This window comes from Harpia harpyja, chromosome 20, assembly GCF_026419915.1.
Source record: "Harpia harpyja isolate bHarHar1 chromosome 20, bHarHar1 primary haplotype, whole genome shotgun sequence".
In the NCBI taxonomy this organism is placed as follows: Eukaryota; Metazoa; Chordata; class Aves; order Accipitriformes; family Accipitridae; genus Harpia; species Harpia harpyja.
This window is the reverse complement of record NC_068959.1, coordinates 10287040-10419648: the sequence shown is the minus strand read 5'-3', so window position 1 is coordinate 10419648 and position 132609 is coordinate 10287040. Positions and strand designations below refer to the sequence as shown.

Sequence of the window (132609 nt, the reverse complement as noted above, 5' to 3'; positions counted from 1 at the left end):
ACCCACGGTACCGCCATGAGCAGCTCACCCACAGGTCTCATGGCTTGGCCCTCCATTCCCATCACCCCAGACCCCCCAGCTCAGGCAGGGAGATCTGCCCCGGTCTCTGCCCTCACCTCGCGGTCCAGGGAGTTCCTCAGCATCACGTTGCCTGTCTGGGGATCGACAGAGAAGTAGAAGGACTCCGGCCCACTGATGCTGTAGGTGAGCGAGTCCCCGTCAAAGTCAATAGCCGTCAGCTGGAAAGCATGCTGGCCTGGGGGCACAGGCAGCATCAGTCCCTGCTCGAGGACCCTCTGGCTGCTCCTCCTGCACCCTGGGGCTTCCCCAAGACTGCCCCACTCACCCAACTCCAGGTCTTCAGGCACATAGACGAAGGTCATGTTGAAGAAGGGGGCTGTGTTGCCTGAAACTAGAAGGAGGAGGTGTGCTGAGCACCACCTCTGCACCGGGCTCTGCCTGCACCCTGCACCCCTGTGCCTGGCAGCACCTCCCTAGCCCCAGCCCCAGCTCCTGGCCATGTTTTGGGTCTCCAGGGGAGGCAGGGGAACCCACCACCCCTCACCTTCCTCATGCTCATCCCACACCTCCCACCTCCAGACCACACTTGTCCTCCAGCTGCAGCACCCATGCTGGATGCTATCCCCACTGCCCAGCCCCCTGCCCGCTCTGCCTTCCCCTGGGGCAGCAAGGTTGCCATTGGGTCTCCAAGGTGCCAATGGGGTGGGCAGCTGTTTTGGGGGTCTCAGCTGCCCTCAGGGAATTCAGAACGAGTGTTGGGGGCTGAAAGCACCTCCAACACCTCCTGCCCATCCATGCCAGCCATGGACCAAAGTCCTCACCTGCTGCCAGGAGGAAGGGGAGCAGCACCAGCGAACGCCATGCCATCCTGCCAGCGAGCCTGTGGGCACACACCAGAGAACAAGCACCTGGGGCTGACGTCTGCCTGATCCCACCAGCCACCCCAAATCCCTCCTGGGGAGCAGCCACTGGGGCAGGACGGGCTCTGGTGGGGACAATCCCCTCTGCTGAGCCAAGCTGGTGAGCAAGCATCAGGCTCCATGCCACAACACCCGGGCACAGGCTCTTTGGGGACATGCATGGGGGGACAGTGTTGGCCTCCAGGTGCTGGAGACCATCGGGGTGCTTGGGGACCCCAGGAGCCTCTCCTGGGCATGGCTAGAGGCTCCATTGCTTGGGCTCAACTGGGCCACCCCAAGCAGCGCTTGGAGCTCACGAGCAATCTGTGACACCACCATGGTGTCCCCCTCCTTGTGCCATGGCCTGTGGGCAGCCTCACAGCTGACAGACACCCCTGCCTCCCCCCACAATGGGCCACGGTGCCCATGGGGGCCGGGGCAGGGGCCGACATCCCTTACCTGCGGTCGCGTCGCTGGGGATGCTGCCGGGCGGGCTGCTCTGCGCTCACACCCTGATACCGCTAGAGAACTTTGCCTCCTGCAGTAAAAACATTCATCAATTATTAACTGCAATTGAGGGGTGAGAAATCCCTCTCTCATCTTCCTTATTCCTTGTGCTCATCCCCCAGCTGCTGCCCAGCCCAGCCCCATGCTCGGTCCCCAGGTCCCCATGCTGGGTGCCGTCCCCCAGGATTCAGCCAGCCCAAACTGCACCCATGAGACTCTGGCTCCCAGGAGGGATTCAGAGCCTGCAAGGATGCAGAGGGATCCTGAACCACCCCAGGGAACCAGAGAGGGGCTGAGGAAATGCCCCACATCCCCTGGGCTGGGGACATCGGGGTCCCTCCAGGACAGGGGGTGGGCACCAACCTGGTGGTGCGGCTACTGGGGCGGGTGCCTGGGCCCCTCTGCACCCCACTGCCACCTGCTCCCCTCCCCGGCGGCTCAGCCCAGCCTCCCTGACCTACTTCGGATCCGCTGGGGACAAGGGCAGATTGTGCAGCTCCGCTCAGGCAGAAGAGGGCTGGGAGGTGACGGGTGGGGGCACGGCCAGTCCTGGCCCTGTGGGACCCCTGCCTCTGTGGCCCTGGGCCTCTTGACCCCTATTCTCTGGGGAAGCCACGGGGTCTGGATGCCCGGGAAGCTGTGGGGTCCCCCCAGACACCCAGCCTGCTCCTGTGTCCCCCTCTCACCCCACACCTGGGTCAGGGAGCCCCCAGAGAAGGGGCTACAGGGGGCCAGCCTGGGACACTCCCCCAGAAAACCCCTCCAGGGCTGGTCCAGGATCCTCCCAGCCCCTGCGAAGGCTGCCCCAGGACACCCCCACAGACACCCCATGGGCTGCCTGGGGGTACCCCTGGAGCCTGCCAGGGCTGGCCCAGGACGAATCCTGGTGCTGGACACCCCTCTGCAAACTGCCCCTGTCTGTCCCGGGTCACCCCACACCTCCCAAGGGCTGGCCCGGGACACCCTCCCCAGCGCACACCCGGGCCGGCGTTGGAGTGCGCTGCCGCTCGGAGCATTACGGCCGCAGCACCGCGCCGCGCGCTTTTGGCGGCGCCGCTCTTGGGCGCAGTACGGCGGGAGGGGGGCGGGCGCGCCCATCGGCGCAGCGCGGGGGGGGGAGGCGCGGCGCGGCCGGTTCCATCGGGTCGGCGGGCGCGGGGGCGCCATGAGGCGGGGCTGAGGCCGGGCCGAGGCCGGAGCGGGAGCGGCACCGGGACGGACACCGAGCCCGGCGGGCCCGGCCGCCGCGCCATGCGAGCGGGCTGAGCGGCGGGCAGGGCCGGGGCAGGCACCGAGCGGCCCGCGAGCGCCGGGGACGCGCCTTCGGTAGGTACGGGGCGCGGCGGCGGCCGCGGGCCCGGGTTGCGCGGGGCAGGGCCGGTGCACCGGGGGCCAGCAGGCCCGGTGCACCGGGAAAAGGCGGCGGGCAGGGCCCGGGGCTTGGGGAAGGAGGTAGGTAGAGCCTAGGTAGGTGCAGCGGGGTGGGGAGGCCGGCCCCGGTGCACCGGGGAGGGCGGCAGGCAGAGCCCTTGCAGGGCGCAAGCAGGGCCCGGTGCGAGGATGGCGGATGCACGGGCCAGTGAAGCCCGGTGCGACGGGCGAGAGAGCGAACGGGGCCCGGGGCGGGGGGGGGCTGGGCCGGGCCCGGTGCGCGGTAGCTTGGAGGGGGTGGATGGCCGGAGCAGGCGGGGGCCCGGCGCGCCGGGGCCGGGGCCGAGCGCAGGGCCCGGTGCGCGGGGGTGGTGGCTGCATGGGGCACCGGGGCTCGGGGGGTGGTGGCGGCCGTAAAGGGCAGCGGGGCCCGGTGCACCGGCAGCCGCACGGCGGTGGGAGGAGCCCCCGGTTCTTGGGGAGCCCCTTGGGGAGCGGGGGGGGGGGGCGGGGCGCGGCAGGGGCTGCCCGGGGCACCGGGGAGGGCGGCGGAACCGGAGCCCTGCCGCCCCTCGGGGCCTCGCCGGCAGAGCGGGGGCTGCCCCGGCCATAGCCCTTTCTCGGGGGGGCTCCTGCGTCCCCGGCCGGGCGTGAGTCGGTGGCTCCTGCCGAGGCTGGTTCTGCATCCCCGACTCGCTGGACACCCCGTGGTGCTCTGTCCGCCGCTGCCGGAGCCCCCGGGCCCCGCTGCCCGACCTGGGGTCGGTGAGCAGGGCCCGGCTCGGTGTGAGCCTCCAGCGGGTGAGAGGGGATGGGAGGGGAAGTGGCAAAACTCTTCAGAAAGTTGTAAATGGGGAAGAGGTGCAAAACAAATAAACCCCAAATGACGGACCAGTGGCGGTGTCACCTGGGGCCGTGGGACAGGCTGTGCTGCCGACCTTGCGGTGTGTGGGCTGTGTGCGGGGCCCGTGGCAGCCCTGTCCCACAGAGGACGTGTGGAACCGTGTTGTGGGCAGCTGGGATGTGCTCCAGGGCTTGCTTTCCCGAGCAGGAGTTGAGCCCCACGGGCAGCCTGTGGCCAGGTGGGCACCGTCCCTCCGTGCGGGGACAGCCCCTCTTCCCAGGAGTGTGGCTTGGTTTTGTGCTGGCATCTCGGCTGCAAGCTCTGCACCGGCCCTGTGCTCCCGCACAGCTGGCCACGCGTGTCTGCAGCTCCAGAGCTTGTCCCCGTGCTTGCCTCCTTGCTGTCCTGTGTCACCGCCTCGCTTGGTCCTTCTGCCACCTGCACCCGTTTCTGCTCTCTTGCCAGCTCCGACTCCCCAGGACCCCGAGTCCCCCCCATGCATAGCGGTGGGGCTGTGCCCTGGGGAGATGTGCAGGGTAGAGCATGGGGGGGGGGGTGGGGGGCAGGTCGGTCCCCAAGGCCAGGAGCGGGCGCTGGCCTCGCCTTGCTGGCTGTCGGAGGGGAGCAGGCTGCGTCTGATGTCACTGCGGTGCATGGTGGGTAATTATGCACGTTGCAATGAAAATAATAAGGCCGGCTCCATAGTGGTGTCTAAAAATACTGCTAATGCGGAGTGCCTGCCGGGTGCCTTTGTTTGTCACCTTTGGGTGTTTGCTTTGAGGCCGGCCGGGCGGCGGGAGCCACGGTCTGCAGCGTCACGCCCCTCGGGCAGTGGGTTTGGTTTAGCAGGTGAACTGCAGCCTCCCTGCACCCCTCCATGCCCCCCAGCTCAGGCAGCAGAGCCAGGGCAGGTGTTGGCATGGGAGGTGAGGCGGGAGTCACCTGGGTGCATTTGGGAGGCTCTGGTGTCATCCCCCCTGCACACAGCCATGCAGGGAGTTGCAGTGGGGTGGCGGGGCTTTGTCCCCCGCAGCCTTGCTTGGAGCCAGGCGCTCTGACGTGTGGCTATTCCTGTGTCCCAACAACCTGCCCTGATCTCCCCTGGCAGGTACCAGCGTGCTGGCCTGCCCGCAGGCGGTTTGGCGGAGATTGGGGTTTGGGCCCAGGTGGTGTGATCTGTCCATCACTGGCATTGTGCGGCCAGGGCAGAGCTCACTGGGGCCAGGGCTGCCGGGTCTTCCTCCCGGGGCTGCATCTGTGGCGTGTCCCAGCACTGGTAGGATGGGGACCGTGGCATCTTGCTGCTTTCCAGCTGAGCAAAGGCGGGAGGGAGGGATGCGTGTCTGGAGCGGAGGGAAATGGTGTGTTAGGTGCTGGGTGGCACCTGGGTGGTGGCTCGGGGCAAGGGCTGCTCGCCGTGCTGATCTCTGCTCCATGGGCAGGCAGGCTCTCTGCCCGTCCACTGTCTGTGCAACTCTTGCTGCTGCTGTGGTCCCTCCATGTGCTGCCAGGAGCCGATAGCTCCCTCCTGCAGCGGAGGGAGAGGCTTGCAGGGATGGTGAGAGCCATCTGGAGCCCCGGCCTGGCCTGCTGGCAGGGCAGCAGCAGAGGGCTGGGAAGGGCAGGAAACGGTGAGCCTGTGCTCTTGGGTCTCTGTGATGAGTCTCTTCTGCTTTGTGTGCAGGGAGGTCAGAGCAGCGGCTGCTCTTGGTTCCCAGCTGATGTTTGCGGAGGGCTCTGACTCCAGCCATCAGCCATGAGAGCTAAGCCTCGTCCTTCTTCACCTTGGGGTGAGTGGAGAGGCATTACCCCAACTTGCCTTTAGGGTCGTGGCTGCGTTTTTGGGGCCACGTGCTAGGCCCTCCCTTCACTGGAGGGGGAGCATCGCTGCTGCCTCTGCTCTTGCCAGGCACTAAATCTGACCTCTGAAGCCATGCATGGCAGTCAAGTTCCCTTGAGTGGTGAAACATGCCGTCCCTACCTGCCGCACCATGTGGCTCCCCTTTGGTGAGCGAGGAACAAAGAACGGGGAGAGGAGACTTTGCGAATCCCCATTGATTTGCACTGTGGAAGCTGCCTGCTGTGTTTTTGCATCTGCCTGGGACCAGGGCTCTGCGAGGGGAATTGATCAAGCTGTAAAACCCAGAGCCAGCTAATGAAATAGGGACTATAGATTTTTATTTTAAATGGAAGAGAGTTTAGGAGAGATTTAATTATCCCTGTTTTATGGACCTGCTAGAGGAATGAAATAACAGCCGGCAGGTAGGGCCCGGGCTTCAGCTTGCAGCACTTCTTCCAGGTGTCTGCAGAGCCAGTGGAGTCCTGCCACCCCAGGGCAATGGCAGGGACTGAAGTCGCTCAGAGCAGAGCAGGACAGGGTGAAGTCCTGCTTGTCCTGCCAGGTGTCCCTGCTTCCTTGGTGGGAGTATCTGTACTGAAATAGCAGTGGGGCTGTCCCTGGGGAGGTGGGCTCCTAGCCCAAATGGGTGCTGGTGTAAGAAGAGCTCTTCTTGTCCCTGGGGCTTGGTGTGGGCCTGTCCTTGCGCTGGTGGACGTCAGAGAGTTCGAGAGCCTTGTGCTCACTGGGCTGTCTCCCTCCGGGTGTCATTTCCCCGGGGCTGTGGGCAGTGAGCTCTCGCTGAAGCCTGTGTACCTGCGCAGAGCGTGTGGGGTTTGTAAATGAGAGCTGCAGAGCGCTGGGATTTGCTGGGCTTAGCTGTGTGTCGGACACAAGCTGTAACGCTGTCACTACAGCCACTCCTACTGTGTGCATCCACTTCACCGTCACGTGAGGCTGGCCGCGGGGCACAGCTGGGGAGGTGGTAGCTGGGCAGCCAGCGGCGAGCGGCACGGCTCTGGTTTTTGGCAGAAGAGTGTGGAGCTTTTGGATGTTTTTGGTTTTTTCATCTCTGAATTGAGGACCCAGTGCACACAGCATTTTCCTACTGGTGCATGGCATTTTCTGATCGGTGCATGGCATTTTCCCACCATCCCTTGGCTCCCTGTTTGGGGTGAGCTGGAGAAACATGGTTTGTCACCTGCCCTGTGTAGGTGAATGGTTGGCCAAGGGGTTTGTGTACTCACTAGGCAGGCACAGCCCATAGGGTGCCAGTCTGATGTGTCCAGAGACTGCTAAAATGTCTGAGGAAGCTGCTGGTGCTGGGGAGCCCTCCCAGAGGCCCTCTGACATTAGTGTGGCAGGAACTTGGGAGAGCCAGGCCCTGAGGCCTGGGGTCACGGAGCTGCACGAGGATGTCGCATGGCTCCCTGGGACAGGTCAGTTCTGGACGGAAGCAGTGTCGATCCGTGCTGTCAGCTCGCAAGGGTGCTGGCAAAAGCCAGCCTGCCAACTCTCTGGGCAGCAGAGCCACCCCAGGGTGCTTATCCTTTCCTTCGCCCTTGCACCTGCAAGTCCTCAGTCTTTCAGGGCAGGAGCTATTTCTTGGAGGGCACGAGCAGCCCACGGGGGCCTGTGTCCAATATGGGATGTCTGGGTTTTCTGGAGCGTGGTGGTTTGGGAGGGCTCCCTGCTTTGGTGCATGCATGGCAGAGGGCAAGACGAGCAGTGTCCCCAGCAAGCAGCGCTCATGACAGGCCTTGGGAATGTTATTTTCCAGCTGCAGCCTTGTCCCTGGAGACCTGGCCTCGCTGGCTGCGGAGCTATAGCTGTGGGCTTTCCTTGGCTACCCTGGAAAGCAGGGTAAGGGATTTCAGCTCGCCTGTGCAGAGCAGAGGACTGGCCTGTGATGCTGCGTATTAGGAGCTGCTTTCTCTTGGGTGAGCCTGTGTCGTGGTGATCCAGGGCTCCAGCACCTCTCACTGTCGCCCCTGGGAAGGGAGGGCCCGTGCTCTGGTCCTTCCTTCCCCCAGCCTGGCAGCGCTGAGATGTGGTCGCCTCTGGCGGGTTGTCTTTTCCTTGCTGTGCTGGTGGGGCTCCCTGGCTGCGTTTGCATTTTGAGCCGAATGTCTTAGTTGCTTTTCTCTCCGTGCCTGCGCGTTGGGAAAGTGGTGAACAATAAAAATCTGCCGGCGAGAGCTGTAGCAGAGGTCAGCCAGCTCCTGTGCCCCAGGCTGCTCTGTTGTCACTGCACAGTCGTGCTTTGTGCACAGGGGCTGTCAGCTTGGAAGTCATGTTTTTGCTCTTAAAACCATCCCCAGGCACTGGTGTGGGGTTCTCTGTGAGTGATGTACCGGGGAGGTATTGCAGCAAGCCTCCTTTGCACTTAACACAGTGGTCACTGCCTGTTTCTGTGCATCTTGTAAGCAGCCTCTTGGCAAATTTTAAATCAAGGACAAAAGAGGGTAAATGGTTGCTGAAAGTCATGAATTTCTCTGAGCTCCTTTCTGAAAATGATCGTTGCAGGTTGTCGGTGTCCCTGCAGCCTTCTTAAAATGCAAAACAAAACATCCAACCCAACTTCCTGACTGTCACTAGTGCTTTCAAGAGACGCTTCGTTTTGCTAAGCGGTAACAAAATTGCTCTTCGCTGTCCAGCAGCTTCTGGCTCTGCCCGTATCCTTTCACTGGAGCCACAACACCAGACACTGCTGCTCTGCCTGAGCCCAGCCGGCGGAGCAGTAGGAAAGGTGTCTGGAGCCCAGCCCCTCCTGCCCTTGGCCGCTCACTTGGCAGATGCTATTAACACTGTCCGCAGCGTGTAGAGAGCAGGCTGGACTAGGAGGGACGCTTGTGGAGAGGTGGCAGGTGAGCTGGGGATTCCCAGGGACACTGTGTGGGTATGGGGAAGGGGGGCTGAATCTCTGCTCCCTGGCTCTGCCCAAGGAGAGATTGGGTCCGTTTTAGGAAATAGCTGCCTGAAAGGAGAACTAAAATGTGAAGGGCAGAGGAATACAGTCCTGAACCATGGCGTCTCATGGTAGGAAGGAAGGGGAGGACCGGGGAGGCTGCCCAGGCTGCAGGTTAGGGATGGACGAGGAGGCATTCGCTCTTCTCCCCCCACCCATGTGCAACTGAGCTGCAGAACCGGCTGCCACAGGATGCCGGGACAGAGGTGAGCATGGTTCAACGTGCTTCTGTCCGGGGGAGAAGAGTCCATCCAGGAGAGCAGAGGACACGACCCATTGCTTGATGCTGCTGAGCTACAGAGGTACCTGAGCTGGACCTGGCTGCTGCACCAGCAGCCTTCTGGTCATGCTATTCAGGTCATGCTAGTGTTTCTAGGACAAATGAAGGAAGGTGGAGATATGTCTGTAGATTATTTACCCTGTCCCGAGGAAATGAAGACTTGTGCAAGCTTACTGTTTATTTGCAAGTCTTCTCCTCTCTGCTTTGAACTTGCTGGATGGTGTCAGTTGTGGTAGCTGTCTCAAAGGTCTTGGCTTGCTACAGGCTCTGGCTCTTGGGGAGGAAGATGCTGCTAGTTCTCCCTCTGCAGCGCAGCTCAGCCTTGCTATTAGACATCAGAGAATCCAAGTGGGAGAGATCGACAGGAAACCAGGCGTTATCAGTTCCGCTGCCTGTGCAGCTACTCGCTCCTCATGTCAGCATCCTCCACGTGTGTGTGGCTGGAGGCGTTTGACGGGAGTGCTGTCAGTCCGGGGGTGTGAGTGGGTGGCGTGTGATCGCGGCAGAGGCGTCCTGCCTCCGCTGCCAGCGAACTTGGTTCCACCAGGCTATGCAGAGTGGGGAGGGAGCTCCTCAACCCCCGTCTCCCCAGCAAAGTGCTTCACCCTGCGGTAGCTGCTGATGTTGGGGTGTCGCATGTCCCCTGGTGCTTGTGTTGGGCTTGGGTAGGGTGGGGACACTCCTGCTGCTCCCCCTGCAGCCTGGGAGCTTCTGGGTGCTTGGTGCTGGTTTCTTCCCACTTGTTTTCCAGGCACTGGGGAGGGCAGAGGAGGATCTGGGGCCTTTTCATCTCCCTGGACTTGGGGGAGAGGCCAGGGAGAGCGTGGAGGCAAGCCATTGGCATGCTGGGTGTTGGGGAGAGGACAGGGCAGAGCGTGCCTTCAGTGGGAGACATGCTCACACCAGTCGAAACACCCCGGCTAATCCTGTGACAGACCTGACCTATATATGGGGCCAAGGGAGGCGGCATGTCTGTGGCAGCAGATGGTGTCTTAAGGAGCCTGGGCTCAGGGAGGCTTCGGTTCTGCAGGCCCCTGGCTCTCGTGAGGGAGAGGATGGACTGCCCGTTGGCTGTGGACCTGCCAGGTTCAGCCTGAGCAGCCCCCGCAGGTAGAGAGCTTTCTAAGGCTGCTGCCTGGCACAGGGGGTTGCGCTCACCTGGGGTGTCACAGGTCTCAGTGGCTGGACTGGGGACCCGTTGTCCTGGCCCAGAAGCACCGACCAGTGCTGCTGTCCGTGGCCAGCCTTGCTGTAGCATTGGAGGGGCGTTGCTTGGGCTCCTCACATGGCTCTTCCAGGCAGAGCTCCTGGACCTGGGGCAGCGTGATGTTGGTGGCTTGTGCGTGGCTGCGATCCTGAGATGATGTGGGCTGAGCCGCTTCCACATGCTCTAAGCCTGCAGCTGGACGCACGGTGTCACATCCTTGCGGGAGCTGGCTGGGCAGGCTCGGCACAGCCACTCGTGGCATGGCTGGACCCAACTCCGCCACAGGAACCGTCCAGCCTTGTTGGCCAGGGAGCATGAGCAGTGCCTCACCGGCAAGCCATCGATGGCTTCTCCCGACGCCGTCCTGAGGACATCAATAGCTGCTGGCCGCGGGGGAGCTGGTGACGCTAGAACAGGTCAGGAGGGAGTGTCTGCACAGATATTCACCATCTGTGGCCTCTGCCTGCTGCTGGTGCTCTCTGCCCAGGATCAGACTGTGTCCTGGCAGCCTTGTAAAGGTGCAGTGCTGCCTCTGCCCACAGAGAGTGGCAAGGTCAAAGTGCAGAGTGCTGTTTTCCTCCTCTTCCCCCTAGTCCCTGGCTCTTGAAGCAAAGAGGCTGTGGTGGTGCAGACCTTGAGGGCGATCATTCAGGTCTGGGCTGATGATTCAGTCCTTTGGCCGTTTCCTTCTGGGGTGCTTGTCTGAGCACGTGGGTCTGACCCTGTCACAGGTCTGCCCCATGCCCTCTGTGCCACTTTCCTGTCCCATGTGTCCCCTACCATGGGGACAGAAGCAGTTTGCTGTGGCGCTGTTGACAGTTGTAGCAGAGGGAGCTTGCCCCAGGATGCTCCATGTCCTGGAGGATCCTCAAAGCTGCTGTGGTTCCTCCTGTGCGCCTGGATTCAGGGTGAGGAGGTGAGAGGTGGCAAGCTGGCCTTGAGAGAGGCCTGGAGGGAGCAGGGCACAGGGCTGGGATGGGGCAAAACTGAATCCGGCTGCTCATTGCAATGATGAGCCTACTGAATTGTTAAATCATTGCCACTGATCTGAGGTTTGCTTTAAAAGGGGTGATGTTACAAATTAATTAGCTCCCTTTGGTTGTTAGCACTTTAAAGCCCAGCTGTCAGGGGAGGGCTGGTTTATAGGCATTACATCAGGGCTGCCGGCTGGCTGGCTCGCCTACCTGGGAATTTCTAAGCGTGCATTGTAACCCGGGGAAGTTTGGCTTGGATGCAGCATCTGGCTTTCAGCAAAGCTACTGCGATGTGCTCTCCTGAGCACAGGGGCTTGACTGGAGCTGAACGGCGCTGCCGGGGGTTTGCGGGGAGCCGGCGGCACAGCCTCTTGGTGTGCAGCTCCCGGTGTTAGCTGCCAGCTGGGCGACTTGCTCGGCTGACCTGCAGGTGTGCGGGAGATGCTCTGAGGAGTTCCTGCTGCTTGTTTGATCGAGGGGAGAGAGCAGGAGGCTTTTCTGAAGCAAAAGGGGCTTTTCTGGTGCCTGGAAATTTGAACTGGGTAGAGATGCCCTGGAAGAGCTGCGTGTGCCTGGCAGGCTGTCGGTGCAGGCGAGGGCTCGATGTGCTGAGCAGGAGGGGAGCAGCTTCTCCATCCTCCCGTCCCAGCGCAGGAGGGTAGCAGGGAGCCGAGCTCCTGCCTTCGCCTCCCCCCCTGGCCCGGGCTTTTGTGCCCATCGGGCAGCAGGAGCATGGCAGCACGGCGCGGGCTGGCCGGGAACGCCCGGGCACGCGGTGCTGCTGCCCCCCCACGGCCCACCGGGCTCACGGAGCTGCCAGCCCGATGGGCTGCGGCCTTGGTGGGCCGGCAGGGGTGGCGGCAGGCTGGCAGCGGCGGGCAAAGCCGCAGGTAAGGTGCCACCTCGGCCTGGCCCCGCGCAGCCGTGGTGTCCGTCCCAGCGGGGTGGGACGGCGCGACCGGTACCGGGGCCGGGCCCCTTGAGGGCGGCGGGGCGGACGGTGCCCGGTGCTCCCGCCCGCGGCGGAGCGGTGTGAGGGGGGGTGTCTCGGTGCGGCCGGGCGGCCTGCAGGCCTAGGCCCCGTTGCTAGGGGCCCCCTCTCCGTGGAGACCGTTGCTAGGACACCGCCCCCCCGGGGGAGGGGAGGGGAGGGGGGGGCCGGCGCTGCCCCGCGTGGCGGCCCGGCCCCGCGCCTCCAAGATGGCTGCGGAGCGTGACACGCCTGGTCACGTGGGCCGCGCGCGCGCCGCGCCGCTTCCCCCCCCCTCCTCCTCCGCCCCCCCCGCCAGCCGCGCGCGCGCGCCCCCGGGGCCCGAGAGTGTTGTGACTCGGTCCGGTGCGTCCCGCCGCCGCCGCCGGTTCTTAAAGGGGCAGGCACCTCCCCACCCTCCCGGCCCGGCGGCGGCTGCCCCGGCCCGCCGCGGCGGCCCAGCCGCCCCGCGCCGCGGAAAACAAAGAGGCACCGGAAACAGCGGCGGCGGGGAGGGGGCCGGCCCGGCGGGGGGCGGGAGGCGGGAGGGAGGGAGGGCCGGCGGCGGGCGGGGGGGGGGGGGGGGGCAGGCCCGGGCCCGGCGTCGGCGAACAAAGAGCGGCGGGAGGGGGCGGGGGCTCCGCAGCGGCACCGGAGCGCCGGCCCAGGCCATCGGTGCAGGTAGGTGCGGGCGGGGGGGGGGGGGGGGGAAGCGGGGCGGGGGCCGTCCCCGGACCCCCGGCGGCACCTGCCCCGGGCGGCGGCGGCGGGGCCCGGCGGCCGCCTTTGTTATTGCTTTTGTTTGGCGCCGAGCACATGGCCCCGGAGCGGCCGCTCTTAAAGCCACAGCTCCGCTCCCGGCCCGGCACCGGCGGGGCTCCGCTGCTGCGGCGGGGGCGGGGGGGGGAGTTGGGGGGGCGCGGGCTGCCGGCCGGGCGGTGCTCCCGCCGGCGGGTGCGGGCTGGGGTGCTGGCGGCTGGGGTGCCCCACTGGGGTGCTGCAAGGTGGGGTGCCCCTTCGGGGTGCTGCACCCGTCGGGGTGCTCCGGGATGTGCCGCTCGCCCGGCCGTGTGCCGCCGTCCCGGAGAACCCCGGGGACTGGGTTCGGGTTTGGGGTCGACGGGGCGGCTCTCCGAAGGGGCTGCCGGTGCGGCGGGGCCAGCGGTGACCCCGCTCCCGGGGGAGTTGGCGGCGCTCGCGTGGGAACGGCGGGGAAGGGGTTGCGGGGGGTGTGGGGGGGCGGAGCGGGGCAGCTCGGGGTGCCGGGACGGAGCCGGCGACGGGCAGCACCGGGGTGGTGGGACCTCCGGGGAGGCGGCGGCGGCGGGGCGGGCGGCTCCCCCGGCAGCCCGGCTCTGCCCGAGCAGATGGCACCGGGCGTCAGCGCTGGCGCGCTGCTAACTTTGTTCTCGGCGGGGCCCGGGAGCCGCCTCGCCCCCCGCCCCACCGAGGGGCGGTGGGGCCCGGGGTCCCCTCCGCTCCGGGGCCACGCTGGCCTCCGCGGGGTCACGGTGACCCTGCCCGGGGTGGCCGCTGGCTCCCAGCAGTGGGTGCGAGGCGGAGGGAGCCGGGTGTGCCGCGTGGGACAGGAGGACGGGTGCCTTGAGGGGGGTGCTGGTCGTGGCAGGACAGGGGGGCCGTGCCAGCTCTGTGTCCCTCGGGCACCACCGTCCCGGCGAGCCTGCGGGAGGCGTGTTCTCGGGGTGCCGTCCTGGGGTGCTGGTAGCCCAGGCAGCCCCCCTTCCCCCCCCCCCCCCCGCCTCGGTGGTCCCACGAACAGGCGAGCTCCTGCATGGCTTTGGTGTCCCTCTGCAGAGGTGCTCCCCATCCCCAAGCCCATCGCAGCGGTGTCTGGTCTGGAAGGTGCCCGCCGGGTCACGCAGGGCCTTTGTACCACGTGTGCTCAGAGAGTGAGGATGCGGAACTGGAAGCAGTAACACCTCGGGGAGGCTCCCGGGGAGCGGGGCTAAACCTGGGCTGCCGCTGTGCCCTGGCCCCCAGCCCACTGGTGGGGCACCTGCACAGGGGCTCAGGGGCAGAATGAAACACCCGTGGGGCAAACCCCCATCCTTGAGCGCGGCCCCTTCCCGGCAGCAGCTGCAGACAGGCTCCTGGGGGGCTCAGCTTGTGGCTTTTGGGTTTTTTTCCTTTTCCCCCAAAACAGAGAAAGAAATTTGCTTTCAGCTTCAGAAATGGTATGGTAGATGGGGGTAAGGTTATGAAGAGACCCGTGTGTGACACGGCTCACCCCAGTGACTTCCGCCGTGGTTGGTGATGCCTGTCACCCAGGCGTGACATTGCAGCTTCTCCCTGCTGGGGTGAGACACCCCACCCCACACCCCCCCAGCCTCCTCCTGGGGCTGAGCAGTGCTCCCCAGCCTTGGGGTGCCCTTTCTGGCCCTGGCATGCCTCTGCCATGGGCTCCGACGAGGAGGAGGTAGGGGTGAAGAAGGAGATCTTCGGGAGGGCACACCACCAGCCTGCAAGCAAGCTGGATTTAGGGGCACGTGCGGTGTCTCCTCTGCAGTGCCAAGCTTCATTGGGGCTGGGGGGCTGAACTGTGTGGTGGGAGGGGGGCTCTGTCATGGGGGACACCAGTGAGGCTGGGTGCAGGAGGGGAGATGGGGCAGGGCCGGGGGCTGTGTTCCCACTGACCCCCTGCCTGTGGGGGCAGATGGGAGAGCAGAGGTGCCTGCCTGGCTTCGGCTACAGCCTCTGCCTGTCCCCCGCCTCCACGGGGATGCGCGGTTGCGCTCCGTATGCAGCAGGGAGTTGATGTGCACAGCCTGAGCCAGAGCAGGGCCATGAGCCCCGCTGTCCCCCGCCAGCCCCCTGCGCCCATCACTGGGGTGGCATCGTCAGTCCAGAGTAGGACATGCAGGAGCCCAGCAAGAGGGAGCAGCCCCTAGAGCAGCACCGGAGCCTGTCTTGGCCAAGGACACGCTGGAAGCCCCCCCCGCCGCCACGGTTCAGGCTCCCCGTCGGCCGGCGAGCAGCATGGGACACTGCTGTAGCCACAGGGCCCTTCGCCACTTGCTTTTCTCTCTGCCAAAAACAAGTGCTTCTCTCTCATTTGGTGTCTGTGTCTTGCATGGGGGGGTGGCTCTGGCCACGCAGTGGAGGGACAGTAACTGGGTAACTGGGAGGAGGTGGTGGGCTCTTCCTAGCCCTGCGCCCTCCCCCCAGGGCTGCATCTAGCCCCGGGAGACGGGGTGGGCACAGGTCTGGGTCCTGGAGCTTGCAGCTCTAGTCATCGGCATTACCGTCTCCGTGGGGAGGGAGCAGCAGGCTGAGCCGTGCGGGGACAGTGGCGCTGGGGTGGCTCAGAGTCACTTGTGCGGTGCGGTTGGCAGGGCTGGCCATGGGAAGGGTGGCCTGGCTCCCAGCGTGGAGGGGGCATGGGCAGGAGCCAGGTGGGCTGCACCCCCCCCCCCAGTGTGTCCACGGGTGCAATGGCTGCCCTGGCCTCTCTCTGTGCCACTCCTCCCTTCCCTCTCCCAAAGCAGGCAGGGAGGGAGCGGGCTGGGGTGCTATTGCCCAGGCGTGGGGGGGGGGGGGGATTTGGGGCTCCTGGGGCCCTGCACAACCCCAGGGGTTGGGGTGCTGTGACCCCGCTGTCCTTCTCACAGGATCCAAGGTGCTGGTGTGTCACCCTGCCTGGAGCCTGAGGTCCCGCGTGCCCATCCGCCTCCCGACGTCACCAATGCGACCATGGGAACTGGCAGTGAATAGGCGGCCACCCTCTGCCCCTTTTAACCAGCGCCGTTTCTCGGGGGGACCCTGCAGCAGCCCCGACCACCTCCGGCGAAGGTACGGGCCGCAGGGCGGTGCGGAGCCCTGTCACCCATGGTGTGTGGGGACATGGGGCCGGTTCCGTGGTCCTGCTGGGGCAAGCCACTGGCTCCCCGGGGGCTTGGGGGGAGATGGCAGCAGAGAAGCACATCCACCTGGCCTGGCCGATGGGTCCCTGGGGAGCAGGGGTCCTTTTTGTGCTGAGGATGCGGCGGGGGGCACATGCAGGGTGAGCAGAGGAGCCGGTTCTGGAGCTCCTCAGCCAGGCAAGGAGCCTGGCTGGCCTGGCACGATGCCCTGAGCATCTCGCCCTGGGAGCTGGGCTGGCACAGACCTGCCTGCGGCCACCCTGCCCAGGGCTGTGCTGCCCCTGGCCGGGGGGTCACTCCTGCTCTGTTTCTCTCCCGCGGTGGCCCCGCAGCCCCCCTGCCAGGCGTCAGTGGGGACGACGCGACCGACCTCTGGCAACCCTGCTGGGCCAGGATGAGCCCCAGCTGCACCCTGCCTTCCCCCAGCAGCCGCCCGTCCCTGTAGATGAGCCCCGCGCCTACGCTCTCCCCAGCACGCCGCCACGAATGCTTCACCCGGCCGCTCACCCGCCCCACCAGAACCCATTCATGGTGGATCTGCATGACCAGGTAGGTGCTGCAGCCCCCAGCCCCAGTCCTAAGGGTGACCCTGTGGTGGCCCCGGGCTGGTGTCCGACACAGTGGTCCCAAGACATGTCCCTGGGTCCCCTCTGGCCAGTTGCTTGCCACTGGGAGCAGCCAGCCCTGAGGCTGCCAGTGCTTTTGTCCTCTGAGCGCTTAAACCCTGAGGTCCCCCTGCCAGCTTGAGTGTGCCCAGGGTGGCCCCTGCTCCCAGGGGCTGGGGACAGTCCCCTCATAGGGTTGTTCATGACACAACTGTCACCATCGTCCACGGTGGTGGCGCTGGGTTGGAGGCTGTGCCAGCCTGTCCGCGGGGAGCAGAGAGGGGTCCAAAACACCCCTCAAACCCAGCCTGCGCTCAACCTCCCTCTTCTGGCCACGCCAGTGGGATGGAGGTGCTGGGCAGCTGTGTCCCAGTGCCGGGTGCTCAGCGCCCTGTTGCCACTCTGCCAAGACAGGGACAGCTCAGCTGGGGCTGTACCCTGACTGCCCTCGATGCCTCGTCCTCAGGTGCACCAGGGACCTGTCCCTCTCTCCTACACGGTTACCACCGTCACGACGCAAGGCTTCCCCATCCACGCCGGCCAGCACATCCCTGGGTGCAGCACCCAGCAGCTCCCAGCATGCTCAGTGATGTTCAGTGGACAGCACTACCCGCTCTGCTGCCTCCCACCCCCGGTGAGTCACAGCGGGGGACACCCACGGGGGACAACCTGGGCTGTGGGTGCCTGGAGGTCGTGTGGGTACCCAAGCCCACTGGAGTGCAAGTTTCTGGGGGCACGGGGTCTGTTGGAGGCCCGGGGGAGGGGGCAGGGGTGCAGCCATGCCCACAGTGGGTGTCTGACCCCTGTTTTTCTCTCTCCCCCACAGCTGATCCAGGCATGCGCCATGCAACAGCTCCCCGTCTCCTACCAGACGTTCCCCCCCATCATCTCCAGCGACCATTACATCCTGCACCCCCCCCCGCCGCCAGTGCCCCCCCACCAGCCACCCCACATGGCCCCCCTGGGGCAGTTTGTACCTCTCCAAGCCCAGCACCCACGCATGGTGAGTTAGGGTGTGGGGTACGGCCTGGGGACATGATGTGCCCCATGGCCCAACAAAGACCACCTTGGAGACTTGGCCTTCTGCATCCCCCATGGGTCTGAACTGGGAGAGATGGGTGGCATGCCCAGGGTGCCTCTGTCTTGCTAGCATTGGGGGAGTGTAATTTGGGACACCCCTCCCAGCCTAACTTGTTTCCTCCACAGCCTCTGCAGAGGATAGACAATGATGTGGACCTGCGAGGGGAGCAGCACCCCATCGCGGGCTTCACGTACCCCCCGTCCCACCACGCTCCCACGCTGTCCCCCTCCGTGCCGCTGCATTACCTCCCCCACGACCCGCTGCACCAAGAACTGCCATTCGGCGTGGTGAGTTCCCGTCTTGTGGAGGGGTGGGGGGACACCATGGGGCTGGCACGGCTCTGAGCGCCGCGTCTCTCCCCACAGCCATACCCCCACATGATGCCCCGGCGGCTGAACACCCAGCGGTACCGGCTGCAGCAGGCGCTGCCCCCCCCGCCGCCCCCTCCGCCGCCCCCCCCGTACTACCCGAGCTTCCTGCCCTACTTCCTGTGAGTACTGGGGGGGATACAGTGGGATGTGTGGGGCAGGGGTGGCACCGCAGATGGGGGGCACAGCAGTGTGGCGTGGGCACAGGTGGTTCTGCCCCCCCCGGGAATGCCAGGGTGGAGGTTGGGGTTTTGCGGCCCCACACCAACTGCCCTGTCCTTCTCCCCCAGCTCTATGCTTCCCGTGTCGCCGACGGCTGTGGGGCCCACGATCAGCCTAGACCTGGATGTGGATGATGTGGAGATGGAGAATTACGAGGTGCGTCGGCTCTGCTTCCCTACAGGGTGATGGGATGGGGGACCCGAGGGGGGTTTGGGGATCGCCCCGCCAGGGCGGGGAGAGCCGGAGGGGTGCTGTGCTGGGGCATGAGCTGAGCTGAGCTGGCCTCTGCGTCTCCCTCCAGGCACTGCTGAACCTGGCCGAGCGGCTGGGGGAGGCCAAGCCGCGGGGACTCACCAAAGCAGATATCGAGCACCTCCCGTCCTACCGCTTCAACCCTGAGAGCCACCAGTCCGAGCAGACCCTGTGAGTGAGCTGGGGGTGCAGATGGGGGGGGCATGGGGGTGCCTGGTGGGGGGCCAGGGGCCGTGGCTGCACGGCGGGGCCATACTGACAGCTGCCTCCCCCAGGTGCGTTGTGTGCTTCAGCGACTTCGAGGCCCGGCAGCTTCTCCGCGTCCTGCCCTGCAACCACGAGTTCCACGCCAAGTGTGTCGACAAATGGTTAAAGGTACTGCCTGTGCCCGCTGCAGGGAGCTGGGCGGCTTCTTGGGGTGCTGCAGGAGCAGAGCGCTGCCTTTAGGGTGGCCTCGGTGCCATGCAACACAGGATGCGCTGGGACTGGGGGCCAAGCACCGTGCCGGGTTGGATCAAGCACCGCTGGGATGTGGCACGCTGTGGGGTGCTTCCAGCCCTTGGCAGTGGGGTAGGGGGGGGGCCCTGGGTGCAGCTGGTGCCATGGGGTGCCTGCTCACTTGCCCCTGTCTCTCCTTGCCTGTAGGCGAACCGCACGTGCCCCATCTGCCGGGCGGACGCGTCGGAGGTGCAGCGGGAGGCGGACTGAGGCTGGCGGGCGCTTTGCCGCACAATTCGCTAGAGGACGAGGACGCCGGGCCAGGGGCGGGGGCCGCTGCCCGCTGCTAGGGCCTGACCCTGCGCTTACCCCCCCCTCCCCAAAGCCTCTCCTCGGATGTGGTGAGCATTGAGCAGTCCGGGCTCCGGGCCAGCCCTCCTCCTCCCCGCCGGGGCACGGACTCGGCCGGACGCCTGCCCGCTGCGCTCCCAGGGCCCTGAATCGTGTTGTGCTGGAGGCGGGAGGCGCGTGGCCGTGCCCTCCGTGCTCCAAAGACGCTGTTGTTCCTCCATCACTTTCCAGGTCTTTGTACTCCTCTAGGGAATTAGTGTTTTTTCCCTTTGTCACCTTTTTTTTTTTTTTCATGGTAGGTTCCCCCCCCTCCGTTTCCCTTTTCCGTTGCGTTTTTGGTTCTATGGCTGTTTGACCCAGTGGCGCGCAGGCGGCTCCTCCCCTCGGCGTTGCTTGCGGAGGATGCAGGGAGGAGAGAGGAGGGAGTGCCGCGGGTTTGATGCCGGCGGCACCCTGAGCCGGAGCGCTGGGCCGGCCCCGGGGGCAGCCGGCGGAGGTGGCCATTGGAGCGTGGCCAAGGTGGGACACCAGCAACCCCACGGCATGGCCGGGGCAGGAACGACTCTGTCCCCGCTCCCGCACACGGCCCGGCGCAGCCCCTCTCCCGCCTCGGCTGCCCTGGGGAGCCCCGGTGGGTTATGGCTGCTTGGGGTCTTTCCCCGGTGGGAGGACGGTGCTGGCACGGCCCCGGCCCCTCTCCCCGTTCATTCCCCTGTGCCCGGCCGGCGCAGCTCCGGGGGCCAGGCCGTGTGGCATCCTGCGAGGCAGCCCGGCCTGTGTGGTGGGCGACCCCAGCCCCGTCCCAGTGGCCATGGGCATGCGGTGTCCCTGGTGACCCCCGCCGCCTGGCCCCCGGCTCCCGCTGTGGTTTCTCTGTCCCGCCGCCGTAAATCGAAACAGCCCCGCGCCCCCGTCCTGCTGGCTGGACGGTGCGGTGCGGTGCCCCCGGCCGGTGCGCAGCGGGGGGCCGGCCGGGCTGTGGCGGGTGCCCCCCGGCCCCCGGAGTGGGGGGTTTTTTATCCATAACCTCGTGGTGTATTTTCAGTGCTACCCCTGGCCCTGCCCCGGCTGGTGCGGGGGGAGCTGTGAGCAGCCCCCCGCCGCCATATCCCCCCCCTACCCACGCGGGGCCAGGCAGGTTGGGCCGCCCCGTCGGAGCGGGGCCGGGAGAGAAGCCGCCACCACGCCGCCGCCCGGCTCCAGCAATCCCGCGTGGCCGTTGTTTTGCATGATTAATTAGCGAGGAGGGTGACGGGAGGCGGTGGCAGGGGGGGGCGGCGGTGAGAGGACCGCCCTCCCCTCGCGGCGCGTGTTGCTGACGCCTGGGAGCCTCCGAGCGGACGCCAGCCCTATGTAAATGTTCACAAATATGCATGCATGTCTGACCAGCTTGGAACGTGGTCTTGGCTACGTCTAGCCGGCTGTGGGGTGAGGGGGGGTGGGGAGAGGGGTTTTTGTGCTCAGCTGATACTGCCATGCACTGTACTGCACATGTCCGCAACGCCACAGCAGGACCGTGAGACTTTCAGGGCCGTCCCCGCGGGGTCTGCGCCCCTCCGAGCGGGAGGCGGCGGCATGGGGGGGGCGCCCGCGGCGGCGGCGTGTGCAAGGGGACGGGGTGGGGGGGGGGGGGTGGTGGGGGGCCGCTCCCCGCGGGGCGGGGGGCAGGCGGCGGGGCTGGCCCCCGGCGGTGGCCCTGGCCGCCACGCTGGGGCTGGGTGCGAGGCGAGGGGCCGCGCCCGGCAGGTGGGTGGGCGGGACGCCGTTCCCCGCGCTGCCGCGCCACAGGTCCGGAGCGGCGGTGTCAGTCACCGGGCTGCTGAGGTAGGCCCGCTCCCGGTTGGCAGAGGGCCGCGCGCCGCCTCCGCCAATCGGCGGGCCTCTCCCGGCACGCCGGTGGGCCGGCCCCGGTCTCTGCCCAGCCAGTCAGGCGCGGGGGGCAGCGAGCGGCGTGCGGCTATTGGCCGGCTCCCCCTTGCCTCCCTTTCCCAGCCTCTCCGGCGGCCGCCCTCCGCGCGAAGCGTCGAGGCCGAGGGCCCCGGCCCGGCGCCACCAGCTCCGCCGCGGCGCGGGCGCTGGCACCGCTGGGCTCGGTGCCCCTTGGGCAGGACCCCGGCCCCCTCCCCGTCCCTCGCTCAGTGACAGATAACCAAAGGAGTCCCCGTGCCGCGCGGCGGCCTCGCGCCCCCGGAGACGCCCCCCTCCTCCCCTCCCGCCCTCGCGGTGCCCAGGGAGCCAGGAAAGCCTTACGGTCCTTTGACGGCGACTCGAAAGCTCACAGCTCGTGTGCTGCAGAATTTATTCCAATGAGCAGCTAAAAGTATCATTTAAAAAAAAAAAAATAACAAAAAAAAATTACAAAAAAAAATACTAAAAAACAATTATTTAGGGTGTTTGTGATTGCTGACTGCGCTGTAGATACCACTGTTTACCAATGATTTCCTGTGGTGGGATAGTGGACTGTTTACTGTTCTATTATACCAGTCCCCGGGCCCTCCGGTGGGACCCCCGCGGCCCCCGCGGCTCCCCGGAAGGTGCTAGGACGTGTGTTCTGTGTTAGAAAGTTTTTATATATATATATATATATATATAAATATATATATATAATTTTTTTTGCTCTGTTACTTGCACATTTTACAGTTACCTCATTTTTCCCATGTATGTATTTGAAAAAAGGCTAATATATAGAAAAAAAAGGTTCTTAAAGCTCTAAAAGTGTTTGGTTTTTTTCCATTCCATTGGAATCATATTGGTTTTGTAGCATTTAACATAACTAGTATGTTGTATTATATATATGTGTATTATACTGATTGAAATTTTTAACAGATTTGTACTTTTTTTAAAATGAAAGTTGCTAGTTCTGCTTGACCAAGTAGTGCAATCATTATTTTTTTTAATGTTGTGGCTGATTTTGAGAGGGATATTCACTAATAAATGTATGATGTATACCAACATGCTGTGCCCCGGCTCTTGTCTCAGCACAGGCAGGCAGGGGCTCGAGGGGGGTCAGGGTGGCCACGTGTGTTCCCCTGGGGGGCTGAGGCCAGGCTAACACTCTGGTCAGGGATGGGGGGGGTCCCCAGGCTGTTCCTGAGCAGCTGGAGGGAGGGTGCAGCAGCTGGAAGAGCCCCAGAGAGGGCATTTGGAGGAGAGGCTGAGGGTAGAAGCAGGAGTCCTCTGCCCCAGCAGGGTCTGTGGTCCCTCACAGGTTGCACTGAGACAGAGAGTCCTCCTGGACACCATCCCAGGACAGTGCATCTTCCCCAGCGGCTCCAGCATGCTCAGCCAGGGAAGAGGTGATCCCTGGGTGGGAAACCAGCCCAGCCAGGCTGGCCCTGGAGAACCTCAACAGCCTCAGGCTGGGCGCTTCAGGCTGAGCAGAACAGACACACCCACCCTACACATAACAGAGGGCAGGAGCTCTGGATCCACAAGGCCAAGAGCAAGGTTGCTACTCCCAAACCATGCTGCTCCAGAAGGCTCCATGGCCAGAAAGGGAACAGCTCTTCCTTTGGGAGGAAAATGAAGGATCTGTCCCCCCTTTTGAAAAAGCCATGCCAGGCCCTGGAGCCGCCACCACGAAAGGAGGCTGGTTTACTCCAGCTTGCAGGCTTTGGAAATGGTGGGGGTAGAGGGACTTCTCTGCTCCCTTCTGTGCTTCATGCAGGCAAGTGAGCATGGTTACCTGTCCAAAACAGGTGACTAGCAGGTAAGGGTAGAGAAGGAACCTTTTCCCCCTTTGGGCAGGAGCTGATAGCACTGCTCCACAGCCACAACCAAGCCTCTGATGGGGAACAGAGGCTTACACCCACCCTTCTCCACACTGCACTTCACACATCTTTTTTCCCCACCTCTAACCTGATCCAGGAGGGTTGACCCAGCCCTTTGAGCAAAGGAGGGCCATCTCCCTCCTACTCACCCAGCCTCACCCCAGAGTTCATGCCACAGGCAGGCCACACAGCAGCAACCCCAGCACTGCCTTCCCCCACAGCATGCACACTCTTGTTCATCTCACAACAGCAGCTCTGCTGGCACAAAATTACCAATTCAAGGCAAGAGGTTAAGCATACCCACAATGCCATGAGCAGTAACTGTAGAGCCACCACAGCTGGAATTCCCCTCCCCAGTGCTTGGCTGTGGCAGGGGGCACAGGCAGAAAGCATTGGCACAAGACATGCTAGAGGCAGAGTTTATTACACTACGCAGGCTAAGAACCCTGGGCAAGACCCCACACGGGTAAGAATCGAACCAGCTCTTTATCAAAAAGTTAATACTATAGTCAACCCCATTCTCCTTTGGTCATTACAAAGCAAGAGAAATATTAAAAGAAAGATATTTATACACAGAGGGAAGCTGAAGAGATTCTGTCCAGCCCTTCCCTCCCACCCCACTCCCAGCACATTCAGGTGCCCAGTCTTCTGGCTGTCAGGAACAGCAGAGTATCAAATCTTCACAAGATGTCAGGTTGTTGGGGTTTTATTATTATTGTCACCAATAAAAGCAATAATGACCAAGAGCTGCCATTCCTGTTCCTCCCCAGGGAGGGTGGAGGGGCAACACCAGCTCCCCTCCCTCTCTGCCCTCCAAGTGTAGGGGATGGCTGTGTACACAGGTATGTGAGGATGTGCACACACTTCCTCTTGCCAGTGCACACACAGAGCACAGCTGGCACAGGCAATGTGGTCTCTGATCCCTCGTTTGTACGCAGTCTTTTAAAAAAAATATTGTATTATAATAATAATATGAATTTCTTTCCATTTTGTGTCTTCTGGAAAAGTGTCAATCGTCCGTGAGGTCCTGCACAAAGAGGACTTCCGTGTGGCTGAGTCCAGCCTCCTGCAGCGTGGGTGGGTTGGGCCACTCCTCTGTAGGGAGGCAGGGCAGGACACGGCGAGGGAAGTTGGCCTCAATCTGGAACTTTTCAGGGCTTTCTTTCAAGGAGAACAAGAAGTCATGGATCACCTGGGAAAGAAGCACAGAAATAACTACCAGCTGGGGGAGCAATGACACAGCCAGACTGCATCTATGGCATCTCACAGTAGGGTGGGGGGGAGGTTACCAAATTTGCACCATCACTGCATTGTAGACACAAGACAGCCATTTTCTTAGCATGTACGAAACAGGACTTGTCACAGAGTACCTGGGGAGTCCAGACACTGTTTCTGACTCTTCCTACACCATTACTTAATAGGGAGCAACAAGAGCCTCAGCTTTTCAGGAGAAGAAAAAAAAGTTTCTTCCATTTTTTTCCTCTAACCTCTCTCTTCTAAGCTGCTGGGACCAGGCCTCATGACACCCTCCTTACCCAGGAACAACTCTGCTGCTAAGGCTCTCAGCAAAGTTCACTGTTTGGCAAAGTCCAATGGAACCAAAGCTTTGCTGAGCCACCTGGAGAATCTCAACCCTCTTTTACTCTAGGAAGCCCACCAGCTCTGCCCCAAGCTCACCGTCAATGACTGTGTGAAGTGGAATCGCCGCTCCACTCTGGAATCATTAGGCAGCTTGAAAATGATCTTAACGCTCTCTGGGTCATCAGGATGTGGTTCAGGAGGAAGGCATTCAGACTTCCGCTCCTTCTCCTCCTGCAGCGTCTGCAAAGTAAGGAGGCAGCAAGAGCAATGGGCATGCACTGCACAGACCTTTATGCTTGTTCCTTGCAGCACAGCTGCTCCAGGAGGCTCAGAGGACACTCAAGCCCCAAGCAAGACAAGCAGCTCCGATCTGACAAGAAAGCCCTACTGCAGGCACTGCTCCTACACAGCATGAGCATCTGACAGGGCACAGCAGCCTCTCCAGCAGTCAGTTTGCTCTCACCTGTCGCCGTCTCTCCTCCGCTAGCTTTTGCTGCTGCACTTCCTCCTCCTTCTTCTTCTTCCTCTCCCGTTCCTCCTTCTTCTTGCGCTCCTTTTCCTGGTCCGCACGTAAGGATGCCAGATATGCCTCGTCCTGCTGCTGCCTCAGAACTTGGGTTTGGTTCCTCTCTTCCCTGCAAACATGAGCAGGGAGCAGTCAGGGCTAGCAGGCCCTAAAATGAAGGCATGGCAGGCTGATAACAGACCTGAGGGTGCAGGTACAGCCTCCAACTCATAGGAGTGCACACATCAGTTAACACCTCATTTAGAGGGCTGAGTACCACAAGCTCTTGAAAGGCAAGGTGAGCCTCCACAGTCCCTAGCACACAAAGTGTTTCCCTAGGTTGAGTGGAAATGAACTGAACACAAAAGACTTCTCACCCACTGCAACTTGACAGAGTGGACAGACAGCACATAAGCAGTGCCCAGGATTTCTGCCTCATACTTGATACTCTTCACAGTCTTATCTCCTTCAGGTAATTCCTTGCACATTTCAGAAACCAGAGGCATCAAAACATGTTAGTAGGTCCCCCACAGAGACCACGGGGCAGAGCCGGAGCAGACAGAAGACCAGAAAGTGGCATCCTACTTCAGACACAGCCCGCAAATCCCTACAGAGTTATCAGGGACTGGAGCTCATGCGGCACTACCAGAATCAGTCAGAATTCAGGACAGCCAGCCCAGGCAGCAGCACTCCCTCACTGACTGGCTGTGGACACCAGCTCTTCTCCTGCCTGCAATGCCTTTGCTCCCATTTGGCTCCTGCTGGCTACTGTCCAAGCTTTACCTGCAAAGCTCCAGCACGCTAAGGGTGTGCTCCAACTGCAGAAAACAGTAGAGGGTGGCCTGAATTTATGGACCAACAATCCCACTGGGAAGAGGAGAGCCCATGGGTGGTGTTACAGAACAGGAGATGCTGAGCCACCTGCCTACATGTGGTATCTGGAGGAAAGAAGGGGGCAGAGCAGAGCCTGTCTCCACAAGGTCTGCGTTACTGCAGCTCAGGTCCTGTCATACCTTTCCAGGCGTTCGGACACCAGGTACGTCTGGTTGGCATCCATGATGAACATCAGTTGATTAATGAGGTCATCAGCCTGGATAAGGCCTTCTAGCCGCCCAACTACTGTCATTCTGCGATCCTTCAGCATAATCACAGCCAGGAAGGGGTACGTGTTCTCTCGCAGAGCCTGGGAGACTGGGAAACAGGCATAAACATCACCATAACTGCCCCATCCAGAAGGGTCAGCAAGGGGTACAGCATACTTTCCATCACCAAGGGCCTAGGAAAGCAGCTTCCACAGCCACTATCTCTTCCAAGTCAGAAAAGGCCTCAGGCCCCATCTTGTCAAACCCTCTAAATTAGCAAAGGGAGGAAGTAGCTTGGAGCATAGAGACTGAGGGGAAAAAACCCCAAGCTTTCAAGTAACCAAAAAGGTTCTTTAATTCAAGCAGGAAGTAAATTGCTCTGAACATCCATTCAAAATGGGACAAGAAGCCCCGGGTTTAAACTGCAGGAAGAGAAACACAGGTCAAGCACAGGGAAAACACTTGCTAAGATGATTAAGGATGGCCAGACTCTGGAAGATACTGTCATGGGTAAGATGGCAGAGTGTCCATCCTGGACATTTCTGAACAGAATTAGGTTGTTTCTGTCACAGGCAGGCTCTGTCTTGAGGCAGGGAATGGAGCCAATCAGAGGCTTTTAAGTTACTGTTTACCCATGGCTGCCGATCACCACCTCCTTAAAACATGCATGGCACATTATGCAACTTGGAGCCGTCATTACCAATGGAACCCTCCAAACTAAATCAGAGCACCCCATGGATTAAATGAAAGGCCACCATCTCTTCCAGCTCTGCTTTCCAGGCTATGACTCCAAAGCATTGCAGCAACAAAACAGAAATAAGTAAAAGAATGTCTCCTTAGAAAGCCATTCTTTCAAGGTGTCAATAGCTGGTAGCTGAACTATGGAGCCAAGAATGACCCAGATTTAGTACCAGAACTCCTGGCCTCTCCTGCCATGAAACAGGAAGGGTCAGAGGCGATACAGGAGGCATGACAGAACCTTGGGAAACAAATCCATTTGCGGCAAAACCCTACCAAAATGCCGGCAGGCCAGGTATCAACAGCTCTGGAAACACAGTACTTAAAAGGACCTCACTGCGGACTTTCAAGCAGACAGAGAGAATGGGTGTGGAGTAAAGATGACTGTCTCAAAAGGGGAAAGAATGCACCTAACAAGTCACTCCTGGCTTCAGGCATAATACAAGCCACTGTTAAGGGCACAGCTTGTTAGAGAACTGTTTCTGCACTCAGTTTAATCCTCAGCACACACCCACCAACTCACATTAACAAGGTACTGAAAGCAGCTTGAATGCCTGCAGCAAAGAGCACACAACTATGGCTGCCCAGAAACATAGGGAACAGTGGAGGTGAAGAGCAGAAGGTATTTCCCTGGCATCCAAACAGGCCCTCTGAGATATCACATGGAAACCAACACATATTTCCCCATGCAATCCTGAAATCTCATCTGCTTGCACAAAAGCCAACTGTGTTTCACACACAAATTTGTCAAAGGACATTTGGCTTGTTCCAGAGACAGAAGGGGATAGGTAAAGCCCAGGAGGGCCACACTCACCTCTGTATCCCTCTGGTTTATTGGTTGAGCAAGCCCAGAAGAGCATTCTAGTATTTATGAGGGTGATCACCTCAGGTACGCACAGTGTATTGCTAAGGGATGAGAAGAGATCATGTGAATGAAACTGCATTTAAAGTGCAAAGATAACTATTTGGAAAACTCTCCTACCTACCGGCAGAATTCATCTGTGTCTTGGTGGTCATCTCCATGAAGATAAACCAACAGGAAGCGCAGCTCCCGCTTGGCATCATTCAGTGCCTTGGCATAAGAGCAGAGGAGGTAAAGTTACAGGATCTCTAGGCAAGGGGAAAGCAGCACCCACAAGACTTGCATGACACAGGTCAGCAACATTTACCCAGGCCATTACTCTGCCACTAGCATGGTTTTAATGAAGCAGCAGTGGAGGATGAACTTGTCAGACCTTCTAACTAAACCCTCATTTAAGGGAGCTACAATGGTGTTCTTTCACACTCCTTTCAGGATGTGGCTTTGCAGAACACTGAACTGAGAGCAAAGCCAGGTAGGCAACTGCATGGATTGACATCCCCCACCGCCCCGCCAGACTCTGCTGGCAGTGAAGAGCCCTCCTTCATCCCTCAGACTCACAGCAGCCAAGGCTGAGCTTTCCACTCTAGTCTTACAGGACAGAATCTTCAGACCACATCAAATGAAAATGCTACTAAAAAAAGATAACTCAATAATGCTGCAGGCCCCAACAAAAAACAAACAAAGCAACAAAAAACCTTTTTGCATCTACAGTCTCTGGATTCCACCCACCCAAGAGCATTTCTTAACAAGACCACAGGATAAGTGCACAATAGGCTCCCTGTTTTACTGGCACTGAGTTTTGGTAGCCTAACCATTCCGTGGTTATTTAAGTTTGGATTCCAGGCAAGACAGAGGGGCCTAGAAGAGCTGCGGAGGCGGCAAGCTCCATCGCTGTGCAGCATGGAGCAGACTCCACATTCTTCTCTGGCACTCAGGAAACAGTGCTGATCCAACTGTCTGCTGGGACGCACTGCAGGAGGCCCTTCCCTTGGCTAGGCTGAGAGAAGCGGCAGAAGAGGCAGTACCCATTAGGACATCCCTCTTTCAGAGAGGGCCATCAGCCCAGATCTAACATATGGAACTCTCACCTCCCATAATTTCTTCAGGGGCTCCCACCCTCAATTTTGAGGTCTCACACCAATTTCTGGAGTTGCATTATAATACAAGCCAGGTGGTCAATCCCAATTTGGTGAACAGAAGGACAGATGCTGGCATACCACATCAGTTTATAAAAACAAAGGCAGGGTTACAAAGAATAGCTGTTGGCTACAGAGCCATACAGACGGTCGAGGAACAGTCAGAGCAGCTTTGCTTTCCAACTTTGCAGGCTTGGCACATCATCAGGCCTGGCAGACACTGATTTTCCAATACACTTGTTCGCTAGCTCTCCATTACCCTGTTAGAGAGTTTGGGGACAAACGCTGGGCTTTTAGATGAAAAGTGATTTTGCCATGTAGGCCCTGATACCATCTGGCAAAATCCCCACTCTCCGTCTCCCCAGGATCTGTGCACCAACATGTGACACTGACCTGGCTGTAAGTTCCCTGGTAGAAGACAGGGTGTATCCTCCCATATTTTTCCTCAAACATATGAATAAACGAAATAATGTCGCCCACTGGGTCAGTGACCCGACTACGAGGATCAGGGCGTATAAAACGCAGAGCAAACCTAGGAAGGAAGCAAAGGACACTGGAAATTCAGCTTACTGACTTTCTGAAGAACAAGTTTTCCACAGTCACTGGCATTCATAAGGAGGAAAAAAGTCACAGCTGAGACCCTTGAACATTTATAATCACAACCTAAACTGCTACCTGCTCCAAACTGATACCACTGCTACAGAAAGCCCCCAGTCAAATATTACCTCATGCCAGGCATCAGCAAGTATCTGAATTCTGTGTGATTAACAGTTTTGACTTCCTCTGAAGCATCAGGCATAAGACACACCACCAGTATGAGGTTTGAGGAATTTAGTCAGACAGGCTGTTAAAAGCCACACAGTTTTGTCCAGATAACTTTGAAAACTGCATTTCTGCTATTCCAAGACTAACAATTCCAGAGTGCAAACAGCTGCAGAAAGAGAACATTACACTAGGAGTCCAATGAAGAGAGAAGAAAGAGTCATTCCTCTGAGGCTGAAAAAGCTTAACTGCAAGGCAGAGTTCAATGTTGTTTAGTTTTATTGATGTGTAGAACTCTGGAAAAGCCTTTCGGGGGGGCAGTAATACAACAGAAGAAACTGCCAAAACACCACAGATGGCAGGACTGCTGGATATTTACCACCTTTCAACAATCCCTTTTCTATCAATGCTGTAAGGAGGCAAGATGAACTAGCCCTTTGGGGCAGTAAAGGGAGGAGGCAACAGACACCAAAGGGGAAAAAGCAGAGGTGTTTACAGTTTGGGTTTTGCCAAGTAACATACAGGGATTAGGGCAGGTTAACCTGCAGCTCAGCCCAGTGGTACAGCATTCTGATCAAGTTGTTTTGTCCAAGAATACTGGACACTTCTGACACTGTGTTTTGTGTCCCCTTTGCGTGGCACTCAAACCATAAAGCTGCATGGAGTGAGAACTCCAATTAAATGTTTCATTTAGAGAGCTGCAAGATGCTCATTTTCTCTGCAATAAGATTTATTTCTTGCTAAACAGTGTTAGAATTTTACAAGGCTACAGATAAAGCCAGCTGAGCAAATAAATGGAAAATCTGCCATTAGACCTAAAGATCCAAGTGACAGAGGTACAGCCAAATCTAAGCTACTGTGCCTTGATGCAGTCAAAACATGAGTCAGCACAAAAAGGTACTTACCTAAATATATCAAGTAATGTGTAATAGGTAAACCGGAATGGAAGCATTATGAAGTAGTAACCCCATCCTAACAGGCCCTGCAATTACAAACAAAGAATTAGAACAGTCTCCACTCACACACAGAGTATCAGTGCTCTAACCGCTGCAAAAAAGCTCAGCAGTATTTCACAACTTCAGACATGTCGAATCAAGTTTAAGTGACTGACATGGTTCATTCAGAATTCAATGTGATGCATCTGAAAACAGGCATCAGTGACTAATTCAAGCAGTCAAGCAGCAATGCTTTTGCTCTGTGCTAATTTTCTTAACTGTACAAAGGGATTAAGAGCACCAAGTCTTACAGGTGCTCATGCAAATTTGTGAAACATTAATGCAAGTAATTGACACTGTTTTCAAGTTAATATACACTTTAGGGGTGTCTAAAAAGAAAAAATATTATCACTGCCATAAGAAGGGGACAGTCTTTTGTTTGAACTGAACTGATCAAAAAGCTTTACTACACCACAGCAAGACATTCTGTGACACAAAGAAGGTTTTCTCATACTGTGAGTTACACCATGGAGAAAGCATCCACAGTGGTAATAGAGGTTTAAGGAATAGCTCTACATTTTGTTTTCAGAAGATAAAATTATTTAGAAAGGAGATAACAGCATACAAAGAAAACAATTCCTTTTCCTGCTTGCACATTCTGATGTTCAGTCACCCAAGAAGCAGGACAAAATCCACTCTAAGATAACTTGCCCTTGGCTGTGGCCTTGAGACAACGTAGCTGTAGATCCTGTGGTCAGCTGTATTGACCTGCAATGGCCGCGATGGGGGAGGATTAAAGACACTTGGGACACCCTCTTGCTCATTCAGTCGGTCCTGTACAGCTGCCTTTGACACAAGAAAGAGCAAAGGGCAGTTTCAGACATTTAAGGTTGGCAGAAAAGATCTTTTTTATACTTTGGACACTAACAGCCCCAGAGCACTGGATAAGCACAACTCATTACAAACTCTAACCACCAATACTCTTTTCTGCATGGAAAGCCTTCTCCATGGCAGCCTGCACAACACGCACTACGGGAAGTTACACATTGTGCCAGTCAAGCGATTATTCACAGACATAACAACTCTGCTGTGTACTTTTGAAACCAGCTCTCCAGATGTATCAAGATACTATTATAAAGAGCTACTAGTGTAAATTCAGGGGTTGACAGATTAAATCTTACTGGTAGGGCCCCCCCTCGCTGCAGAGTACTCCATTTAAGCCAGGTACTTGGAAACTGCTACAAATCTCATTTGCAGTGGTACCTCTATGTTCCAGTTGTGCTGCTCCAGTGTGTGACGACATTGGTCCATGGACTCTATGCCAGTCAAGTCCTAAAGGAGAATAAAAGCAGATGAATGCCAGGGAAGTGTGGTATTTTTACTGTTCTTTGCAACGCGTGAGCACAGACAGGAGTTACTGCAATACATTACTGCGATACTTTTTAAAAATTTTTTTAAAGTGCTCTGCTCTCAGTTTAAGAAGAGCAACCTGTGCCAACCCAAATCCATAAACACACAGGAGGCCTCAAACACAGGAGGCCTTTGCACTCTTCCAGCATTAGCCAATTCTCAGCAGTGCCCAAGGTCTGTAACTACAACTGCACTTAGCCCAGTCAAGAGTCTAACATGATATTGCCCACAAGTTTCACTCTGGAAGGGTATGCTAGGCAGATGCCCTCAAACATCACCTCAAAGCATCTCCTTCAAAGACAGGCAAAGCATTTCTGAAAACCCAAGATGACCATTACTTCACTTACTGCAAGCATAAACAGACTAAAACCAAAATGAGCCGGGCACTAGCAAAGGTAGCATTTTCCAGCATCACAGGGGATTCTATAGTAAAAAAAAAAAATTCAGTCCAACACAGACAGGACCTGAAACAGAAAACATAGTCCAAAACACACTGGCAGACCTCAAAGCCACTGGGCTTTCACATCAATGTTTGGGAAGGCATATTTTAACCCTGTGCCAGTCACAACTTCTGCACAAGAGATCAAACAACAGTATTTGTTATTACAGGAAGCCACATCAGCACCTCTTGAATAGAGACAAATCTTTGCTGAAGTGAACATCCCTGTCACTGTGCCACAGAAACACATTTCTCCCCACACCACTTGCTGTAAGGTGTTTGAACAGACATTTCAGGGTTGTACACTGCACCTATCACCACAGAGCAGAAGCACGCACTTTCATAGGAAAGCATAAAGATGCCAATGTGGTGCTGCCGCCACCCTTTTAACAATCCTTTGAATCAGTCAAAGACCATTACAGGTGACACCATTAACAATGCTGGCAATTTCAAAGGAAACTACTGTTACTTTAAAATTAAAAGGAGTAAAAAGTTTGTGGCTTGTTTTTTTTTTTTATAACTGGGCTACAGAAAGCCAAGAAAACAGTTATACCTTCAGAAATAATTGTTCAGCTTGGATACAAGATGGCAGAAGCAATGACAATAACTGTCACAAGCAGTGTAACAAATTCAACATAAAAATGTGCTGGTGATATAAGGAGACAGTTGAAATATGACAATTTCTCCAGCAAGGTCATTCTTGACAAGAGAACTCCACAGATTCTTTATGCTTCATGTTCTCACCTGGTGGACTTCTCTCCAGACACCTCCCCAGCCAGCTGGTGTAACACTACAGAGGGTGCAGCTCCCTCAGTGGCTCAGGGACCGAGCTGAGAAGTGAAGCAGGCTGCTTTCCCACTGGACTGCTACACACTGACAGATGGAGCCTGCTGACCAACAGAGGTTGTGTGAGCTGAACTACAGAGGATCCTTGCCTGTCCCCTGCCTGCCAGTTCCACACACTCTTCTCTGCAGCACCTGAGATTATCTCAGCCATGCAGGAGTTTGGCAAAGAGCAGGGAACTTTTGCTCCCTGTGTCTGTCATACAGCAAAGCATAGCTTTTCTGCAGGAGGCAGGCTATGATGACTGCGAACACAGAGCAATGACTTGATATAAATCCTTGTGTGCTGTTTCTATTACACCTTGTGATCCAATCCATTGTTAGCAATCTTATTTAATTCTGCTTGTCATCTCCCCCATTTCTTGCTTCATTTGAAAGCCCCTGAGGCAATCTTGACAAGCTGACCATTTAAGAATGCACTGAATTGGTTTTTTACTGGAGAAGGATGGTGCATCTATTCCCTTCCCTGCCCCCATTCATACATTCCACATGCTACTTCCACCCGAGTCACTCTGTGGACAAATGCCCTATTCAATCTCTGGGCTCAGTTCAAACTTTTGAACATTTCTTGGCTTCTTTCTCATGAAGTCTCCACAGATCTCTACCGTCTCCCCAGTCTACAGGGCAAAAATCATTATTTCATTCTGCTGTACAGAACTGGACTGTTCAAAGCACTGCTGACATTAACTATGTGATTGCAGTCACTCAGAAAAAAACACTTCAAGTCACTGCCCAGTGGTGTATAAATATTTATTAAAAAGTAAGTCTACAGCAAGCCTCACAAGGGAGCACTACAGAAGTAAATTTCATAGAAGAAATGAAGCTCAGTGAACTCAGCTGTTGCTGCCAGAATACATTCATTTATCACTCTGTTTCACAATTTAGTGTTTTAGTTTAACTATCTTTCTTTAAAGATATGCTTCACTGAGGAAAATCTAGTTTTTGTATTCTGGGTTTTTTTGTTTGTTTGTTTTTACCCCAAACTCCTACAGAAGGCATTTCATTATCCTTTTAGAAGGACATCTTAAAAGGCACCTGCAATTGACTCAATTATTTGTTTTTACAATGGAGTCACAATGTGTGTATTTCCAAGTCTTGAAAGTCTTCTGGTCACCATTCCTTAACACCCTGGAAATTCTGCTGGTGTTTGCAAAATTTACAAGGTTCAGAAACTCATTCACACCTTTGTCTCTAAATGTCTGGAATATCACTCAGCACTAATAACAGGGCTTCATGACTGAACATTCCCTCCTTTTTAAATTATGCAAAATGCTTTAGCAGTTTTAGGTCAGAAATCAGCACCAAAGTAACAGCCATGCAGAACAATCAACAAACATTTAATGAGCACTGAATCACTGCAACATTTGCAAGACTACTGAGCTCCACAGAGAGACTACGGGCCAGCTAACTTCACCCCTTCCTGACCATCATTACAGCGACAGGCATGCTGTTGGTCAGATCTCAGTCTTCTACAATAGTACTTCTCCATGGAGGTGAATCTACATTTTTTTTCCTTAGCATCTTAATACAGTTGCTCTCAACACGAAACAGAAGTGACAAAACCACCCCAGCAGCACCATGCTCAGCACTCCTACCACTCTTCTGATCAATGAAGTAGCACAATTAAAACATTGCAGGAAAAAGAAATTGCCTGTGTAAAGGCAGCTTTTAAAACCAAACACCTTTTTGAACATTACTTCGAAGTGCTCCGTAAGACAGACACTTCAATTCCAGGATGTTCTGGAAGACACATATGGGTTCAGAATGAATTGTACTCAACATAAGGAACTGCAGGAAGACAGTTCAACTGTCAGTTTAGACAAAACTTGCTGGTAAACTCCGATACTGTTCATTATCACTCACAACAACCATTTGTACTGTTATCTCAGTACCTTCCATGGCCACTGCTTCACCTTAGTCACAGAAACAGATTAAAAACTTGAAACACCACATCATTTCCACTGCACCAGTTCACTGTGGAGAATCTCATGGCTAGCTGCAAACTGCATTATTCACATGCCAGACAAACAAGTATGTTCTTAGTATCATTAAGGCTAAGAGAACAAACAGCATCTTCAAATCAGTCACTAACTGCTAGTTTCCTACTCACTGTAGTCTCTCATTAGCTGCCTCAAAGAGCATAGATCTTACACAGACATAGTAAGCAATAAAAAGATAAGGCCCCTTGTAGTTAAAATTAATCCCATTAAACTAGCACCCTCAAACCTTCAAATAAATGTAGATCCAAGCTCAAGACAGTGGATAATATTTAGAAAACAAAATATTAAGTACCACAAATGCCAGGAAAGTTCAACACTGCTTTCTCAAACACCACTCAAAGCACAGTGCTATCCTAAAACCTACTGAAGCTGCTTCTGGATGTAATTATTTGCATCTCTCACCTTTGAGACTGCTCAGTATGTTAAAATCTTCTCAATACTGAAGTAGTGGAAAGTACAATTCCACACTTCAAAAGCAGAAGGAATACCCCTGAGTGGACAAAGGTTGTAAACTGGACTTACGAAACTGTTCCCTCTGCAGATACGCTTGTATGTTGAAACACGGTGTTAAGAGATGCAAATCCACAGGACTGTAACTGGCACTGCTCTTAATTCCCAACCCACTGCCAAATTCCAGAGAATTATGTTTCCAAGGGTAAAGAACATCTGACTTCAAGCAGAAAAAAAGCCTTTACCAAGAGAGTTTCTCTTCACATGTTACAGCAAATGCCTTTGTGAGGGTTTTGATCGATATGCAATACACTGAGTAGGAAAGATGCCTGAAGTTTCTTGTTTCCTCCTTCCTCTTTAGAGATGTTTTCAGTCCTGAGCATTTTGTTTTCCCCAGCTGAAGTTAGAGTTGGTATCATGAGTGCTAACTTTTCCCTTTGCGAATAACACTCCATTACTTTACATTAGCATATTATAACATTAGACATCAGCCCAAGTATAATGGGCACAGATCAATAACAAGATCCTACAAAAGCTGCTCTGCTGTTTCTTCCATCTCCCAAATGGAACTGTATCTCCACAGCTTGCTTAAGCTGTTCACATCAAGTTTCTCTCTACAGATGTCAAGACAGCCAAGTCTTGACAGATGAAAAATTTAGATGCTTTTATTCCTTTACATTAGCCAACGCTTCAGCAGTAAATGGGAGGCTAAAAGCATGCAAGAGTGCTTTGCTGCCTTTATTTCAAGTTTATCCCAATTATCTGTCCATATTGGTACTTTTTTTTTATTATTCCATTAACCTGCCATAGCAGGGTGGCAGACAACTGTCCTATTCCAGCCCTGTCCATAGGAAGAGAGCTGCTACTTTCACCATTCTGCCAGCAGAGCTGTTTATATGAGCACTACAAAGACACATCAAGCAAACATCAGTGGAATTAACGCAAAGCATGTATTTAAACTGTAACCCTGACTGCTTAGGCCACAAACAGGACAGCAGGCATTCACCTCTCTACCTTGGAAGGAGCAATTTCCAGCAGAAGTAGGATAAACAGTGTAGGGCAACAGCATCTTCACCCAAAACAGCTGTTTGCTGGGTGAATGGCAGTCTACAGCTCTTCCTCAATGCTTCCCTCCTGGCTCTTCACTTAACCGTAACATTGCTGAGGGCCTTCTGCTATTGCTTACCTCATCTTTGTTATCCCCACTCCCTTCTTCCCTAGTCTGCTCTCCTGCTTTATTCACACTGCAGTGGCATGCCATCTTTTGTGGAAGTACAATGCTCTGCCACCACAGAATATTGTACAAATTACTTACGACAGTGCATCACAATGAAAGGGTAAAGTTATCTTTGACAGCATTTAAGCATTCCCTTCAGAGACAGTGGGAACCCCTGAAAGGTTTACAAACTAACTGTAGCAGCGTTTTGCAGCAATAGCAATGTACAAATGATTTCAGTGATACTTAGCCATCCTCTCCAAACAGCAAACACTATTTAACAGAGTCCAGCTAAAGGAAACAAGAAAAAAACAACCACTTTTCCAGGTGGACTGATTTACTCTCATTTCAAAGAAACAAGCAGGACTGCACACCTGAGCTCCTTTCAGCCAGGTGTGAAGTACCAAATGAGAAGGAATCACCAGTGAAGCCTGTCATTAGCACAGCCCTGGTGAAAAGCTAATCACATATACCCCAGGGGACAGAAGAGCAAGAGGATCCTGGTATCAAAGCCTTCTGGACTACAGCTTTCACATCAGGTTCTGGACAGTAGCCATCTTCTAACTGAAAAATTTCTCCTCTTTATAGTCTAAGGAGCATTCGTCTCTACTTCAAACCAGGGCTCAACAGGAAGCTGGACTAAAACATGAATCCCTCCTTCTGACTTTTTCTCCTTCCCCTCCAGCCCCCAGCCTGCTGTCCATGGCAACACCAGGTAGCATTAGGAAACAGGATTCTTTAGTTTCACAGCTGCCCACAAGGTTTTGAAAATAGCAACAGGGACACTGATGAGTGCAGCTGGTCCTATCTGTCCAGATTCAATAGATTAATAAGTACCACAATATCTTACAGCAGGAGAACAGGAGCTGGACAGCTTTTGCACACATATATGTGCAGCATAAGGCAATGGTTTAAACCTCATATACTTACCAGGGAAATGGTAGCATTGGAAAAGCAATTGCTAACATTGCTCTGCCTCCTTTGTAAGTTCAGATTGCCCAGACAGCTTAATTTGCAGTAAAGATTTAGAGGAGCTATCTCTAAAAAACCACACCATTCCTCATAGCTATAGTCACAGAAAAACACTGCAGTACATTAATTACTTCAGGAGGTTGTTGAATCCCCCTGGCTCAGAGGTAAAGGCTTGGCAGGTATATGTCTGTAATGATGAGGAACACCTGTGCCTATCTCAGCTGTGGGAGGCAGGGCTGGATGCCTCTGAAGTCCCTTTAAGCCCTATAATTCTACAGTTACATCACACCAAAAAATGCAAAGCACAGTCTTCAAAAAATGTATATGAAGCAACAAAATCAGACAAAACACTCTTGAAAGTAAATATTGTATTTGTAAAAGAACTCTGCAATCCAAGGAACACCACATGATGCCCTACAATTCACTAACCCAAGACACCTGAAGATAATTTTCATTGGCCAGCATGTTTAATTACTTCTCACTGAGCAGCCCTAAGTATTTCAACTCCACAGCACTGTTTTCTTCCCAATAAACCACATCTGCAGATCGGGTTTTTTTAATTATTCAGCTGCTGCACAGCCCTGAGGCCTTGGCAAACCAACGGTTAAGCGACCCAGCCCATGTTATGCAGCAGACAGCAAGATTAGATCATTACAATCCCCAGTGGCCTCCCCCCAGTAGGCATTACCAAACCATGAGGGTTAGAAACAATTTTCTGAGAAACCACATTCCATAGAAACCCACTGCCCAACCCTCCCAAGGCACCAGGAAAGGCTCTCCCATTCACTGCTAACGACAAGAACGGGAATTGAAAGTGAATTTTTCAGACTATCTAATTAAAATGGCCAGAACTTACCACGGTGTTTTCCCCATATGGAGTTAATGGGGTTTATTCAAAAGTCACTTCCTGCCTCCCCAATTAGCGATGACAGAACGCCATTCCTAACGAAGCACTCGGGGCACGCACAGCACCGGCCGGCCCCTCAGCAAGACCCCATCCCGGGAGAGCCTGAAGCCCGGAGAGCCCAAGCCTCACACAGGAGCTTCACTCGCCCCCGCGGGGAGCACCCTTGCCCCCGCCAGGACCGGGACCACGGGGCTCTCTCCTCTCGCCCCCCACTCAGGCCCGGCCCGACACCCCCGGGCCCGCTCCAGGCGGGGCCTGCCCCCGCTCTCGGTGAGCCCCGTACCCCCCGGCCCGGCACAGGCCGGCAGGACCCCAGCGCTGGCAGGGCGGGCCCAGCCCAGCCCGTTCCGTGCCCGCGCGCCACCTCCTCCGCTCCCGCCGGCCGGCACGGGCTCCCCCCCCGACGCGGCACCTGGAACTGCAGCAGCTTCTCGGTCTGCTCCGCCGTCAGCTCCCGCTCCTCAGGCGCCGCCATTTTGTTGCCGCCTCTGACCCGCCGCTCCGTCACTCTCCGGAACTGACGTCTGCCCACCCGCACTTCCGCCCCAGCTCCAGGGCGCGCGCGCGCGCGAGGCACCGCAACGGAGCCAACGGCCTTTTATCGGCCGCAACCGGAAATACTCGACCGCGTTCCGGAGAAAGCCGAAGCGCTCCCGGACCTATCCGGAAACGCCCGAATCTCATCGACGGGGCTCGCCGCTCTCGGGTGTTCCCGACGGGCGCGCGAAGAGTTCCGAACTGTGCCGAAACCCGCTCGGACGTTTCCGGAGCTGGCCGGGGGCGGGGTGGCTGCCTTTGGCCGTGGGAGCGGGTCCCGCGGGTGGGGGCCAGGAGCCCCTCAGGAGCGGGTTGGGCTGCCTGTCAGCCACCGGGGCGGGGGTCCTGCCCGGGCACCTCCCGTCCCGCCGGGTCGCCCGTCCACCGGCGGCGGCTCCACCCAAGATGGCGGCCGCCAGTTAAGATGGTGGCTGTAAGGGATCGCCCGCTCCCACCCCGAGAGCTACGAGTGCGCGCGTGGGGGGGGGGACGGTGCCCCGGGACCACGGTCCTGCGAGCCCGGGGAGAGGCAGCCGAGCAGCCCCGGCCCCCCATGCCCGCGGTGGGGCCGCGCCCGGCCCGTACCGGCTCCGGCCGGCAGCGGTGGTGCAGGCAGCGGGCTGCGGCCGGGCCTGGCGACGCGCCGGGAGGCGGGCAAGCGGGAGGCGCCCGGCGGGGCCGGCCCCGCCGCTGATGTCAGCGCGGCCGCCCCGCCCGCCGCCGCCGCAGTGACAGCTCCGCCCGGGCCCAGTCGGGCCCAGCCCAGCCGAGCCGAGCAGCCGGAGCGGGAGCGGGGCGGGCGGGCCGGCCATGGCCGACGACTTCGGCTTCTTTTCGTCGTCCGAGGGGGCCGCCGCCGAGGAGGACCCGGCCGCCGCCTTCTTGGCCCAGCAGGAGAGCGAGATCGCGGGCATCGAGAACGACGAGGGCTTCGGGCCGGCCGACGGCGAATCGGGCGCCGCCCCGGCCGGGCAGGCGGCCCCGCCGGAACCGGGTGAGCGCCGCGCCGCGCCGGGCGGGCGCGGCCGGGGGCCCGCGGGGTCCGCCTGGCTGCCGCGCCCGGTGGGCACGGAGGGGGCTGCCACCCCCGTGGGTGTAAAGGAGGACTTGTGCCCCCTCTTGCCCCGAGGGCAGGGAGGGGTTCCCTCCGGGCTGCACCCCCCACCCCCCCCCGTGGGACTGGGGATCCCCGTGGGATGCACGGCATCCCCAGTGGGTGATGGGGTCTGTGCTGTACCCCCAGTGGGCAGGCGACGGGGCTCCCCAGTGGACCAGGCCTGCATCCCAGCAAGGGCTGTCTGGGGTCTGTGCTTGGTCCCAAAGGGCTTGACGTTGGGGTTCCCTCTCAAACCTCAGGATGTGGGGTGAATCCTGAGCCGGGACTTGCCAGCTGTGGGGCAATTTCTCCCCCATGTGCTCAGGCTGGGTTCCCTGGGTTGGATGGATCCCCGTCTCCAAGTCTCGGTGCCCCCAGCTAGGGCAATGAGGAGCATTCAGGTGGAGCTGAGGAGCAATGACAGCCTTGTCACTGTCCCCACAGACAGGAGAGGCCTTTGGGGTGCAAAATGGAAGGCATTTCCACTGGGGACATTGTGGTTCCAGGCCCTGCAGGCAGAAAGTGCTAATCCTGATCTCCTTCCTCCAGTCTGCAGGGGCAGGGCTTCACGAGTCTGCTCTCTACATGGACATAGGGAGGCTGCTGCCACAGTACTCTGGCTCCTTCCACTAACCCAGGCCCACAGGGCCTCCTTGTGCTGGCTGTGGAGCAGTAGTTTCACCTCTCCGCACACAGGGCCCGGAGAGGTGTTGACGGCCGCGGTGATAAATGCAGTCAGGCAGGCTGGAGCTGGGTGTAGTCGGAGCTGCACTGTGGGGGCGAGCACCGTGGGGACGGCGCTTGCCTGAGCTGCGCTGCGGCTGTGCGGCTGCCTGCGCCTGCGGCTAGCTGGCTGGCAGAAGCCCTGTGGTCATCACTGGGGAGAGCTCAGGGCCTGGAGTATGCCTCCTTCAAAGCCTCTTCTCTCCCAGCAGCAGAGACCCCTGCATGGGGCTGGCCTTGTGACCCTGGTGTGCAGCTTTCGGTGTTCTCTGGGGCTGGGGGGCAGATGGGGCTGTACCCCAGCTCTGGGTCTCAGTGGTGCCTCATTCTCAGCCCTAACATAGCAGCTTGTCCCAGGGGCATCCCCCCAGGTGGGCTCTTGAGGACCTCATCGTGCATGCTTGCCCTCTTCCTCCTGGTGGAGCACACCGCAGTGTTTCTGTGGGCTATGTCCCTGGCAGGGTTGCCTTCCCTTTGCAGCCCTGCACTGCTGGGCACTCGGCCAACAGCTTCTGGGTCAGCGGTCTGTGTCTGTCGGCAGCCTCTGCCCGGCTGCTTGCAGGCTGGGGTTGGTCAGGTTGTCTTTCTACAGTCAAAGCACCTGCCTGTGTCCAGCCTCGTGCCTGGAATAGTTTCCCTAATCTTCAGATAAGATAAAACACCAGTGAAAATACCATAAAAACATAAATGCCCTGAGAGGCTTGTGTGGGGGAGAGGGAGGTGCTGGCTGAATCCCACCAAGGACAGGATACCATGGGGCATGGCCCACATGCATGGGGCTGTTGTGGATGGGTGTGCTGGGCTGGAAATGGCACAGACAAACTCCCAGGAACAGATTTGCTTCAGTCTCATGAACACCAGCCCCTCTGGGATCACCTGCAGCTGCCATAGTTGTGCTTTATTTTCTCTTCTTTTTTCTCTAGCTGGTTTCCAGAATGGAGGAGCCACTGTCAATGGAGATGTCTTTCAGGTGAGAGCTCAGCCCCTTGCCCCGGCCCAGTGGTGCTAAGGGGAATTGGGTTGGTATGGGGCCAGCATTCCGCTGCCCTGCCCCCAGGATTGACTGGAGTTTGCTATCCAGCCACAGAACAGCTGTGGTGCTCCTGGAAAGGTCTGGGTCTCATGGGGGAGTCCTGGCAGCTCCACTGTCACCCCTCTTTGAAGAGAAGGTTGGTTCCACCTGCCAGGACCTGCCCCAAATCTGTTTGCAGGTGGCCTGTGCCCTGAAGGAATGCCTGGGCCCTAAGAGCAGATGAGAAATCCTCTATTCCCCACAGAAGCCCCCTCTCTCCAGCCTGAGTAGCTCCTGGAGGCCTCCGGAGCAGTCAGGACCATCTCTTGGCAGAGGCCAGAGCCAGGACAGGGCTGCCATGGGACACCTGCTTTGCTGACTTGGCAGCATCTCCCATTAAAGCCACTTGCCACGTGGCCAAGGGTGTTTCATGGGGGCCACCCACCTGGGTCTCAGCTCCCTCTGGGAGCCTGAAGCCCAGCTCTGCTGGCTACAGGAGAAGCTGTGCCAGCATCTGACAAGCCCTTCACCCCACTCAGTGCCCAGCAGCGTGGCATGTGCATTGCCCGTGCCTAGTTTATGCGATGATAATCACATCAGAAACAGGACAGACTTAATTAGATTGGGGATCTTGGAGGAAAGCCGTAATCCCATTGATGAGCTCGGTGTCAGGCTGGGAGTCCCAGCCAGCGGAAGGTGTTAGGGAGGGGTGCTGAGCCAGCATGGTGCTGGGCCTGGCGGGAAGCCGTACAGGCAGCTCGGCTCAGGAGCGAGGGAGGCTCTTGCCTGCAGGCTGGTGTCCAGGCAGAGAGCAGTACCTCCCTTGGGCCCTGCTTCTCGCCTGGCCTCTCCCTGTCTGCTGTGGCCAAGCCTGTAATGACGCTCAGTCCTGGGGCTGCCTCGGCCTAAGTCAGGGCCAGGGAAGCCCGGTGGTGGTGGCGAGCGTGTCACAAAGCCGGTGGCTGTCCTCTGCTGTGGGGCTGCCCAGAGGATGTGAGAGCTGCATTGGCAGCAAGCGGCAAGTCAAGGAGGGGAATGCTGGTAGGTCTTTCTGGGTGACAGGGCCTGGGGCTGGGAGCTGGGACAGCAGTTTGAGCAGCGCTTTGGGGACACTGTCCCAGATGTCCCAGCCTGTCACCCTCCCTAACTCCTATCTTGGCTTGTCTGAGTGCTTGGAGTGTGGAGTCCTGCCCTGCTGCTAGCCGTTCAAGGTAGCTGGGCTGTGGGAAGAGCTGGGGCTGACGGTGAGGTGCTCATTGCCTGCAGGAGTCCAACGGCCCCACGGATGCCTATGCAGCCATAGCCAAGGCTGACCGCCTGACCCAGGAACCTGAGAGCATCCGCAAATGGAGGGAGGAGCAGAAGAAGCGCCTGGAGGAGCTGGGTGAGACCCAAGGCTGTTTGTGGCCATGCTCATGGTACCTCATGATGTGGCAGTCGGGGCCCTTGGGGTCCCTCACCTGGAGGTGACCCTGCTGCATCCCAGAGAGGTGTCTCGTGCCCCACACTGTGTGGGTGCCCCTGCCAAAGATCTGCTGTCCTTGGGGCAGTGATGCCTTTCAGGCAGTACTGGTGGAGACTGGGGACAGGCCTGGGGGGCTGCAACTGTCCTGCCTGCCGAGGGGCTGCCCAGCAGACCCAGTGGTTGCCAGTCTGGCTGATGGGGTCTGTCTCACTCTGGCCTTAGATGCGGCATCGAAGGTGACTGAGCAGGAATGGCGTGAGAAGGCCAAGAAGGACCTGGAGGAGTGGAACCTGCGTCAGAACGAGCAGATGGAGAAGAACCGGGCAAACAACAGGTACATGAGGGTCAGCATGGCCATGAGGGCTGCGATGGGAGCTGCTGTGCAGCCCCATCTGCCTTCCTGGGATGTCTTTCACCACAGTGGGGCCCAGCCCTGCAGGGACAGAGCTTTGCCAGGCAAGGGGAGAGGCCCCAGGGCTTCAAGCTGCTCCGGTGGCTGTGCAGAGCCAGCCTGGCTGGAACCACACTGGGATCACTCTGGGATCTTAATGCCTCCTGCCCCCTGCGCGGGCCTCGCATCGAGGCAGGGTTGGGGCACTGTCTGTGCAGCCCTGCCATCACCGGCAGGTTTTCCTGGTGACGGGTATGCTGTGATGAGTGCGTCACGCTCTGTTGGGAGGATGCTAATCCCCTCTCTGTTTCTCTCTTTCTAACCCTCTGCCTGCCTGTCCGCTCTGCGCTCTCTCTCTGTCTGTGCCTCGGGGGCTAGGATCGCTGACAAAGCCTTTTACCAGCAGCCGGACGCCGATGTGATTGGCTATGTGTATGTGCCTCTTACAGACCATATCCTGCCCCGCAGGGTCTGGGGGTCCTGGACCCAGCACTGGCTGCCCAGCCAAGGGAAGGGGGGGATGCTGGGAGGTACTGGGCCCTGGAGAGGTCCCGGAGGGAGGATGATGCAGCTGAGCATCTCTAAATGGTGGAGTCTTAGGAGGCAAGTGGAGCTCCTGGAAATGCCCCTGTGGCATTCACCTGTGGCTGGGTGAAGAGGCAAAGCTGTGGGGTCTTGTGCCTTTTGAGGGATGGCTCTGGGGGTGGAGAAGTCTTGGGAGCAGGCAGACACCCCAGTGCCCCTGGATGAATGATGTCTTCGGTGAGTGCAGCCAAGAGCAGCCTTGAGCATCGTGTGTCTCTGGATCCTGGAGGATGCTGAGCTCGTTGGCTGGAGCAAGGGGACAGGAAGCGGGGACACGAGGGGTTCCCAGACAGAGGGGAGGGTCTCCTTGGAAAAGGGTTCTGCTAGTGACAACCCTCGACGTCTCCACAGGGCCTCGGAGGAAGCATTCCTGAAGGAGTCCAAGGAGGAAACCCCGGGCTCCGAGTGGGAGAAGGTGGCCCAGCTCTGTGATTTCAACCCCAAGAGCAGCAAGCAGAGCAAGGATGTCTCACGGATGCGCTCGGTGCTCATCTCCCTCAAACAGACACCCCTGTCCCGCTAGCTGCCACCTGGCACAGCCGGGAACACAGCAGGGCAAGGCCAGGCTCACTGAGCCGGGCAGCTTCGTGGGGCCAGCCCAGGAGGGTCCTCACCCTGCCTGCCCCCTGCTCCCTGGTGTGCACCTCGGCTGTGCTGGAGTCACTGGTTGTAACTCTCCCCATGGTTTTCCTTTGCTTAAAAGGTGCATCGGTCTCTTTTTACACTTATTTATTACTGTGGGATTTCCCCGGGAAGCAACACTGGGTGGCAGATCTGAGTTAGTGGGGAGCCTCCGGCCTGGGCTCTGCAGGAGGTTGTACCCAGGGGCATGGCTGAGTGGGAGGGGGAACGCTCCACCCCACGTTCCCCACCTCACCCCTATGCTGGGCATAAACCTGCCTGCGGCTGTCCTGGCGCTGGGCAGCTGCAGGCATGGCAGCCCCGTGTCTGGGCTTGGGGCCTAGCCCCGAGGCAGTGATCCTAGTGGGACCCAGGGCTGCCGTCTGCCTTTCCTGCGGGGTTTTGAGCAGGGCTGGGAGGGTGGAGGAACAGCCCCGACTCGGCTCCACACTGCTAGGTCCTGCGGGGAGCGCGGCTGCAGCATGGTGCTACCAGGCTAGCAGGGACTGAGGAATGTGAGTGCGGGCACCCAGGCTGGGCCGGGACTGCTAGCAGTTGCCCCAAGCCCAGCAGAACTCTCCCCAGCCTGGCTGTGCACCCCAAAAAGCTGGCGGGGCTCCGAGCAGTAGTTGCAGTGTCCGTGTCCCATCCACCCTGTGGGGCTGCTGGCGCCAGGCAGCACGGTAATGCAGGGCACTGGGAAGGGGCCACGGGGTGAGTGTGCAGGATGTTTTCTGTCCCTCCCCAAGTCCACCAGCGGTTGGGAATGTGGGGTGCCAGTCTTTGGGGGCCCTTGGCTCTGCTCTGCTCCTTCCCCTGCTACTAGGATGGAAGATTGAGGCTGCATGGTTGCAGGGAAGCGTGTAGGAAGGTCCAGATGCTGTGGGGCAGGTCGAGCCCCCAGCTCCCTAACCCAGGGGCCCAGAGCAGGATTGGGCAGAGTTCTAGTGCTTGTGCTGTCCCTGGAGAACAACCTGCACATCTGTCTGCAGCTGCTCTGTGGCTTGTCTCTGGCCCCTGCTGGATTTGCACACCTAAGGCAGTGTGGCAAGATGTCTCGGTCCCGCTCCCCGCCCCACAAGGCGCACACTTCCCAGCCCAAACACTGTCTTTCTCTCCTCTGCTTGGTGGGGCCAGCACCAGCCCCTCCAGCTTGGAGGCCCAGCCCTGGAAACCTGCAAAACTCCCAGCTGGCAGGAGAGGAGCAGGCCTGCACGCACCCTGCTGCAGGGCAGCCTTGAGCTTGTGCCCTGGGTCTGGCCCGCTGGGGGCTTGGGAAGGGCTTGCAGCAGCGGGCTGGGGGGACATGGAGCAGAGCCCACAAAACATTTGCTTGAGCCTCACTGCAGAGCCCTGTTCAGCCAAAAAGCAAGTATGCAGAGCTCTCCTGCCCTGCAGCTATGGCTCCACAAGTCAGGAAGGTCACCTGCCCTGCTGCTGCAGCCCTCATGGGGTGGCTGGGCACCCTTGGCTCTGGGGCACAGGCTCAGCAGCGGGCTGGGAAGGGAGATGGTTACATAGGGAGTCACTTGGTGTTGTGTTGCCCCCTTGTCCATAGGGCTGATTGCTCTTACTCTGTCCCCCTGCGCTCCAGCATACGTAGGCAGCTCTGCTGCGGTGCGGGATGGACGCTGATGCAGAATACCTGGGGACTCAGCTGCCTGCCTCTGCCTTTCACTGCAGAGCAGCGGGAAGCACCTCTGGCTGCTTCCCAGGGACAGGGAGCTCCCCTGCGCTCTGTCCCTCCAGCCCCCACAGGCCGCCAGTTCCCTGGGTCCCCCAGCTGCCATGCACCCCATATCAGCAGGGGCAGCCAGCTCCTGGGGAGCCATGCCCACAGCTGTTCTACATCCCCTCGGCTTTAGTATCTGTGACTGTTCAAAATACCTGTTACAAATAAACCGACATCTCCAATCCTACAGGGCACTGTCGTCTTTCTGCCTCAGCAATGCACACGTGTTTAGGAGAGAACCCACAGCCATGAATCCTCCTGTGGAAAGGACAGGGCTGGAGGAGAAGCACATCCTACAGGAAAAAGTCGGAGCGAGGGGAAGGGCCAGAGGGTTTGCGCTAGCCCTGGGCAGAAGCAGTGGCAGTAGGACAGGGAGGGGACCTGCGAGCTCCTGCTTGTCCAGACAGGCCAAGCTGCTCCCCAGCCTGCTGCGCCCATCTCCAGGCTGCCAGGGCTGCCAAGGGATTGCGCTCGCAAATCTGCCCACCGGCTGCCTCTCACACCCCTGCCCCAAGCTGGCTGGGCTAGAAGTGCCAACCAGGCAGCCAAAAGCGGCTTCTTCTGGGAAAGACGTGCTGAGCAGGCAGCCAACCAGAGAAGGCAGGCAGTGCCACAGCCCCACAGCAGGCAGAGCCCCAGGCTCCCCGGTGCCAAGGTGGAGCTCATCCTGCTCAGCGCCAGTGATGGCTTGTCCCCCACCCTCGCGTCTCAGAAGTCAGCTCTGGTGGGCAAGAGCTTTCCCTCTCTCCTTGATGAGGCCCACCAGTGCAATTCCCTGGAAAAGACAAACCAAGCGCTCGTTTGTGGGCAGAAGTGGGTTTACCCCTCACCATGTCCTCCAGAGAAGCTTGTAAGGGCAAGCTGCAAAGCCACTGCAGGCCAGGGAGGGCCGGGGCACAGGCACCTACTTGCAGACACCCAGAGAGCAACGTCTGGAAAAAACCCAGGCGGCTCAACATGAGGAGGCATTGCAGCACAGTTAGTGGTGTCTGAGCCCTTTTCCCTTGCAAGGATACGCTCTGCCTACAGGCAGGTACAAGCTGCCGCAGCCACAGAGCAAATAGAGCCTACAGCCCCATGTCCTCCTGGCTCTGTGGCCCTGACATGGGGGAGCAAAGCCTCGTTGCTCACTGTATTGGGTCTGCATGGCAAGGTTTTGGTAGCGGGGGGGGCTACAGGGGTGGCTTCTGTGAGAAGCTACTGGAAGCTTCCCCTACGTCTGACAGAGCCAGTGCCAGCCAGCTCCAAGACAGACTCACTGCTGGCCAAGGCCGAGCCCATCAGCGATGGTGGTAGCGCCTCTGCGATAACATATTTAAGAAGGGAAAAAAAAGTTGCTGGGGCACAGAAACTGCAGCCGGAGAGAGGAGTGAGAACATGTAAGAGAAACAACCCTGCAGACACCAAGGTCAGTGCAGAAGGAGGGGGAGGAGATGCTCCAGGCACCGGAGCAAAGATTCCCCTGCAGCCTGTGGGGAAGACCATGGTGAGGCAGGCTGTCCCCCTGCAGCCCACGGAGGTCCACGGTGGAGCAGATATCCACCTGCAGCCCATGGAGGACCCCACGCCAGAGCAGGGGGATGCCCGAAGGAGGCTGTGACCCCGTGGGAAGCCCATGCTGGAGCAGGCTCCTGGCAGGACCTGTGGACCCATGGAGAGAGGAGTCCACGCTGGACCAGGTTTTCTGGCAGGACTTGTGACCCCGCAGGGGACCCATGCTGGAGCAGTCTGTGCCTGAAGGACTGCATGGCATGGAAGGGACACACGCTGAAGCAGTTCATGAAGAACTGCAGCCTGTGGGAAGGACCCACGTTGGAGAAGTTCATGGAGAACTGTCTCCTGTGGGAGGGACCCCACGCTGGAGCAGGCGAAGAGTGTGAGGAGTCCTTCCCTGAGGAGGAAGGAGCAGCAGAGACAATGTGTGATGAACTGACCGTAACCCCCATTCCCCATCCCCCTGTGCTGCTGGGGGGGAGGAGACAGAGAATTCGGGAGTGAAGCTGTGCCCGGGAAGAAGGGAAGGGTGGGGAGAAGGTGTTTTAAGATTTGGTTTTGTTTCTCATTACCCTACTCTGGTTCGATTGGCAATAAATTAAGTTAATTTTCCCCTAGTCAAGTCTGTTTTGCCTGTGATGGTAATTGGTTGAGTGATCTCTCCCTGTCCTTATCTCGACCCACAAGGCTTTTGTTGTATTTTCTCTCCCCTGTCCAGCTGAGGGGGAGTGATAGAGCGGCTGTGTGGTGCTTAGTTGCTGGCTAAGGTTAAACCACAACACACACCAAACACCCCTGGTATGATCCAAATGATCCAACGCCAACGCCGGGACTTGGAGCTGCCCATGACGACGTTTGTCATGACACAGGCAGTGCAGCTCCCTCTGGGAACAGGGCGCTTGCTCAGCAGCCAGCTCCAGCTCATATGAAGCAGCGAGCTGCGCAGGAACCAACCCCCCAGCAAAAGCAGTGGAAGCAGCAGCGTGTCCCAGAGAACACGGCCAGGCCCTGTTTATGGAAATGTGAGTTCCCAACTTGTTTTCACAGGGGCTTACATTTCTTATGTCCTGCTTGCATTACCACAGCTTTGAGACAGCCGTGCCTGCTCCCTTTTCTTCCTACACTGTTTACTCTTCTGGCTTTTCAATGCTCTGCAATCCAGCATCAGTGAGAATCTTGCTGCAATTCACTTTATTACTCACCAGTTGCAACCAAACAGATTACATACTCTCCCCAAAGAACTCACCCGCTGCTTATGGACTCTTTCCTGCCAGGATCAAGCCATGAACAGAGCTGTTCCTTCCTACCCTGGCAGCTCATTTCTCAAATGTTGGTGCACCTCCTGACTAAAGTGACCTCAGTGCAGACCACGACCCACAGGACACAATTTTAATAGACTGTTACAGCACCAAGCAGGGACAAGAGGTCTGATGGGGGTGGAGAGCCACAGCCTCCAGTGTTGCAGAACGATAAGCTCTGAGGGAATCAAAAAATGCCATGGCCCAAATTGCAGGTTAATCACAGGGGTGTATTAGCTGCGTTTCCAGTGCTCTAGAACACAGAGCCTCTCTGACAGCGGCTCTGCCAAGACATCACAACTGTCCCACAGAAAACTCCACGCGCAGCCAGAATCCACCCTTCCAGCTGGGGCACAGGCTGGTGGGCGCGTGCCTGCGGCCGCAGCTTCTCTCTTGCCTGATTTCACTTTCTAGATTTCATGGCCGTGACCACCATGCCTCCCAGGAGGGCTGCGAAAGTGAAGCCCTGGGCCAGGATACGTGCCCGCATCATCAGCTGTGACTGACGGGTGTTGCCTCTCTTGAAGCTGATCAGTCCGTAGGTCAGGATGCCGACGGTGCAGAGGCAGCCTGCGGAGAAGAGAAGAACGGAGGGACGGCTCAGGGGAGCGGGGCAAGGCAGGGGCTTCGAGGACCACCCCTCCTTCCCGTCTCCCCCCACGTCCCCGCCCTGCACCTGAGCGTCGCTGGCTTGTTAGACAACACCCTCAAACGAGAGACATGCCTCCCCGCAGGGCAGCCCCTTGGGTTTGGGCTCAAGAGGGGCCGACCCGCAGCTCACGGCCCTCCCTCCTCACCAGCCTCCATCGCCCTGGCCCTTCCCCCCCCCCCCCCCATCGTCACCCCACAACCTCCCCCCTCACCGAGGGGCACCAGGGGGTTCTCGCGGGTCTTGCGCAGGAACTTGTCCCCGAAGCCCTCATCGCTGAACACCGGTAGCGGGCTGGGCTCCAGCGGCGGGGGAGGCCCAGCCGCCATGGCTGCGACTCGCAGAGAACGTGACCACCCGCGACCCTCCCCGGCTGCCGTAGCCAAGGAAGAGACGCCGGCTCCCGGCAGGCCGCACGCCCCGCCCCCTCCCCCGCCGCGGGGCATGCCGGGGGCTGTAGTCCGCAGCGGGCAGACCCAATGGGCTGTACTGCTGGCGCGGGACTACACTTCCCGTGGTGCCCCGCGGCGCGGCCACGCCCCGCGCGGCCCGGCCCGGCGCTCGGCGGGGGCAGCGGCAGCAGCGTGGGGCCGCCATGCCGAAGGCGAAGGGGAAGAGCCGGCGGCAGAAGTACTCCTACAACCTCAACCGCAAGCGGCTCTACCGCAGCGCCCGCCGCCGCGCCGCCCCGCGTATCGCCTGGTGAGGGCCGCGGGGGTGGGCCCACGGAGGGGAGGGGGGCGGCGCGGGTCCGTGCGTGGGCCGTGTGGGAGCGGGTGCCCCGGGGGGACCTGCCCCACGTCTCGGTGGGTGCTTGGGGGACGCTTGGCTGTGCGGAGGGTGAGCGCAGCCCGTGATGCCGGTGCCTGTCTCCACACAGCTCGCATATCCGCCATGCCTGGGACCCGACCAAGTCGGTGGCGCAGAACCTGGCCGAGATGGGCCTGGCCGAGGATCCCAACAAGGCCGTCCCCATCCCCAAGAAGAAGCTGCTGGTAAGTGCGGCCGTGTCTCCGCCGGGGAAGGGCAGGGGGCTCGGCTGGGGCTGCTCCTTTGCGGGGGGTGGAAGGTCAGGCTTCCCCCACGACACGCAGCCGGGCTGGGGAAGGCAGCGTGGAGAGCAGCCTGCCTTGGAGCGCGGGTCAGGTGGCTCTGGATCAGTCTCTGTAGGTGGATGGGTTTCTTGTCTTTATTAATATGCTTTTCTCGCCAAGATCCTGGTGTGGGAATGAGCTACGGTGTCACAGGGAAATAATGGGTTTTGGGACAAATATAAATGATGTCTGTCAATCTCCTGGGACTTGCCATAGAGAGGTGGGGTTGGGAACACTGCAGCGGAGTTGCTGCTGATAACAAAGAAAGCCTCTTTTGTGTACAGCAGCGCCAGCCCGGCACGCCTGCATCGGCCTGCCTGCATCGGTGGGCAATGCTTCCCGGTGAAAGGTGGCCCCACGAAATGTCACGCTCATAAAAAAAAAACAGGAGTGACCTTGTTTGCCACCTGTCTCCATTCACACACTATTGCTTGGGCGACAGGCTTGCCCACGAGCTAGCTTAATGGCGCAAATAAGGCTCTGCTTAAGCCAGCTGAGATTTCCTGGTCCTTGCAGCCATTATATAAGCAGTTTGGTGTTTTGGGAGCAATGTATGGGTACACAGCTCTCTTCCAAATGGGCTTTTCTTGAGTTGCCTTCTCTCTCATTTAACACAGGGGATGGAAATGGAAAGCAGTGGACAGGAGCAAGGAAAGAAGATAGTGCGAAAGCCCTACGTGGTGAACGGTCAGTGCCGCTTCTGTTGTCCCCAGGGAGCGCTTCACCACCTCCAGCCTTGGCAGGTTTCCTGCTGAACCACACTGCTGCTGTTGCATTTGGGGTTCTCCCAAGGCTCTGTGGGTTATTTTGTCTCATCTTTGTGTTGCCAGGCTGTTGTCAGTTGCTGTGCTGTGCTAGGGGCAGGGAAGGCTGTTAATTCTTGTCCAGGCTTGTGGGCTTATGGAGGAGTACTCCCCTGGCAGCAGTCAGCTGGGGGTTCTCGGCCAGGCCGAAGCTGAGCCAGGAGCCAGGTCCATGGCTCTGCCGTTCCTGTGTGTTCTCTGTCTCATGAATTTCCTTTTTCCTCCTGTGCTGCCTTTTTTGCAGTATTTCTATCTGCAGCCCCGAGAGGGCTCTTGTCACTCTGAAACTGCTGGTGTGTGGCACCAGGGTGAGGAGACACTGTGGCTGCAGTACCCCGCATGTTTTAGTTGTGGGCTGGGCAGCTCTGAACAGTCATGCTCTGCAGCCTGGGCAGAATGGCTCCACTCCTCATGGTGTGAGCTGGAAAGGAGCTGCAGCGCAGGCCTGGATGCATGCAGCCTATGCGGAGGGCTGCTGTCTTGTTTGTTTTCCTGCACAATCGTGCTGGGAAGCAGCCCTGTGTGTGTGAGCAGCCAAGCTGTGCTGCAGGAGCTGTGCTGTTTTCTGCAGTACTGGCAGGGCTCGACCTTGGGAAGAGACTGGGGACCGCTGAGGTGCTGCTTGCTTCCCTCCCCTGCTTCATGGTGTCTCTGTCCTCTGCCTAGAGATGGAATATGAGGCCAGTCTCCCTGAGAAGAAGTCAAACACGCTGTCACGAGACCTCATTGACTATGTGCGGTACATGATACAGAACCATGGGGAGAACTACAAGGTAAGTACTGGCTGTCCCAGAGCGAGGAGCACCTGGAGCGATTCACTCCTGGATCTTCTGCAGGATGGGAATTGCTAATCCTCTCTGTCCTGGCTCCTGTTTCGCAGTCAGCTGATTGTTAAGGGGAAGCAGCACTTTGAACCTTGGCCAGATCCCTGTCTGACTCAGGCAGCGATCACAGCCAGCCTGGGTGGGCCTTTGGAGTGTGGCTGGGCTGGTTTGGTGTTTGCTCTTGGGGCCACTCCTCTGATTTACCCTCTCCTTTGTCACAGGAAATGGCTCGAGATGAGAAGAACTACTACCAGGATACTCCCAAGCAGATTAAGAGAAAGATCAATGTGTACAAGAATTTCTATCCCGAGGAGTACAAGGATTTCATTGCATCACTCAAGCAGGAAAAGATGGATGTGCAGTGACTGCCCTTTTTTCTCAGGTCTGCCTGCAAGTGCAGGCTTGACGTGACCATTTTTTGAACCGGGCGGGGACTGACAGACAGGTGACAGTCACTCACGGGCTCAGTGCCTGCAAGTTCAGCTATGCAAAGCCTCTGGCGATGGAGGAAGGACCTTCATTAGACAGAGGGAGTTATAACCAGGCATGAAAGACTTTTGGCCATGGCTTGTGGCGTTGGGACTGAATGTGCTGTGCTGCTCGTTTCTGTGTGGCAGCCAGCACTTCTTTTGCCTTGTTAAAATAAATCACTCTTACAAGCTGGTGTGAATGTCTTGCTCACGGGCTCTCGCTTGGCGCAGTCCCGTGTCGGAGAGATCCCGGTGTCAACCCACGGGACATGGGCATCAGGCGCATGTTACCTTCTGCAGCAACGGGGCTGGGGGCCTGTGGGGGGCCTGTGGGGTGCAGGCAGTGCTTGGGCCTTTGCTGATTTCCCTGTTGGCAGCAGAGGTTGGGGTGGGGCCATGTGCTGCTTCCTTCCCCCACGAGTGACCTTCCTGCCTGCAGCTTGGGAGACTGGGCTGGGGGTCCCTTCCCTGCCAAGGAGCTGGAGGGCAGCGCAGAGTGATCAGCCTCTTTTATTGACAAAAGGAAGGAGCGACTGTACAAAGGTTTTGCAGCAGAGACCAGAAGGAGCAACTGTACAAAGGTTTTGCAGCAGAGACCAGCCGGCACGTACTCCCTTTCCCCAGTGTGCTCCCCAGCTTCCATGATCGGTTTTCCAGGACCCAGCGCCCATGGCCTGACCCAGCAGCCTCCTGCCTGTAGGCAGGGCTTTCTGTGGTCCCCAAGCCTGGCTCCTTCCCCTTCTCCTTGGGGCAGCTGAGAGGGAGCGAGACCAGGCAGGGGGGCAAATGCCTGCTGAGCACAGGTCCTACCAAACAGCCCATCTTTACCCCTGTTCAGGGTGGAGAGGCAGTGCAGGGCTGCCCAGTACCTGCTTTCATCTCTCTTAAACAGGGCTTTAAATACAGAGTTGGGGAACTTGAGAGCTGCGCTCAGCCCCAGTGAGGGACAGCCTGAGCTCATTATTCCTACTGGTGTGTGTTGTACTGGCAGGGTTGTGGTGCAGGGCTGCGCCAGCAGTAACTCCTTGTGTTTTTCAGGAAGGAGAGCCCATCTCCTGGGATGACTTGTCCATGCAGGTGGGTAAGAGGGCTACCTCGCTTGTTCAGCCCCATTCATTTAATATCCTGCAGGGCTGCCATGAAGGTGTGAGGCCCTGCCTTGTGCTGCATGTTCCCGCTCACCAGGAGGTAAGAGCTGTGCTTGTGCCTCCATCCCAAGGGAGATTTCGTCCCTGAACTGGGGGAGGCGGCTGCTCTCTCCCCACGGCAGAGAGGAGAGCCTGCTGCTTGTGTTCCCTGAGGGCAGCTGTGCCACAGCTCAACCCCAAACATCATGGGGTGCAGCAAACACCCCAGGACTGGCAGCCCATCTACCAGCAAGTCAGCTCCAGCAGCACCCACCCAGCCGCCTTCATCTTCATGCCACACACCCCAAAGAAGAACTGTGCCGGGGGTGGGAGCCTGTCCGCCCCCCACGCGGGCTCAGGGCTGGGAGAGCAGGGTGACCAGCAGGTTCTTCACATGGAGGACACTGGTGGCGGTGCTCAAGCTGGCCCAGGTCGCGCTGGTGGGCAGGAGGAAGAGCTCCCGTTGCCTGCTGAGCATGTGCAGGGCCAGCTCCTCCTGCAGCTCTGCCGTGCTCAGGGCATCACTCTTGTCCTGCGAGGGAGAGAGGTGGCTGCTCAGGAAGGGAGCAGTGCCGGCAGGCAGCCACGCTGCCGGCTGGCAGGAGCCCTGCCCTGCCTGTGTGGTCCTGGCAGGGATCGTGCACAGGCAGGGCTGCCTCGCTCTTGCATTGGAGTCGCTTTGGTGCAAGCTGACAGGAAGCAGCACCAGGCATGCGCTTGGTTGCCTGCCTGGGGAATGTATTTCCCCTTGGGGATTTTGCAGGCTGCTGCCTGGGTGCTCCTGAAACTCTTTAGTCGGGGCACTGGTAACAGTAGCCGCGCCTCCTGATGAAGACTGGAGGAGACAGGCCCTGAGAAATCAGATTTTGCAAGAGTGGGTGGATTTTGGGTATCAGAATTTCTGCTCGGGGCCCTGGGGAGGGACAGTTTTGCTGCAAACAGTCCCAGAGGTAGCTGGGACAGACAGACACATGGACGGACACCCACCTGCTTGTTAGCCAGCACAACCAGAGGCAGCTGGGGCTCCGCGGCTAGCAGCGTGTGCAGCTCCTGGCGCGCTGTCAGCAGGCGCGACCTGTCCACCGAGTCCACCACGAACACCAGCACGTGGGCCTGGCTCAGGTAGTGGGGCCAGTACGCTCGCAGGTTCTGGCTGCCCCCCACTGTGGGAGATGGGCAGGATCAGGCACGGGCACGGGGGTGAGCAGGGCTGCCGCCTCACTGCAGCACCCCAGGGGACCAGACCTCCCGCCGCTCGGGATGCTCTGAAGCCCCAGCCCGCTGCTGGCAGGTGGGGGGGTACCCTCCGAGCCATGCAGGCTCAGCCCTGGGGGACACATTGGGGCCAGGCCACCCTTACCCTCCAGCAGGTCCATCTCCAGCCCCTCGACAGAGAGCTGGGCAGAGTTGAAGCCGTGGGTGGGTGCGATGTGATCCCTGGCCGTCTGGCTACAGATGTAGTGCAGGACGCTGCTCTTCCCTGCCCCGTCCAGCCCCAGCACCAGCACCTGCCGCCAGTCCAGCTGTGGGGGCACAGGGGGGCGCGGGGTGGGTGGGTGCTGATCCCAGGACCCGCAGCCCCGTGCTTGGGCGGCTGGTTGAGGGATGAGCCCCGAGCAAGGGGTCCTGCCAGCCCCCCCCCCCCAGCCCCTGTGCCCCGCTGTCTCCAGCCCGGTGGGCTCCAGTGGTGGTTCAGACCGGGGACCCCTTCCCCAGCAGGATAGGCTGCAGCAGGGTCCCCAAGGGCTGTCATCCTGCGGAATATCCCGGGGAATCCAGTCTGACCCACTCTGGGGGATCCTGGTGTGAGAACCCAGAGGGATCCTGACCCCGTGCCCCCTTCCCCAGCCCCACGTGCTCAGAGGGATCCCCGCTGGCCATCCAGAGCCTTCCCCAGCCTGGTGATCACAGGGGCGATCCCGACCCCCTGCCCCTTCCCCAGCTTGACGGTCTCGGGAGTGTGAGGAACCGGGAGGGATCCCGACCCCCTGCCCCGTCGGGATCGGGGGCATCCCGCTAAGGGGCTCCCGGTATAGGGGATCCCGGGGAGATCCCGACCCTATGCCCTTCCCACCCTGCGATGGGCCGGGGGTCCCGGCGAGGGTCCACCCCCCCCCCCTACCGCGTCACCGGGGGGGGCTCGGTCCCGTAGCTCCCGCAGCTCCTGCTCCCACCAGCCGCCCCAGTCGGTGCCGGTGCCGGTGCCGCGGAAGTAGATCTTCCAGGCGATGAAGATCAGGGAACCGACGGCGGCCACGGCGGCCCCCAGGGCTAGCGTAAGGTCCCGGAGGGCGCCGGGCAGAGCCATGCGGCAGCGGCACCGGCAGCGCGCGGCCGCGGTGCAGCTGTACCCCCCCCGCTGCCCCCCCCGCCAGCTGTGCCCGCGGGCGGCGGGCCAGGCCAGCTGTGCCCGCCCCTGACGTCACCGCCGCGCTTAAAGGGGCCGCTCCGACCGCGGGTGGGGGCGGAGGGAGAGATGGGTGGATGGATGGGTGGATGGATGGGTGGATGGGTGGAGAGGCGGAGGGAAGGAGGGGGACACGGAGGGATGGTGGGGATGGAGGGAGGCTGCAGGACCTCCCCAACCAGTGCTCTGACTGGCCCCACACCTGCCCGGCAGCTTGGCACCCAGCACAGCAGGTGCCCACGGGCCCAGGAGTTGCGCCCGCTGCCCACAGGACTCGTTTGTCCTCATTCTTTCCCGGTGGCACATCGCATCCCTGCCCCGGGCCGGGTTCCGTGGCGGCAGCGGCAGCGGCAGCGGGGCCTTCCTGGGAGCCACCGTGCCCGGCCTCCGCGGCCCTGGGGGCGGTTGCAGCAGGGTGGCAAGGGACTCCCGACCCCGCTACAGGGGTCACGGGTGGGCTGGGCACCCCTCCAGCGAGCCGACGCGTTTTGCTGGCAGAGCCGGTGCCCGGGCGGGCGGGGGATGGGAGCAGGCAGGAGCAGGCGGCAGGTGTGCCATGGCGGGCAGCGTCGGGCAGCGCTGCTCTGGCAGGAACCCCCCACGCCAGTGAGATGTGGCGGGGACGGGGCGCGGCGGGCAGCGATGCCCACGCACCCCCCAAAACCTGCCGCCCCGGGCCCGCCGCCCCCAACCCGCCTCGTCCCGGGAATCGCTCGGCCCCGCCCCCTCCGCCCGGCCCCGCCCCCTCCGCCCGGCCCGAACTACACCTCCCAGCGTGCCCCGCGCGCCGCCGCCAGCTCTCGCGAGAGCCGCGCGCCTATAAGACCGCCCCCGCGGGCGTATCGCGTCTCCCCTCTAGCGGCGGCGGCGGCGGCGGCTGCCCGTCCCCGCGGTCTCCGCCATGGCGCCGGCCGGCCCGCCGGCCCGCCGCCCCTCGCCCAGCCTCGGTGGCCTCAGCCGAGCCGCGGCGCCGCCGCCATGAGCTCGCGGCAGCCGGACGCTCCCGGTAAGCTCCCCCTCCCTCCCCGCGCTCCCCGCCGGCCCGGGTAGGCCGCGGCGGCGCTGAGCCCTGCCCTCTCCGTTCGCAGCGCTGGAGCAGGGCGGCGGGGCCCGCCCGGCCAAGATGTCGCTGCCCATCGGCGTGCCGCGGAGGGCTTTCAGCTACGACGACGCCCTGGAGGACACGGCGCCCATGACGCCGCCGCCCGCCGACCTGTGCGCCAACGTCCTCTGGAAGCAGCCGGTCATCCCCGAGCGCAAGTACCAGGAGCTCTCGAAGGTAGGGGCCGGCCGGTTGCCGCCGTGGCCCCGGCCCCGGCCCGGGCCGCGGCTCCCGTGTGCCGCTGCAGCCCTCCTGCCTGGCTGGTGCACGGCCCCGGGGCGAGCTGCCCTCCGCAGCGGAGACCGGCTGGGCCCCGGGAGGTGCTGGGGACAAGAGACCGGCTTTGCTGCGGTGGGAGCACCGGAGTGTGGTTGAGATAGGGGTGTTCTGGGGGTCTCCTCGCTTATGGGAGGCGTTTGTGGGTTAAAAAAAGGTGCAAGCTGTAACCAGGTGTAATTAAACTAGAGCAAAGGGGTAGATCTAGGCTGGATGTAAATTCTTTACCGTGAGGGTGGTGAGGCGCTGGAACAGGTTGCCTGGAGACGCTGTGGATGCCCCATCCCTGGAAGTGTTCAATGTCAGGTGGCACAAGGCTTTGAGCAACCTGATCTAGTGAAAGATGTCCCTGCCTGCAGCCGGGGGTCTGGACTAGATGGTCGTTGAAGGTCTCTTCCAACCCAAACTGTTCTATGAAATGTCTGTGGGGATGCTTTGAGTGCAGGATGAGCTCTTTTTAAATTTAGAGCCTGTTTTCTAAGTTTGAAGTGAAGATAAATGTTGTTGAATGGAAATAAATAACCCTGCATCCTTTTGAGCTTAACTTGTCCTTTTCACCTCATTTTGTTTTAAAATCTTTCTTGTGGAAGAAAATCTGAAGGTGTGGTTTGGCACAAAAAGCAAAATGTCCAGTCAGGGAATAGTAACTCATGTGTTAGAGGAGGAAGTCTGTGTTTCACAAGTTTTCTTGTTTTCTAGCATTCCTTGTCTGGTTCTTGGGCTGCGAGGGTCTTGTGATCAGTGGTAGAGCTATGACCACTAGATACACTGAGCAAGAAACTGATATAAGGAATGAGGGGGGAAAACAAGATCTAAACACTAGCCTCTAATCTGTGTGACGGCCGCTCTGTAAATAGTTTGTGTTTCTGAGCTGTCTGTGCAAGGGTACTCTTGCCCAATTGACCTTGAAGTCCAGTTTGCAGTTATGAGAATGGGAGTAGATATGTTCAGGTTTCCTTCCTTTTGACCTTTTTGTACTTAGACTAACAACTTGTTGGCTCTGAGCCTGGTAGGTTTGCAAATGTTGGATGCAAGTTGCTTGTTCATTGCTAAGAATTATAAGGTTCAAGCTCTAAATATTCCTGGGCTGTAGTGAGAACAGCATATGGGTTTCTTCCATGGAATGGAAGCAGGCTAACTGCTAGAGCAGCAGTTTGGGTAGTTAGAAATGTTTCCTGGCAAGGTGCTGAATTACTTTCTCATTTTAAACTGTACCCTGCTTCTTCCCCACAGATTGAGGAAGGGGATGCTAACATGAATGCACCTGTCATAACTCCTTCATCATCCACTGAAAGTGTGAACAAGGTACCTGTGGTGAAGGCCAAGGCCACTCACATCATCATGAACTCTCTCATTACAAGTAAGAACTCTCACCTCTAATGTAGTGGCTAATGGTGTGTGGGCACATGAGCATGTTCTGGCTTGGCAATGCCTCAAGGTAACTACCAGAGTTCCTGGACAGCTTGTGGGTTCAGACTGACTCTGCTCTTGAGCTGTATGAGGTTTTTTTGGAGGATGCTTCTAGAAGAAAGCAAGGAACTAGGGAATAGGCCACACTTACTGCCTCTGTGTTCCCAGGTGCTGGAGGTGGGTGGTGAGGGAGGAGTGCAGGGTACATTATCTGCTTGCTGATAGGACACTGCAGTCCATGCCACCTTGTTGCTGGAGTGCAGAGGCAGCTGCTGCTACTCTTATTAACTTGCTATTTCTGAATGATGGGTAAAGCTCTAAAATTAACCAAAGTGGTGTGGAGAGTTGACATACTGTGCTAATGGAGCACTTGATGGCATTTATGTTAGTTAATAGTAGCAGCAGCTGTCTTGCTAACTAACATTTACTTTAGAAAAAAACCCAAACCTCATAAATCATGATACTTTAAAATCAAATTGGGTCAGTTATGTTTGCAGAGAAAATATGCCCATTTACAACAAGAGGAATTATTGTTGTGTTAATCTGTCCATGCTGCCTCTTCTTTTAGCTGCTGGGATCTGAGCTTCATCTTTTCCTCCAAGCAGTGCTTCCAAAGGCTTCTAGATCTTCAGACCAGCATTGTGGAATAGCTATACATTTACACTTATTTCAGTCTTGGCTCAAAAATAACCAACACATCAGAATAATGTCAGGAATATGGACTTTCTTCTGGAAAGCAGTTCCTGTTCTAGTCTGATGATAAAATGCTAATCTAGTTAAAACCATGATGTCCTCAAAATGTTCTTGTGCAGTAAGCAGTCAGGAGCCCCAACCTACACCTGCCAGGAAGAACATTCAGTTGCAAGTTGGAAATAAACAGACAAAGGTCCTCTAGATTTCTCCTATATACAGTGCACTATCCCTGCAAATAACCTTAGCATTAATGTGGAAAGTGTTATCTGTTTTAAAGATGACATTGGGTTTTTCCAGTATCTTTCTGTGCTCTAATTCCTTTTGACTTTTTTCTTAGTTCCACTAGGGAGTGAGCATCTTATGCTGGTAGTGTGTGGGGTGGAAGGCTTATATTTTTCAGAACTGAAGTTGATATCAGTGTATTAGATGCTGGCTCTGTATTTGGCTGAAATAGCTTATTTTACCTAATCTAGAATCACTGGGAGTCTTTACCACCTGTTCTGCAAGGCTGTGATTGTCAGATTAGCTAGTGTGGGCAGTCCTTCAGAAGACTTCATTTTTTGTTGGCCAAAAAAACTCCCTTGAATCTAGAGGGCCACTTAAAATGTCCAGCTTATTGTGGTCTCCTAGATCTAGGAGGTTGTAATTAGGAGTGATGCAGCTTCTTGGGCATGATGGGTTTAATTATAGGTGTTACATTTGTAATACATGTGGTGATTTGGGACAAATCACTGCTCATCTGACTCAGGACAGTTTTCATGTCAGAGTATCTCCTTAGCTTCATCTTGCTGCCTCTGTCTACTCATCACAACATGTAGGTATGAATGATGAAAAGCATCTTGCATTTGGTTGCTTAAGTTGCCTTTGTTTGCTAGAACTGCTTGTGGTGGCATTTCTGTGTGAATATGTGCTTGTCCATTCCAGAGCAGACTCAGGAGAGCATTCAGCGCTTTGAGCAACAGGCTGGGCTGAGAGATGCTGGCTACACTCCCCACAAAGGCCTCACTACTGAGGAGACCAAGTATCACCGAGTGGCTGAGGCAGTCCACGTAAGGCTTGTTTTGCATTGGCTTTCTCTGTGTAGGTTGTGTACTAGCTTAACACCTATCTGGTGACATAACTTTTGGAGCATGTTGCCAGGACTCTCCTTAAACTGCTGCTTCTGAAGGCTTTTAGCTCATTCTGTAAAAAAGGTTACACACTGCTATTGTAAAGTTAGTGTTAGCCTTTATAGTTTTTAAACAAAGTTTTTTCTGAAATCTGTCATATTCCACAGTCATGTCAGACTATCACAGTCATCTTTCCAAGTGGGGACATCCCTACACGGAATCTAGTTTCTTGCTATACCTTTGAATGGTGCCCTCTAGTTGACTGTTGTAACTGTTTGTCCCAAGAGAACTTGCAAACTGTGCATTTCTGATGTGGAAGTTAGCAGATGAAATGGGGCTTGCCTCTTACTGGAAATAAAGAGAAAGGTCTTGAATCAACATGTTTATGATCAGCTCAGTTGCCCACAGTAATCTTGCAGTTGGAGTTTAATAGTGAACTCTTCAAGTGTAGTCCCACAAGGTCAAAGTTTCACTAACAGTATTGGTGAATTGCATTAGTGTGGCTTGGATAGCCACAGGAAACATTCTGAGATGCCTGTGTAGTTGGTGTTTGAACTGTAACTGCCCTTCAAGTGACTACTTCAAAGTTCAGTTTGTACTGTCTGGCTTGTAATAACCTGATTCACATACACCCAGTTCCTGTTTATTTTATGACCAGGTGTACTCTTCAAATGCAGTTCGTCTCGGTGTTCTAGAGCAGTGTTTCCATCCTGTTGTATGTGGATTACTTCTCAGGGTCTAGTACTCCTAGACCTTGTACCTTCTGTATGAAGTCTGGTCTCACCTTCATTAGAGAACTTGTGGGACTGAAAGCTTTGCTCTGGAAAGTGCTGGAGACAAATGGTTGCTGTGGCATTTAGACTTGTCACCAGGTAGCTGAACTGATGTGTAAGCTAGCTCTGCTACATCTGCAACCTCCCTATGAATGCTGGTATTAAAGCAGTGCATTACTGCTGGGTAGTGACTCTGAATTGCAGAGTGAGCTGTAGGTGTTATTTTACTTTGTCTAGCCTGGAGGATATCTTGAGCATAGCAGACTTCCAAAATGCTTATCTGATGTGCAAAGAAGCTTAAGGGGTGTATGCAAGTATTGTAATGCTGGGTTTAGCTGTAGGTGAAGTGACACTTAAATCCTTTATCACCTGTGATATAAACAATTGCCTGGTTTTGACAATAAAACTGGCTGTTCCTTATGTCTTGCATTTAACCTCTGTTGCTTCTGTGTTTCTCTTGCTTCTTCTAACAGAAGCTAAAAATGCAGAGTGGAGAGATGACAAAAGATGACAAACAGACTTCTTCTGCTCAGTCTACTCCAAGCAGCACTCCCCACTCCTCTCCCAAGCATAAAAACAGGTACTCTGTTCCTGGTAGACTACTGCCTCCTTTGGTTTCCTACAGGCTGCTGAGGTGGGAGCTGCTACAAATAACCTTCTTATCCAGTGAGGCACTGTCTAAGGGGTGAAATTCAGAGCCTGCTGTGGATTTGTGTTGGGTAGATCCAAATGTTGAAAGCTTGTGGAACTTGAGCATACATATCTTCATCCTGGGTGGTAACAAACCTGCTATGATTGTTTAAATTGCCCCTGATATGTAAAGTTCCTGGCACAGTGGGGCCACTTGAAATATTTATTCTCATGTTTTATACATCTCAATGATTTTTCCCTAGGGGTTGGTTTAGTCAGGGATCCTCTACTTCTATCACTGGCCCGGACTTTGCCATGGAAGCTGGTGGGGACAAATTGCCATCTGAAAGATGGAGCTTTTTTGGGCCCAAAGCCATCCAGAAATTCACCAATGATCCAGGTATGTCCTCTAAAATCTCCTGACCTGCAAGACCTAGGGGAGAACTGTCACACAGCAAACTTGCTAGCTATTTCTAGAGCCTTATCCTGCTTGCCTTGTTACTTTCTAGGACCACCTTGTGAATGTGTGCTATTCATATAATTTCTGTGCCTAAATATAAAGCAGTCGGGTAAAACCTATGCCAAGGATCTGAAAGTAGAAATAACTTGCACTGAGCTGCAGTGGAAGGGCAGGGTGTGAAGGTGACAGCTTTTTACTCTTTCTCTGCTGTCTGGTGGAACCAGAACTGGATGATGTGGAATAGGCTTTAGATGACATGAAGCTGCTTGGTCTTGCATAGGCTTTCTGTCGTGCTGGGCATCAGTGACACTGCTCACTCCTGGCAGCAGTGGAAAAAGGACTTGGCTAGTTTTCTTAGCTCTTACTGGCTATGTGGTCTTTTTTTTTTTAATCAGGAGGATTTACCATCCAATCCTATAAGGGTGCCCAGAAGCCATCCCCAATGGAGCTGATGCGTGCTCAGGCTACTAGGATGCCAGAAGATCCAGTCACCTTCAAGCCACCCAAAATGGACATTCCAGTCACAGAAGGGAGGAAGCAATCTCAACGTTCCCATAATATCAAACCTCGAGATCTGAACGTGCTCACTCCTACTGGGTTCTAGGAAGAATGCTTCTGGTGTCTTTAGCAGGCTCTGCTTCCCTGTCCCATTGTGCTGCAGTAAAATAGGAAAGTCTCCCTTCCAGCTCTTCATCTCGGAAAAGGAAACAGTTGTGACTGTCCTAAAGCCAGTCGTGGAAAAACTCCTGCACTAGTACTAAAGCAATGTAAACAATCCTGTCTGTGGTATTGCACCAGTTTGGTCTGCTAGGCTGCACTACATGTGCTTTCTGGTACACTACACCACAGTAAGACCTTGAACCATGTTTTGTGGGACAGGACTGCATGTGGTGTCCAAGCAGGTTGGCTTGTCTACCTGTAGTCTGATTGTCTTGTCCTGCTCAGTGCTGAAGTACCCTCAGGAGGACTGTGGTTCTGTCTGGCATACACAGAACACCAGCAGAAAATGACAAAAATAAGCAAGGACTGAAAACTGGACTGTTAGCTGCCAGAAAGAAGTTGCTCTGGGAATGTGGTGGGTCGGTTTTAAATGTGGCACTCCCTTACTATCCAGTGTGACCTCAGTTCAACACCTAGTATTTCATTCTTGGGATTTTTTTTAAAGGAAAAGTGGAGCAGTGACCATTCTAAGATCCTCTTATTAGAAAGGCAGGGAGCAGAATCTAATGGGGCTTGGCAGGAAGAATTGCTTCTCTTCCAACTCTTCCTGTTCCTTCAAAAAGGTGGAAATGACCAGAGCTGGTGTGGCTTGAACCAAGTAATCTTCCTCTCTTGTTTCTTCAAAACAACACTGTCCTGCCTTCTAGACAACAGACTTACAGATGTTCTGGCACTCTGGGTGCTGCTTGATTTGGGTTTTTTTCTTAGCATCTTGTATGAATCATTTAGAAGTGTATTAGACACCAGGGGCACCTCTCAAATAGGGTGTTTTGTTTCATCAGTGTTAAATGTATTTTGCAGGGCTGGGGGAGGACTGAGGGCAGATCAAGGCTAAACATTCCTCCCTGCTATGATACAGCTATATGTAACTTTTGGCCTAGTCAGAACCAGTTACTGGGAACAGTTAACACTTGCTTTTGTGAGAAGTGGGGGGTACTCCTGGCTACCATCTAATCCCTTACGCATTATAGGCAGTGTTGCTCTGTAATCTTTGCCTGTCCTGTGGCAAACACAGGTCTCTTCTCTCTTGATCTCATTGTGTTGGAGAGCTCCCTCAGCCAGCAGCAGGTTATCTGTAGTGGTGAGGTGGCAGCAGCAGCCTTGCATCTGGTATTGGAAGCTTCTGTGTTGGTGGGACTTTATACAGAGGTTACTTAACAGCTGGTAAACATTGAGCTCTGGGGTTTCTGCCTTCTCAAACCAAACATTCCTCCCAGAGGGTGAGGCAGGGTTGGCTCACTTGTCTAGCTGCTGTCCCCTCTGAAGAAGCAAGTTTTGTGGCTCTGCTTCCTTTCAAGCTTCAAGAGCACTGCCAATGATGCATTGTGTTGAAAGTTTCCCATCCAACCAGGCAGTTTTCACTGTCACCACTCATTTGCACCTTGGCAATCAGCCTCTCATTTGACATTAATTTATTTGTTGTCTGTATTCATGTCTCTAATGTGTATGATTTTTTTTTGTTTGTTACAAGAAAATAAAATCCTTGTGAATGGAGGTCCGTGGTGTGTGTTAGCACTGGCAGAGCATTTGTGGAAATGTGGATCTGTCCAGTGAGTGTGGGGTCAAGGTTCTGCCTAATAAGGCTCTGGCAGCACTTGCAGTAGGGTAAAATGTTTGCTCTGTAGAACTCCCTTTTGACAGGGAGACTAGGTTTAAAGCTGGACTCAGTCCTGTCTTAGGGCTCGTGCGGATGAAACTAAACATGAAATCTTCATGTTTCCTTGAGCTATTCAAATGGTGATTCTTCATGTTCCTGAGATTGCTTCTCTTGCAGCTTGTGTGCTGTGTTTGCACCTGTACTGTGGAGGGGGGCACAGGTGTGGGAGCCAGGCTGGTATTTGTCTAGAGGTGCCCAGCTCCCAGTGGTGTGGCCATCTCTGCTTTGCCTTCCTCTGAAAAGTTCTGGTTTGAGTGCGGTTGCAGCATTTGTAGTTGCCAAAGTACTGCTGATAGAGCAGTACTTGTTCTCCTGGGGTGGGGATGTCTGAGCTGAACACTGGTGTTTTCTGTGCTCCTGGAATGTTAGCAGAACTAAACGTGATGAAATAGATCCTGAAGCACCCACGTACTCTGGTACAGGCTGCTGCTGCAGGCCTTGGTTGCACAGGCTGATCTCATAGTTTAGTTTGGAAAAGCTGGGGTTAAAGTGTGGTGTCTTGGTGTGATATTCTACTCTGTGTTTTACTCCAGCGTCGTTCTTGGGGATATCTCCAACATACCAGAAAATAACATCCATAACTGGGCGTCTTGCTGGAATGCAGCTGCTTTTCTAGTCTAATGATAGAGATCTAATCCAGTTAAAAGGACCTAACTGGAAAATATACCTGGATGAGCATATCATGCAGGAAGAGCAGCTTTCTAGAGCAGGGAGTAGGTGGAGTTTGCACTGTTGGGAATGCTTCTGGCTACTACTCCCAAAACAGACTTTCACTTTTCCCTGGATGGCTTATCCCTGGATTAGAGGGGCAATGTCATGCAGACAAGTGGTTTGTTCTACATCTGGCAGTTGGGAAGAGGCTTCCTAAAGAACAAGGAGCAAACCTGTGAGCCCCAGATCAGACCCTTCCAAAGTGTTCTGGGCTAACTGAAACCAGGCTTCTGGATGAGGCCTCACTGTGCAGCAGTAACATCAGGACTACTCCATTCCTGGCTGTGACTCTGCTGCTCAATGCTTGTAGGCTCTGGTCTCCTGATTAGGACCCTGCTAAGGGTTGCCTACCACAGGGGCAGATAAAGGGGTAGTGGGCAGCTACAGGAGCCTTTCTCCCACTCCCGACCTCTGTTGCTTCTGAACTGTCTGAGGAGATTTTCCATAGAAATGCCTAATTGCTCTCTGATCTCAGCTGTGGTTTGATTTGATGGCAGTGTATTTGAATTGAATATTCATCATAACACGCATGCCTGCCTGCACTGCAGACACTTCAGGGCATTCTGGAAGAGGTGCAGCTTTTTCAGCTGATGCTGCTATCCAGTCCTCCCTCTTGACAGGCTAATCACCTTAGGCAAAGTAATATAGATGTATTTGATTTGGAACAGAAATGTTCCTCTCCTGAGGACTGACCAGCATGGCTGGGGGATCTCTGCACTGTGAGCGCCTTCACTGCGGCCCACACCTGTTCTTTTTTCCTCAGTTATCACCTTTTCCTAAATATCGAACAGGTATTTTGGCATTTTGCTTGCTGTGCAAACTATTGTCAGTTTATGGCTGCAATAGTCTAATGCTATCCCAAGATACAGCTGACAGAGCTCTGCACTTCCTTTGGGCAGGGCTGGCACCAAGATGGAAGTCTCAGCAAATATGAAAATAATTTATTTTTCAGAAGAGTACAAAGTGCCTTGTAAAACTGTAGGATGAGGTAAGTTTGAAAGGAAATTCTGAGACCATGTGAACCAGACATTTTTCCAAAGAAATGTATAAACAAACCCCCATGATGTATGACACTTAAGACTGCAGCATGAGATGGGGGTTTTGGTGCGGTTTTATAGAGGAAACATGAAGCTCTCTGTCCCCCCTGCTGCAGTGGTTGTCTCCATCAGGTAGCAGTGACAATGAGGAACAACTCCTGAAGTATGGACAATTTCTCCATGATCTGCAGGGGAAAAGGCTGCCCCAGGACCTGCTGCATTCGGCTGATGAAGTCCTCTACCTTAAGTTGAATGTCCACATGGCTGATGTCATCGCTGTCCTGGAGCTTGGGCTTGGCTTTCTGAATGATCAAGTCCATCCGGTCAATGAGTGAGCTCCGCAAGTGGTCTGCAAGAAGAAATGCCGGTGGGGAGAGGCAACACACAGTGGGCTGCCTGACCTGTTCAGGGACAGATCGCAGTGTGCCACAGGCAGCGCTGTGCTGTGGTGAGGAGCGGTTGGGAACTGTGCCGATCCTCTCATGGTTATCCTTGATGCTTCTGCACAAGACTAGCCCGGTGGAAGACGGAACTGTCCCCTCCTGGAGCTCAGTCTGCATGTGGAGAGAACCCAAGAAATGGGGAGGGGGCAGGGCTTGTAGCATCCTTTTCTCCTATGCTAGTGGCAGACTGGACAGCTGTCCAGCTGCAAAGGAGAGTCCCCAAAGGGTTTAACAGCAGTGATTGTCTGGAGCTTCAGGGAGAGTAAGACTCTATGCACATGTGATGGTGGGTTCCTCTGCATCTCTATGGCAGCCTTAACCCTGGGCTAAAGCAGCTGAAGTTGGGAAAAGGACTTGAGGAATTTTCTGGTAAAATAACTTTAGGGAGTTTTAGGGAGTGTTTTATGACTGTGCTGCTCTCCTGGGGTCAGAAATGCTGCTCCTTCCATGGCTATTGTGGGTGATGCTCCCTGCCCAGTCTAAGTGCTGAGTGTGTGCTGTGTGCTGGCTTTACCACCCCTTTGCCTTCTGCTTTTCCTCTTAAGTCACCCTATTCTTCCACCCACTGTGTGTGCAACTTAGACAATAGTGAGTACAAAGCACCCTGTTGTGTTCTTCCTAGTGCTGGGATTAATCCTTTAGGAAGTAGGCTGTTTCTTAGGGGCTAAACTTGGCAGAGCAAACCGAGTGCTCTGCTTGATGCAACATCACTTCTTTGCTCTGACTGCTGGGAATAGTTACTAGCATGGAAGGAGGCACATTATCGTTCTAAGACTCAGTGGCTGTGAGTTCAAGAGTGATGAGAAGAGAGGAGGAAGGGTACTTTGGCTGTTCCACTGCAGCCTTTTGATAAGCTCATGTTTATTAAGGCCAGAACAGGCTGCTTACCCAGTATTACATTTTGGTAACTCATCAGCAGCAAACTCAAGTACTGCAGCATCTCATCCCATCTTTGCCATGTTGGTGTTTCATCCTATGACAGGAGACAGTATTTGGTTATTAGAAGAGTTTTTTTCAAGAGAAAACAAGGTAAAGGAGAGGTTGGACTGGATACCTGGTATTGCAGCAGCACAGAGGAGTGATTCAGGAAATACAGGATCTTGGCCAGAGACAAGGGCAAGGTTGTGGGCATGTCGCAACTGTGTTGGAACAACAGCTCTAGCAGTTTGCAGCGCAGGAGCTGGCTCTCCATGGTGTTTAAGAAAGCTTCCCTGGAAGACAAAGGTATTTACTCTGGGGGAGACAGCATAGACTGACCAGGGACAACTGCTCTAGCATGTTCCTGTTGTCCTGCTGGTGCTGATCTGGTGCAGGGGCTGCCCAGCAGTGCAGTGGAAGGAAAACCACCAGATGTGAGAGACACCTTTGTTATGCAGCTTGGCCATGGATATGTTTATGTCCTTAGTCTGACCTGTGGCAACTCGAGGTTGCTACGGTCTGCGAAGCAAGCTTATCTGCTTCACTTCACCCTGCCCTACAGCCTGTGTGGAAGTTACCCATTCCTGCTGACTCACAGGGAGCACAGCCAACCAAGTGTGAAGTGGGGTCAGTGGCCAGCCAGATCTAGATCTGTCCTGGGAGGAGCGATAGCTTGGTTAGAGTCAGTTTGGCTTGATCAGACCCAGTGTGCGCTCAGAGTTCTGCTAAAAGGGTCTGAAAGGGCTGCCTGGTGGGGCTGGCAAACATGGGTTTGAAACATCTGTGGGTCTAGTGGTCTTGTGCTTATGGTACAGCCACTTAGGCCCTTGTGCTTTGGCTTGAGATACTGCATTTCCTGGAGAAGCAAACAAAAGGATGGCAAGGCAAAGCTGTAAGAACTGCATTGTGTTTCTGATGAGCTACCCAGCTGCACCTGGGAACCAGTGAAGTTTGCCAGTACTTGACTGTGCTGATGCAGAGTGCTGCATTTCAGACCCTCTTTACAGTTTTAAGGTCCTGCAACTTTAACAAGTGGGAAAATCCACTGTTCTCAGCAACACAGCAGCTGGGTAGATGCATTCAGCTGGTGATGTTGTATCTCCATGGGAGATACAGTCATGGTCTTGCTGGCTGGGTCATAAATGAGCTTGTCTTTCTATACCCTGTCGGTACTTTATGCATCCAGACTTGGATGTAAATCGGGAATAAGACTATTGCTCACACAGGCAGATGCTGCTTTGCACATGTTTCTCTCACCTTTGGCTCCTCAGGGGAATATTCAGTATAAATGGGAATATCACATCTGCGATCTTACAGGAGCTGCAGTTGGGAGATTTGTCCACTTCCACTGCGATGGACAACATCCGCTGGAGCAGGAGCACCACCCTAGGTTAGAGAGACAGTCATCATCAGGAGGCACTACCCCTGGGCTTGCAAAGTAAAGCAGGGGGGACGGCACCTAGTTCAGCCTCATGCCTTGCAGTGAGGGACATGGGGGAACGTAGCAGGCTAGATTTGGTGTCTCTTGGTGGCTTTTGAATCTGATGCTCTTGGAAGCAGAGCTTAATCTCCAGATGGGCCCCTGGGAGGTCTCAGCTGCTGTACTGCATATTGGTGGAGCAGCACAGGGTAGCCTGAGCTATGGGCCAAGAGCTCCAAGCCTTAGGCTACATGCAAGAGGAGGATGCTTATTGAGCCAGTTTCCTACCAGGTGAGGAAGTCTCTTGCTCACCAAGTCTATGTCTGCCCAAAGGAGAATCAGCAAAACTGGTCACAGGTACAGCCTGGCTTCCTTGACCTGACAGGGAGAGACTCTGGCTTCTCCTGGACTTGGGCCGCATGATAATGCCAGCAGGGAGTCAGGGCTTTTGGTGCTTACTTCTGGGCAAAGAAAGCTGGTGGAGCCACCTCTGTCTGGTCAGTGCTGGCCAGCTGTAGTGCAGATGAACTGTGTTCAGCCCTTGCTTCTGCTGAAGAGGATGTAGTTTCTTGCGGCTGCTCCTGGGGCTGGGAGAACCCAACTCCTGTAACTGCTGCGACCAACCATTCGACCACTTCCCTGGTGGGGAAGAAACAGGAACTTTAATGGGGATGGGCCTGGTTTTGCTGCATTCTGACCTCTAGATCCACTTGGAGCTTGAGGAAAGGCCCTGGGGATGAAGAATATGTTCCACTTGCTTGGACAGGTTAGGGAGTAGTTCTGTTGAGCAGCAGATTTATATGCTTGTCAACAGGACTGCCTCCTCAATCCTGTTCTGAGCAATGCAAATCTGACCTGATTCCTGGGAAAAGCCTGCTAGGTTGCAGCTGGAAAAGCCTTGCATCATCTCTGGTGGCTGGCTTTTGTAAACCTGCTCCTGTTCTTTATACTTGGGCCCTACACTTCCCTCTGTCTCCCAAGCTTGTTTCCTGGAAAGTGAAAGTCTGACCTGGAGTTTCAACAAGTGTTCCTTGAGCCCCTGCCTCTCAGCATCTGGTTAGAGAACAGGGGAGGAAGAGGTGTCCCTTACTTGACATTGTTGAAGCACGTGTCACATGAAAGCACTTTCTTGGCAATCGACTTCTGCAGCAGGCGCAACCTCAGGTTCTGCTGGAAGTCATCCTCCAGGGTCTGCACCACGTACTGCAGGAACAGGAGCCGGCCAGGGGGCTTCTCCTGAGGGCAGATGGAGGTGGTATGAGCCTGGCAGAGCTGCACGGCAAGCAGCACCAGGGAATTTGGCTGTCTTGGGAATAGGCTGATGTACATGACTGAGGAGTAGCTCCAGGAGGGGCTGCCTGGTTCAGGCAATGCCCTAGGGGCGTTGCTGGACCTGTTCTACCATTGTGCTAGGGCTGTGACCCACAGAGGCTTTATCTGTTGCTGTGCCTTCTTCAGATGAGACAACCTGCCTACAGCTGTGCAGCAGGTTAGGGAGCACTGTGGATAAATGCAAGATACCCAACTGGCACTTGCTGCCCTCAGCAGCTGCAATAAAACTACATGTTGGACTGGCCCATTCTGCAGCAGATCACGGCCATGCGAGGCCCTGGGGCAATGCCTACCCTCAAGCACTGCGTACTGGATGATCCCTGCCCCATGTGACATACACGGTGCCAAGTACCTGGTCCTCCATGATGTATTTCAGCAGCGTCCAGTCCCATCCCACTGTGGCGGTGTTGGCTGGATGGAGCCTGCAAGGACAGCACTGTCCATTTGTGCTGAACTGCCCGACTGTCTGGAGGCATGGCAGCCTCTGGCCCTTCCCCAGCCCCACTTACTCAGGGGTCTGCCCTGCCTTCTCCTCTCCAGCTTTGCCCTCTCCCTTTCTCCTCCCCTGACCATGTTCATTTTTTGGAAGAACCTGACTGGGGCTTTACTCTGTGGAGAGGCCCAGGACTCCTGGGCCTGTGGCCTCACAAAACATTGTGCCTCTGCGGGAACCCTGAGGGCAGCAGGGGAACTGCTCCAGCCACCTCCAGCCCAGGGAAGGTGTTTCTGCCATGTCACAGCTGTGAAGAATGAGATCTGTGCTTCAGGAGCAAGGCAAACACACTCCTCTGTCCTAGAGAGCTCCCTGGTGTCACAGGTTGTCCCTGACCCACCCTCAGACAGCCCTGGGTGTGCCTGTGCTGATAACAGGAGGCAGGGGCAGGAGGATCATCCTGGGTTATAAGGGGAAATTGCTCTCTGTTCTGTGAGTGAGGACCATGGAGAATAACCTTTATGCTGGGCAGGTCCCCGGGAGCACCTAGCCAGCCCTAGGGCACAGTGGCAAAGGGAACACATACATTTGGATCTTCATCAGCAGCATGTAGGTGTCCTTCAGGATCTCCCCTTGCTGGGGATTCAACAGGACCTGTCTGATCAGGTGGGAGATGATTTCTTTGGGGGGATAGTGCTGGCGGGAGACGAACTCGCTCAGGAAATGCAAGGTGCCCTCTTGGAAGTTCTCCTCCATGGTGGTACGCACCATGCTCAGCTTCCCGCTGGGAATAAGCTCAGGTTTCTGCTGCATACAAGGCAAGACAATGGGTGTAAGCCAGCTCCCCCTGACACAGAGGAACCCAGCTGTGATGTGGGGCCCACCGTGAAGGGAACTGCAATAACCAGAGATCCCAACTGCCTGGCAAAACTTCCCCCAAAAGGGGAAGTGGAGCAGGGGCAGCCCTGCTCCATCCTCTATCACAGGGGCTGCTCTGAGCAGGCTCCGACTGGGCTTGGCAGCGGCTGTTCTGAACCCCATTTACCTGCTGTGTTTCCCTGTTGGGTGCTACGCCTTGGAGGAAGAGGTGCTGAACTCCGCTTCTCCTGAAATAGTGCAGTTTGTTCAGCCAGGCCTTGCTGTCAGCCTTGGTCCTGGTTGGGTTCACTTGCTGGACTGCTTTGTGTGGCGGTACGTTGCCTGCTTCCAGCAAAGGCCCTTGGGCCTTCCCTGGGGTTGTGGGGATGGCTGGGGCAGAGCTCTGCCTTGGGGGGAGCTCCCTTTGCTGGCAGAGGTGGGGAGTCTCTTCCTCTGGGCCACTGGCTCTCCAGCTGCTGCTGCTGCTGTCCAGGCTGGAAGGGGACAGGGACAGCAGGTCTGAGTCCAGCTGCATGCTGGCCAGGGAGCCCAAGTCACTGTTAAAAGTGGTAGTGCTGCAGTTCTGCTCTGGGCTGCAGGAGGAGCCATGGCAGCTGGAGGCAGGAGAGAAGCAGCTGCAGTTCTCTGCACTTTCTGCTGTGTCTGTGGTGGCACTGGGCTCTGCGGGAGCACCGTGCCAGGGCGCTGCAGGGCTTGGCCCTGCCATTGACTCCGTTTCTTGCTTTGTGGTGGAGCAGACCTGGGGATGGGATGTGTGTGCCGCTGGGGCAACAGGCACCTGCCCGGGGTCCTGGTCAGCCCAGCTGGTGGTGTGGGGAGGGCTGCATGTGTCCTCCGTCAGGTCAATGATGGTGAAGCTGCTCCACGGTGCTGGGTCTGTGCTCGTGTCCTCGCAGGTCAGATCGATGATCTCCTGTGGGGACAGAGGGGCCAGTGCTGTCAGTGATGGTGGCACCTGGGTGCCTCGGTCCTCCCCTGCCAGGGACCTCTGCTATGGTGGCACTGTTGCCCCAGCCCAAGGGGGAAAAGGCGCTCATTGGCACCAGCCCAGGAAGAGAAACCAGGGGCAAAGACCCCACTGCCTGGCTGAAGGGATGGGGCAGCCTGCGGGGTAGTGGCCCCAAGCTCTGGTGTCAGCGTCCCCCAGCAGCATGACTAAGCCCAAGCCTGACCTGGGCTCTTCTTCCCTGCTCCTGGCAGAGACAAACCCCCCGCTCCCCCCAGGGCCCCTTATGGCAAACGGCCGTGTCCTCTGCTCCAAACACATCTCACCTTGGCCCAGAGTGGGCCTGGCCTGCCCAGCTCCCTCCTGGCATGGGGAAATGCCAGCCCTGCTGGGGTGCCCAGGGAGGGCAAGGGGAGTGCAGCAAGTGCTCCTGTCCCCCATCCCCAGGGGCTCCTGCCCGGTGCTGGCAGGAGCAGCGCAGGATCCAAACCTCGGCACCCCCCCTTGCGGCACGACCTCACCCGCTACGTGGACAAGAGCGGCAAGGAACAGAGCTACTTTCACATTTCATGGCACCAAGCCAGAGCTACAGCAGCCCTGAGACTTTGGGGACTCCCATCCAGGACTCGCCGGGTGATGCAGCACCCGGAGCTCCAAGGACGCACCTGTCTGAGGGGCAGCAGGAGCAGGCAGGGGAAGGCAGCTGTGTCTGCACCACTGGCAGGCAGGACACGGCGCTTCTCAGGATCTCGACGTGCCCGGGAGGGGTCAGAGACTGTTTGCTCTTGGAAAAAAAAACCCCTCAGCGTCTCAAAGCAGGAACATGTTTTGTGGACAATTTAAATCCATTTTTTCTCCCCCCGACTCAGACCTGCTGCCTTTCCCAAGGAGAGGCCGCATGTAGCCTGTGGAGGTGACAAAACCCAGCAGGCCTCGCCTGCTCGGGAAGCCGCTGGAGCCGAGGAGGGCCAGGGCTTGCCCCGGCTCCAGCCAGCCCCGCCGCACCGGACACTGTGGAACTGCTGGCGTTTGAAAACTGCACCAGAACCGGGGCCAACGGTGCCCAGTGGGGGGGTGGACAGACCAATTCCCCCCCCGGCCCCGGGGCTGTGCTTCGCCGGGGGCCTCGTGCCCTGAACCGCCGCACCGGCCCACTGTCGTCCCCCCCGCGTCCGCGGGGTGGCCCAGGTGAGGGGGACGGCGGCCGCCCTGCCATGGCCCGGGGCTGTACCCAGCAGGGTGCCCGGAGGGCTGAGAACCCTCCTCCAGGTGCAGCCGAGGGGACCGTGACGCTCCGTGGCTGGGGTCTTCCTGGGGGGAACGCGGCCAAGGAGGCCGGGACCCCCGGGGGGACACGCTTGGGGACGGGGCCTCTGCTGGCGGGAGGCGGCCGAGGGGACCCGAGCCCTCCTGGGGGAGACTGGGGAGTCCCTGAGGCATGTGGCTGGGGCCAGGACTGTCCTGTGAGGGACGTGACCGAGGGGAACCGGGCTCCCCGGGAAAACACGGCCGGGGCTCCGGGCCGGCTGCGCCCCGCCACGGCCCTCGAGGCTTTCTGTCCCCGCGCGGCTCCCGTCTCCGCCCGCGCTCTGCGGCCGAGGCGGAAGCGCCGCCATCTTTGTGAGGGGCAGGCGGCGCCGCGCCCGGCGGGAGGCCCCGCCGCCGCCGCCGCCCCGGCCCCGCCCCGCCTGGCCCCGCCCCGCCCCGGGGGCCGCCGACTCACCGCAGGGGGCGGCAGCACGCGCCGCCGCGGCGGCGGACGGCGACAGCGACGCCGGAGAGGCGGCGGCGAGCGGCTGCCCTCAGAATCCGAGTTGCTTATGAGGAGGACGCTGTCGGCCATCTTCGCGGCGGGCGGCGGCTCCGCCCCTCCTCCGTCGTCGTTCCCCCCCGTCCCGTCCCGTCCCGTCCCGGCGGCGGCGGCAGCGCTCGGGCCGCGGGCCGGGTCGGGCCTAGGGGGTCGGCGGAAGCTGCGTCAGTCGCGGCGGCGGGGCGGGGCAGTGGTGGCGGCGGCCCTCCCGGTCGCGGCGCGGCGCCGCCGCCATGGCGCTGTCGCCCTACGTGCAGGCCATGCAGGAGCTGTTCCGCGCCAACACCCGGAGCCGCGAGTTCCCGGCCCACGGCGCCAAGGTGCACTCGGTGGCCTGGAGCTGCTGCGGCCGCCGCCTCGCCTCCGGCTCCTTCGACAAGACCGCCAGCGTCTTCCTGCTCGAGAAGGACCGGCTGGTGAGTTCCTCCGGCGGCCGTTCGGTACCGGGCCCCGGGGGACACCTGGAGCGGCCAATCGGACCGGTACCCGGGCGCCCCGGGAGCCCTTGGGCTGGGACTTGTGATTGGGGTGGTACGAGGGACCCCCCCCGCCTCGGGCTCGACCAGTAGCCCCGGTGGTCGGTACCAGGCCTGGAAGCGGGGACTCGGGTCTGTACCGGGAAGAGGAGCATCGCCAAGGTCCCCGCAGGCCAGTGCCGGGGCCAGGGAGCTGGGACTGGAGCTGGTGCCTGGCTGGGGAGGTGGGGAGGGCTCCTCCATCCTGGCCGGCGGTGGGTGACTGAAATGGCGGTGGGGCTCTGGGCTGGGCTTCCGCCCCATCTGGTAACCCGCAGCGGAGTGGGGCGCAGTATACTGGGATGCGGGACAGAAGGGTGGGCAGAGCCGGGCTCATCTCTCCCGTCAATGGCTGTCTTCCCCCTCCAGGTGAAGGAGAACAACTACCGGGGCCATGGGGACAGCGTGGATCAGCTCTGCTGGCACCCCAGCAACCCTGACCTCTTTGTCACGGCATCCGGGGACAAAACCATCCGCATCTGGGACGTCCGCACCACCAAGTGCATCGCCACTGTCAATACCAAAGGTGAGTCCCTGTCTTCCCAGGAGGGCCGTTGGGTCCCAGCAGGACCTCAGCTGCGTGGGACCTGTGTGCAGTGGTGCAGTGCTTTGGACCCTTCTTGTGGGTATTGGTGATCGGGACATCTTTGCTGACTGCTTTCATCTTTGTGTTGCACTGATCTGTAAGAAGCAGTAGTGAATGTGAGGGCTGGTTTACTCTGGTGTCAGGATTGGAGAAACTATTGATACATGATGCTGACTCTTAAAATGTCCTGCGTACTTGTGTCTGGAGTCTGCGGGCTGCAAGGCTGGAGGCTGGGGAAAGGCACGTTTGCAGAGAGCCATGGTGGAAGTAAAAGTTTGCGCGGATTCAGAAAGAGATTGTTCGAATTTATGGGCTGGTTAACCCAGATACTATCTCTGCCCTTGGAAATCTCCAATTTTGAATTGTTGGGGTTGGAAATGGCGCTGTAAGATGGCAAACAGAAACCTGCCTTGTTCTTACTGTCGTTCATATGTGTTTATTGTTGGCCTCTGCTTTTTGTGGATCTCGAAGATCACTGGATTCAGAGGATCTTTGAGTTGACCTTGTTTGGTGGTTGCTGCGGTCCCATCTTGAGTGAAACGGGAAGGGCAGTGATGCAGTCATATTGGCTTGAAGCTGTGGTTCTGTCAAGTTTAATTTTCAATAACTCTATGTATTTGCTGGACAGCTGCTGTATAGGGTTTGTGTATTAGACTGCAGACCTGGCAGTCTTTCCCATTTGGGAGTGGTTTGGAGTTAGTGGAGCAGATTGTGGCCTTGGATCAGGAATAAATGCCACCTGTCTGCTTAACTTATGGCTGCTGTGGATTGTTGGGTGGAAACGGGACCTGCTGCCTTTCTGTCCCTCCAGGGGAGAACATCAACATCTGTTGGAGCCCTGACGGACAGACCATTGCAGTGGGGAACAAGGATGACGTGGTCACTTTCATTGATGCCAAGACGCATCGCTCCAAAGCTGAGGAACAATTCAAGTTTGAGGTGAATGAGATCTCCTGGAACAACGATAACAACATGTTCTTCCTCACTAACGGGAACGGCTGCATCAACATCCTCAGGTAGGTGCCCATGGCAGTGGGTGGGCAGGGTAGCGGGGCTGGCTGCAGCAGACATCACTCTGCAAGCCCCTTTGCTGCTTTTGAGGAACTCAAGTCCCACACCCCAGCAATTTCCACCCCTCTGGTGGGAATGAACTTGCCTGGAGCTGCTTGGCACTCAAGGTTTCCGAGAGCGTGGCCTTGGAGCAGTTTGGTTTGCTCACAGTCCCAGTGTGCCTCATGCCTGCCCTGCTTGTAGACGAGCCCTACGCTTCTCTCACTGCTTCCTGCCCTCTCCCTTCATCTCTGCAGCTACCCAGAGCTGAAACCCATTCAGTCCATCAACGCCCATCCTTCAAACTGCATCTGCATCAAGTTTGATCCCATGGGAAAGTACTTTGCCACAGGCAGTGCTGACGCGTTAGTCAGCCTCTGGGATGTGGATGAACTGGTGTGTGTGAGGTGCTTCTCAAGGTAGGTAGCGCTGTCCCGAAGCTGTTTGCCTCCCCTCACCGGTGACCGTGCGGGAGGTGGCTCACTGTCTGCTTTGCTTTGTTGCTGCAGGCTTGACTGGCCCGTGCGAACACTGAGCTTTAGCCATGATGGGAAGATGCTGGCATCAGCATCAGAAGATCACTTCATTGACATTGCAGAGGTGGAGACAGGTAATGGTTTGACTTTTGGGGAACGGCAAAGAGGGAATCGGATGGAGAAGTGCTGGTGTAGCTGGGAGGGCACTGGGAGTATCAGTCTGCTAAGGAAGACCTTGGCTGCATAGAGCAGAGTGCCGTGAGGGGGAGCCTCTGCCTCGTTAGTCTGTGGTAGACATGCCTGTCATGTCTGTGCCTTGTCACCAGGTGATTAAAAGGCGCTGAAGCAGTGTTTGTTCCTCCTCTGCCCTGCGCGGGAGAGAAGCAGCAGGTGCTTGGCTCTGGTGTGTGCTACGGGGCAGCATGCAGTGGAGGGCTGGAGGCTCTCCAGGCTGACGTGGCCCCTTTTCCATGCAGGAGAGAAGCTCTGGGAGGTGCAGTGTGAGTCCCCCACCTTCACAGTGGCCTGGCACCCGAAGAGGCCACTGCTGGCCTTCGCCTGTGATGACAAAGATGGCAAATACGACAGCAGCCGGGAGGCAGGCACCGTCAAGCTCTTCGGGCTCCCCAATGACTCCTAATGAAACCGCACCGGGCGAGGCAACGCTTCCCTGCTCTCGGGGACATGAGAGTGCTTAGTTAGTATAGGTCGGGGTAAGGAGATGGCTCCCCTCCTTGCCTGCTTGGCAGTACTGTGACCTTTGGCTGTGGAGCGCGTGCTGCTCTTGGGAGCATTTGTAAAAAAGCAGCTTGTGTGCTGGGGAGGGTGGGGGGGATGCTAGCAGGGCCCCCCTCCTGTCTGAGGGCTGCCGCCTCCTCTCTGGGGCGTGGGGGGCTTGTTCCAAAGGCAAGCGGCCAAAGAAAGTCAGTCACTGAAGGTGACTGCTGAGGAGCCTCCCATGAGAGGAGCTCCGCTCTAGCCAGGCTCCCCAGCAGTGATAAGCTATGTGACTGTCCCCTTGTCCCCAAAGGCGGGTGGTGAGGGCAGCCCTGGGAGCACAGTCTGCCCCTTCCCCTCCCAGACATCCCGTGTCCCTTCCCCGCACTGGGGCAGCGAGGGGAGGGTGGGGGGATGCAAGCTGGGGGATGTTTCCCCAGCTGGGGCTTTTTTTTTTTTTTTTTTTTTTTTGTATCTGTGGTTTTTTCTAATTTTGATAAATCCTCTTCCATAATGAAGGTGCCTGTGGCTGCTGTGGGGGAATAAGGGGGGTGCTGAGCTGCTCTCCTGTGAGCTTCTCTCCCTTCCCCTGTCTCCTTCCCCTTGGCCATGGCAAGGCCCCGGCTGCAGGGTCTGTGTCGAGGGGCTGTCCCCCTTGTCCCCACTGTCACCATCTCCTGTCCTGCGTTGTCACCCCACCAGGGGGCACTGTGCCCCCACGCTGGGGACAAGTGACACAGGGACACTGCACAGAAGATGGGGACAGCCGCAGGGACCTGTCCCGGTCCCGTAACCCTGCTCCCGCCTGGCAGCACCCCGCATGGATGGAGCAGGGCCGTGGCCCCAGCAGAAGATGCTGCCTGTCCCACGCTGTGGCCACCGGCCCTGGGCAGAGCCTTTCCCTGCACCCCTGCCAGGGGTGACAAGTAGTGCCTCCCATATCCCCGCTCCCCAGGGAGAGCTGTTGGGCTTTCTTCCCCCCTGCGCTGGCATGCTGGGTCACAGGGGGGACAGTCACTGCAGAGAAGGTGTGGATGCAGCCTGCCTGCGATGGAGACCTTGCCTGCAAGATCTCTATCATTTCCTACCCTAATATTTTCTTCTGACAGAAGTTTTTCCAGGTGACTGCTCTGCTGATGCTGCTTGGGTAACAGCTGAGCTCTTTGCTGGTAAATGATGGCAAATCAGTCAAAGCTGAGGCTGGCTCTGGACGGAGGCCTCTAGGGCTGTGCCAAGCCTGGGCACTGCCAGGGGCCCTGCCTCGCTGCGGGGCATAAGGCGCCCTGTTGCCCAGGGCCTGACTGTAGCCCCATGCCCCTGCTCTTGGTGGGGCAGAAGGCTGTGACCCACAAGAAACAGCCCTTATACCCCAGGGGTATCCCCAGTTGTTATGTGAGGGGAGTCCTGGAGTCAGGGGGAAGGGGCAGAAGTTCCCCTGCCATGTCTGTGGGATGGGGGCCCACCAGCACCCTTCCCTTTTACCTTGTCCCCAACCCTGGAGAGGGTGCCTGCAGGGCAGACACAGGGCTGTGGGGAGGCTGCTGGAGTGAGCAGGGCTCTGGGAGCCATGTGCGGCCTCCCCCTTCACCTCTGGCTTGGCTTGGGTGCTGCCTGGGGTGGGCCCTGTGGCCTCCCTTAGTGTGATGAGCTGCCAGGTCTCAGCCCTGAGGGGGATGGAGGGGCAAGGGAGCTGGCGTGGGGCCCCAGGGAAGCAATGGCTGAGAAGAAGCCGGAGCAATGTACAAATCCCTTTATTTTATTAGTTTGTCAAAGACTAGTTCGAGCAGGATGGTCACAGCATGTCTGCGGGGCCCCGAGCTGCCTGCTGCCTCCCGGGGAGGGCCCTGGTAAGCAGCTGGGGGCTGTGGCGGAGGGAGCATGGGGAGGGGGGAGCACGGTGCGGCAAGGGATGGGCTGGGGTCAGGGCATGCCCCCGCGTCCCCCCATTGGGATGCAAGCAGCGGTTCCTGGGACATGCCTGGGGCGCTTGCCCAGGGATCCCTTCCCAGGCCCGGGGGACGTGTGTCCAGTGTCAGGTGGGGGGCAGCCGGGCGCTCCCAGCCCAGGACTGGTCCGGCAGCCCTCCCCCCCTGCGCTGGCTTTATTGCAGGGGGCAAAGCGGGGGCCCCGGCAGCATGGCAGGGGGCTCTCGGCTCATCGCCGCGGGTGGCCCCAGGGACAGTGGGGACTCGGGGGTGGGAGCGTGAGCAGCGGACACGAGGACGCATGGAGCGACGGGGCGCACCCTGGCACAGAGACACTAATGCGACAACGGGGGCCAGCGGGGCCGAGACACGGACGAGCGAGCGGTGGGGATGGCGGGGACGGGGTGGGGGGACGAGGCAGGGGGGTCCCTGCCCCGCGCGTGCCTTTGTACACGGTTGGCGGAGCGCAGCGCCCGCTCCTCCCGGTGCTGAAGTATTGCAGTCTAACTGATATGGCTTTAACTATGGGGCCAGAGATGCGGGGAGGGGGGGGGGTCCCCTCCAACCCCCCGATGCTGGAGCACACTGGGCAGCCCCGGGGGACCCCCGTGCCCGGGGACCGGGGATGGGGGAGCTGCGGGCAGGGCGCCTGGCTTTGTGCTTTGGGCTTGGCCCAGGGCGGGATGGGGCAGGGGGATGGCAGTGCTGGGGACGAGGGCAGGCGAGTGGAGGCCTGCCGGGGTCCCCTGGGAGGGCAGGAGGGGCAGGGCAGGGGGCACAGGGAGCCACCCCGGGGGGGGCCGGTAGGGCCTGGGGTGCCCCCAGCCTGCCGCGAGGTTACATCAGTGCATTTGGTCCCGGTTCACCCTGTCCGGCCAGGGCCGCTCCCCTTTGGCACGGCGTGGCGGTGGGGCCCTGCCTGGACAGGTCGGGGCGGGTTTTTGGTCTGGTCCGGGGAAAGGGCAGGAGGGGGTGCGGGGACCCCCCCGGGGCCAAGGGAACTGATGGAGAGGTTGGAGGGGAGAGGGCGCCCGTGCCCCAGCACCCCATGGCAGGGTTGGCGGTGCTGTTACTTCTTGAACATATCCTGCAGCGGGCCGGGCAGGTACTTGAGGACGGTGTCCAGGATGCTCTCCTCCTCCTCCTCCTCTTCGTCCCCGCAGCCCGCCGGGATCGCCTTCTTGGGGCGCGTCAGGCTGCCCTCACACGGCTGCTCCAGTGCAGCTTTCTCCTCCGCCTCCTTCTCCTCCTTCTTCTTCAGCCCGTACTGTGAGGACACAGGCCCTCAGCAGGGCAGGCAGCGGGTGCTGCCCGTGCTGTGCCCCGTGCCCATCGCCACTGCCTTGGGCCACCCTCCTCCCTGGCTGCGCCGGCTACCTGTCCCAGCCCCTCCCCGGGTGCTGCGGGCAGGGGTGGGCGCAGGGGAGGCGTGTGCCCACCTTGTCGCGGATCTGCTGCCGGACTTTCTCCCGCTCGGCTTCCATGCGGGCGTGCTTGGCTTTCCGCTCTTCCTCCTGCTGGCGCAGGGCCTCCTGCCTTTCCTCCTCCTTTTTCTGCGCGTCGGGGTCCTTCTCCTCCTCACCCCCCAGCATCTTCCCCATGTCCTTGGTGGCCCCTGTGCAGCACAAGACCATCAGCTGGTCCTCAAGGGTGCTGCAGCCTGGCGTTGGCTGCTGAAGCCCCTGCAGAGGCAGGGAGGGCACGGAGGCCCCCGGCAAGGACAACCTGGGACGTCCCCAGTGCCACCCGTGCCAGAGTTGGCTGCAGACGGGCTCTGGAGGCTGTGGGGATGGGGAGTGCTGCGGGATGGCTGCACTGCCCTAGTTTGGCGTCAGCCGGGGGAGACGCCGGCAGCTCCTTCGGTGCTGGCACCCAGGGGACCCGCCGGGGAATCCCACTTAGCAGCGGGAGAGCCGGGATTCCCCAGCCAGGCGCTGCTGGCACAGGGAATGGGAGCCCCAGAGGGCTCCGGCAGCAGCTCCCCGCTGCTGGTGGCTCTCCCTGCAGCTCTGTCCCACTGCCATGTCCCCCCCCACCGTGCACCCTGGGGTGCTAGGCTGGCATCACTCCCAGAGGGAGGGACCCTGAGGGGGGATGGCACCCACTCACCGCCCAGTGCTTGCTTCATGACGAAGTCCATGGTGCCGGTGTGCGTGTGCGGCTAGGCCAGCGCCCAGCACTCATCCACTGCTGTCCGGGCTCGCTGACCAGGGCCACCTGCACGGGCAGAGAGGGACATGGTCGGGGACGCCGTGCCCAGGGTCCCCACTGCCCGGGCATGAGGGATGGGACGCTCCCTGGGGCTGCAGTTTGCACCCTCTGCACCTCCAGCCCCGAACGCCTTCCAGGATGGGCAGAGGGAGCTTTGGGGTCTGTGGGCAGAGGTTGGGCAGATCTGCCTGCTGGCAGCACCTGCTCCCCTCGGCCCCCTCCCCACATGCCTGCTGGCCCCTTGGTGGAGGGACCAAGGCAGGGACCCCAGAGGGACTTTGCACCTCAGCATTGCCCCTGGGAGGGGGGGGCAGCAGGAGCCCGGGAGCCCCGGGGTGCTGCTTGGGGGGGCTGGTGAGATGGGGACCCACCACGCCACCACCCACCGCATACCCCTGCTTTGGCGGGGGGGGGGGAACGACAGACCCTGCCTGGGGATGCCAGCGCGGCACAGCCGGACACGGGGTGCTGTGTGCACGAGCGTGTGTCTTATCGCAACGCATGTGCTCTGCAGAGGGATGGAGAAGAGGCTGTTGGCAGGTTGTGACAGTGTTTGGGGGCTGCAGGGGTTGCAGGCAGCAGCCTGTGACTGTGTGTGTGATCCCTGCGGGTGCTGGAGGTGGGTGATGGCGTGCAGGGGCACTGTGCGTGCAGGATGGAGCGTGTGTGTGTATGCCGTGTTTGCGTGCGCTGCGTGTGTGTGAGCTGTATGTGCAGGCTGTGTTTGGTCAAGAGGTGTGTTTGCGGGTGGCTGCAGGCTGTTTGCACGGGGTGGGGGTGTCCACGTGTGTGTGTGTATAAGTTTGTGGGGCTGCGAGCTGCGTGTGCCCACACGGTGTGCAGGGCTGCAGCCGGTTTGCAAGCTTTGAGTGTGTGAGTTTGGGGGTTTGCAAGCTCTGTGGATATGTGTGCAAGGGCTTGCAAATGGGGGTGGTGCGTGTGTGCAGAGGTTGGCAGGCTGTGTTTGTGTGCGCTGTGTGTGTGCTGCGTGTATGTGTTTGCACACTGTGGGGGGGGGTTGCAGGGTGTGTGGGGGGCTGCGTGTGCAGGTCTGTGGGTTTGCAGGCTGTACGGGGTGGGGTGCGCACACAAATTTGCAGACTGCTGCGTGTGTGTACGTGTGGGGGTGTTGCAGGCTGTTTGCATGCTCTGTGTGCGTGGGGGGGGCACTGCAGGTGTGTGTGTGTGTATGTGTGTGGGGCGTTGTGTGCCTGCGGGATGGGGGTGTGTGTGCGTGCTTGTGCCCCCCGTGTGCCCTGTGTGCGGGGGGGCTGCAGGCTGTGCTCACAGCCTGGGTGTGCAGTTTGCAGTGTGTGTGTGTGCGCCCTGTGGGTGCCGCAGCCTCGTGGGTTCCCCCCATCCCGGCTCCCCGGGCCCCTGCTGGGTAGAGGGGGGGCTCCCGGGGAAGTTTGTTGCTCCCAGCCCTGGGCACCCTGCAGTACCGGGGGGGGGGGGGGGGGGCCCTCAAGGCGCTACTGCGCTGAGCCCCGGGGTCACAAGGGGGGCTCGGGGACACCGGGGAGGTGGGGACACCGGGGGGGTGCCGGCACACTGGGGCCGCAGGGAGGGTGCAGGGGACAGCGGGGGCCGTTGCGACACGGGGGGCACCGGAACACTGGGGCCACGTGGGGGGAGCGCAGCGACACCGGGGTACGTGGGGGACACCGGAGGGTGCAGTGACACGGACGACGCGGGGGGACGTAGCAGACGGGGGGGGACACCAGCAGGCACGGGGACAGCGGGGCCGCACGGGCTGCAGCGACGCAGGGAACACGGGGGGGGCGCCGGGAGGGCGGGGGGACAGCGGGGACACGGGACGTAGGGGACACCCGGCGTGCGGGGGACACCGGGACCACGGGGGGGGTGCGAACCCGGGGGACGCACCGCGGAGTGGGGGGGGGGGGGAGCGCAGGCACACGGAGGACGCGCGGGGGACACGGGACGGGGGGACACGCACCGGGGGCGCAGGGGACATCGGGGACGCGGGGGGGGCGGGAGCCGCGGTGGCGGGGGTGGGGGGGGAAGTCGCGCAGGGGACGCGGTGCCGCGGGGACCCGCCGCCCTCCCCCCCCCCCCCTCCCCCCGGTGGATGCGGCGCGGGGGCCCCGCCCGCCGCCCGGTGCCGCCCGGTGCCGCAGCGGCGGCGCTGTCCCTTCAGCACCGGCGCGGCGCGGCACTCACCGGCTCCGCCGCCGCTCTCCGCTGCCGCCGCTCCGCCCTCCCGCCCCGCCCCGCCGCGGCCCGGCCCCCCTCCCGCCCCCGGCGGCACGCGTGGGCCCGCCCGGGGCGACACCCCCCCCCCGCCCCGCCACCGCGCGGCCCGGCCCCCCACCGGGGCGGGGGGGGGGGGGGGGGATGCGGGACCCACCCCACGGAAAACGCGGCACGACCTCCGGGCAAACGTCCCGGTGCTCGCGGGGGGGGGGGGCCGGGGACCCCCGCACTGCTCCCCTGGATGCGGACGGGGATCCCCCCCGGACCCCCCCACTGCGCTCCCGCAGCGGAGGGATGGCGGGGGGGGGGGGGGGGAGCGCGTCCTGCGCGGGGTTAATGATTCACCTCCGCGGCAATTAATGGGCCAAACGAGGCATTAATCAGGCGGAGGCACCGGGCAGCTGCCCCCCGCCCCAATCCCGCACCCCCCTGCTGCCTCACCCGGCACCCCGAGCTGCAGCACCCTGTCCCCCTCCGCAGCGGTGCCGGGCGGCTGCGGGAATTTAATTAAAGTCCCTGATAAATCACCTCGGCCCCAGCGCCAGCAGCGGCCGCTCGGAGGCCCCGGCTTTGGATTTTTGGTGCTGCTCCTCCCGGGGGGGGGGTCCCAAGGCGGGTGGGGGGGTGCTCAGGCAGGGGATGCTGGGAGGGGCTGCATGGTGGCGTCGAGGCCACGATGTCCACAGAGCTCAGGACTCCCTTCAGTGGGGGGGTCCTGGGCAGGAAATGGGGGGCACCACCCTGCCCGGCCCCGCTGTGTCTGCCCCAAGGGAGACGGGCTCCTGTAGACCCTCCTGCACCCCCCCCCCCCCGCCCCAGCTGCAGGACTGGGCTCCCCCAGGTCTCCCATTCTCATCCCAGTGCATTGGCGAGGCGCTGGGGACAGGCGCGTGCCCCACCACCAGCCCTGCCACCCTGCAGAGGGGCAGTCGGCGCCTCCTAATTAATCCAGCCCTGGCTTATTAGAGACAAGACGAGCCCTTCGCAAATCAGATTAGTGGTGCTCTGAGCCAGGCTTTGGGGATAGCTGCTGTTTAATGGTGAGGCTCTGGAGGAGCAGCCCTGCGGGGAATATCACGGCTACGGCCCAGAAAAGTGCTGGAGAAGGTCTGGGTGCGGGGTCGTTTCGGGACCCCCCCCCGCCTCTGCATGTGGGAGGCTGCGGGGAGCTGGGACAGGTTGCAGCTGCCCCCACAAGCCCGGTGGTGTGAGCTGCAGAGATGCTGCTGGTGCTGCTGGGGACCGCCGCGGCTGCCCTGGGGAGGACAGCGGCGATGCAGGATGTTGGGCAGCAGTGGGCAGCCGTCCCGCAGCTGGGGGGGGGCCGAAGCCAGCATGTAAGTGCCAGCCCAGCACCTCCACAGGGACACGGCACTGACAGACCCGTGTGTATGCACCCTCTGCCAGCTCCTGCCCTGACACACAGTCACTGCTGCGGCCAGGTCTCAGCACAGGGACAACACATCAAGGACATGGCCCTCTTGTTCACCCCCTCTCACCACTCCCCAAAACACCCCTCGGCGCACCCCATCTCCGCCGGCCCCGAGCCCTCAGCCTCCTTCCACTGTGGCATCAACCAACAACTCCTTTTTCCACCTCCATGGAAAAAATGCCTCCTGCCCTCGCGCCCAGCCCCGCTCTGCCCACCAGCAGCTGGTGGGATGGGTGTGTGGGAGGCAAGACAGGCCTGCACTTGGCCAGTCCGTCCATCCGTCCGTCCTGCGGCAGCCCTGCTCCGGGCGCTGACGTCAGCGCTCCCGGCAGCCGGGCGGTGGGCGGGCGGCAACCGCTCCTATTGTATTAAAAATAATACAGCGGAGCACAAATTCATTACAGATAAGTGTGACAGTCAGGAGGAATTAACGAGCCCGTCTCTCAGCGCCTGACAAACGCCTCCTTTTGTTCCTGGGATGGGTCCTTGAGTCTTTCAATCTTTGGAGATGCCTTGGCGCATTAAGCGCATCCTCCCCCAGTAGCTCCCAGTGTGCCCGGGGACTGCTCCCAGTATGAGCTGTGGCCAAGCTGGCAGGGCCGTCCCTTGTGCCAGCGCCCAGCGCTAAGCTGGGCTTGCCCTCCTTGGGGCTTGGTGGCCTGGAGTGCTGTCCCCAAGCGTGGGACCCCACGCGGGGTGCGGGGTGGCCAGGGGGAGGTGGGCAAAGCAGCCCCCATCCCTGCTGCCACGGGAAGCACGACGCTCACATGAGCTGTGGCCAACCGCCCCGGCACTCCAGCGGCCGGTGCCGGCAGCACAACTGTAGCCGACAGGCTGGCAGGCACCCAGCTCTGCCCTGCCGGCTGGGCTCCCATGGGAAGGGCAGCCAGGGGCTCGTCGCTAGCCCTGGGCATCGCCTCTGTCCTCCTGCCCCGTACCCCCCCTGAGGACACCCCTGCTCCTGGGACAGGCATGGGCCCAGGGACACCCCCCCCCCCGCAGTCCCAGAGCCGACCTGGCTCTGGCAGGTGTTTGGAGGATGCTCCTGGTGCTGGGAAGTTGCTTGTGCCCGGCACGGACACTCCTTAGGCACAGCGGTTCCCTGGCATCGTCCTGGGCAGTGTCACCTGCCGGGTGGCTGCCTGGAGCTGCCGGGGGAGGCAGGAAGGGAAGGGACGGGGAGGGATGGGAGGGATGGGGGGGGGCAGCGCCATGGCCAGATGGAGAAGGAAGCTCTCAGCACTGCCAAGTCCTGCAAGTTGCCTCCGTGCCGGCTCGCGGGGGCAGCGCGGCAGGGACGAAGACGGTGCGAGTGCCAGGGCCCTGGCAGCGCCTCGCTCCCCGCCAGCGCCCAGGGAAAGGGCACGGGGCTGACTGCCGCTGCCGCATCGCCCACCGCATCCGCCGCCAGCAACGGCCCGAGTGGCACCTGTCCGCCTCGCTGCCAGCATCGTTCCCAGGCTCTGCAGCCACACGGGGACCCTGCAAGGTCACAGCCTCTGGGGGAGCTTGCAAAGCTCTCAGGCAGAGGGAAGCAGGTGCCTGAGCACCTGCACCCACCCCTGCGACACCGCCAGCCCACCCTGCTGCCACCCATTAGTACAGGACAGTTATTTTACTTATCCCCCCCTCCCTGCCCCATCTTTGCAGAAAATAATTATTGGTCCTTCTCATCACACTGAGGGATTAAAAGTGGTTAACTCCATTTCCAAAGGCTTTGTTATGTTGGTTTTCCCTCGGCTGCTGCACAAGGCGATTTCCACAGTGCCACTTAGGCAGCTTTTATCAGGTTGTCTTCTGGAGGTAATTGGGTTTTTCAGGAGCCTGTTTAAAATTCGTAACCCAGCCTCTTAAACAAAACAAAAACAGCAGCGGGGAGAAGGGGAAGAGGGAGCACAAAACATGCAGCAGCTGCAGCCTCTGAAGAGCAGCCCTGGCCCCTGGGGGCTGGCATCCAGCGGGGACAGGGGAGGGGGACAGGCACCGGCGCGCTGTAGCATCAGGCTGGAGCCAGACCCTCCAGTGCAGCGGCTGAGCACAGACTGCAGGGACAGCTGCTGCCAACCCTGCTGTCCCTCCTGCCGGTGACACCGCGTGAGGCGAGGGGGACCCAGGGTCACTCTGTTACGCCATGCTCAGGGCGAGCGTGTGGTGCTCAGAGCCACCCACGTCCAGCCCCTGGGGACGACGGGGCCACCGCTCTGCCCCTGCAGCAAGTCATAGCACCCCTGGCACACGTGGGTACCCCCCCCGGCACCCACTCCCCTGTTATCCCCCCCACACCAGGCATGGGGTGTGAACGCGGGTCTCACCATGGGGCCGATGTGGGAGCACGCCACGAGCCCTGGGGCTGGCGGGGAGGGAGGTGGGCTTCTGCTGTGGCTTGACCCCGGCTCCGCTGTGGTGCTCTGCCTGACCATGGGAGCAGCACCATGGTGGTGGGGGGCCGGGGGTGGCAGGGGCCCCTGAGATCACCAGTGAGGGACAGAGAAAACAGGCCAAATCCACCCTTGGAGCCACCCTCACAGGATAACTTCTGCTGCTCCCGTGCCCTGAGGGTCTCCCCAGCTCCAGGCTTTGCTGGCTGGACAAGGGATGCCCCTGCCCGCTGCCCTCCCCATGCCCTGCCCTGCCCGGGCCGCAAAGCACCCCTGCAGCCAGAGGGGCTCCAGGCTGACGCTGCAGCTTTTCCTGCTCTCTTGCATCACTATCACGAGTCCGTCTGCATTAATACCACGGCCCTGTCGGCATCAGTATTGCAGACCCATCTGCATCGGTACCACAGCCCCGTCAGCATTGCTCCCGCAGACCTGTCTGCCCCCTCCTGCTAGGCTCCTGCCTGTGGGGTGGGGGGGTACGCTGGGCACCCCCAGGCCATCCCTGCCCAGCTCTGCGCCGCGGGGTGCAGCGTGGGCTGGGGAGTGGGTAGCAGGGAGCTGCTGCGGCAGATGGTCGGCGGGGCCGGATCACGGCACCGCGCGCAATGAGGGACGTGTGTCCCCCCCGGGGGGGGCCATTTGCAGGAGCTGCTTGTGAACTGGTCCCTGCAGGGCCCCAGCACACGCCTGCTCGTCCCAGGCATGGCAGCCAGCGTGCAAGCCGGGGTGGCTGCGGCTGAAGAAGGGATGGGGCGAGGAGGGGACCGAGCCCACGGCTTCCAGCTGTTCCCAGCATGGCAGTGTCCCAGGAGGATGCCAGAGAGGGAAGGGTGCTCCCAGTGCTGCTCAGCCCTCCAGAGCTCCCCAAAAAGACCATCTATGCCTACATCTGTGCGAGAAAGAGTGACAGAGGGGCTGAATCTCCCAGCGAGGGTGCCCAAGGGGACAGCGACCCACTCTAGGCTCCAGCCAAGAAGCATCCAGCGCGGCTGGGATGTCAGCCACTGAGTGACCGAGTGCCTTGGCTTTGCCACCGCTGCTCTGTGCCTTGCAACGGGGAGCGCTGCTCACCCAGCCCCAGCCTCAGGGCCACCCCGAGCCCCGAGGTGTCCATGTCCCATTAGCACCGGGGGATGCTGGGATGGACCCCGCTGGTCGAGTGCTGCAGTGGCGACTCCTCGTCCCCACAGCTCCCGGCGTGAGTCCGGTGCCTCTGTGCCATGCATTATTAAACAGAGGCACTGCAGCCCCTCGCTGTTTATCCTGGCGTGGCTGTGCGGAGAGCGGGTTGTGGGAGCCGTGGTGGCTCTCTGCAGTCTCAGCCGGAAGATTTAGGCTTGCTGTAGGTCTGGCTGATTCCCCAAACAGGTTTATGACCCCTGGGGTTACTCACCCGGCCGCTTCCCACCTCCCCACCCTATGCAGGATGGATCCGACCTCCCTGTAAAAAAGCCACTGTGCATTCAGCCTTGATGCTATCACCGACACTGCTTTCTCCTGCCCACACAGCAGGTACTTACAGCGTTTACATCCCAATCGCCGTATATAAAGGCACACTTGCGCTGAGTCCACCCCATCAATATTTATGGCAGGCACGCACACCTGCACAGCTCTGCAGGGGCCGGTGTGGAGCGGAGCTGGGAAGAGCACACCAGGCATTGCTTGGGGAGCAGAAAAAAGCCCCCCCGAACCCCTGCGCTGCCTTCCCATCCCTCCCCATCGCCCCAGCCATCGCCTTTGGGGAAGAAGCCAGCCTGTGCACATACTGATTTCCATCCCTGTTGCCCTGGCAGGGACGTGCAGGGCCTGTGCAGGCACCGGTGACAGAGGTGGTCGGAACTGTGTGGGGAGTGGATGCCCGAGGGTCCCCTCCTGGCTCCGTGTCAGGATGGGATTGCACACCTGCTCCTCGCGGAAAGCCTTGGAGGAGTTATACCCACCCTCACTTCACCGGTGGGGAAAAGGCATGAAGGACAAGGGCACGATTAGCTCAAGACTGGGCACCCAGATCAGAGCAGAGCAGCGGCAGCCCCTGCCCCTCTTCCCTCCAGCCAAATCACTATCAAAAATGAGACCCTGGGCACTGCTCCCCTGGGGTTCAGCCTCATGCTGATACAGGTGTTGGTTTTGCAAAGATCTTGGAAGCTCTTTGGGGTTCCCGAGACAAGGGCAGAGAGCCTGGGGTGCGTTAACAACCCCCTGCACCGCCGAGGCTGGGGAGTGGGAGGAAGAGAGGAACGGGGATGCCGTCATGGCTGGTCCTGCTCTACCCAAACTCCCAGCCTAGTTCTGGGAGAGCATCTGCCTTCCTGGGGGAGAAGGGCCCATTGCAACCCATGAAAGGGAAGGTTTGGGAGCTGAAATGCCCCGTGCCCTGGGCAACAGAGCCAGCCAAGGGTCACAACGCTGGGAACACCCTGTCCTCCGACGGCAGCAGATGGCTGCGTGGTAGGGGGCTCTGTGGCAGCATGGGGGGGGACATCTGGGTGTCTGGGCTCCAGCCAAGCTGCAGCTCGGTGGGAGTGGGATGAGCCTGCGGTGCCCTGGCTCGGAGTGCTGGGAGGGGTGAGACCCCCGCACTGGGGGGCAGCTGGGATGGGGGGGGGGGGCTTACTGCCCACCCCAGCTCAGACCTCCCTCAGCCTGCCTGCGCTCGGGGTTTCCGCTGCAGCGTGACGCCGGACGGGTACGGCGCTGCTCCAAGAGCTGCTGGGGCTCTGGCCAGAAAATTCATTCTTGGCTGCTTTCAGTGGGGTTTGGCTCGTACCTTTCCCATCTGGGGGCTTTCAAAGGCAAGAAAAAAAAAAAAAAAAAAAGAAAGAAAAAAAACCCCTGGCCCTGTGCCAGCTCCACAGTCACCATCACCTGCCATGGTCCCCAGGCAGCACCATGCCCAGCATCCGCCCCAGAGCCTGAGCTGTTCCCCACTCCCATGGCCTCAGCCTGGTCCTGAGCTGGTCCAGATGCCTCTTGCCCTGCACCAGGGTCTCACCAGGATGCCCATGATGGAACCCCCCCCATCCTGGGGGGCCCGACTGGCTCCGCTGAGGCAGCCCCAAGTGGTATCTCTGTATCCCCCCATCCATCCCATGGCTGCACTGTGCCCCCCGTACCGTGGGGAGGTAGCTGGCCCCCCAGGAGCCACGGCGTGCAGAGCAGGGGCAGCACTGCCTACCTTGGTGCGTGGAGCGCCAGGCGTCTGCAGGCTTCGGCACCTAACGCAGGGGGACGAGGACCTCGCGGGGGCAGCTGGGCATCGCAGGGAGAGCGGGGCCTGCAGGAGATACCAACAGTGAGAGGATCAGCTCCATGGTGGGGCCCCAGGACTGGATGGGGTGGACAAAGCGGAATCACTTGATGGGTGATGGACAGAGCACACCACAGCCTGCTGCCTTCTCTGCCCACCCAGGGGGCCCAGGGTGGGTCTGTTCACCCCCCCCATCCTGACCTTCAAGGACGGGAGCAACCTGCTGCCAAGAGCCACCATCTCCCCGCAGGTGGGAGTCCAGTGGGGCACACAGAGGGTGACAGACTGCAGGAGGTGGCAGCCCGTCGGGGTCTTTGGCCCTCTCCTGGACCAGGGACACCACCTCTGCTGCTGGCACGGGGCTCCTGGCCGTCTCTGCAGACACCCGGCAGTTTGGATGCTTTCATTAAATATTTAGAGGGCTCTCAACTCTTTGAGGGTTTTAAAATTTCACATTAACTCTGCCTTCCTCAGCTTGCAAATGATGAATTTCTTCTTTGGAGTACATAATGGCAAGTTAAAACAAGCCGCCAAACAAAAGCCCCTGCTTAGACTTTGCAATTTGAGAAAGCCTGGCCCTGCTCTGGGTTCCCCACTTCTGCCGGATGTCAGGAAGCTTCTGCCCTGGGGATCTTGTCCCTTCCCTGAATGTCCTTGAAATCCTGCCGTGATGCTTGGGGAGATGCAGGGGGTGCTCCTGGGGGATGCTGGCCTGGGCAGGGGCTGTGCAGAGACCCAGGTACCAGGGTGCTGGGTGCCACGCTGGAGTGGTCCATCCCCACGGTGTGGCTGGTGCCACCGTGATGGGTGCCACGAGTGTGATTTGTGCTCTGCGACTTGAGGAGCAGGTGTCTGGGGAAGTTACAAATTCATCCTGACTTCGAGCAAAGGCTTTTCCTCCACCCTGGGGAAGGAGGGAGGCTTTGGCAAATTGGAGATAAATATATGACCCAGGGGAGCTGGGGGAAACACAGGCAAACAGCGACGCTGGAGGAGCAGGGGCTGGGATGGATGGAGCCTGCATTTTTAAAAGCTTTACAGAGCAGGGATGCCTCATCCCAGCCCTGGGGGCAGGAAACACTGCCAGCCCCTGGGCACTGTGCTGGGTTTGGGGAGGGTGCAAGCTCACCCCAGGGACCCTGAGCTCTGCGGGCCGCAGGGAAGGGGCAGAGGGTTCCCAGTGGGAACCCTGAGGAGACCCCAGAACGGCGTCTGCTTCCCTGGGAAATGCAGAGCTAAAAGCTCAGCCTGGAAAGGGCTCAGCAGCAGCGTGAAGGTGACCTTTGCTGGGGACAACCGCTGCCTCCTTCGGGATGTGAGAAGGTTCGGGAGCGGGGTAAGACAGGCTGCAGAGTGCTGCAGGGACGTGTGCCTGGGGGTGGCTAGTTTCCAGACAGCTCAGTGCCGAGGAGACAAGCTGGGCTGGGACAGGATCAGTCCCCTGCTTTGCTGGCCATGGCCTGGGGTCCAAATCAGCTGTTCTTTGCTGAAACCCCAGAGGGTGGGAAGAGCAGGGACCCCCTGCCCAGGTACCCGAGAGGATGCAGCGGATCCTGGGGGATGCTGCTCCAGTCCCTGCAGGGTATTTTTTTTCTGGGCCAGACCAAATTGTTTTTTTCCTGCCTTTGCAACGGGCAGAGCCTGCCAGTACCACGAAGATGCATCTCACCTGGACAGCTGCACTACCTCAGTCTGTCTGTCTGTCCAGGCAACCAGACACCAACCGCAGCCAAAAGCGGAGGATAAGGAAGAGCAGAACAGGGTGACCATGCCAGGACACCCCCAGCTCTGCGGACTGCGGTGCCCCCAGGCACTGGCAGGGATGCTTTTATCCAGCTGAGGTCTGGACACAAGACACAGTATCCAGGGAAAACTTAATGCTCGAGATGAGACCATTAGCGAGTCCACAGCTCTCCTGCTTTGGCCACTCTGGCTCTCGGCACCCTGCTTTTATAGCTGAGCTTGTCCAAATGTCTGGAGAGGAGGGTGGGCTGGGGAAGGGGAGCAGCGGGGTGCGCAGGCTGGGAAGCTCTGGGCCACATCTCAGAGTGCTTCTCCTGCCTAAGGAAGATGCTCTCATGGCCTACCATGGGGCTGGCATCGGCTTTGTGTCCAGGCACCGGGGTGAGAAGGAAGGCTCAGAGCGATGATGCTTGGGAAAAATATCTGCAAACTGGACTCAGTGCCAGCAGTGTGCCATCCTGGCTCTCACGCAGGGATGCAAAGGGCTCAGGGTGCCATGCCGCACTGAGCAGCCCCCAGAGGCATTTCCCAGTTGGGGTCCTGTACCTAAGCCAACCTGCCTTGCCTTCAAAAAGCAGACTCTCAGCCTCAAAAATCTCAACACCTCTTGCAGACTTCATCTTGCCATGGGCTGGGGCAGGTCTGGGTCACACCATCATGGAGCTCTGGGATTTGGCTGAGATGAGTGATGTTTCTGAACCTCTGGTGAGTTTAACAGCAGGAGCTGGTGGCACCAGCTAGGGAGGGATGGACCTGCCGGCCTGGCTGCTTACAGGAGGAGCAGGCACCTGTGGTGCAGAACGGCACGCAGGAAAAGGTGACTGGCTCCTGGTGAGGCACCGGGCGACCTAGTGAGACACCAGAGCCTGGAGGCACAGCGTGGAGAGCCCATGGCTGGACAAGGCAGACAGTCCGGGTCTCTGCGGCCAGGAAGGCTCCGTGGAGCTGGGAGAGGTGGAGGGGAAAGCTCCTGGGACTAGTGAGCAGAGAGTGCTCACGCGAGAGCAGCCCGCAGGAGCGCAGCTTGTTTACCCTGGCTGAGCAGGCCTGATTGCTCTCTATAAATACACCCGGCGAGTAAACACCGGGGAGGGAGAAGGATCGTTTAAACTCGAGGATGATGCTGGCATAAGAACAAATGGGAAGGTCTGCCCAGGAACACGCGGAGGCTGTGGGTGAGAGCAGAGATCCTCTGGCTGCTGGGAAGGTCCTGCTCTGAGCAGGGGGGTCCGGCCCTGGCTGTTCAGGCAGCGCGTGGTGCCCGAGGGTTTGGGCTCAGTGCCGGTGGGAAAGGTGGCAGCCTGGGCTGCAGTGACCATGCCCACCTGCCAGACCAGACTTCTTGAGCTCTGGGCCATGGGGCCACGTTGGTGCCCAGTGGTGGGGATGGAGCTGTGCCATGCTGCCAGCAGTCACCGTCTCGTCCCCGGAGGGTTTCTCCGCAGTACCAGACCTTTGCTGGGACCTCTCAGCTCCGGTGCTTAAACCATGCTGGGCAACTCAACGTGGCTCTCCTCGGCTCCCGACACGGCTCCTGACAAGCAGCACCGGGCCTGGCGGGCTGCGCCTGGCAGCAGCCTCTGCAGAAACCCGGGGAAGAGCCAAGGTGCGAATCGCAATCATCCTCCAGCCCTGCGAGGTGTTAATAGCTCTGCCTGGTTGGGGTCATTTCAATACTAATGTTATCACGTGAGGCAATCGAAGAAACAAACACTCAGCCCATAGCCAAGGGAGGCTTTTGAGACATTTTTCTGTGCTGGTTTGTGTCAGCTGAGCTGTCTCCAGTTTCCCCAGGATGCTGAGGGTCGGACACCCGGAGCAGTGCTGCCAGCAGTGCTGCCAGCCGGGGGCTGAGCTCCCTGTTTCCCCTGGCTCTGCTGGAGCCTGTCCTGGCAACCCTCGGGGTCCTGCGGCCTTGGGAGGATGAGGGCAGGGAGGACACCTCTCTGCACCCTGATCCCGGCCCATCCTTCCTCATCCTTTATTTGCCAAACCCAGCACCTCAGCTTGACTCGAATCGCTCTGGCTCCTTCACCAACCTCAGCCAGCAGCTACCACCTCCTGCAGAGCCTGGCTAGTTGCATGGAGAAGCCCTGAGCCGTCAGCCCTGTCCTGAGCGAAGGTGCCAGCCCCGCTTTGCTGCTCTGACTCACCGCACTGCCTGCCTCAGGCAGCGGCTGCCCGGTCACGCTCGTGCCATGCGGGTGGCAGTGCCACTGCGTGCTGCCAGGCCTGGATCTCGGCAGCCACCTGCCCCGTGTGCTGCAGCCACGGCACTGGGGGCACGGCGGGGAGAGGGGCTGGAGCGTGGGGCATGGGAGGAACCTCGTAGGGACAGTGCAGAGGGGAGAGGGTTTGGAGCCCAGGGGATGGGGACTGTGCAGCTGGGATGCTCCACGAGTGGTTGGACTTAGCCGTGGAGAGCAGGATGGAGGAGGGAGCCGGTGATGGGGAGGCGTGGGAAGACCCCGGCGGGTACCAGGAGCTCCCCACAGCAGAAGGCTGCGCTGAGCCTCCCCGGGTGCAGGCAGGGGGCGGTGGGGGGAGCAGGTCTCCTCCTCTCCCTGCCCACGGCCCCGCTCTGCAGAGCCCCCCCGCAGGGCATGGCCAGGCACGGAGGGGCTGGAGGGGGGGGGGGGATGCAAAGCACAGTCCGGGGGTGACAGCCCTTCTCCTGCCGTCCCCTCCACATCGGCGTCCCCCCCTCCCCAGCCCTGCAGTCCGGGGGCGCGCCGCTCAGCCCTGCGTCTTGCACCCGCATCCCGCACCCGCATCCCGCATCCTTCCCCGCATCCCGCACCGCTATGCCGCATCCCGCATCCCCGCGGCCGCCGCCCCGTTACATAAGCCGGCGGCCCCGGGAGGTTCGGCGGGCCGGTTCCCGTGCCCGTGCCTGGCCCCCCCCCGGGCTCTGCGGCACGGCGGGCCCGCCCCCGGTGCCCGGTGCCCGGTTCCCGGTGCCCGGCCCGGCCCCGCACCCACCTGGCTGGGCTCGGCGCGGCTCCGGTCCGCCCCGTCCGCCCCCGGCGCAGGGAAGGAGCCGCCGCCGGAAGGGAGGCGGGAGCCGTAGCGGTACGGGGGGGGCCCCCCGGTACTGGCTCCCCCTCCGCCGCACGGCCTCCCGGGCGGGGCCGGCTCCGTGCCCGCCTCCGGCCCGCCCCGCGCCCCCGGCGGCAGCCCCCGGCCCCGGCCTTCCGTCCCCGCAGCCGGCAATTCCCCTCCGGTACCCGGCCATTGCCCCCGCTGCCCGGCAGGTCCCCTCGGTTCCCGGTAATTGCCCCCCTGTACCTAGCCGCCCCCCTCGGTGCCCCGCAGTTGCCCCCCTGCTATCCAGCCATCCCTCCTCTACCCGGCTATGCCCCCCAGCACCCAGCAATTGCCCCCCAGTATGCAGGCAGCCCTCCCAGTACCTGGCTATGTCCCCAGCAGCTGCACCTCCAGTGCCCCTAAGAGCCACCCCTCAGTATCTGGCCCTGCCTCCCAGTACCCCCCATTTCTTCGCCACCCCCATTTCCCCAGTACCCAGCAATTCCTCCCAGCACCTGCCCATCCCTCCTGACCCCCTACCTGCCAGCCCCCCCCCATCCAGCAATTCCCTCCAATATTCATCCTCCCCACCAGGGCCCAGCACTTTTCTCCCCCGGAGTCAGTGGTTGCCCTCCCATGGCACTGCCAGGCCCCCCAGAGGAGGGGTCTCTAGACAGGGCATCTCTGGGTGTTTCGAGGTGCCAGCGGTGCTTCCCAAATCAGAGACCCCCGTTGCACCTAACAATGCCCTTGCCCACGCTCCCTTGCAGGGTGTCCCAAGGATGGGGGGGTGATGAAGAGCTGGGAGCCCACTGGGGTCCGCAGGGCTCACAGACAAGCCGAGGGGAGCAGAGCGGGCGGAGGGGCCGGAGACGGGCACTGCACCAGGGGACTGCAGAGCCTCGGGATGGGGATGTGGGCAGGCTGGCCATGCGCTGCTGCGTGGGGCAGGGAATGGCAGAAGGAGGGAGTGGGGTGAAGAGCAAGAACTTGTCCCTAGTGGTTTTAAGAAGCCAAAACTCTGGTTCAGGGCCCAGCCCTTGGTGCAGAGCATGGCCAAGAGGACTCCTGAGACCCCCACTGGCCTGAGGGGCTGAGTCTCATCCTCCCTCTCCACAGGCTGCTGCCCTCACTTCCCTGGCAGGCAGGCAAAGCATTCCTTTCGCTGGGTTTTACTTTGGGTTTGTGAGTGCACAGAACAGCTCCCACCAAGCCCTGGGGTTGCTCTGGGATCTGTGCTTTCTGGGGCTGGCTTCTTGCTTTGCAACTTGTCTTTGCAATTGGTTTGGCCATGGGGATCTCTGATCGCCCTCTGAAAAACGTGGTCCTGTCTCCTGTCCTGACAAGGGGGTGCAGGATGGCTGTGTCTTAGTGCCTGAGGAGGGCTCAGCAGCACGGCCCAGGGGGAGTTTGCTGCTCACGTTTCCCACCCCAGGGAGTCCCTCCTCCACCAGGCATCATGGCAGGTGGGATGTGGGTCAGCCGGGAGCCACCTCCGGGGTCAGTCCTCCCTGGTCCCTGCCATGCTGCTGTCACATCCCACAGCAGCTCACTGCACCATTCCTTCTTGCAGGGCTGCTGCGGGATGGAGAGGCTGATGAATAAATCAATCCCCCTCGGTGCTGAGGCAGCAAAACTTGGATGCAAGCAGAGGAGCAGCGCCGGGCCGGCGGCCTGACGGCTGGGGTGGCACCGCTTGTGAATTCCCCCCAAGCAGCCGCCACAGACAGAGCTGCCGGCAGCCAAGTGGGCAGCTCTGATTGCCTTCTCGCCATGTTTTATTTATCAAAGCGCTCAATTTGCAGGCTCGCTTCTGCTGTCCCACATTCTTCCTGGATTCTCCTGCCTGGAAATGGGAGCAGCAGTTTGGAGAGGGGCCGTGGGGTGCTGCCGGCTCCTTCTGGGCTCGGGGGGCACTGGTCCCTTTGCCTCTCCATGGTGGGCTCCCGTGAGATGTTGGCATCGCCCTGCCATGCGGCTGTCACTCAGCCGCCACGGTGCTGAGGAGATGGGGTCCCTTGCTGTGAGCAGAAGGACAGCGCTGTGCGATTGACCTTTTGTGAGCTCGGGGAGCACTTTTAAGGAGCAGCCAGGCTCTCGCTGCTCCTTCCATGCTTTGCCAAGAGCAACGGTGTCCCGGGCTGATGCCAGACACTGAAGGAGGCTGCTGTGATGCCTCCGTACCTGGCAGAGGCTGGTTTTGACCCGGCCCTGGCCAAACCGTGGCCTTGCCCGCCATCACTGGCCCCGTCCTGGCCCCTGCTTGCTTTCCTCCATTGCCTCCAGCTGCCTGCGCCGGAGGAGAGGGAGCTGCAGGGTACATTTCTGCTGCCTCGCTGCTAATAAATAAGCCCCAGTAATGAGTTGGGCTCTGGCGGGCGGGCAGGTAGTGGCAATAATCCCCCAATTAAGTGGACGAGGGAGACAGTTAAGTGCAGAAAAACCACAAATAAATAATAAGGAGAATAATTTAGGAGTAGGGAGGAGCCGGTGGCTGGGTCCCTCAGCCTTTCCCCTGACAGAAGGCAGGGCCAGGAGCACTCTGGGAAGTGTAGTTCTGCCTTCCCTGCCAACAGCCTCTTCTGGAGGGATGGAAATCTCTGATTTTCACCCCGTTCCTCCTGCTGTGCCAAGGCTGGGCATCCCGTGGAGCACCAGGGGATGGGGATGGGGATGGGGATGGGGAGCGGGCCAGGAGCATGGCTCTGATGGGAGCCTGTGTGCATGGGGCATCCCTGGCTGAGAAGGGAGCCCATAGGGCTCCGACACCAAGGACGCCCTCCCTGTCACCTTGTCCTTTAGCAGAGGGTCCCTGGGCCTGTCTCCGTGCCACCAGCGTGGGATCTGAGGGGATGGAGAGGCTCCGGCTGTGGGATAGCTGCTTTGCCTGCTCACCCCTGCCATGCACAAGGGAGCATCCCTGCTCTCCTCCTTCCTACAGATGGAAGTACTGGCTTGGAGAGCCCGGCGGAGGATGCACTGTCGAGGATGCACCCATGCAGGAGCCGTGCTGGATGATGGCACAGCACAGGCTTCCTCCCAGAGCCCTGGAGGGACACACAAACCACAGTGAAAGCAAGAGCAAATGCCTCCCCGGCACTATCGATTGCAGCCGTGGGCTGTGTGTGCCTCGCTGCTGAACTTGCAGGGACAATCAATAGTCATTTTTCTACCCAGCCTTCAACCTGCTAATGGGAGCCACTGGTCCTGTCATTTCTCCGGAGTGGCTGGGAGGAGCTGGCCACGGGCAGGCTGGAGCAGGACCTACTTCTCCTTTGCATTCGCAGGATTATAATCTCCAACAGCAGCGGTGCATACTGCAGCCTGGAGCTTTGCAACTGGGCATCAGGGAGCTGGCGGCTCTGCCGAGGCTGCAGGGACAGCTGACACTGGCCCCTGGCTGGGGATGCTGGCGCTGGGGTAGCTGCGATTAGTCGTAAGTAAACACTTTGGAGCAAAGGTCCCCGGGCTTGTGGCGTGCAGGAAATTTGCTCTCTGTGGTGACAGGTTTCACCCTTCATGACAGCCAGCAGTGGCTGCGTTGGTGTGTGCTTCGCAGGAGGAGATAACCAGTTCCATGGCTCTGCCTGTGTCACCCCAGGTGCCCGGGAGGACGTACCCACTGTGCACGGGTGGGAGAGGGAAGCCCGTGGTGCCAGGGGCTGGGCTGCGGTGCCAGGGGACACGGTCCCATCCTGCCTGGTGGCAGTGCTGCTGACGCTGCCACTGTGGGGATTTTTCCCATGCTGGCAGCAGAAGGGGGGACTCAAGACAGGCATAATAATCCCCACGTGAAGTATAAGTAAAGAAGCTATTTAAGTATTACCTCCTCCGCCTGGAGAGCCTGCAGCCAGGCCCTTATCAGGAGAGAGAAGGCAGATAAATCAGCCGTTCCCATTAGGCAGATGAGCTTATAACACTCACGTGGCACCAAACCTTGTGGGAAAAGGTGCTGGTTCCTGGTGAGAAGGTGATGGAGGGGATGCTGTGGGCAGCCAGGATGGAGCCTGCCCACAGTCCCACCAGCGGCCGAACATAGGGCAGTGAGTGACCGGCATTGCCTCAGCAGCAGGGACCTCTGCCAGGAATTTCCCAGGGACAGCAGCAGTTCCTGGGGATTTTAATTTCTGCTCCCCTGCAGGCTGTACCTGGGAGCTGAACTCCTCCGGGGGAGGAGGGGGGAAAAAGACAGTGAAGGGAAATCAAAGAAATCAGGGCTTTGATGCCTTTCTCTTTGAACCCAGGGGCTTGCAGAGCTGGGCAGTGATGGGTGAGGGGCTCTGGTGCAACAGTGGGTTGCTGCTGTGGGATGGAGCATGGACCGGGGTCCCTTCATCCCGTTTGTGTTTGGGAAAGCCAAGCCAGGCCCCTATGTGCCCGCTGTCCTGTTTTGTAGGGTAGGCGCTGCCCTTCATTGCAGATTGCAGAAGATCGATGTGTTTTTGAAGGCAAATGAGAGTTTTTGCCCTGAAATGGCACTGGCGCCTGCTCCGAATGCTAAGCAGCTCCTTGGAAGGCACTTTCAAAGCACAAAGGGCAGTGGGATGCAGGAGCAGAGCACTCAGCCCCCTCCTATGGCCCCTGGGGAGCGTGCTGTCCCTTCCTGAAAGTCACAACAAAGAATTAAACATGCAGGAAAAAAAACCCCAAGGAGTCTGGCTTGTGGTCCTGGGGGGCTGGGCGGTGGCATGCCCCCTTGGGAGGTCATTGCCTGTTCATGGTGGCCATGGTGGCATCTGCTGCTTGGGGGGCAGCGCTGCCAGACCCACTCCTGGAGGATCATTTTGGGGGGGCTGCAGCAGTGGCTTTATTTTGCAGGTAGCTGCCACTGGTGGGACCTGCTGCGCTGGCGGGACAGCAAGCAGAGAAGTGCAGGGGACCTGTCCCAGGGGTGTCACCAGCTCTAGCCCCCCCAGCCTTGTTGCTGGCTGAGCCTGTACAGAGCAGAGCATCCTTGGGGCTGACGCTGGAAGGGTTTGGGGGCAGCTGGTGCAGAGCAGCCTTATGGAGTCCCCTCATGGGGGTGGCACAGAAGCATCTCGCATGGCCCCAGACTGCTACCCCATGTCTGGGGGGCTCACGGGGCAGGGGGTTGAGACCTGCACAGAGTCAGCCCTGAAGTGCTCTCTCCATAGATCCTCCCACCTGCCTCTGCCCGGCTAATGGAGGTGATTTTCACCTCCTTTCATCTGGAAAACCACCGGCAAAAATCATATAACAACTTCCCTGGCAGTGGGAGAGGTGGAGAGATGCGCTTGCACATTCACAGCAGGTGATTCTCCATGCTGCTTGTCGGAGGAGGATTGCTCTGGCTTGGGATGCAGAGCAGTGCTCGGGCACCCCCATCCCCCTGACCCACACCCAGCTGGGCACAGGGGTGTGGAGCGAGGGCAGAAGTTACCCACGCTTGGTTGCTGCTTCTCCTCCATCCTCCCTCGTGTCTGCCCTGCGAGAAGTGACGGCAATGCAAAAATAGCCCGGCATCATCCTTGAACAGCAAACATCCCCGTCAAGGGGAAGGAGGTCAGGGTGGTACATCCACAGGGATCCCCCCCATACCATGCCTGAGCACAACTTCTCCCTGCGGCGGAGATGCCTGGGAGATCCGGCGATAGAAGCGCCTCCGGCCGGGGATGGGACCATCATCACGGTGAGGTGGATGCCGATACAGGCTCCTCAGGAGCTGCTGTAATCTTATTCCAGTAGCAACTCACATTCCCAGCAGCCAAGGACATGTTAGGTCTTAATAAAAATGGTAATTCCCAGCAGATTGAGTTGGGAACAGGGAGAGTGGTTGTCGCTTTCCCTCACAAGTCCTCACCGGTGCCCGTGGGGAGTGTGGCGGTGTCAGAGGAGGCAGAGGGCTGCACTGAAGGATGCAGCTCTGGCTGGAAAGCAGGAGCATGGGGAGCTGCCACAAAGCCCCAGCTCCTCACATCCTCCAGGATCCGGCCTCGGCTCCTCACCCGCCCATTCCCTGCCCTGACGCTTGCCCGAGCCGCCCAGCCCCGAAAGCCAGAACTGTTTGTTTGCAGTTTCCTAGGAGAGAAATCACGTTAAAAAAAATTAATTACACACCTGAAAACAAAATCTGGCTGCTCAAGTGCACATCAGGGATAAATGGTGTGCTCCAAATTAGACAATTTACAGCTTGGGTAAGTAATGAAGGAACCCAGTCGGGCATGAAAACGGAGGGGGAGAGTGACCTTGGAGGGGCGCACGGCTTCCCCTCCCCAGCCCCAAGCCCCTCCATCCCTCTGACCCCTTCTTCATCGCTGCTTGCTGAGAAACCCCAATTTGCTCAGCACAACTGGCTGGGGTAGCTCCTTGCGGCCCCAACCCGGGGAGTTCAGCGGGGATTTTGGGTGAGTTTGAGCCCTTTTAGAGCTCAGCGATGGGGAATAGCCCCGGAGAATGGGGCAGACGGGGCAGGTAATTGAGCGGAGGAATGTTCCCTGCACCCCAGGGCGAGAGGGGCTGAGTGGGTCCTGCTGCCCCCGTGGCACCCCAGTGAGCAGGGGTGGCTGGTATGGGGGGCCCCGCTGTGCCCCGGCCCCCCCGGCATCCCCCAGCCCACGCTGGCCTCTGCAGTCCTCCACCACGCAGTGCGTGGGAGGGCTGGCAGCACGCTGCTCAGGAACGGGCAGCTCTCCAGGCTTGCTGGCGAGAAGAAAATCATTTCTTTGCCTTATTTTTCCCTTTACGGAGTCCCAGCCTGGTCTGCGAGTGCAGGGATTTAAAGGGGCTGTGCCCCGGTGCCATCGCCTCAGGTTAGGGACAGCGGGGATGGTTGATGTGGCTGGATCTGTGTGGTGGAGCCGAGCTCTCCTTTGTGCGTGGGCTGGCAGCTGTGGGTGCTTCTCGGCTTGCCCATGGAGAGGGACCAGCTACGGGGACTATCACTACTCCAGGCAACCCCCTGGGCAGAGCTGGAGTTTCGGCAGCACCTGCGAGAGGCGAGGAGATGCCCTGTCCCCCTCGCACTGCACACAGGGGACCTGCCGCTATGGGACCCCCGACTTGCAGGGAGCTTGGAGCACAGCATCACCCCAGGGAGCCATAGGGACCGACCCCCCTTCACCTACATCCCTCCCCGGCCCCCTGCCTGCTGCCCACCAGCTCCAGCAAGGGGCAGGATCCCCCCAAGCCTCACAGACTGCCGACACGTGATGGTGCATGGGGCTGGGACCAGCCTCCCTTCTCCCCTCTCTGCTCGACTCCCACCTCTGCTCAGAGCCGCCTCGGAAACCAGCCAGCTAATGATGCGAGATGCGGAGCAGATGGGGGACCTGACGCTATACTCCCCAGCAGTGGATTAAGCATGCAAATGGATGTATAGCGACGCAGTGCCTCTTGGCCTGTATCCTTTCCACCCCCACCACACGTATGGCATTCACAGCCCCCAGGCCCCCCGCTCGCAGCACCCCCAGCCTGGCCTGGAGCCACACGTGGAGGGCAAGGATGGACAGACAGAAGGACGCAGGGCTGGCGATGGTCTGCGCAGCCCTGCCTGTTGCAGGATGGCCCCTGGCTTGCAAAAGCTTCTCAAGTCATAAATCCCCCCCCCGTGTCTCTGCAAGACAGTGGCAGTCGTGTGGATGAGCTGCATTTACTGCATCATTTCCTCTGCCACCTTCTTGGACTCCTTTTGCAGCATCGGTGGGTGCTGTGGCCCCGTGCCCTGTTTCTGGGGAAGATGCTATGCAGAGGTGGGAGCAGGGCTGGGACAGGGACCCAGGTGCCACAGCTGCCCGCCTGTGCTGGCCTCGGGGGCTCGGCCGGGTGCTGCAGCTGGGATGCTTTGGGCTGCCAGCAGAGCCGCTCGTGCTCCGGGGAACACCAAGAGGCAGCAGTTTAGCTCCTGCAACACCCGTGACCACTTCTTGGCCTCAGAAAGGCTGCAAAATGTGAGCTGGCAGAGGCAGAACTGTCTGCCTGAGTCCTATCCCACCTCCAAAACCTGTGGAGAGCTGGAAGGTGCAGGGAGGGTCAGGGCTTCATGCTGCCCGACCCCACCATGTGCCCCGGGGGGACTGGGGCAGCCCCAGGGGGGACCAGTTCAGCCAGGAGTAGGAGCAGAAAGGATGCCCTGCTTCAGCCCAGCCCTGCAGTCATAAAACCAGCCCCCCCTAAAAAGATGCAAAATCTCCCCTTCCTGACATGGGAATGAAAATGCCTCAACCTGCAGCGTTGCTCCTTCAGACCATCTCTGCCACCGCAGCACAGCACGGTGCAACGCCGTTATCTCTAGTGCCTGGGAGCGGGGAACAGATTAATATTCATCACAAGGGAGCGGAGCATATGGAATATGAATAATGCTAATTGTGTCTGTATAGATTTAGCGTAAGAAGCTTCCATGCATTAAGGAAGGAGGGAATTAGACCTTCTCCGAACCGTTTCAGACTCATTTGTGGTGAAGGAGCGCCTGCCTGCCTGCGGGTTTCGAGACGGGGGTGAGGATAGAACTTGTCCCATGCCTGAGTGCGGGAGAGGCTTGGGGATGTGGGGCGGCTGCGCGGGTGGGCGCACGCACCCTCTGCCTCTCAAAAACTGAGTGATGGAGCAAACTCGGTCACTGCAGATGCCAAGAAGGAAAAGGGACTGCCTGCAGATATGTGAGCCTTGCTGCCGTGGGCTGCTGTGGCCAGACACCCCTCCAAGCTGCCAACACCGGAGGCAGCTCTGAGCCTGCCCTGCCTGGGCTGCTTTTCCACATGCATGGTCCTGCTGGGCTTTTGGTCCCTGGGGCCAAGATGAAGTAGTGTAGGGCTGGCAGATGCATCATGCTCCCACCCTGGGTGCCTTTACCTGCCCCTAGGTGCAGGCAGCTGCTGTGCGTGGCAGGGAGGGAAGTGGCAGGAGGCAGTGCCCTGTGCGCAGCGGGGCTGGAGTGGTTAACGAGGCACCGGGGGCCAGAAAACTTCACGCCTTAAACATTCATCCCATTCGCCTTCTGGGGATGAGGGCTGGTGTCCCGTTTTAATCGAATCAGCTCATGGCTTTAATAAGGTGAAGAGGGGAAGGCTCATTTGCTTGGCTGGGCAGCAGAGGCAGGTGGGGAGAGCAGGCTGGGCGCCGTGCGACCGGGGCTTCGGCAGAGCCCCCCCTGCGCCCAGGCAAGCACGTCCCCTCCTCATGTGGCATGGGCTGACATAGGACAGTGTCACCTCAGTCATGGGGGACGTGGTAGGTGCAGCGGGACCGGGGCCACCTCCCTGCAGGGCACGGTGCTGAGCTTCCCCCTGTGCCCCAGTGCCGCAGCGGGGGTCCGGGCTGGACATCCCTCTGCTGCCGTGCTCCCCAGAGATGGCCCCGTGGCAGCGGGGAGCTCAAGAAGGGCTGGGGTCATCCCTCTTCTGGGGGCTAGAGTTGGCCAGGGAGGTTTTGCAGCCCCAGGAGAGGATGGAAAACACCCAAGGTCCGGCTGCTACAAGAGATGCCTCCTGGCATCCCTGCAGCTGCAGGGTGAGGAGCGCTCCATGCTTTTCGCTGGGCTCTCTGGGGCCAGCAGCCGCAATTGTCTCAGGCTTGACCACTGGCGTCTTTCTCCCCTCCCACCACCGAGATCATGGGATTCCTCTTTCTGCACTTTGATCTCTCCAATTTTTAGCTCATTCTGGCTGCCTTATACGCACTAATCCCTCTGCAGGCATCAGGGAGAATCCACCTACACTCCATGCAGCAATCACTTAAGTCTTATTGTGTAAACAAAATCTCAAACATGAAATCCCTAATCCTTAATGGTTGAAGCCTCCGATACCTGTTCCCCCGTGTCCTGCCTGACAGAGGCTGGAAGAGGGGGAAGGTCACTGCCATGTTTGCTCCCATCCTCAACCTCAGCCCGGATTAAACATCCGTGCACGCTTTTAACCTTGGGTTTTTCCTTTCTTCCTGGCGGTCCACGCCGGCAAGCCGCCCCCGGCCCCCTCCCTGCTCCATTGCATTTGTTCAGCTTAGGGGATCAAAGTGGGTGACATTTGGAGTTGGGATATTTAAAATGCAAATCTCTCTTCGATAGATAAGTGGAATTTGCTCCCTCTTATGAAGGGAACCTCTGGGGAGAGCTGAGTGCCATTGCCGGCCCGCTCTGAATGCGAAATCCAGCTGGGGCGGGGGGGAATCACTGCCTTCCCCCCCAGTCCAGCACTTCTGGGCAAACACTCATGTGATAACCATCCTCATCACCATGAAGGTGTCCGAATTTCCCCCAAACACAGTGGAGAGGTAAGAGCTGCGGGGCCGGCAGGGAAACCTGTGGTATTTCTGGGTTACAGCCAGGGAGGGAGAAATCTCGGTGGCTGCTGGTGTAATCCCAGAATTGATGTTTTCTTCCTCTGCGCCCGGGGTGCTGCTGATGTATCATTGTCTCTCCCTCCCAGCTTGGAAATTAAAGCTTTCGCCACTTTTCTCGCTGCAGAGGAACAAATGTGTGTCTGAGAGAGAGAGATTTACACTTTGCTTTCCCTTTTGGAAATTGAGCGTGATTTTCCAGTGACTGCAGATGCTGGGCCTGTCCTGACGCATTGAGATGGGCTGTTGGGGGGGAGAGAAGGAGCCCCCCCCCCCGCCCTCCCTCCTAGCCTTCCTGCAGCAAATGGGGTGGGTTTACACCCCAAAGGGTTTGGCCAAAAGAAGGCTGCAGTCCTGCATTGCCGCCTCCCCACTCCCTTAGGTGCCCCCCCGTGTCCCCCCTTGCCCACCCCTGCCTGGGGGTGCTGGCTCCAGGCTGGGCTGATTCAACTTCTGGCATGGCTGCACTTGCAACCTGCTAAACCCCCCATGAAGAGAAGAGAACCAGAGCATCTTCAGGAAAAAACACTCGATTTGCTGCCAACCCTATCCAGGATGTGACTGCAGACACCAGGCTGCAGCTGATTTAGGGGATGGGGGGGGGGTCGGGGGGGGTCAGGGGCATGCATAAACTGCAGCAGGGTTGGGATGGAGAGAAGCAGCCCCAGGTGGGAAAGCCCTGGGAGGGCTGAGGGGTGTTTGCCAGCCCTGGAGCCAGGCATGGGCAGCAGCTCCTTCCCTGCCTGCAGCTGACCTGCCTGCCCCTGGCCTCCAATTTAGCAAGCAACACTTTAACCAAAGGGGAAAATAATGCAGAAGAAAAAGTTGAGCCGGCTCTTTGAGCTGGTCCCGGGCTTCTGCTGCGGTGTTGGAAAGCAGGCTGGGGGCTTCCCGCAAACCACGATGCGCTGAGGAATAGCTGGAGCCTCATAAATATACTCTGGGAATGGAGGAAAAGGGATTTGAATTTCAACTTTGATGCATAATGTGCTTTCTCTAAAAAAACAGCCTTCTTGGCAGGGACCAGACAACTTCCCACTAAATCTCCTGGAGGAGCGTGTTGCTAGTTACAGAGATAAAACCTCAATGAAACACAATTAGCTTCCACTTGGAATAGCCAAACTTGCCTCTCTCCTCCCACTCAGCCACCCCGGTCTGGCAGCGGGATGGGGACCACTCAGTGCCAACCTCCTGCATCCCCAACCCCGCTGGGAGCAGGACCGTGGCTCTGCCCTGGGGAGATGGATAACCCTCACTTCACGGTTAAGGGGAACTGACGTGTGATGAATGCACGAAAGCCGGAGCACTGCAGGGCAGCCCCTGCCATCTCACCGAGGACAGCAGCTCATCATGGCTGGTTTGCTGCGGTTCTCTGTGGTTTGGAGGCTGGTGGGGAGCCTGGGGCAGGGTCCCCATGTGGTCCCCTATGGTCCAGCCAGCTCGGGGTCGGGGCACGGCACTGCTGCCTCCTTTCCCTGCTCAGTTCCAAAGCAGGGAAAAGTGGGCAGAGGGGACCTGCTGGAGCGAAGGTTGCTGCGAGATTTTTTCTTTAGGCAGGAATATCTTGAATATTGATTTTTTTTAAGGCTCATAAGCTGGGATATTTTCTAGTATTGGAGTTTTTAGGCTTAAGCTTCACTCATGGTAGGAATATCTCACCCCTGTTTGCCCCTGACTCCCCCGAGTATCACACTGAGACCAGACATGTGTCAGCCTCACTTGTGCCCCAGGTACCTTTTTGGAGCAGGCTCCCGCCTCCAGGCTGGGTTCATGGTGCCCTGGAACCAGGCTGGCAGGGAGAGAGTGCAGAGCGGCTGCCGGAGGGACCAGGAGATGCTGGCAGGGCTCTGAGGGGAAACCGTCCCGTTAATTAAGAGCTTAATTACCCAATAATGAATGGTGGACTTAGCTCAACCTTGAAGCAGGCCAAGCGAGTGAAGTGCCCTCGGGAAGGGACAGGGGAGGTGAGCCGAGGGCATGCTTTGCCTTCCGCAATATTTGCAAATATCTGCAAGATCTATACATGGAGAGAACAAAACCTCGTAGCCCCCTCGGTACCTCTGTCCCTGTTGTCCCCAAAGTGTCCCCCTGCGCCCTTGCTGTCCTCCCCGACGTCAGTCCCATCATCCTGCTCATGGATGCTGGCACCCATCTCCTGCCTGGGGAAAGGGGCTATGGCCCTGCTGCCACGCTCAGGGGATTATGGGGTGCCCAGCTCTCCCTCAGGACGGCTGCGCGTCTCAGCCTGCGGAATGAGGATTAATGACCCAAATGCAGCCCATAGTCGGCGCAGCCCGGGGCCATGGTGCCAGTGCGAGAATTTGGGATGGGGACCATTTGTCCCTCTGGCAATACAACATACCCCGGGGAAGGGGTGGCCTGTGGGGTGGGCATTTCTGCTGGTGGAGGAGATAGGAGAGTTTGTGAGCCGGAAAGGGAGAAGGATTTCTTTGGCTTGGCGCGTTTTGCTGCAGAAAGGCAGTTTCAGCTCCAAGGGTAAGGGAAATGAAACAGAAAAATGCCTCCCATTAAGCAAAAGGGATGGAGAGCCCTACGTAATAGTGCTGTCTGCAGGGGCTTTTTGCTCCGTATTTGCATCCAGCGTGGCCTTGCACCAGCACCCAGAGGGAGCGATGCTACGGCAAGACGCGCCACGTGCTGCTGCAGGAGACGCGGACCAGAGGGGATAAGCTCATGGCCCCACAGCTCTGGCGTGGGGACAGCCACATCCATCGCCCACCCCATGGATGATAGGTAGTGCCCAGGGACAGGGCGCGCGGACACCCTCCACGCAGGTCCCTGTGATGCCCTGGGCAGGTCCCATGGGGAGACGGGGATCCCCATGATGTGAGCTGCTGGAGGGGGTTTGGTCAAAGCCCACAGCCAGCGCTGAGGGTCTCCTGACTGCTGGGATGTGGGCAGTGCCTGCCCATCCTCTTGCCCTGCCTGCATCTGCATGGCCACAGGGAACAGCCCCCAGCAGAGACCCTGGCCCTGGCAGGCACCCTAAGCCAAGGCAGGGCACAGCTGCAGGTGTTCATCAGGGGATGCTCTTTGCTTCCCCTTTGCTGTTAGTTTTTTTTAAAAGCCCAAGTAGACGTGATGGGTGTGTGGCAGGAAGAACAACATTCGCTCCGGAGCCTTCCAGAGTAATTCATCCTCCGAGAAATTAATTATCAGCGCCGGCGCTGCATTTAATTAGCATCAGTCCCCGTGTGCCTGGGGTCAGAGGGTGTTGCTGCGTCTGCCTCCAGCAGCTCTGGGTTCCTGCTGGTGGGCAGATCTGCTGCTGTCACTGGAATGGGAGCTGGAAGGAGGGAGAGCAGATCAGGCCTGGAGCGTGCGGTCCCGGCAGCGGTCCAAACACCATTGGGGTGGCAGCACCCTGCCAGCCCTTCCCGGGGAGGGTGGTTGGGCTGCAACAGGGCAGCCCCGGTGCTGAAAGCGGCTCAGACACCCTCAAGGGAGGGCTGGGAGCAGGAATATAGCCTGGGAGATGGTGGCCTGTGACCCAGCACCCCATCCTGCATCAGGGACAGCAAACCCACACGGGCAGCACGCACACGCATGCGTGTGCGTGTGTGGCACACTGGGAAGGCGGATGTTGCAACGTTTGTTTGCTGGGGGACACACAGGGGCATCTGTTCCAGCAGAGCTGCCTCTGGCATCCGTCTCTCTGACAAATGGTGTTTGCTTTGGTGGTAGAGCCTTAATGAAAGCGGTGCCGGCTGCAGGCGTGGGGAGGGGAGCACCTGCCCAAAGGACGCTCTGGGGGAGAAAGGAGAAGAAAAGGACAAAAGGACATTGGACATGGCCCTTAGCAATGACCAGATGGCTGCCTTGCAGGACCCATGTCTTGCTGCCTGGCCCGGGGCACCCGGCTCTCTGCAGCAGCCAGCCCTGCAAGACGGGGTCTCGGGCCACTGGGAGAAGGCGCATTGCTGGTGGGGGAGAGGGTCTGGGGGTTCCCTTCAGCCTGTTTTCTGGGTGTGAGAAGGCGCTGGCTGGTGTGCAGGGTCAGGCTGATGCTGGGTGGGTGTTGTGGGGCCGTGCAGCCCCCGAGCTGGAGGGCAGCAAGCTGGAGGCACTGCCTGCGCACAGCACGGGCTGCCACCGCCCCGAGCTGCAGGTCTTGGGCTGTCTGGGATGATGCTCTCCCAGTAGGGCCAGGACACAGGGTGTCCGTGGCTGGACAGACGGACACGATCTGTTATGCAGCACCGGCAGCGCCAGGTGTAGCAGTGCCACCCCAGTGCCTGGGGGACGCCAAAGCCCTGGGGCCAGCAGGACCTCAGCTAAGGGTGGGCTTTTTGGAGACGGGGGGTGGCAAGGGGTTTTGGGGACTTCTGGGACTGCTGCCCTGGGGGAGCCAGAGGTCCCTTGATCTGGGGACATGTTTCTGTCATACTTGTGCCCTCTAGTGGCTTTGTCCCCTCTCTGGTCCCACAACCACGCTCCTGGTCCCATGGCCACCATCCCACGGTAGACGGGATCATGCCGGCCCTGCGTCTCCGGCACTGCCAGCCTTGGCATTCACGGGCGGTGGGGAAACACCGGGCAAGAAGAGCTTGGGTCAGGCCAGGAGGGCACCTTGGCATCGTGTGATGCCGTTCCCATGGTCATCTCCTTCAGGCTGGAAGGGAGTGCTTCTCCTTGGTTTCAAGATGGTTTGGCATGGAAAAATAATTTTTAGATCTAGCGGGGAGGTACTGGATCCCAAAACCTTTCCAGAGGCTTGGATCCTCAGGCAAAACTGTTGGGTGAGTGACCGCAAAATGCATTTTATTCCAGAAAATCAAATCTTGAGATTTCTAACACAGTTTCTCATTTTTTGACTGCTTGGGGCTGTTCGCTACCTTTCTGTCTCCTCTGTATTTAATTACATGACAGCCTGAAAAAAACACAACACACTTTTTTCTCATTCTACTGATGTTTCTCTTCCATCTAAAAGAAACAAAACACTCCTTGGCCTCCGGCCCATGTCAGCCACCGCTTCTCAGCTGTGCTCCTCGGGCAGGGGACTCCTGGACACCCTGTGGCTGCTCCTGCCTCCCACATGCCTCTCCCCTTCCTCACATCTCCTCTCTGCATGTTTTTGGACCCTACCCAGAGCTGTGGCAAGTATGGGAAAGGTGGTTTGGTGGGAGAAGCCCAGCCAGGCACCGCAGGTCCCTGGGATGCCTGGTGGAGCAGAGTGAGGATGGGGTGCTGTGTATCAGAGCAGTGTGAGGTCTCATGGCCCCCACAGGGACAGGGAGATGGGGATGTCCCCGTGCACTTGGCAGCCATCCCTGTCCATGCTCCCACTGCTAGCAGGGGGATATTTCCTATCTGAGAAAGCAGATGTTGGTTAGGAGCTTCCTAAGCAGTTTCTCTTCCCTCCCATAACTACTGCTTGGAGAGAGAATTAAATTCTCTTTTGTTGTCAGTTTAGGGGAGAACAAAACCAAATGTCACCTGGAGAAGTTCCTGCTGCTGCAATCGCAGGGGATGGAACTGCTGCCCCAGGACCGGGATTAGCCCATCACCAAGAAAGCCACTGTGGTCGATGGTCCCTGGGGGGATCAGATAGAAGATTGATGCTGGGATTAGATTGTATGGCAGCTGCGGTGACAGCAGTGACCTGGAGCAGCAGCTTCACCCTGCCTGTGCTTGCACAGAGCCAACCCATCCCCATGGCCTCTGGACCAGTGCATGCACTGAGCGGTGTCAGGCCTCTGCCAGCCCGGTGAGGGGCTTGGAGGCAGCAGCACTGCAGACAGCAACTGCCACAGATGTTCTGCATTTTGGATTTCTCCCCCTTCCAGCCTCGTTAGTATTGAAATTAAAAGCAAGTGTTTGTGAATTGGTAGCTGTTCTCCAAGACCCTAATTAGCAAATCTCTTCATCCCCCGGGGCTGCAATCTAATAATCAAAAAAAACCCAACACCCAAACAAGCCCCAAACCTTGTTTGATGGATCGGGAGTGCTACTGGAACAGTCGGAAGTGGCTTTTCCTGCTTAGTATGGTAATTAAACACTTCAATTGCAATTATTTTTGCAATTAGGTAAGTCTCTAATTGTTATCATAGGTGGCAGGGGTTTGGGTGTGTGTTTGCCAGTTCTTCCTCTCTGAGCTGGAGTGAAGCATGGATGCTACAGGCACTTCAAGGCCTCCTCCTGTCTGGTTGGTTTGGAGAAGATGAGTCCTCTGCACGCTTGGCTGCGGGGACTCCTTTCCTGCCTCTTTGCAAAGGAAGGTGCTGATGAGGTAATTTCTCCTTCTGCTGTGGGGTGTTCACCCCAGGGGTCTTGTAGCTCCCTGTCTCCAGGCCACATGAGGGAGGACCGCAGAGGGGACATGGCCTGCCAGGGCATCACCTCGCTGCTCACTGATGCTTTGGCGGGGCTCAGCGCTGCCCAGACTAGGTGCTGTGGGGCACTGGGGCTGCAACCCCCCGCCTCGGCCTTCTGTGCTCTCTGGAAGCCATTTGCTCTTTGCAACCGCTAATTACGAGTGGAAGGGCCAAATTCACAGAGGTGCAAGCGGTAGGTGCTGAAGCTAAAGGCTGTGGTTGCTCTGGGGGTGGCAGGGGGGTTGGGGGAGCGGAGCGGGGTCCGGTGTGCCGGGTCGGAGGGGAGGGAGCCCTGCCCGAGCCGTGGGTGTTTCGAGGCACCGAGCCCGGCGTGTTCGTGGGTGAAGCCCGGCGTGTTCGTGGGTGAAGCCCGGCGGTGTGGCCGGGAGCGAGGGGCCGGGCGGGCAGGTCTGTCCCCGGCAGCAAGCAGGGGGAGCTCCGAGCCTGCGCTGCCGCCGCGCCGGCCCCCGCTCCGGGTTTGGGGGTGGTGGGGGGGCGCGGGCGCGGCGCCCGGCAGAGCGGCAGCAGCGCTCCGGGCGGTGCGAGTCCGGGTGTCCCCTGCTCCCCCGCGTCCTGACACTCGCCGGGTGGGTGTCAGGCCCCCCGGCCTGGCCCCGTGTAGGGAGAGCCTTCCAGGTACCGCCACCCGCCGGGAGACACCCCCCGCCCCCCCGAAGCTTGGGGCAGGAGTGTCCCGGAGTAGCTGCAGGGGCACCCGAGACAGAGCTCTGCCCTTGCCCGTTCCCCCTCCCGGGGCAGAGCCCTGGCACACACGAAACCAGCTAGCCCGGGGGCTCAGCACCCTCCCTTCCTGGGGGGGTCCTGCCAACAGGGGTCTGCCTGTCCTCCGTTGTGCCCTGGGGATGCTGTGGGGTGCAGGATGAGCACGCTGTGCCTGGGGATGATATGGGTCAGGCTTGTTCCAGGAGGAAAACTCTTGCCCCAGAGCACAGCAAGGGATCCTTGTTTGTTCCTGTCCTACCTGGTCACCGCTGCCTGCTGCCCCCTTCTTCCCACCAGTTCACGGACTGGGGGGGACTGTCTAGCTGGTCCCACAGGGCAAGGTGCTCTCTGGGGGGGATGCCAGCCCTGCCCTGGGCGACTGCAACCCGTGTCCTGGGGGCTTGTGCTGTGTGTGTCCAGGCTTTGTTCTAGCAGAGGGATGGGAAAGGGACAGCAGGGTATAGCGGGACAGGGAGGCTCTTCCCAGGACAGAGCACACCCAAATAAATCAATCTTCTCATTTTCCCTCTGTGTTAAATAGATTTTTTTTATACCAGTGATGACTTCTGCACAGGCTCAGTGCAGAAACATCCTGTTTCGGCAGTCTTAGTGTTGAGCTGCTGGGGAGGGCAGAGCCTGGGTACAAACCCCAGCTGCTTAGCATCTCCCCATGGCCCAGCAGGCTCCAGGGCTTCTCCCCTTCTTGCAGTGGGGCTGGGACAGGGGGTATGAAGCAGACATGGAGAGCAGGGACAGCCCCGATGATGCCAAAACCGCCTCAGTGTGGGAGGTAGTCTTGCCCTGGCATGGATGCTGAACTGGGTGTCCTGTGCATGGACATCTGGCACTCGTGGCTGCTGACATCCGCTGTGTCTAGCCCTCCTGCCATGTCACCCCTGCCTCTATCAGGACCCTGCCCCCTCCAAGGGGTGGATACATGGACAGGGTACCAGGGAGTGTAGTGCCTGTGCTCCCCTTCTCCATCCTAGGCTCACCTGCCTGGCACTAAGACCTTGACCCTTTTCTGCCCGCCCTGCGCCCTCTCAGCCTGACCCAGTGCCGTGGACCTGGGGAGGGCACCCCCATCCCGGCCCTGTTGGGGGCACACACTGACTCCCAACCCAGCTCCTCAGGCACCACTGCCTGCTGGTGCAGGGCTCGACGCTGGAGGTGTCACGGCCCCGACGGGGCAGGGGAGAGGCTCTTCTGCAGCTCCTCCAAGGGCTTTTCAAACACACCACCCTCCTGGGAAGAAACTTGGGCAGGCGAAGGCCTCTCCAGCAGTGTTTGGGGATGGAGCAAATGCCGTGTGCCAGAGCAGGGATCCTGTAGGGGAACAGAGAGGGGGTTCAACAGCTTTGCAGGGTGCAGATAGGTCGTCCCCCCCCCCTTTCCTGCTCCCCAGCATAAGGGATGCTGCATTAAGTACCCGCTGTGCTGGGAAGGGACTGTGGTGCGATGCTGTGAGGATGCTTTCAGCACAGCACGGCCCTATGCTGAGTGCTGACGTTTGGGCAGAGCTGAGCAGGCTTACGTCACCCCAGGACTCATCATCCCCCATCCCTCTGAGTAACATCACTTTGCTTTGTGGCTTTCTCTGCCTGCTCTTCCCATCCACTTGGGCCAGCCAGCAGTGGTGGGGGTGTTGCCTTTGCAAACAGCTTGATAAAAGTAGTTGTCCTGGGGTCAGCAGTGCTCTGTTCCTGGGTGGTCCTTCTCCCATGGCCCCTCTCCCTGCCACTGCACGTGGATTGGGGACTCTTTCAGATCAGGGACTCTTTCGGGTGGGTGCCCCATGCGAGGTGACATTTCCTGTCCCCACCCCCGTGGTGCAGAGAGGAAATCTGTGGCTACACCAGGACCTCAGATCTCCTGCAAACCTCTCCCCCATACCAACTTTTCTTCATTCTGCTTATTAGATTAGCAGTCTTTCAGGGGATGGCTGGTATTTTGCTTTTACCTCACCGAAACTAAATGCGTTTTGGAACATATGTGCAACACACAGAGGGAAAGCATGAAGCAGAAGAGCTGGAACTGGAGTCCCCTCCACCCCTGGTGTTGGGTAATGACAGCAGCAGGGATGACTCTGCCTTGTGGCTGCACTGCTGGGGGATGAGCACCTCCCCTGCCCTAGGGAGGTTCACTGTGAGCTGTTGTGCCCTCCAGGCTTGGGGTTTCATGCTGCTCCTTCCCATGGGACAGTGCTGGAGGCTGTGGCAATGCCACCCTGGGGAGCAGCCTCTGCACTGCCACCTCCTCACTGAGCGATGCTTGTGCCTTGGTGTGTCACGTTGAGGGACTTGCAGACCAGTGGGGCTTGATGGGGTCATGGGGACCTTGCTGCCCTGCCCTGCCACCTTGCTCTCCAAGCCTCTGGTTCTCCTCTGGTCTCTGATGATGGGCAATGGCATTTCCAGGGTGATTTACAGGTAGTCCCTCTGAGAGGTGCAGGCTGATGCTGTGCCCCAGGGCAGGGGGCCGTGCACTCTCCTGCAGCAGGCCCAGCTCCTTCCCAGCAGCACGTGTGGGCAGGCAGCACTGGCTCTCGCTGTTGCCATGACCTTGGCTAAGGTTAGCAGTGCTCAGTGTACAGCAGGGACAAGTGTACCTAGCTTCCAGCACGTGGGTGACTCTATTTTCTGCCCCCAGGGCACAGTCAATACAGGAGAGCCCAGGTTATCAGCATGCAGCATTGGAAAGAGAGCATGTGGAGGTCAGGGTGACCTTGCCTGGCCCTTCCTGAGAAGGGCTGCACAAAGTGGCTCTCTGGAGCTGAGAAGCATCCCTGTGCATGGCAGCTATGTCCTCTAGCCCAGCATCATTGAGAGAGAGCAGCAATGCCCGGTGTACCATCAGCCCCTCACCCTGGGAGCCCTGCCAGCACCCCTGCGAAAGCTGCTGGCAATTTATGTGGAGCTGATGTAGGCTTGCATGAAAATGAAGCGTGCTGGAAATCCACGGTCTGAATGCAGCTGCCTCTGCAGCATGTGGAGGGCAGGCAGGACGTAGGCTTCTTCCACAGGATCGCAGGGTAGTTGTGTAAACCCAGACCTCCAGGGCAGCTGGGGGGTGCACAGCCCTGGGCTTTGGGCTGGTTTTGGAGAGCAAATGGAGAGAGGAGTGAGGATGCATCTCTGATGATATCACCCTCTGCACCAAGTACCACTGGGAGGACATGGCTGGACTGGGGAAAATGCAGCAGGTGCCACAGCAGGGAGAGCTGCCCCCTGCCCTCACTTGCACCCAGCAACCCTGGCTCTGTACTCACCCTGCAGCCCTCACCTCTGCCATTGAGTTTCTCCCTGAGGAAAATTGAGTGTTGTCCTTTCAGCCTCACAGTATTTTGGAAGAGGGCAGCCAGGAGCTGAAGGCTGGGAGTCCTGGGTCCTAGGGCAGCGGGCTGGCTGAGACTCATGGGAAAGCTCCAGTGCTGGAAAGGGTTAAATTGCACATGAACACAGAAAGAAAAGAGAGAAAAAGAAGAGATCAGTCAGTCAGTGCCTGGTCGAACGCCTGCCTGGCGTCTGCCCCCTGAGGCCGGCAGCCAGAGCAGGTATGTTGTGACTGGGACAGTGATCTTTTCCTGTGGGAACTGGCTTCTCTCTGCCTACAGATTGTGGCCACAGTCCTGCCCCAAGCTGCCTTGAGCACAGCTGATGTGTGCAAGAGGGTGATCCAGAGCCTCTTGCTCAGGTCCGGTGTTTTCTGCCTGATACCTCCCTGTTAGTGCTGAATGCTCCTTCTCTCAGGCTTTTAATCTCTCTGGACCGCAGGGACTGGTCTCATGACCTACAGCCGTGCCTGGTACTTGGCACACTCCTCTTCAGAGTCCTGTCCCACTGCAGTGAAGCAGGTTCCTGAGGTCCACCAGGTGCTGTGCATGCAAGTAGTGTTTTCCTATACTGGTTTTGTGTGAAGTGAGTTGGAGTTGCCTTGCCTCTCTGGTGCCTAGTAGGGAGACAGAAGCATCTGTCTTCCCTTGCATCCCTGCTTGGCCCTGCGCTCTCCACCCTACCAGGTCCTCATCCATGGAAATGCCTCCAGCCCTTTAATGGCTGCAGTGCTCCTGTGGCCTTTTGACTTCCAAAGCAGAGATGACTCTGGCTTCCTGTCCCTGCTCCTGACTCCCCTGAGACTGGCTGCAGTTCTCCAGTATTCCCATTCTTGTTTGCTGGTCTTTTCTCTATGCCTCTTGACAGGAAAGAACATTGTTATTAAGGGCAACGGTTCAAAATACTGCCAGTTGTGCTTTTCCCTGAATGACTCCATGGAGCTGCTCTGAGTAGAGCTCTTCTGAGCTCTGGTCCTTCTTATTTGGGTGGTTAGGAGTTCGTGGAGTGATTCATATTGGTCTTTTTCTGTTAATGTAGATGGGGCAGATGACTGGGAAGACTACGCAAAAGGAAAGTGGGGAGAGGAACCAGCTCGGTTTGTGCTTGGGGTGAAATTGGCTGCCAGGCTTTGGTGTACAGGTAAATCCTGTGCCCACATGTCTTCTGTGGTATTAGTTGAACTAGATCATCTGCCAACGGCAGATGTTTACATATCTGACTATGGAAAAAAGGGTTGGAAGGCACCCCACACGATCCTTGGTGCATCATTTCTGTGCAAGTGAGCAGGCTAAGAAGAGAAGTAGAGAAAGTAAAAGCTGTAACTGATCATTTGGTGCTTGAGCAACTCTTATCTGATCACGAGTAGAAACCACAGTGGTGGTGCTGTGTAGGATGGGAAGGAGATATCTGGATTTAGAAAGGTCAAGAAACATCCCTGTGCTCAAGGCTTCCTCTTTTGCTCCCCACGGTTCCTGTGTATCTGCACTGTTGTGGCACTGGTTGCCACTTGCCCTCCTCACTCCAACCTCCTGCACCCTTGGGAGCAAATCCAGCTGGGAGAATCATTGGGGTTGATTTTAGCGGTGGGGGAGCTTCACCCCACAGGGGTGAGGACAGTCTGGAGCCACGTGCCTGGTCCCTGCGCTGGGGCTTTTGCCCAGCCCTGCTGGCACCAGGCACCCACATGCTGAGGGTTTGGGGACAGAGGTCACCTGGCTACTGCTGACCCCAGGGCTTTGGATACAACTCCTGTATCAGGATCAGGCCCTCTGGGGAACCAGGGGAATGACCTTGTCTACCCAGGAAAGCTGAGGGGGGGGAAGCCAGGAAGACAGTGACTGACCTCTGCCTGGGGAACAGAAACCCACTTTTGTTCCCCTTTTCTTTCCCTCCATCTCATTATTCTCCCTTTGTGGTAAGGCGGTACTTTGAGACATCATTGACATTTTTCTTCTCCCTCTTGCCTGTATAGGAAAGTCCCACTGGCCTGTTCCCTGCCGCCAGCTCTCCCCAGCCAGCTGCAGAGTCCTGATGCATGAGTTCCTGATTTGCCCAGGAGCTGCACTTCTGTGTGAGTAAAACAGCACAGCTCGCTCTTTGTCTCTATGTTTGCAGAAGCATCTCTACCATGCCAGGCACATGATCTCCTTATGTTTTTATATACAACCTGCAACTATGTTCAGCAAATGCTATACCTTTGCACTCTTTATTAGTTCCTTGGACTGAAAAGGCAGCCCCAGGAGCTGCGTTCTTGTATTTGTTTGCACTTACCTATCCCTCTGTGTCTCCTGGGGCAGACTCCCCTGCCCCAAGCTGCCCCTCTGCCTTGGGTAAAGTCAGATCTGAGCCCCAGGAGAGGCACGATGCCAGCTCAGCCTTTCGGATGGCTCTGCCCTTTGGTTCACCTCCCTACCTTCTCCTTTCGGTGCCTTGAGACTGTGTTTCTGGGACGGGATCAAGGGCACGTGCCGCAGGAGAGCAGGAACGCGGCTTCTTTGCTGGCACGCTGGGAACGGGGAGTCGAAGGACTCCTTATCTATGGATGGAAAGTTTCTGGGCTGCTTATCAGGCACTACCTAGAAGTTAGATTAAAGTCTTGGGAGCAGCAGTTTGCACAGTGGCAGACAGCATGGTTCTCTGTTCTCCTTACGCTCAGGTGGGCAAATGCCTCTGAGCAAGGCAGTGTGTGGGTGGCCCAGCCCTGTGGGGATGTGGCTGCCCAAGGAGGGGACTGGTGCCACAGCCTAGCACAGAGCTTGCCTGGCTTGCACCCATCCTTCTCCCTTGCTGCACCCACACCCCTCTGAGGACTGACCCCCATGACATGTTTGGGGTGACACTGAGGGAATTTTTGGCTCTAACTTTACATGGTTATTTGTATTTCTAAAAATATTTGCCAACCTAATTTTGGCTATTCTTGCTCCTTTCCAGAGATGGGAATGGAACTTGCTGTTGGCTGAATTCGCTGCTGATGCAAACTGACAGCCGAAATGCTGAGGGTGCGTGGCTCGGCTAGAAAGGGAAACTGCTGAGCTGTTCTGCAGGGAGATGGGGACCCAGATCTCGGCTCCTGCAGGGACTCGCAGCCTGACTGCAGGTTGCCTGACTCTGTGCCCCAGGGCTAACACCCTGTTGCCCACCCTGTGACAGGCGGTCACCTTTCCCGAGTCCCGCGCAGCTCTGCTGTGTGCCTAGGCTTTGCTGGCTGCCTGCCACCGGAGAGCGGGACACAGCTGGCTTTTGGGAGCAGCCGCAGCTAATGGCTGCACCCTGTTCTGCACAGCAAATTCTGATGGCAACACTGTCCCCATTACCCAGCAGAGCCAGGGACCTTTCGTGTTCCCTGTGAACGGGTGGCGATTGCAGGGGTGGCTAGTCACATGTGAAGCTGGAGTAGCTGGACCTGTGCTGCCAGCATGGAGGGATGAGAGCTGGGTCCTGCTGGTGGTGATGAATTTCTGAGTGCCTGCAAAGAGCAAGAGTTGCCTGGGCAAGGATCTCCTGCTGGGGCATTGGCAGTTCATGGACAATGTAGTGTCCCCACCTCTGTCTTCCTCTCTGGGGAAGGACCTACCATCAAAGCCCCTCATGTAAGAAGGCTCTTACCTCTTGAGTGCTCCATCGGTCAGCAAGATCCCCTTCCCGTTCTTCATCTCCAGTTTCAGGGGTTTGCCCTCCTGCCTGCCTTGGCCCTGCCTGCACCTCCTGCCCCTGGACTGGGCCTTCTGGAGGGGAGGCAGGTGGGAGCTCCTGGGGCCCCCAGTCCTCCAGCAGTGCAGCAAGTGCTGGTATGCCACCCGGAAATCTCTGTTGAGTGTCCCGTAGAGGATGGGGTTCACGGCTGAGTTGGCATAGCCCAGCCAGAGGACAATGGACATGGGTGTGCCTTTCACCCTGCTGTCCCCCCACATCCCCCGGTACGTGAACACTGTGAAATAGGGGAACCAGCACACGATGAACGCTCCCAACACCACCGCCAGCGTCACGGTGGCTTTGTGCTCTTTCACCATGGGTGGCATGGGGGTGTTGCTGCTGCAGCACCACGTGTGGTTTATCCTCTTGGCTTGCTCCCTTGCTATCTTGAATATCCGGTAGTAGGTGATGCACATGAGGACCAAAGGGATGTAGAAGGTGAGCAAGGCATCCACTAGCCCGTACACAGGGTTCACCTCCAGCGTGCACTCCTTGTTGCAGTTAGGGACTGTGTTTTGGACTGCTGTCCCATTGGTGTTCCAGCCCAGGTGGATGGGTAGGAAGGAGACCATCAGTGAAACGGTCCAAATAACAACCAAACCCACAGTCACCCTGGAGGGAGTGACCAGCTGGCTGTAGCGGAGTGGGGTCGTGACAGCAAAGTAGCGGTCCAGGCTGATCATGAAGAGGTTGAGGATGGAAGCCGTGCACAGCATGACGTCCAGGCTGGTGTAGATGTTGCACAAAGTGCTGCCAAAGGGCCACTCTTTGGTGAGTTCGTAGAAGGCGGAGAACGGCAGCACCAGGAGGCCCAGCAGCAGGTCAGTGATGGCCAAGGAGACAATGAAGCAGTTTGTCAAGCTGCGGAGCCGGCGGTCAAGGGTGACGGCCAGGCAGACGATGATGTTACCACACAGAGTGATCACGATGAGGATGGTGAGGCAGGACCCGACCAGCAGCTGCAGGGGGAAGTCCATCCTTTTTTGAGAGCTTGTATAGTTGTAACACAGATCCATAGTGGAGTCGCATGGATGGAGCAGTCCTGCTCAAACTGGCTCCAAAGCTACTTGGAGTGAGCCTCTAACAGGCAGCCCTAGAGCCCTTTCCAAAGCAAACTTGGGCCTACAGTGACCTTGGAGAACATTGCAGAGACACTTCATGTGTTCAGCCTTGTATGCTAGGAATGACACGGTCTAGGGAAAGATGTGGCCCTGCAACTTGCTTGTGCCCCTTGGCTTCATCTGGGAGCTCAGTGCTGGAGCCGATCCCCCACGGCAGCTGCTGGTGGGTCTCAGCTGTTCCCTTTTCCTCTCCTGCCTTCTCTTTTCCTCTGAGTGACCATGGCGACAGGTCCTGTGAGGTCTCACGTGCTTTGCATATTTGGCTGGTGACAGCGGTCAGCAGGGACAGAAGTTTGCCCCCTCCCGAGGACAACCTGCAAAGAAAGCACCAATTCAAGAGCTGCAGTGGGCAAAGGTCCTTTGAGCTGCCCCTCAAGGCCCCCAGAAACAGGGTGTCTGCACCTCCCTGGATGCTCCAGCCCACTTAAACCTGAATTGGAAAGTCCCTTCACAGCCAGGCACACATGTCCTTGCCAGCTGTCCTCTCCCAGCCCCAGGGGTGCCCACCTAATGTAGGGTTGAGAGAAGTGCAGGGATTTTAAAGGCACTGAATTTCTACAGGCTTATGATAAAAATGAGTACTGGGAGGATATGAGGAAAGTTTTCCTGAGAAAGCTGTGTGCTGTTCTTGTGCAATCTAGCAAAATCAGCACTACGTAATTTCTGAAGCTTAGCTGTGACAGTAAGTGTCCTTAAACTTTGCCTTTGTATCTGCACTTTGCAGCCACCCATGCCTCGTGTTGGTCCCTGCTGTCAGCAACCACACTGGCTTCTGCAGCCCAGAGGGGAAATGCTTGCTCTGCTCAGGGCCCTGGGAGAAAAAAGGAACCCATTTGTCAGTGGTGTGATGTCCTGGGGAGGAGGTGGCTGGAAAGGGCTCTGACAGCTTCATCGGTCCCATTCCCAGCAGCTGAAGGGTAGCATGCAGGTTTGTTTTTCAGGGAGAGTTTGGATGGAGCTGCTCCTGCTGTGGGACAGGGACACAGAGTGGAGAACATCCCTTGTAGAATTACTTTTTATGACTGTTTTCTGTCAGGATGTAAATAACAAAAAGCTATATTTTGCAAGGGCAGAAACAATACAGCAAACCCCTCTAACCTCCAAAAGAGCTTTTAGCTGCTGATTACAGTGGTCTCCAGGACCATGCTGCTACTAGATTCAAAGGGGCCTTGGTTCCTGTGTGATTGCGAGCAACACCCATGTTGGGAAGGTGCCTAAAGGGAAACTGAGGCACTGCAGGGACACCAGAGAGAGGGGGCTGGGAGCAGGCTGAGGAGCTCAGTTGCCTGTGCTGGGCCCCCCATGGTGCCGCAGCTGGGGTCTCCCTCCATGTGCTTCCTGGGTGAGGTGATGGGTCTCCCCGTCCTCCCTGATGTGCTGGTCGGGGGGAGCTGCACCGGTCCCCATGGATGGTGCAGGACCCTGCTCCCCCGGCTCTCCCCAGCCTGTGGAGTGGCAGTGAAGCCCTCCCTTGTCCACAGCCTTGTGCAGGAAGGTAGAGCTGATTCTCCACAGGGTGCAACAGGCTGCAGGGATGGAGCAAACAGAAGAAACTCCAGGAAAGGAAAAGGTCCAGCCTTGGCAGAGGGCAGAGGTGAGATTTTAAAGCTGAACTTGCCCTGCAAGAACAAGATAACGATGTGGAGCAGCTGAAATACTGTTCAGATTATTTATGCCTTTGATTCAAGGTTAAAGGCATGGGGGCCAAGGGAAGGAGTATACCAGGGAGAGAGTATACCGGGGAGACTGCATGAGTAAATAACCACTGATTGCCAGGAGCTGTACGGTGGAGAGATGGGGACTGGACCAGTGAGATTAGAGATGATACCTGCAGCTTCTAAGGGAATTGAAAGTGAATGCCAAGTGATGAACCGGCCCATGGGAAGCTGTCTGCTGAGCAGAGCAAACTCATTGCCAGACAGGGGGTCCTCTGAATTTGGGTGTTGGGATTAAGGCTGTCGGGAGAGGGATGCGACGCTTTCAGCTGCAGCAGCAGCATGCGGAGTGGTTCCTTACCTCCTGCTGCAGCGCAGGCTCTTGCCATGGAAAGCTCTTTGTTCGCGCACAAAAGGAGTGTGGAACAAGCTGAGTGCTGCCTGCCCGCTGATGGCAATGACAAGAACAGGTTGTTCCGGAGAAGGGTATTTCCAAGTGAAAGGGATGTTTTTTCATTGCTCCCAACATGTGGAAATGGCAGGATAAATTATAGGGGGAGTAGCACACTTAGAAAACGCTGTGGGTGGATTGCAGCCTCCTACGTGGCTGCTTCACCACACATCAACAACCTGCTCCTGCCACCAGCTCCCGCAGCTCAGCTCGGGCTCTGCTGGCGGGTCCCAGCTCCGGGTGCGTCGGCACGCTCGGCACCTGCCGTGGTACAGGCAGCACCATGGGGCAACCCCCGGCGCATCCCTGTGCTGCAGACCTGGCCAGAAGTAGTTTTGTTTCTTATTGCTTTTTCTAATTAGCTCAGGGCAAGAAATGAGCACTTTTTTTTTTTTTTCCCCACCCTCAGGCAGGGAGTAGAAATTATTTCCAAGTGAGATACAGAGCCACTGGGCTGAGCTGTGGAAGGAAGGAGCAGCGGTCCCCATCCCTGCAGAGGTGCCCAGGTAGAGCTGGGCTCTCGGCAGCTCTCAAAGCCCCGGCACGGGCAGCCACCCTGCGCACATGGGCTGCAGGGCTCAGCTGCCCGCAAACCCTTGGGACTTTGTTCCCCCACAGGAAGGGGCAGGACCTGCTGCCTGCCGGTTTGGACGTGGGATGTTGCAACCCTAACTGTGTGAGAGCCTGAGAGAGACTTTCCCGTATCCCTCGGCCAAATTATCTCATGGAAACTTTCCCCCAAGTGATCATAGCTTCCGGACATGGCTTTGCAGGACAAACAGGCTGGAGGGCTGGTGTAGATGGGGGGGGCTGTGGGGTCTGCCCGCTGCCATCAAAGCGAAGTTCCCAGGGCAATGCACCCAGCTTGGGGCTCTCTCCTGGAGCATTGGCCCTCTGGGACTCCACATCTGCCCCTGGTTTTCTGCCCAGGTCACTTGTGGCCACCTTTAATAGCCGGTCCTGTGTCCTCCGCTCCTGTCGTATTTTGGCAGATCAAGTTCATTTCCTTCTTGATGTATGAGCGGAGCAGCTGTTTCCCATGGCAGCCTTTCTAGCAATAGCCTGAATAAATGATACCCTTCCAGCCCTGTCTCAACAGGCAGCTTTTACGTTTACCTGATTATCCTCATTATGACAGCCTGGACCTGTTCCTTGTTCAAAATCACCCTCCTGATGGTGAGGGACCAGAGTAGGGCATCCTTTCTGGGTTATCCTTCTAGTGCCTTTTCTAGTGGTGCTAGTGCTCTGATAGACACTAGCTCTGCTGTGAAGACGTGTCAGGTTGCATTTGTTTTGTTGCAGTCGTCCTGGGATTCCCTAAAAGCCAGATATTTTTCCTATGGTGTTTTCAGCTGTTTAGAATAGCAATTTTTGCTGTTAGTCCCTAAGCATATGACATTGTGCCAGCCTGTTGTGTTTCTGTTGATCTTTGGATCCTCTGGTTCTTCTCCTGTAGTACTTAATCCCCTGACCAGTTCAAAACTTCTCCCAAGGTTCTCATGAGTACATTTCCTTAGAGAAACTCTCGTTTTCTTAGCCAAGATCACTAAAGAAAACCATTAGATAAAATTTATCTCTAGGCTGATCTTTAAGGAAATCTATTAATAGCCTTCTCCGGAGCATTAATGATCCTTCCATTGTAATGTATTATCATCTCCCCATTAGCCTCCTTACAATTCTCATAGTAATTCCTGCCTTCTCCTGCCTGAATAGGTATTTTCTGCTCTGTTGCAACCCATGTTACATTTGATCCACTGTGTTCCCATTTAAAATGGTAATTATCTCCTCTGGGGAAGGGGCTGTGGTTTATCCGTGGGAAATTTCTGTTGCATTTTACCCTTTTATTCCTCCTCCCCATCTTTCAGCTTCCTTTCCTTCAGCATCGTTTATTCCAGCACTTTGTGCACTTTTGCAGCAAGACTAATGGGATGCAGCGCCTGCTCTGGCAGTGTAGGTAATACATTTGCTGCTATCCGTTCATGTGCTTCTGGCATAATAGGTTTGTTTAAAACCTGTTAAAAGCCTAGGTACATCGGCACCACGAACGGATAGGATACATGGGCAGAAAGGAGCACTCAGCAAGCGCCTGAACGTGGCAGCCTGTCTTTGGAAAGTGTTTACCGCTACCTGAAAGGGCACTGACAGCGATGGTTGGGGGCTCGGGAGAAACTCCACATGAAGGATTTTAGCTCTGTCCTGGGGACAGGACAGCTCTGCTCTCAGGCAGACCTGAAATGTCACTCTGCCCCCTGCCTTAGCTTTTTTCCGAGCAAAGTGCCAGCAGAAGTCACTTAGAAGCAAAGCAAATTCCCTGGCCCTCCAGAGCTTGCAGCAGAGTGTCACGGCTTTTTGTAAAATTATGTTCGAGTGCTTCCAGAGATCAAACATCTGGGGATGCTGTGAGAGCTACTTCAGCCAAGTCTGTGAGATGGGCAGGAGTGTGGGGATTTCTTCTGGTCTGAAAGAAGATGTTTGAAGTTTGGTGGGGAGCAGGCAGGGCTGGGAGCTGCAGGGACCCTGGCAAAGGGCTGTTTCGATACACTGCTAGAGCCATGAGCCTGCCTCACAACGGGACAAGACCAAATTTGCCAGGGTTGGGGCTTGAAGGCAATGTGAGAGGGAACAAACGTGAGAGTGGTGCAGAAACTAGCTTGCCCTGCTGCCTGTGGAGGGCTTTGGTGAGGTTGTGGGATTGTTTCTAGTTTATAAGCAGCCTTTCTGGAAGGGCTTTGCTTCTCCTCCCGACGCATCCCATGCAGTGCTGCACCCCATAGCATCCCCCCGCATGCCTCTGCCCCTGCGCTCAGTAAGCCCCATTGCTGGAGCTCTTGCTCCCTTGTTTCTATCTCTTCCTTGCAAACGCTTGTGTCCCCTCTGTTCCCTGGGGCAGGGCTGTTGGGTGTGCTGCTCGTGGGTGCTCACCCATACAAGGTGCCCTGTGCCTGCATTCAGGTGAGTAGACACAGCTCACAGGTGCACACAGATGGTTGCAGTCTTAGTTTTAGAGACCCCTTTTGCAACTTCTCTGTGCCTCTGGGGCTGTGGGGGGACACCGAGGTCCTGCCCAGCTGCATCTCCAGACACTTTTGTCCCTGCTCCTTGGTCTCCATTGGAGTGTGGTGCTCTTTCTGCCCCATCCCAGCCTGAACCCTGGCTGATACACAGCAGCAATTATTGCCTCTGGTGTGAGCAGAGCTCTGTGGGTAAGAGGGAGTTTGGGTCCCCTGAAAGCAGAAAACCCCCAAAGGTATGCAGAAACCAGCAAAACAGTCAGCATTTTGAAAGTTTGCTCTGCAGAGGGTGCCTGGGAAAGGTGAAACTGAAAACAGAGGTGCCGAGTTCGTGGGTGTACTTGTAGCTGCATGAGTTCCCAGCAGAAGTCCCAGGGTTCAGCCTCCTGCTGAAACCTACTCTGGCTGGGGGACAGCAGGCACTGCATACCCCTGGGGACCACCCACTGCTCCTGTGCCAGTGCCACAGCCCAGCTTGGGGGTACCCAGCCCTCGGGGTACCCTGCTCCACAGAGCCAACCATGTCCCTGGACGGGGTAACCCCTCGCTCCAGCAGACACCCACCAACTGCTGGGGTACGGAGGGCTCGATGGCGGGGCTGGGGTGCTCAGAGAAAGAGCTTGGATAGCTCAGTGCAAGAAGTTGGCTTAGCAGCAAACCTCGTGGGGAGGCTGCTTGGGCAGAGATGCCTCACATTCATAGATGCTTGGGCAGGGCTCTGCCTTTGTGCTCTGGGCACACTCTACCCACGTCCTCCCTCTGATCCTGATGTTCCTGGCTCCGGTGGTCCGCACCGGCAGCAGCCAGCGAAAGTCCCCAAATTGGCCTCTGCTCCAGGCACAGTGCAAGGGTCTGATGAGCAACACCCTCTTGCTCTGACCTGGGTGGCCCATGGCAGGTTGCTTACCACACTCTGACTTCAGCAAGGACCCACCAAAGCCCTCCGAGATCTCACTTAGAAAGTGATTTACAAGCATAACAACCAAGAAAAGTAAGGCAAAAGCTTTACCTGGGAAAGGTGCTGCTTTCCCACAGCCCCTGAGCAGGTGGGAGCCCTCGGTGGCTGTGTTGCCTCCAACTTTTCCCTGGTGTGCGCAGCTCAGTTTGTGAAGGCAGAGGTGCGTGCTGCGAGCGGCAGCTGCCTCCCTCTCCTTCCTCTCATACCAATATCCAGGCAGCGCAGTGACTGCAACATGAGTCAGACCACAAGTGGGTGGGATCAGGGCTGTGAACACAGACACCGAGGTTATCATCCGGCAAATTTGAAATGCTGAAAGTGAGCCGTACTCCGGGCACGCGGTGTATTGGGCTCCACTGAGCTGTGCCAGGCACAGAGAGGGGTGTGGGGTGCCGGCTGCCTCCTGTTGCCGCATCCTTGCGTGCTACCGTCACCTTCCTCGCTAATGTTAAGGTTTCAGGGCCCTTGCTGCTTGCTTGCTATGTGCAAAGCCTCCCTCCAGAGTGGGTCTCTGCTGCAGGCACGCACTTTGCCTGCTGCTGGCAGACCTGATGCCATCACTTGCCCCAAGCACAAACCTGGCTTTGCAATTGGTGTGAGCCCCCTGAAAGTAAGCACGCCTGAGCCTGGAGCTGGGCCATCTGAGATGGCTCAGAGGCCACGGGGAGGATCGAGGCTCTTGGGTTGCATTGGGGGCAGATAAGGAAAAAATGGGGCATAGCTGCAAAGCAGGAGGAGGAAAGTGGAGCCCAGCCGATGCTGGGGTGCAAATTTGCTCCTTGTGCAACTCAAGGCGGCAGGAGGAGCCCACGCTGACGTGCTGGGGGTTCTGCACCATGGCAGGGAGAGGCTTCACATGCTCCAGGTCAGTGGCAGGGATGCTCCGGGCTGGGCATCTTTCCTGCAAGGCTGCACTTGCCTCTGCTGAAAATTGTCCTCTGAATGTGTGATGGCAGGGATGAACCACACCAAATGACAAACAGGCAGTGACAGCCTTTCGTGTCTCTCAAATCTTTCATCTGTGGGTTTCAAAGCACTGTGTGAATACCAACTGCCGGGCCAGCTGTGCAAGGACCTGTTTCCACATTTAGCTCTCCCTCTCTGGCTGAGCAGGTCCTGGGCTGTCAGCAGAGCTCCAGCAAACCTCGGCCCACCCCTGGCTTCACATGGTCCTGGGGAGAGGAGCACTGGCAGCGATACACTGCGAGTGAGGTGCTTCAGTCCCCACCAGCCACTTCTGAGCCACCTAAGCAAATAGCTAGGGACTGACTTATTACAGTCTGGATGTGGCCCTGGGTTCCCCAAGCTGGAAGGAGGCGGATCCTGCTGCTCCCCCAGACAGGCTGAGCTCCCTGAACGCCCTGTGCTGGGAACAGAGAGCACGCCCCAGCCTCCATCTCTGCCAAATGGGGATACTGGCAGCACTGGCACACAGACCAAAATGCCTTTTATGTGTCTATCTCTACAGACCAAAGCACAGATCTATCTTTAATAAGCTTATGATCTGCTGGAGCTGGAGTTTTCCCGCTGATCAGCAGCCCTGTGATGTGTCTGGGCAGCAAAGCCATGGACTGGCTGCTGGGAGCTTAAGTGACTGGTGTGTGCAGCGTGGGGCTGCGGAGGGGTCCCTTCTGCAAAACAAGATTCAAATCCGCTCAGGAATGTCTGCGTCAGCTAAAGTCACTGGGGTGTTGATTTATTCCAGGGCCTCTTGCTTGGCTCTGCTCTAGAAGGGACATTTTGTCTGGAAGTCTGAGAATGCGAAGCTCCATGTAGGTATAAAGGGCTCTGGTTATCGGGGCAGGATCCCCTCTCCAGCCCCCTTGCCCTAATCCCTCCCAACAAAAGGTCCCTGCTGCCCGGGGGGCAGGAGAGCCCCATGGGGCAGGCTCTGAGCTCAGCGTGCTCCATCTTCCCAGCGCCTCTGGAGAGCTTCAAGGGTTCAGACTCTCACCCGCCTTCATCAGATCCTGGGGGCAGCCAGCAGAGAGTAATGGTTGCACTGTCCCCCCCTACGCTGCCTCCCCCAGCCGCTGGGACGGGCACCCCGATCCACCCCACCCAGCACCCACAGACCGGGCTGGTGGCTGGAGCTGGGGCTGGGCTGCTGTGCCTGTCCCCAGGGCTGGATCCCTCGGTCCCAGCTCTGCAGAAGGATGCTGCGTGCAGGGTGCTGGGGGTGCAGTGGTGGAGCGGCCTCAAGTTTGCAGGGACGTCTGGGTCATGGGGAATCCCACCACTTCTGCAGACCCCTGATCACAGGAGATCTTCGAAATCAGACCTTATGCAATGGCTGGGTGACTGTAGCTTCTGAGAGGCTGTATGGGCAGGTATGCTAGATCTGAGTTAATTGGAGAACGTAGCACTGGGGGTGTGAGAAGTACAGCCTGCATGGACCATGCAGCAAGCTGCAGGAAAGCAGGCGGACCTAGAGCCAAAAGGAGCTGTGCAGGGGCATTCCCGCTGGCATGGGCTGCTATGCACTGTGCATCTGCAGAAGCAACCTGGGAAGTGGCAGATGTAATTCCTGCAGAGGCTGTGGCTGGAAAACATCAGTGGTGGAAAGCTCTGATAAGGAATGAGGTACTTGACACCCATCAGACCCGACTGCTGACCCACCACACCTGCCCAGGCAGCACGGCCATCTCAGCCAGGCTCACCGGGCTGCATGGAGCAGGCAGCAACCCAGAGACACTCATAAACTGGGACATTTACCAAGCGGGCTGTGCTCAGCCATGGGGTGAGTAATGAGTCAGGAAATGGCAAGAAGAGGTCTTCCAATGTCATCTCTGTGCGCGTGTGCGTGTGTGTGTGTAAAGCAGCAGTTATTAAAGGCTACAGCAATGCTGGGAGCTGGGAAAGTGCAAGAGAAGCCAGGGAAAGTCTGGGTCTCCAGGAATAGGGATGCGAGATTTGGCAAACATGGGAGCTCCTGAAAAGCCTCAGATGGTGAAGTTATGCCTTGAAGGTGGCAGCCAACCTGGGAGCTCACATATGGCAGCTCAGCTCTGAGAAGGGCTTGGAGGTGCAGCTCTGTGCTGCTCTCCCCAGCTGGGTTGGGTTTGGAAAAGCCAAAGGAGGAGAGGGAAGAGGAGTAGAAAACACCTAGAAAACACAGCGTCTGGGTGCAGAGCAGCTCCCCAGGCAGTGCAGGCTGAGAGGAGCCAGCGGGGTGTCCCATTGGGTTTCAGAGACATTTATGTGAACTCTGGCAGAAGATCCTGGGTTAGGGAAATGGGACTTACTGAGTTGTTTCCTCTGGAAAAATCAAACCTAAAAAGCCATGGAAAGGTGCTGACCCTGCCACGGACTGCTGCTCTTCCTGGCTACATGGGAGAGGCCAGTACCTTACTTGAATCATCTGAACACTTTGATTTCCAGTGGATTATATACATGGTGAAAATAAAAGACAGAGACCTCCCTGATGTGTTAATATGCTTTTTTCTTTTTTTAAACAAATACTTTACAGTGAAATCCTGTCCAGGACAAAATGGTAAATTATGACAGAAATCTCTGATATTCCCTGCTGGGGGCTGTGTAAGCCATAGCATGTTTGCGGGAAATAAATACTTGTCGTGGTTTAACCCCAGCCAGCAGCTAAACACCACGCAGCCGCTCACTCACTCCCCCCCACCCAGTGGGATGGGGGAGAAAATCGGGAAAAGAAGCAAAACCTGTGGGTTGAGATAAGAACAGTTTAATAGAACAGAAAGGAAGAAACTAATAATGATAATGATAACACTAATAA

At 58.2% G+C, this 132609-nt stretch overlaps 12 protein-coding genes across 20 annotated transcripts in view; 5 read left to right on the top strand and 7 right to left on the bottom strand.

The window, feature by feature from the left end:
* Window positions 1-1871, bottom strand: part of CDHR2 (cadherin related family member 2) — a 10720-nt gene extending 8849 nt beyond the window's left edge. For 2 of the 3 annotated variants that reach the window (XM_052772068.1, XM_052772070.1), the window contains exons 1-5: window positions 1791-1871; window positions 1380-1458; window positions 843-901; window positions 347-412; window positions 117-256 (exon numbers count right to left, since the gene is read on the bottom strand). In XM_052772068.1, the coding sequence (XP_052628028.1) occupies window positions 117-256; window positions 347-412; window positions 843-888 (252 nt within the window). In that variant the 5' untranslated portion in view covers window positions 889-901; window positions 1380-1458; window positions 1791-1871. Of the gene's footprint in view, window positions 1-116; window positions 257-346; window positions 413-842; window positions 902-1379; window positions 1575-1790 lie in introns of those variants that run through there. The other variant, XM_052772069.1, reaches the window with a different exon arrangement.
* A 10222-nt stretch (window positions 1872-12093) lies between these two features.
* RNF44 (ring finger protein 44) lies at window positions 12094-22028 on the top strand. Its single transcript, XM_052816619.1, is given in 13 exon segments — window positions 12094-12328; window positions 12331-12424; window positions 12426-12559; window positions 15508-15688; window positions 16092-16308; window positions 16831-16998; window positions 17191-17367; window positions 17571-17732; window positions 17811-17935; window positions 18104-18191; window positions 18337-18458; window positions 18563-18662; window positions 18933-22028. Coding segments are annotated over 13 exon segments (1851 nt in total). The 5' UTR covers window positions 12094-12108; the 3' UTR covers window positions 18996-22028.
* Window positions 22029-23251: 1223 nt separating this feature from the next.
* On the bottom strand, window positions 23252-39441 carry FAF2 (Fas associated factor family member 2). The gene is made up of 11 exons (XM_052816152.1): window positions 39097-39441; window positions 31711-31779; window positions 31159-31293; window positions 30418-30494; window positions 29144-29282; window positions 27739-27824; window positions 27567-27658; window positions 25946-26123; window positions 24891-25062; window positions 24524-24667; window positions 23252-24038 (listed from the first exon to the last, which is right to left on the bottom strand). The coding sequence occupies exons 1-11, from the start codon at window positions 39157-39159 to the stop codon at window positions 23856-23858; spliced, it is 1338 nt and encodes a 445-aa protein (XP_052672112.1). The 5' UTR covers window positions 39160-39441; the 3' UTR covers window positions 23252-23855.
* Window positions 39442-39903: 462 nt separating this feature from the next.
* Window positions 39904-47033, top strand: CLTB (clathrin light chain B). Of its 2 annotated transcripts, XM_052816153.1 has the most exons (6): window positions 39904-40215; window positions 41964-42010; window positions 43319-43436; window positions 43740-43851; window positions 44287-44340; window positions 44845-47033. In XM_052816153.1, exons 1-6 carry the CDS (start codon window positions 40032-40034, stop codon window positions 45014-45016), a joined length of 687 nt encoding a protein of 228 aa, XP_052672113.1. In that variant the 5' UTR covers window positions 39904-40031; the 3' UTR covers window positions 45017-47033. The 2 variants fall into 2 exon arrangements, with proteins under 2 accessions (XP_052672113.1, XP_052672114.1); XM_052816154.1 differs by lacking the exon at window positions 44287-44340.
* A 2682-nt stretch (window positions 47034-49715) lies between these two features.
* HIGD2A (HIG1 hypoxia inducible domain family member 2A) lies at window positions 49716-50705 on the bottom strand. Its single transcript, XM_052772164.1, has 2 exons — window positions 50502-50705; window positions 49716-50208 (listed from the first exon to the last, which is right to left on the bottom strand). Exons 1-2 carry the CDS (start codon window positions 50614-50616, stop codon window positions 50042-50044), a joined length of 282 nt encoding a protein of 93 aa, XP_052628124.1. The 5' UTR covers window positions 50617-50705; the 3' UTR covers window positions 49716-50041.
* Window positions 50706-50816: 111 nt separating this feature from the next.
* NOP16 (NOP16 nucleolar protein) lies at window positions 50817-53678 on the top strand. The gene is made up of 5 exons (XM_052772059.1): window positions 50817-50989; window positions 51168-51282; window positions 51999-52068; window positions 52851-52957; window positions 53230-53678. Exons 1-5 carry the CDS (start codon window positions 50883-50885, stop codon window positions 53371-53373), a joined length of 543 nt encoding a protein of 180 aa, XP_052628019.1. The 5' UTR covers window positions 50817-50882; the 3' UTR covers window positions 53374-53678.
* A 292-nt stretch (window positions 53679-53970) lies between these two features.
* ARL10 (ADP ribosylation factor like GTPase 10) lies at window positions 53971-56957 on the bottom strand. The gene is made up of 4 exons (XM_052772058.1): window positions 56728-56957; window positions 55966-56128; window positions 55593-55768; window positions 53971-55137 (listed from the first exon to the last, which is right to left on the bottom strand). Exons 1-4 carry the CDS (start codon window positions 56911-56913, stop codon window positions 54961-54963), a joined length of 702 nt encoding a protein of 233 aa, XP_052628018.1. The 5' UTR covers window positions 56914-56957; the 3' UTR covers window positions 53971-54960.
* A 923-nt stretch (window positions 56958-57880) lies between these two features.
* KIAA1191 (KIAA1191 ortholog) lies at window positions 57881-65679 on the top strand. Its single transcript, XM_052816175.1, has 7 exons — window positions 57881-58018; window positions 58101-58291; window positions 59624-59750; window positions 61418-61542; window positions 62849-62955; window positions 63269-63405; window positions 63861-65679. Exons 1-7 carry the CDS (start codon window positions 57991-57993, stop codon window positions 64067-64069), a joined length of 924 nt encoding a protein of 307 aa, XP_052672135.1. The 5' UTR covers window positions 57881-57990; the 3' UTR covers window positions 64070-65679.
* Window positions 65680-67479: 1800 nt separating this feature from the next.
* On the bottom strand, window positions 67480-75823 carry SIMC1 (SUMO interacting motifs containing 1). 5 transcript variants are annotated; one of them, XM_052816173.1, is made up of 11 exons: window positions 75685-75809; window positions 74627-74745; window positions 73182-73928; window positions 72723-72943; window positions 72056-72125; window positions 71462-71607; window positions 70831-71010; window positions 70209-70337; window positions 69088-69244; window positions 68922-69006; window positions 67480-67939 (listed from the first exon to the last, which is right to left on the bottom strand). In XM_052816173.1, exons 3-11 carry the CDS (start codon window positions 73719-73721, stop codon window positions 67719-67721), a joined length of 1749 nt encoding a protein of 582 aa, XP_052672133.1. In that variant the 5' UTR covers window positions 73722-73928; window positions 74627-74745; window positions 75685-75809; the 3' UTR covers window positions 67480-67718. The 5 variants fall into 5 exon arrangements, with proteins under 5 accessions (XP_052672133.1, XP_052672129.1, XP_052672130.1 ...); XM_052816169.1 differs by lacking the exon at window positions 74627-74745 and having other exon boundaries at window positions 75685-75823; XM_052816170.1 differs by lacking the exon at window positions 74627-74745 and having other exon boundaries at window positions 72723-72940; window positions 75685-75823.
* On the top strand, window positions 75823-79633 carry THOC3 (THO complex subunit 3). The gene is made up of 6 exons (XM_052816174.1): window positions 75823-76187; window positions 76656-76812; window positions 77684-77888; window positions 78180-78341; window positions 78432-78532; window positions 78875-79633. Exons 1-6 carry the CDS (start codon window positions 76005-76007, stop codon window positions 79036-79038), a joined length of 972 nt encoding a protein of 323 aa, XP_052672134.1. The 5' UTR covers window positions 75823-76004; the 3' UTR covers window positions 79039-79633.
* Window positions 79634-80850: 1217 nt separating this feature from the next.
* CPLX2 (complexin 2) lies at window positions 80851-97380 on the bottom strand. Of its 2 annotated transcripts, XM_052816176.1 has the most exons (5): window positions 97248-97380; window positions 92451-92549; window positions 83150-83257; window positions 82480-82655; window positions 80851-82307 (listed from the first exon to the last, which is right to left on the bottom strand). In XM_052816176.1, the coding sequence occupies exons 3-5, from the start codon at window positions 83178-83180 to the stop codon at window positions 82110-82112; spliced, it is 405 nt and encodes a 134-aa protein (XP_052672136.1). In that variant the 5' UTR covers window positions 83181-83257; window positions 92451-92549; window positions 97248-97380; the 3' UTR covers window positions 80851-82109. The 2 variants fall into 2 exon arrangements, with proteins under 2 accessions (XP_052672136.1, XP_052672138.1); XM_052816178.1 differs by lacking the exons at window positions 92451-92549; window positions 97248-97380 and adding an exon at window positions 85433-85511.
* A 17704-nt stretch (window positions 97381-115084) lies between these two features.
* HRH2 (histamine receptor H2) lies at window positions 115085-129071 on the bottom strand. Its single transcript, XM_052772181.1, has 4 exons — window positions 128913-129071; window positions 121579-123100; window positions 117909-118070; window positions 115085-115966 (listed from the first exon to the last, which is right to left on the bottom strand). The coding sequence occupies exons 2-3, from the start codon at window positions 122679-122681 to the stop codon at window positions 118052-118054; spliced, it is 1122 nt and encodes a 373-aa protein (XP_052628141.1). The 5' UTR covers window positions 122682-123100; window positions 128913-129071; the 3' UTR covers window positions 115085-115966; window positions 117909-118051.
* Between the last annotated feature and the right edge of the window lie 3538 nt (window positions 129072-132609).

Bases quoted from the DNA above. Each gene is read 5' to 3' on its own strand.
- CPLX2 (XM_052816176.1), bottom strand. From the start codon at position 83,180: ATGGACTTCGTCATGAAGCAAGCACTGGGCG. The intron at 82,656-83,149 runs GTGAGTGGGTGC...TGTGCTGCACAG, and splicing joins CATGAAGCAAGCACTGGGCG to GGGCCACCAAGGACATGGGG. The intron at 82,308-82,479 runs GTGGGCACACGC...GTGTCCTCACAG, and splicing joins GGCAGCAGATCCGCGACAAG to TACGGGCTGAAGAAGAAGGA.
- ARL10 (XM_052772058.1), bottom strand. From the start codon at position 56,913: ATGGCTCTGCCCGGCGCCCTCCGGGACCTTACGCTAGCCCTGGGGGCC. The intron at 56,129-56,727 runs GTAGGGGGGGGG...GTGCCCCCACAG, and splicing joins GAGCCCCCCCCGGTGACGCG to CTGGACTGGCGGCAGGTGCT. The intron at 55,138-55,592 runs GTGGGTGTCCGT...TCTCCCTCGCAG, and splicing joins TTGTGCTGGCTAACAAGCAG to GACAAGAGTGATGCCCTGAG.
- CLTB (XM_052816153.1), top strand. From the start codon at position 40,032: ATGGCCGACGACTTCGGCTTCTTTTCGTCGTCCGAGGGGGCCGCCGCC. The intron at 43,437-43,739 runs GTGAGACCCAAG...CTCTGGCCTTAG, and splicing joins GAAGCGCCTGGAGGAGCTGG to ATGCGGCATCGAAGGTGACT. The intron at 44,341-44,844 runs GTATGTGCCTCT...ACGTCTCCACAG, and splicing joins GCCGATGTGATTGGCTATGT to GGCCTCGGAGGAAGCATTCC.
- KIAA1191 (XM_052816175.1), top strand. From the start codon at position 57,991: ATGAGCTCGCGGCAGCCGGACGCTCCCG. The intron at 58,019-58,100 runs GTAAGCTCCCCC...CTCCGTTCGCAG, and splicing joins GCGGCAGCCGGACGCTCCCG to CGCTGGAGCAGGGCGGCGGG. The intron at 58,292-59,623 runs GTAGGGGCCGGC...TCTTCCCCACAG, and splicing joins AGTACCAGGAGCTCTCGAAG to ATTGAGGAAGGGGATGCTAA.
- HIGD2A (XM_052772164.1), bottom strand. From the start codon at position 50,616: ATGGCGGCTGGGCCTCCCCCGCCGCTGGAGCCCAGCCCGCTACCGGTG. The intron at 50,209-50,501 runs GTGAGGGGGGAG...TCTTCTCCGCAG, and splicing joins GAACCCCCTGGTGCCCCTCG to GCTGCCTCTGCACCGTCGGC.
- FAF2 (XM_052816152.1), bottom strand. From the start codon at position 39,159: ATGGCGGCGCCTGAGGAGCGGGAGCTGACGGCGGAGCAGACCGAGAAG. The intron at 30,495-31,158 runs GCAAGTTATCTT...TTGTAATTGCAG, and splicing joins TCTCAAGGCCACAGCCAAGG to GGCCTGTTAGGATGGGGTTA. The intron at 25,063-25,945 runs GTATGACAGGAC...TCATGTTTGCAG, and splicing joins GTGTCCGAACGCCTGGAAAG to GGAAGAGAGGAACCAAACCC.
- THOC3 (XM_052816174.1), top strand. From the start codon at position 76,005: ATGGCGCTGTCGCCCTACGTGCAGGCCATGCAGGAGCTGTTCCGCGCC. The intron at 76,188-76,655 runs GTGAGTTCCTCC...TTCCCCCTCCAG, and splicing joins TGCTCGAGAAGGACCGGCTG to GTGAAGGAGAACAACTACCG. The intron at 76,813-77,683 runs GTGAGTCCCTGT...CTGTCCCTCCAG, and splicing joins CGCCACTGTCAATACCAAAG to GGGAGAACATCAACATCTGT.
- NOP16 (XM_052772059.1), top strand. From the start codon at position 50,883: ATGCCGAAGGCGAAGGGGAAGAGCCGGCGGCAGAAGTACTCCTACAAC. The intron at 50,990-51,167 runs GTGAGGGCCGCG...GTCTCCACACAG, and splicing joins GCCGCCCCGCGTATCGCCTG to CTCGCATATCCGCCATGCCT. The intron at 52,069-52,850 runs GTCAGTGCCGCT...TCCTCTGCCTAG, and splicing joins AAAGCCCTACGTGGTGAACG to AGATGGAATATGAGGCCAGT.
- HRH2 (XM_052772181.1), bottom strand. From the start codon at position 122,681: ATGGATCTGTGTTACAACTATACAAGCTCTCAAAAAAGGATGGACTTC.
- SIMC1 (XM_052816169.1), bottom strand. From the start codon at position 75,804: ATGGCCGACAGCGTCCTCCTCATAAGCAACTCGGATTCTGAGGGCAGC. The intron at 72,126-72,722 runs GTATGTGTTCCC...CTGTCCTTGCAG, and splicing joins CTGCTGATGAAGATCCAAAT to GCTCCATCCAGCCAACACCG. The intron at 71,608-72,055 runs GTACTTGGCACC...ATCTGCCCTCAG, and splicing joins AATACATCATGGAGGACCAG to GAGAAGCCCCCTGGCCGGCT.